Raw genomic sequence first — 106039 nt, forward strand, 5'->3', positions numbered from 1 at the left:
ACGTAAAATAGTTTAAATAATATTTGTCATTAAGCAAATCTTGGAAATTAGTTACTAATTTCGCTATATTTGAATCCATATTTGTACAATGTACACTATTTTATGCTAAATATCCTTCCACCACAATAAATAGTCCCTTATAGATCTTACTTAACTTTGAAATTTTGAGGTGTTTTTTTTTTTTTTTGGAATATTGAACAATGTACTTTGTTTCATTAAAATGTGTTATAATAGATAGTATTGAAGTAAGAGGTTCTGCCTGAACTTTTCTAAAACGCTGACGATTGACATACCTTAAATAGATAAATAGTCAATGCGATCGCTTAACAAAAATGGCAAAATATGTATTTCTTCTCTGTTTTCATTAGTTGAACAAACTCAGGTAAAGCGAGATAAAAAAATAAATAAACACAGGGCTACATTCCTTTAAAGAATTTCCTGTTTTATATATATAATGTGTTCTTCTACATGTGTAATATCTTCAATAATCATTTAGTATAATATATCCACTTAGTTTTTAAGATATAATATATATCTATTTTTTAGTGCATTAAAGAGAGAAACGTTACTATTGGTCTCTCTCTCTCTCTCTCATACACAATCAAATGAAATTTATTATATTTCTACTCACACTTTTTATAATACTCCTGATTCCAAGTGGCAGAGGATATCCGACATAATTGTGACACAAGCTAGCGATCTGGAATGGCGAACATAGAAGCAGGAATCCACATGGAATCCAGACTAATACCGTATTCTGGAAACAGTCTGGAAATCTTGGAGCCGACCCGGAAAATATATCATCATTCTGCAAAAACATGTTATTAAATCTTTCTATTCGTTTTCAGGGTTTTATCTTTTCTTTTTCAATTTGTTATTTTATATATATTTAATCATAGTCTATGTTTGAATATATCTTGTACAGATATTTAATCACATTGGTAGTTTTTCATTTTGTGCATTTCTGATAAATGTTGTTCAAATTGTGAATCTGTTGCTCTCTCTCTCTCTCTCTCTCTCTCTCTCTCTCTCTTACAATAAATTAATAATTTTCACCATTGATCCGCCACATTCTTTATTCCTTTATTTCTTACCCATAATGACGTTTTCTGACAGGAGTGGTCCACTGTTGTATTACTGTTGGCCATATCATTCAGCATCATCATTCAAAAGCCAGATGGTCACCCGGGCATAAAGTTCAGAGGTCACACAAGGGTGACAAACAAACAGAGTTCAGATCTTCTAACGTTATATCCAACCTACCCTAACAAGGTGGAAACATGGGTATTTATACATACTATTTATACAGTTATACAAAACAACTCGATTTTTAGGCTGCAGACTGTTACAAAAAAGGAATGTAATAGCATTTTTTGGGTCAATAAAAAATAATATGCTAGCATTACATATTACGGAATTGATAATTGCTTCTGGGGAACAAGTATGTAGAGGTATATATATCAATACAGTGAAACCGTTATTTCTGAAATGCACTGGGAGAAAAATTGTGTCAGAATAGACAAGGGGTCGGATTGCACAGTGTAAACATAAAATTCACAGTGTGTCGGATAACACAGGTGTCGGATTAGACAGTTGTCACTGTATTTTAAAAATCATGTTAACTAGACGCTTAAATTACCAAGAATTTTCAACATTTCTTTTTTTGAAATAATGTGTTTAGTGAGACAATTTCACAATACATTGTGCTGTGATAAGTTTTTAAATGAAAGAAAATTGTACATTACGAAATATTATGTTTCAAGACTTAATGCTTTCAAGTGTAATGAATTGTTCTCTTCCAGAAATGTTGGGCTATTAAGTAAGTTTAACTCGTTTATAAAAATTGTATACGGGAACGTCAAACCTCCAGGTTAATAACATTGATATTAATGTAGAAATATATGATGTGGTTCTAAATACATTCTGTATATATGTTATTTGTTCTGTTCACGCATGTTTTGTAAAATGTTGCTTTGATCTCTATGTTGTGAAATAACAACCAAAGAGATACGAATAAACTGGTAAACTTATTAATTAAAAAAAATATTGCACAGCTTATATCAAACGATATTTTTATGCTAATTGAAATGTTATTTTACTTATAATATATGCATGCATTTCTCTTACCTTGCTTGAAGATTTGTACGTATATAACAATGGTTTTATCTTAACACAGTAGTAGCATTCAGCCACGTGTCTCTAACATCCTAAGCTCCTCTTAATCATATATCCGATCATAGATGCACACGCTTTAATACTCGAGAGGAAGTAAGAGTAAATGGCACTTATTCTTTTTGTAGAAAATCAAAGGCGGATCCAGGTTTTCAAGTTTTTAGGGAGCGGGAGGGGATGGTGGTATGAGGGATGTGTGTCCGGAGTACATCAATGCAATCAAACTATTACCCATGTCCAGATGATAACTAAATTATGAACTATAACTGCCATGTTCTTCATTTTGGATTGGATCATATATACGAGGGTTGTAAGAAAAGTTCGCGGACACATTGAATTACGGAGAATCTATTGTGTACTGTGAAGTATGACCTATGTCTGATTTAATTCCTATATTTTGTTTATTTGTTTGCAAAAAATCAGGTCCATTAAGCCTTTTCATAGTTCTAAATATCTTTTAATATTTAGACTTTTCTTTTTTCTTTCTAATTAAAAATAAAATATCTATATCAAGACATGTTACTTTTCTTCTACAATGTCTTTTGTGCGGTTTCAAATATTAGTGAGAACTGAAAATAAATGTCAGCGCAGTTAAGCGATCAGGTGTGAAAAAAATGCGAAAATCCATAGGCGCAACGTCCATGCAATAAATGGAGTATTGAGGCATCGTAGGAGTTGATCACTGCAAATGTTAATCCTTCCATTCTTATAAAACTACTACCTTTTGAATATTTTTGTCCTTTGTACGTGTAGGCGATTTCAAAAAGCATATGATAGCATTTTTAGTCTCTTTTTAGACATTTTCCTGTCTGCTCACATAATTTTTAGTAGCTCGGTGCTCCATGACGTTCAATGAAGTTCCCAATTTTGTTTTTTTTTTTATTTTATTATCTATAAATTGTTATAAAACAGTCATATACGCTCCAATTGAGTACTGTAGCGACAGGTAAAATATCATAATTTTTTTTTTGCGCTACAACTGTGCAATTTTTTATATCAATAAAACGTCCATGTAATGTTAATGTGCGAAAACGAAGCATGCTCCCTGAAGCATGTTTTATCAAAATAAAATAGCTGTATATTTTATAAGGATCATCGGAAAACACCAAATCTGTGTATATTTATTGGAAAATAGGAAAAGTTTCTATTTTGGGAGTTTGACCGGTTTCATGGAAATAGCGCGGTCACAGTACAACTTGTCCGCAAACTTTTCTATCAACACTCATACGTGGCGTCATCTTCATGTGCAAATAGTTGTTCCGTGATCAACACTAAGAGATTTATTCTTATGAGGACGGCTGAGTTCATTCGCTCATGTTCCATAGTTTTAAATAAGAAATTATCCTTGTCCATTTCAAAGGGATTGCATTCCGGCAGTTATTGATTTTATAATATATCATGTGTTGCCAAACATTATATCTAATTTGTGGTGCATTAATTTAGTACTGCTGAAAGTTAATAAAAATGGTCATTTTTTGACTGACATGGGGAAATCTCTACAGCAAATTGAAATTGTATTATAAGTATAATATATTATAGATATAGTATAAATCATAATTATACATAATATAAAACGTTTTATATTTTTAATAAAAAAATTCTTTAATAAAGTTTTAAAAAATTATTCTGTAATGACTTGATATAAAATTGCTGGTAGTTTTGTCTGCAGGTTCAGTTTGGTTATTTAAATATCATGGTAAATTGTTGTGTGTTCATATAACTAGAACATAATACTTGTTTTAATGTGTCAAGATACGTTTAATTTCTAAGCACACAAGTGTTTAGATTCGAAACACTATCTCATACGTGTGTAGAAAGTTTACATAATTAGGAATTAAACATTTAAAAGAAGGTAAAAGCGAAGTATATAGAAAAAGTTTTTGGATTCTAAACACATTTCTTACAGTGTATCTCTTATCATTTATTATAAATTTTTGTATGAATATATCTTAATTATTTATTGAAACACTAATTCAAAGAAGGTGATTAAAAACGTTTGTGAGAACCCCATTCTGATTTAATTTCTTAAGAAATAAGAAGCAATCAGTTGGAACAATATTGTAAAAAATGTAAGATAGTTTTGTCATACGGTGTCTTAGATGAATAAGATTTGTTCCAGTAAAATGCATTATTTCTTAACGCAATTGTTAACTGCACAGCAATTCTGCAAATCTCAGAGAAAAAAAGAATTATTTTGCCAAACGATGAAAAAATTTCAATTTTCTTTTGTTGGTTTCTGGTTCAAGCACAAATGGGTCATCAAAAGCTGATGATCTACATATTTTGACTCTGGTTTAATCTGAAAATTGACCCTATCTACAAATGCATCTGCATCTGAATGTTGCATATCATAAAAGAAAGGAAAATCGGCGAGTTGATGCAAGTTAACCACAATATAATATTGTAAGAGGCTTTTCCTGTTACGCAAAGCACTATGTCTACTGTTAACATATTTTACTACCAAGAAAAACCCAATATTTGCAGATTATATGGCAGCTCACTTGTGACATCAGCACGAGATCACTTCAGAAGATTACGTACATTCAATGATCGTTTCACAATGACGTCATCTACAGCATTAGTTATACCTGACCATGAACTGCACAGAACATCTAACAAGACCGTTTTTAGAGACTACGAAATTGTGGAGTTATTGTAAGAGGATATTCGTGCCATTGTTCTGACATCACATAACTCAAGTAGCAAGATTGAACACAATATGATTTTGAAATCAAATTTATACAATTTTGATATCCGTTTATTGAGCAACAGCAACAAAATAAATACTGTAAAATCACATATTTTCGAGGGGTAATTTTTTCGCAATATGAGGAAAATATATTGGTTCATGGGATTTTATTTCGTTGTTGAAGAATTGTTCTGTAGTGATGTATATGAAATATTCGAGATGGGAATCTCTTCATACCTTGAAAACAACAAAAATGAAAGGCCATCAAAATAAGTGATTTTGCAGTACTGTAATAATTCTAGATAAGATGTGTTAATTAACGAGGTTAGCATCTTTAGCCATCGAGTAGAAGACCCCGGATTTATCCTCCAGTAGTTTTTGAGGGGCTCCAAACTCAGCTATCAATCCTTTGTCCATCACCATTATTCTGTTAAAATATAAGATTAAAAATCATTATGGGACGGCCATAAAAACTTCTGTTGTTAATTAAAACCATCAATAATAGTAATATTATGCTTCCTGATTTCTAGAATGCTGAAATCAAACAAACAGTTTGAATATTTCTATAATTAGATACAAAATATACATTTGAAATGTCGTCCGCCGAATCCAGATGAGAAAATATTCGTTGGAAATAATTACTACTTACTTATTAGGTAGAAAATATTTCCCACGAATCCAAGACAGCAGTACAGTAGAATATTAAGAATTTGATGATTGAATTGATTTAAGATGTCAATTTATTTAATGATGTTAAAACGTTCAGCTACATTTAATTCATAAGATTATCGAGCCATTCAGCTCAAGATGAAACAGTAATTCATAACAGTGCTAAGTCTATGAGCTATAAACAAGAAGTTACCTATCGTTATCCATCACAGTGTTGAGTCTATGAGCTATAGACAGTAACTCACCTATCGTAATCCATCACGGTGTTGAGTCTATAAACAAGAAGCTATATCCATCACACAGCTATACAGTAACTCACCTATCATAATCCATCACACTATGAACTCTGATTTAATCGTCCTCTGGATCAGTTCGTCTGTCTCTACATCCACGGCTGCCGTGGCTTCGTCCAGAATCAGGATCTTTGTTTTGTGTAGTAGAGTTCTAGCCAGACACACCAGCTGTCGCTGACCAACGCTACACAATATATATAAAATATACATTAATATATAAGATATCATCCAAATGCAGTTTTTTCGAACATGGTATTAATAGATAAATTTGAGATAGAAAAACACTTTTTATTAGTGGCAAAATTGCATCATGAATTATCCATATTAAAAGACCAACAAATATTTACGTTATATATATATAATTATATATATATATTTCAAAATTATCAAAAAAATCTGTCCTCCTCTTGAAAAAAAAACGCTGATAATTAGACAGCATTCAATGTCGACAAGTTTCGTGAAAGTGAATAACCAAAATTCTCTTAAAAATAGACTTTGTTTGGTATTCAATTTATTGATTTATTCACATTTTAATGTAAGATACTGTGATTCTTTAAAAAAAATTCTAACGTGAATTTCTCATATCAAGTTTTCACATTATGTTTTAATCCAAACATTTCGCCCGAAGTTTTCACTTGCACTCTTACTTTAGTTCTCAATTGCGCTCTCACTTGAGTTCTCTCTCACCTTTGAGAATTGAGCTTTAATCTCTCACTTGAGGAATTCTCACTTGAACTCTCACTTCTTACTTAAAATCTAATATTAGCTATCTTTTTTTCACATGAGCTTTTACCTGAAGTTTTGACCTTTTGACTTTTCTCTTGAGCTTTTACTTGAGTTCTCACTTAAACTCTCTTGAGATCTAATTGAGTTTTACTTGAGTTCTCACTTGAGTCTTACTTTAGCTCTTACTTGAGTCCTCTTTTTATCACCCGAGCTGTTACCTGAAGTTTTGGCCTCCTTCCCCACATTCGTAATCTAGCTGCCCTACACAGCTAGTGACGAAGTCTTTCATATGAGCTCTCTCTATCGCCACCCAAAGATCCTGATCTGAAAATCTCTGGAGCGGATCCAAGTTAGAACGGATGGACCCAGAAAATATTACAGGATCCTGAAAAAATGCAGGATGAAAAATGTCAATAATTACTTAGAACTTTAGTAGTAAAAGGCAGAATAAAAAACAATGCCAATAATTATTTAGTAATTTGGACCAAAGTAGAAAGCGAAATGTACATTGTAAATCCTTATTCGATCGGTACTGTTGTTTAAGTTGATAGGGGAATGCAAAAAAGTTAATTTTATATCTTAATATTTTATATCAAAATATAAAAACAAATAAAAGAAGATACTGAGTATTTAGACAAAAGGAAGATGTGGAACTTAAAAAAAGTATTATTGGAATTACTCAATGCATTAGACTGAAGTTATTGTACTACATAAAAAAGTCAATAATAACTCACAAAGTACTGTGTACTAAAGTAGAAGGTGTAATAGAGAAATATGTCAGTAATAATGCAGTACTTTCTACTATAATGATTCATAAATTTAAGTTAATTACTCACGATAAAATATCATTAAAGGTATCCCGAATTCATTTTGAAGATATCACTTACCTGAGGTAGTATTGTTATTTTAGATCTTAAGTCATGGAGGCCCATCAAAGATATCGACATATCATCAATGCTGATGTCTCCGCCTGCTGGTTCAATGATGCGAAACAGCGCCAGCGTCACGGATGATTTCCCTGCTCCTGTTCTACCTACAATACCTATCTATGAAAGGAAAAAACTTTGATATTAAAATGTAAATAAAATCTATATCCTTGAAAAAAAACAACTAAAATTTCACACACGAGAAACAAAACAACAAATTTTAAACAACGAACGTAGCTGTTGATGCAGTTAGCATTTTTGCAATATTTTATCGAAATATTCAAAAATTTGCTCGAAATATCATAGAAAATGTGATCATTTTCTCCCTTAAAAAAATCCTTTACTACAACGGTATTTTTATAGTCAAATAAAGATGTTGCCAAACCTTTTCGCCTCCTTTAATGACACAGTCGAGTCCTCTTAGCACTAGGTCTAAACCTGCCCTGTACCGGGTGGTGTAGGATTTAAATTCCACCTCCCCCGTGTCAGGCCAGGTAGGAGATGGGCGGTTCTTGGGTTCGATCCATTCAGCCTTCAAATATTACATTTTATGCAAATGGCAATGAAAATTGTGTTAAAAGTGGATTTAATTAATATTTCATATATGAAATGATTAATATTGAGCTTTATAAGAGTTAGGTATCCCACTGCATGTATTTACAAAAAGCTTAACAATTGCTCGGATCAAATTGATATTTCTCTTGATAACTTACATCTATTGAAAAAGCTATGAATGGTATTTTTACTATTTATCTTATTACTCATCGTTTAATGTGGTTGTGACTATTACTTTGATACGATTTAATTCACCTCTGGTTGGAGTCTCGTGAACTCCTCTACCCTTTCTGCTGATACGATATTCATTTCCATCTCGCTCACAGACTGGACGACCATATTCAGGGATATTACAACCTGTAATCAAAAGCATTATATGCTGATCAGCTTCAGTGATGTAAAAACTGTGATAGTTATCAATATTAATATTTTAAACTTTACTCCTTCAAATTCTTAACAATGTGTATGTAGTCAAAATCTGAGATACTGGGTATTAGAGTCTGTATTCACGTTTAGGTTGTTGCAAATATGCACTAAGACTCATTGATATGAGAATATTACCTCAAACTATGAGATATTTCAGTTGGCTCGGACTAGTGAATGTAACGTTCTGTTTTAACATTCAGGTAAACGAGTGTATCTGTATTTGTCACCAAAAAGTCTGATATATACATTTATAATAACCCATGCTCAAAGTGAACAATACCAGAACTCAATTCCAGAGGTATGTGAAAAAATCTTATTTTCATAGCTATATATGTATATCAAAATTTCAATCTGTATGCAGATTGAGTTATTTTAAGACCTGTATTCAGATAAAAAGATGTTCAAGGAAGAACGAACGCCATTCAGTTCATTAAATGGTCACTTAAAGTCATGAAGGTCGCTGAAAGGTCATAAAGGTCACTGAAAGCCGGTTGAACCGAAGGTCATGGAAGATTTTACCATGAGATTACAAACTTTATTAAGATAATAATTTACCTAAGCCAAATATTTGCTTGAAGTATTTGAACGATAGTGAAAATTTTGAAACATTTTCTAAGGATAAAATCTTGTACATGCAAAGGTACGTTTTTTGAATATTTATAATTCAAAAATCATTTTACGTAAATTCATATTAGAAGTCGCTTTTAATATATGAAATTAGTGTGTTACACCTGAAATAGGTATGTCACATCTAAAATGAGTATGATGAACTTGTAATGAGTACAATATATACCTGAATGAATATGTTTAGTTTACCAGTAATAAGTATGCCATATACCTCTAATTAGTATGTTATACCTTTAAAGAGTGTTATTTACTTGAACTAAGTATGCAATATATACCTGTTATGAGTTTCTTATAAACCTGTTATGAATTCCTTATATACCTGTATTGAGTTTGTAATATACATACAATGAGTATGTTATACCTATTATGAGTATGTTATGCCTGTAATGTGTATGTTATATACCTGTAATGAGTATGTTATACCTGTAATTAGTATGTTATACCTGCAATGAGTATGTTATACCTATATAGAAGGTTATACCTGTAATGAGTATGTTATACCTGTAATGTGTATGTTATATACCTGTAATGAGTATGTTATATACCTGTTATGTGTATGTTATCCCTGTAATGAGTATGTTATACCTGTAATGTGTATGTTAGATACCTGTAATGAGTATGTTAGGGAGAGTCCTATCCCCGCCCCTGATAGAGTATCAGAAAGAACGGAAAACACAGCAGCTGCTAGCACCAGAAGATTTGCCAAGAATTCTAGTCGTATAGCAATCCACCTGTTGGAAATAAAACGATGTGTCTTTTTACTCCATGGTTAGTAATAAGCTAACTGAAATAGCTGTGTTTGTATTGTCTAAAGGTGAAAGTTCAAATATAAAAGAAAAGTAAAAATTTTGGATTAATTTTCAAATTCACATTCCTTGAGTATACTGTATCATTTATATACTAGTAGTTCTTTTTCAAAACTCTTTCAAAATTTCTATAAACTAATTGTTTCGTCAATTTTTATAAAAAGAATTCCTCAGTATCTGCAAAATGTGAAAACATTAGTTTAAGTACCTTGAAGCTTTTTCTATTAAGAAAGGATGTACTATAAAATCATACCATGAGGCTGTATTTGCGGCGTGATAGAATGTTGAGTTTGTGTCTACTCGGGTCTGGGACTCGGTAATAAATCGGTCCACGGCTCGGTAAGCTCGGATACAGCTGGCACCGGTGATGGACTCACTAAAGTGATTATAAACGGGGGAGCGGGTCACGCCCTCAATTCTTTTTAATTGCCTGGCGGTAGGGAGGTAAAACCTCTGAAATGAAGCAACAGAAAATTAAAAAAAAACTTACTTGGCAAATAATTCAAGTATTCAAAATACTGACTCAAAGGGGATACTATCCCTTTGAGATCTTTTTTTCTTTAAAAATCTTTTGAAATCCACCTGATTGAAAAATACAAATTTTAACAGAGTCATTGGCTCTTCATCGTTCCTTCATTTGAAAAGAAATATAGTTTTTTCATCAAATTGAATTCGAACACAGGATAGAACAAAAATCATAATTATAAAGTAATAGACAATTTAAGAAATCAGTTTCAAAACTAGCTTTTTAATGTTGAATTCACGTTAAATCTTACCAAAATTAAAATATAAAAAATGCCCACGGGTATAATGACAATAAGAAAATTAGGTGTGTTCACTGATATCACAACCAAAATGGCTAACAAGGTAGACAGCATCACAGCCCACAACCGGAAGGTCCGAGGAAGGCGGTCATCTAATATATCTATATCACTAGAAAAACGGTTCATGATCCGACCAACAGGTGTCGTGTCAAAAAACGACATTGGTGAACGTAAAATACAAAATAACATGGAGGAATGCAGGGATCCGGAAGCAGTTATTAATCTTGTCAGTCCGAGGTAAACAAACAAAAACAGGAAAATTCCTGGAACATCAATAAAATACTGTATCTGAATAAAGTAAGGAAACTTAAAATATTGTAATTGTATCTTTATCTATATGCATTAAAAAGTTCACAAGAAAAGAAACAAAAAAAATATAATCTTATTTATCTGACCTTGGAGAACACCGAGGACTGTATAAATTGCGAGGTAGTAGTACTTTCGGTTGGAATATTCGTGCGTCGTAATCAGTGAATGATTTTTGATAATTTCATCCTCTGTCCAAAATGTCAACCAAAAATTACCATAGGCATTAAGTCCTTGAAAAAGCATTACAAACAGCATTGACAGGGCGGTACCGATAACTCCCATAGCTTTTATATAGGTGAAAATCACGGAGAGTTTTACCTGTAAGAAACAGTTCTTGGTACGAGTTATCGAACATTTTTAAAATACAGAAAAAACTAAGATCATAAATAACATTTTTTAAAAACATATTCTTTCTGTTTACTTTGATATAAAAGATTTGAATATTTAATATATCTGAATATAATGCAAAGATCAGTGAAAAATTTCAATCCTTTTTTGAAAATTTTAGCAATTTAGGAAATTCGCAAGCTTATTGATTATTTCAATGCATACTGTCCCCTCCGCCGATTTTTCGTCTTGGATTAGTTTTCCCTCTTCTGGTTCGGACTCTCCACCACTGTCGTACGGCAGGATACGCCCCTGTGATAACGACCTCTGTAGTTTTTCAAGCGGGTTCATTTTGTCCTGTCTGGACAATCGTCTTTTGGAATTCGACCTCGAAAAGCCTCGCTGTGACTCGGCATTGTTCATGGACTTCATCAAGTTTAGACTTCTTTCTGCTATGGCATTTAACTGTGAGAGTCTACGTTTGATGTCTGTCGGATTGGAAAATCGAGAATTTCTTCGCAACGATGCTTTTCTGAAAAAAAAAAATTCGGGCATGACATCAACAATTTCTCTTCACAAATATATTTGATTTTGCACTTGCTTAGATGTAGATCTTTAATATTTTAGGCCTTCCTTAATTTACATTCAAATATTTAAAAAGTATCAATTAAAGGAAGAAAATTGCTTTTATGAAAGAGAAAAAGTAAATGAAGAATCATTAACAAATACAATGCAATCAATGCATGATACCGGGCACTTTGCCGCCTTGAGAGGTCAGAATTATCCGATGACAAACCAAGGTCCGACACGCAGAATAGCTGTTCTCTCATCTCATCCTTTATCTGGGCAACTATAAAAACAAACCAATCAGATGTCTGATAAAAAGTGGACACGTTATTTTGGTAACTAAAAGAACAAGGGTTAGATAAAAAGTGGCCTACTTATGTAAGAAACGAATAGAGAAAATTGGATTAAAATGGGTTCATTATGTTGGCATCTAAAAGAGAAATCCTAATAAAAAGGGGGAGACAAATAAACATGACGACTAAAGAAATCCATGTATGATAATAACAGGACCCTTAGTGTTGGAAACGCCAAGAGAAAATTGAATGCAACATAGACTCCTTTTATCTCGACACTTGTCACAAGAAATGCTTTAAAAAGACCTCTTATATTTGTAATTAAAGGAGAAATCTGATAAAAAGTGAATCCCTTATCTTAGAAACCTGAAAGAGAAAATCTGAAAGAGAAAACCAAAGTAGAAATTGTGATAAATGTAAAGGATAAACAATTGACCAACATGATGACTAGCATATATCAATTAACAGATTACAGTTTTTGAACACTATAAAATCAGTATCAAAAGTGAATTTACAGAGTTAATTTTGCAACCAAAGTAGTTTATATTTGTGAAAAAATTATATTATAAATGTAAAGGATAAACAAGCTGAATGTAAACAAACACCAGTCTGGTTCCCTCTCCTGCTTTACATGATGACTAGCTGAGTATCAAAAACTAAATCAATATGAAGTAGATTACTAATATTTATTTTATATAGATAAAACGTTTTATTTTTGTTGCTTTATAACATTAAAAATGAAAAGAACTATATTTTTGGAAACTTTAAAATGGCGAAGGGAAATTTTAAGCCGGCAATTGCTCTTTGATCAATAAGCCCGGTTAAAAATGAAAAGGGAAAAAAATCAAGGGAAATTTTATGACGTATAACAAGTCAATATCGTTTGATTACACATACTTTCAATATAAATTACTTTTAAAAAATAATAATTCTAGATACCTCGATCCTCAGGATCAAAAAACCAGGCATTGACATATTGAAAAAGATCACAAAAATGTCTCTGAATTCTCAGAGTAACGTGTTTTTACACACGATAGTTCTTCAATCTTCAACTTTAAAATTCATCATTTTATATTAGGAAAATTAGTAAATATCAAATAATTTTTCAAGAAATACGAATTAAAACACCTTCTCTGCATTTGATCAACAACCATGTTTAAAAATCATATGTATCCAGTCTTTTGAAGAAATTGCACAAATTTTATACAAATACGGTACTTTTATTTAATTCAATCATTTTACAAAACTTAGTGTATAACGATTTTCCTATCATTGCAAAACACCATACTAGTAAATTACTTCTAATTTCATATCATGTTGATAAACATTGATATCTATGGTTAGATGAAATTAACATAAATTTTATTAAATAGGTAATCTTAAGATACTTTTATGGGGTAAAAATTTCGACTTTTTATAAAACCTTTCTCAGAAGTTCAAAGAACATTATAGCACATTGAGAGAATTAAATTGAAAATTGTTGCATGAAAAGAATAAATTTTCATGCTTCATTTTGAGATTTTTTAAATTTGATTATGAATTAAAGAGTTATCCTTCCTATCAGAGGATCGGAGAACCAAAAAAAATGAAAAACCAGAAAGATAAAAAAATGAGGAATAAAGAATAACTGCCTGTTCAGTGAATAAAAGTAAAACGAAACATTTCTGTTCATCGTCATAATAATCACAAGAAGTTGAAAATAAAGGAAGAGGAAAAAAGCGTAATGATAATATTATTAATTCATTCGAATGTATTGAAAATTTAAGTTCAGTGCGATTCATATAAATATACGTTAATTCAAATGAATATTTGATTTTCTTTCATATCAGATAAAAGAAAAATGCATGTAGATGGCGAGGATTAAATACCATTATAATATCAAAATAAGAAAATTTATTGTAAAATGCAATACAGAGACAAAAACATGTTTCAAAGTTTAGAGTATAATATATTTTAAAGAAATTAAATCATGTCCAGAAGTAATACCTATATCATCTTCACCTGAAAAAGACAGACCAGTGTAATTATAATATAAAATTCAAGTTTGCTTGTAAATGAAAATCCTTAGAAAACTTTTAATTTTGTATGGAATTATTTATGTGGATTGATGAACGTAAGAGTTTTTCTTTCCAATTTTCTTCAAAAATGAACTTGGCAACTATATTTATTTCTAAAGCAATTAAATTTGCGAGCAAATGTTTCCACGGAATTGAATTCCAACTAAGAAATATTTTTAAACTATCATCAAATCCATTATTATTTTATTTTACTTAAACAAATAGTATCATAAAAGGAGTAATCATCTGTTGGTTTTTAATCCAATCCTAATGATACAAAATTGTTATTGTTTCCAATAACTGCTTCCTACTACCAGTTGAAAGTACATAAATTAATAAATCTTTTGTACTGGTATAACAGAAAATTAGGGATTTCTGCTATGTGCAAATAATAGCATAACTTTTGCTTTGAAATCTCATAATGTGGCCTGTGAATCATTATTTTTTTTATTATTTCAAAACATATACCGACATTTAATTTTCAACAGACTAATACGTTTTCTTTTAGCGCAATCCACGAACAGTTCAAACTATAAATCTTTATATATGGATCTCTTCTTGTAAAGGAGATCAATACGCCTAAATATGGCCACAACCACCTCCAAATATTTATTGATATTTATTTTCCAATAGACTTAAAAAGTTTTTATCACTGATCTAATTTTTTTATTAATCAAACAGTATTAAATTCTCGAAACATATAGTTATAATTGATTTTTTAAAAAAATGTTTTAAACTGCTGTATTTAAACCATGAAACGTCAGTAGTATGTTCCTCGGATTTAAAATCTCCACTAATTAGATAGAGTCACGTGGTACTGAAATGTCATAGGTATCAATGGGTAATTAGGACTCGTACAGCGTTTCGTAACAAAAATCTACCAAATAGATTTTTACTTCAAATAAAAAGAATACACGACTAAATGAAAAGAATTTTTTACATTGATGACATATAACTTTGACTATGGACTGCCAATCTGTATTAACATCTACCGAAAAGAAATAAGCAAAAAAATAAACCCTGAAAATGGGAGAGGACATCGAAGACAAAGCCGTTGACAACTCCTAGCTTCGACTGAATAGATCGAATTACTAAAGTTTGACTTCAGAAATATTAATAAAAATGGAATTATAAGTTTTCTTTTGTTTTTTTTTTCAAAATAATACATAAACAGATTTTGTGTATCACTATCTGTTCCAGCAGTAAATATCATTTACCAGAAAGGACACTTCAATCTTCAATGGCGCCATGCGGCATTAAGGTCGAACTTTACAACACTTAGTATATTATGTGTGTGCAACTTTTAAAATGCATGTTGATATATTTTCGTTTTGAAAAGTACCATTCCTATTAACTTTCTAAAACCTTTCCTGTGCATATTTTACATCCAAACACAACAAATTAAATCTGACTATCTGCCAATTATCAACTATCATTTATTAAATTTCTAGTAAGTTAAACAGATAAAGCCATTGAGCCGTTTTGTAAACACAATAAGTACTTTGCTTGACCAGGATTGACACCTATGACGTCAAAGCAATGGCGCGCAATATCGAAGATCAAAATATGCATATTAAGAAATTCAAACTTTGAATCGCTGAAACACCCAAAATATTCATTTTCTAGCAAAAAAAAAAAAAATTGATGGTCGATTTAATAGCAAATAAACTTAGTTACGAGGGTTGATCCAAAAGTTCGTGGAATTTCTTCATATTTTATTTATTTTTAAGTGAAATTGGTTAAAAATTATAAATGAGAATATAGACACTTGTAGAATATTTTATATAAAAATATATCTTTAAATATTTATGAAAGTAACTCTATGGCGGTTGCCATAGAAACGGTTGTTTGGAAATGCGGGGGAGACATTAACGCGTTTATTATCATTTAATTCTTAATACATGAAATAAGAATAAAACCGCCTTATGTGGTATATAAAACAAAAAATTATATCATTATTAGGATTGCTTGATCTTTTATAAACCTTTGTGATTAGAGTTTTACTGATTTTACTGGATATTTAGTTTATTAGTTGGTGATTTATTGTTCATCTTAAAGTTTTTAGACAACGTCAAATTTCGGGCAAGTCATAATTTTTGTGAAAACCCCGGAATTACTCTATCTTAAACGCTTATTTTATTGACAAAAGCTGGGGAAAATGCATTTAGTTACTGCTTTTCCAGTGGCATAAGAAATTTAAGGAAAATAGAACTTCCATGGACGTTGATTAAAGGTATGGCCACCTGTTGGAGGCTCTGTTTTAAGCGTTTACATCCCTAGACAAATTAAAAGCCTTATTGGACCTTGTTAGGTGACGTATTGTTTTTGACATTGCTACTGAAATTGGAACATCATATGGAAAGATGGGGAGTATTTTGAAATATGAGTGAAAAATGAAGATAAGTTTGTGCGAGAGGATACCCAGGCTTTTCTTGCGAAAAAAATGGAGAAAAGGGCGGCATTTTGTAGAACTACATATTCGAATTGGACTTTAGGGTGAGATTCTTCTAAAACATGACGTGACGTATCAAATTTAACGTAACGTCGAAGTCTCCCCCGGGTTTCACAACAATCCATTTTCAGAAAGCTGATGTGACCTTATTGGTGATTGGAAAGTGATGAAATTTTCCAATATTGTTGCATTATGACTCTTTATTATAAATATGCCTGTTGTTTGCTTTCATCAAATTACGATAAAATTTTAGAAAGAAATTCCATGAACTTTTGGATCAACCCTCGTATATCAAAAAATAATTTGAGACATGATAAAAAAAACCTTTAAACATTTTGTTTTTCCTGCAAACAGTTTAAACTATAATTATTTGTAGAATGTATCTTTTAGAAAGACCTTACTTTCTGAATCTGTGTCGTCTTCCCCATGAAGAAGATAAGTTTCAAGAAACTCTGAGAAAGCCCCTCTCTTTTGCATCAACTCTTCATACGTTCCTATTTCTGAGATGGTCCCTTCATCCATCACTACAATTAGGTCAACCTTCGGTAGCCAGTGTACTCCGTGCGTGACCAAAATACGGGTCTGTTTTACAAAGATAGATAAGGAAAATAATTCATCCTATAATTCTTTTTTTAATTCAGCACATTTTAAATTAAAAATATTACATGCACCAATAGAACAAAGAAAGACAGAGAACAAATTGCTAAATAAAAAAAAGATGTTTCATAACAACAAGAAAATTCTTATTTTCATTTAAATTTTTATTCTGAACTGGTGACTAACTTTCGTAATTTTACTTGTAGTTAATTCTTGCTCGGAAATAAATACGACAAGAGCTGACATGTACTCATTACTTTTATTATTTGTATCAAGAATAGTTGTGACAAAATAAATTTACATACAATGTCTCGTGTGGTGACGAAGCGGAACCATTCTTTCTTTAGATAAAGAGGCTCACCCCTGATATGATACAGCGAATATGTAACAGCAAATGCAATAAAATATATGAAAAGATCTATTTATATAAGGCACCTTGTGACGTAATAATCCCTCTTGACCAATGACCTCTTTGAAAAGAGATTTTCCCACATGGCTGTCCACTGCAGATAAAGGGTCGTCCAAAAGATACACATCAGAGTTGCTGTAGACTGCTCGAGCTAAACTTATTCTTTGCTTTTGGCCGCCACTGACGTTGATACCCTTAACATAAAAGAAATATAATGCATATTAGGAAAATAAGTTAGAGTTTAACTTTTAGGAAGGAAACATTGCTAGTTTAAAAATATACATAATCATAAAATTTGCATTAGTTTTACCCTTTCTCCGATCTCCGTGTTATCACCAGCACTGAGAATAGCCAGATCCGGTAACAGTGCGCATGCTTGAATGATGCGTTTGTATTTCTTCTCTGAAAATTTACTGCCAAACAAAATGTTTTCTTTCACAGTTAGGTTTTGGATCCATGCTTCTTGTGGTACGTAGGCAACCGTCCCCTTTAAAAAGTGGTTGAAAGTTTATGCGTTTTCACTTAATTAAAATCCTACTTATCAAAAACAAAATTTAAGCATGATTTTTTTGTCTTTATAATACTTTATTTCTTACAAAAAATGATATTGTTAATTCCGGAACCTATTTACTGTAGTATATAGAACCCTAGTTAAATTTACCATTTATTCTTTAGAAGTAAAAAAAAAAATTTTTGTGGCATATTTAACTTCAAATACATATTTTCTTAGTTTTTAGATATACACTAAAACTCGTTTAGTACGAACACGGAAAATTTTAGGCTATAAATAACTAAGATGTAACGAAGTTGTGGATATAGCAAACTGATTTTGAATCCAGTTGAGGTTAAATATAATGAAATTTTCATCTTTTTATACAGAACTTTCAAAGATCTAAGAAATTAACAAATTGATATGACTTTATTTCTTTTATCATTTGTTTAAAAAATTCAATTTATAACAAAACCTCAGTTATCGAAGGCATTTTATGTAATATTTGTTTGCCTAACATATTTGGTAGTAATACTTGAAGAAAGACATGCATATTGAAAATTCACTATATATGGTACCGTTATACGAATTCGTTATACGGATATAACGAATTAGAGATATAGCAAATTAAACTCACAGGTCCCTGGGACTTTGCTATAACCAAGTTTTACTGTAATTCGAAAAATCATTTTGCATAAACTTTTATATGTTTCCCTTTTTTTATCATAACAATTTATAAAATTAAGACTAACCTGTACATTTACATGACCCTTGACCTTCTCCATCTCTCCCAACATGGCGGCTATAAGTGACGATTTCCCCGCCCCCACCTGCCCTACCACGGCAACAAGTTTACCCTCTCCTACCTCAAGGTTAATTCTGTTTGAACATAAAACACCATTATATACAGACATACAAGTAATGCACCACCCCTTCTTCTTTTTAAGATAATTTTTCATTCTTCGGACAATTATACTTAAATTACCTGGAAGAATACATATCTTATTTAATATACATCTTACCTGTTTAAAGTAGTTCTAGGATTTCTTCGGTCCCAGGTAAAATATCCGTTATCTATAGAAATAGCATATCCTGCAAAAGATAGTCGTGATACAAAATTTTACCGATACATAGAAAAATACTATAAGAATTGTTTTGAATCTTTATGTCTCGTGGTCACTTCACCAATTTTATCCTTCTTACTTAAACTTTAGATGATATTTATTTTTCTTTTAATTATTTTCAGTATTCCTACTAACTTTTATACTTAACCAAAAATTGGACTAATAATTCATGAGTTATTGAAGAATACAAAAGTGAAAATCGAAATCTCTCATTATCTTCAATATCTTATTGCATAATATACATCTTTCAAACCTGGCTATATTGGGTTGGGTAACCAGCTAAAAAATTAGTCAAAAGACGCGCGCATGCGCCAGTTAAAGGACAGTAAGTTGACCGGCGCAAAAAACCAAATTGCGGAATTGTTTTCTTTCGTTTTTCGTGTCCCAGGTAAAATAGGCAGGAGAGAGTAACCCGCTCGTAACATGACTATGTTTATCGTATAGAAATAGCATATCCTGCAAAAGATAGTCGTGATACAAAATTTTACCGATACATAGAAAAATACTATAAGAATTGTTTTGAATTTTTATGTTCTACGTGGTCAATTTCGGATGAGTAATTTTGAACCATATTATTACTAAATTTCCATCTGACCAAGTAATTTTCGGTCATCCGTCATACAAAAAGTTAAAAGTTAAATAATACCTGTGGTTAAGGAAGTCGACACGTTCTTTTGATTGAGGTCTTCCTTACAGAGGAATTCTTCTATTCTTTTCAAAGACACCAGCATCTGTATCGTATATGTGACAATCAAAAAAAGACATGACCCTAGAAATATGATATTTGCTTTGGATATAATAATTCTTATCATTGTATATAACTGTTTTTATTAGAGACCTGTAAAAATATGCGTAAGGACATCATAATAATTAGCTTTGTAGAAAGCTTAATAGAATTTAAGATTTTTGTCTTCTGGAATAGGAGCAAAATTAGATTTTCTTTGTGTTGCAAAAGTGTTGCAAATTATAAATTGATCAATCCGCCGTGTACTCCGTGTGCCGATCGGGAAGGATCGAGACAATCCGTCGACAGTTCAGTTTCAGATAACCTAACGTTAGTTGAAACATCAAAAAAAAAATTCTGAACTCACTCTTAAATTTTGAGAATTTGAGAATCAGTTTGCAACTTTTTCATGACGGCCCCTGAGAATTTTGGATTTATTGTTTTAGACTTAAAAAACCTAAATTTAACATTCGGAGCATTTCACAGAAACGGGAGCATTTCACAGAAAGGTAGTTCTCAAAGACCAATCTGTTGTCCGTATTTAAAATTAAAAAAATCCTGAATAAATACTGAATTCCATTTAATCATACAGTTCTGCAAATGATGAATCGTTGTTTAAACAGTTTTAATCAAATATTATCACAAATGGGAGCTTCACCATTGTTCACTATATGCTCTGTAGATAATCATCACACTGCTTAAACTGACCTGTATTATTCCTGTGATGACAAATGGAACCAGTGTTACAGAGAAGCGAAGAGTGTTGATAATGGAGAGAGAAACAAACACTTTACTGGCATCCAGGTAATTTCCTGATGTCAAGGTAAAAATCAGCAACACAAAATAGCTCATCTGAAAATTATAATAGTTACAATTATTGGTAACCATAATGAATATCCATGCTTATTAGAGTAAACATAAACCTTTTTTCATATAAGTCATGAAGAAATATAATCGTTAATATTCAGCAAAAGATTGACTTCACAACGTATTTCTAACAATTTCTGAAGAAATTACTAATTTATTTTTCAAATAAAAAAAGATATTTTAAGAACAAAAAGATAATTTCATATTAGGTGCAAACATTTTGACCAAAATGTTCGTATTACATATACATGTATCATAATTTAGATGTCAGGGAAGGATAAGCTCCACATCAGTAGTTTCAGTGTATTTCATATTTGAGAGCATTTTAAAGTTACATTTAAGATATTACATGTATTTCTTGATTGAGAAAATTGTAGAAATAGGCTTATGCGCAGGCTTATGCTTATGCGCAGTGGCCTACCGAACAAGTCACTCTAATATAATCTTATTTAAACTTTGCTTTAGTTTCCATACATACTCGTCATAGTGCTTAAACTGTAACCAAAAATAATATGTATGTTTACCTACCATAAATGGACTGTGCACAGAGAAAAGCGTTGAGAAAGCTGTGACAACACACACTTTTTTCAGAAAAATCATCTCACGTAACCGAATATTCAATAGTTTCTTAGTGAAAGATGGCTCCCACGTATACATTTTTAAAACCTACGAAAAAGTTTCACTTTATTAATTCAGCAAGATTCAGTCATACATGTAAACATTTCAAAAGAAGAATTGGTGCCGTGTTCAGGATACAGAAATAACAGCTTAAAAGTTTATTTTTCCTTTCACTAAGATGATAACAATATGCCATTTAAAATTCAACAGAAGTTTTTTTTTCTTTACCTGAACATAATAATAACTCAAATATTTGTACCTCTCGTTTGAAAACTACACAGAGAGACTCAGTTTCTTTCTTTCTCTTTTTGGCCATTTTTTAAATGTCTTTTAATCCTATTGTAAGAACCTGTCAGATGGCTATAATTTGACTTACAGTACTATGTAATAATTATTGGGTGGGTGGACTTTACTTATGATATTTCATGTGTGTCAAAACGTTGTGACAACATTGGCCGAGATGTTAGAATTTGTATTTATTTTTAAATGCCATGATTTAGTTAGCTTTCATCTTAAATCTGCATGTATTTCTTGAGTTAACTGTATCTATCTTAGCATTTCTACATGTGTAGATACGCTGAAATAAATTGAATCATCTGCTGTCATGCCACTTGTTTACATTCTGTCTGCCATCTTTATATTGGCGCATGCTATGTACATTATTATTCGTGCTATATCACGGGTATAATTACTTGCAATTTATTATGTTAATTATTATTATGGGTTCTTCTATTCATTTTACCCATTATTATTCCTGATTACCTGTGTCTACAACTTGGACTATATTTTTATCCATCCGCGATATCCTCTGAATACTCAGCAAGTTTATTTATGTGAAATTTACAAATTTCAGAGATACATTGCTTACTTACTTATAATAGACACATCTTTTTTAATCCATATTTATTGGTTATTTTGTCTTTTCACATATTAATTCCGTTTTGTAGTTATTATCCTCGATATCACTGTACGCCAACCTTGTTTGGCACTGCTTGGCGGATCTCTGTTTGTACGGAACCGTACAGTGCCGTGATTGTTGGAACGTCGCCGTACAGCATTTCTATTGGTTGAATCTAGTCATGTGACCCATTTCCGAAGGTTATATATAGGGGCCGATCGCATTATGTTAACAGATAATTTGCCGAGTTGTCAGGCGCGTATATTTCAAAGAGATAAATCCAAGATCTGCTCATATTTTCACCGTAGCCGTATATAGCATTACCATTGTGATTTCAGGTGAGAAAATGATCGACAATTATCTCCCAACACACTAACTCATATTTAATTGTAATTAACTGTGGGGGTCATCTTAGTATAGCCATTGTACCCCCTTTTTATATTAGTAGCCTGTACGGTAGACGCCACCAAAATTATTATTGTAGCTGTTGAAATGAGAACTGATTTATGTTTTCTAAATATTGTTGGGACCAAGACGAATCTAATGTTTCCCCATAACCAGAGGAACAAGGATTTTGGTACAGGAGTACTACTAGTATTTATTTTGTAGCGTCCTTGACTTAAGCTTGGCTATTCCAAGGTAGCTTACACCATCTTTATTTATTCAGAATGTAAAACGTGTTCATGATGATTTTGAAAATACCAGGTTTGCTGATTTTACAACTTTGAAAGCAAACTGAATGAAGCAAACTTACTTTTATACCACTTAACACCTCATTTAACAGTTTTATCCGACTAGACTTAAGCGCTAGAATGATTCCTTGGTACTTCTGTTGAAGTTTTCCAAAGAGTATGTTAAGCGCCGATATTATAATGATCACTGCCACGCTTCCCAGAGTTGCCACGCCCATTTGATTCCAAATAAGGTATAAACCAAGGGTCAGCATGAAAAAGAAGGAGAGGACCTCGTACTGAAACATGAAGGCGTCCTGTATTCGCTGACAGTCCACTGACATCAAATTGACAATGTCACCAATCGTGTAGTGACTTTTAGCAGCGTTACTCATTGTTAAAGACTGAAAAATATTAAAAATAAATTCAAATATTAAAAGTACTTCAAAGTAAATTCTTAATAGAAAAAAAAAATCTAAAAAAGAAAAAAAAATATGGCACTGTTGAAATTTGTGTACTGAATTGAAGAAAATAACCAGTTTTAAGGTAAAAGGGGTATAGGTGATCAATGCGATGCTTTTTGTATGAAATCGACTCAAATGTTCATAATATATATTTTCTCATATTCCATTGGCAGAGCCATAACTCCAACATTCAACAGAAAAATTATATTTATTTTCATCATGACTTATACCTTTTGGTATATTAATCCTACAAGTGCTACTTTCACTTTCAATCCCAGGGTCATCATGCAGAATGCCGCCTGAGTGAAGAACAGCGACTCCACTACCCCAATGATAAAGAACAAGATAGCTAGTCCCCAGCCATTCCACAGGGGCCAGTCCTCTGTGTGTTTGTTTTCAAGGAATTCTATCATCAGTCTGCAAAAGAACGCTGATTTAAGGTGGGTCTTTTAACTCTTCTTGGGAAAAATGATTTCACTATCGAATGTTATGCTACACAGTTATTACTATGAAAATTTGTCCCAAACGGTATGTATGAATTATGTGCATTTTGATTGAGGAAAATTTATTTTGGAAAAAGAAATGAACGTAGTCTCAACCCTAAGATGTATTAAAACAATAATAATTGAACAATGATCTACTCACTTAAGTAGCAACGGTTGAATCATGGACAAAACGTCACATACAATTTTATAGAAGGAGGCAAGTAGCCACTGTTTCCAATAGGTTTTTGCCACAACTTTAAGTAACGATGGTCTTGCTTGGTGGAAATTCCCGGAGCCTTCTTCGTCGTCATCTATATCTGATTTTTGATTGGATATAAGAGGTGTTGATTCAGATGTGAAAGTACCATTTTGGTAGATATAAGGATGGGAAAACTTCTGTTGCATTCTGAATATGCAGAAAGTAACTATTAGAAACACTCACCAATGCAAGATTTGCAATATACATGTATCTAATAGTACATTGTACTTACATTTTAAAATGACCTCGCCCAATACATAACAGTACACACACATAAAAGAAATAACTTTATACCTTTATAAAGCTAGTTTATCATACTTCATGGTTTTGATCTATGTGTAACTGAATTCATAATTTAACACATAATTGAATTTTCTGTTAATATGACGGGACCAAACTAAACATTAATATTTTGTTATTGCTGTTCCAGCTACCCGCGACAAACCTGACGTTTCTTGTGGCCTGTTTGTGAACTTCCTCCTTCCAGTTTTGTTCTAGTTCTGGGACACACGTCTCTGATCGCAAGTAGTCCACTTGGTTCCAGAGGTCCTTTACTTCCAGAGTTTGTCTGTACGCTTTCATTACAAGTCTGAACCAAAGAAATCAGATTTTTATATAAATACGGGTTAACAGAAGCCAAATTCAATTATTAATGAAATCATTCCGTTATATCCAAAGCGGGTCATCGTGAGTCTAAGCCATAGGAATTACCTACTTGATCAAAAGAATTAAACTAATGATGTCTCCACTTTATAAGAAATACAGAGGATTGAAATTCAAATGCCATGAAATCTTTTGATATCATTTGTACTATTTAATCTTTATTTCTTGTTGCAGATAATGGTTGCCCTAAAATCTTTACAACTAAACTAAATTACAACTAAACTAACTTTACGACGTCAATGAAAACATACCCATTAAACCACCAGAAAACCCATCTGTTGAGGACAGACGCTGTCTCCTCCGGGGAATTTTCTTTCTGTATGTAAGAGGGTACAACATAAATTAATATACCAAATTATGCCCGAGGAACTCTTGTTTGTACTATTCTAGTTGATCTTTATTTCTTGTTGCAGATAATGGTTGCCCTAAAAGCTTTACAACTAACTAAATACAATAAAAACTACTGTATGTAAGAGGGTACAACATAAATTAATATACCAAATGACTACATTCACTGAATATTTTTCATTTATTTTTTGAGAAAATCATTGCCGTTTATCATTATTTGAACAACACTAGGCATATCACCTCTTCTGAATTTCTTCAACAGTGGCTGTTCCATCAATTAAGCATACTAGTACGTACATGCTAATAATTAACCAATAAATCTCTTAGAATTCTACGTAAAATGATTTTTATACACATATAATTATAAACAATAAAATGTCTTTCTTTGGTTATTAATACGGGAGTTAACGTCGCAGTTATTGCAGAAAAAAATTACAGAATCCAGTTGATTAGATAATATTTTTTGTATATTATAATATAGCAATTTATACTGTGATGTCATTTTCTTTGATTATAATACGGTATTTTTCTTTGATTACGTGACAGTGGCGTTTTTGACTTTGACGAAAATGACGTTTTAAATAGTGATTGTTGTTGACTTAGATGTTATATTTTGATATATTGATGTTCTTGGTTTTTTTTTTATTATAACTGATCTGATTATAATTGCTATATTATTTTCAATAATAAATATTCCTGACATACCGGTATTTGTTTACAGATAAGTAGAATCTAAGAAATTCTCAAAAGCATTAAATTGTCCACGGAAAGAGCGAGTGCTCGAGTATCAGGGGAAAATATAATTAGAGTATTTATCTGTTAGGGAAAAGTGTATTTAGTGTGTTAAACTGCCGGGGAAAGTGTAATTTGAGTATTTAGACTCTCTATCGGTAAGAGTAAAGAATACAATGAATGTTGACTTGTCAGGAGAAACAAAATTTAGAATGTTTATCTGTCAGGTAAGAATACATATTGTTATTATCATTATAAGTAAAGTTAGAATTTACCTGTCCAAGAAAAGTATAATGCGGATGATCAGGCTTGTCAGCGAATGAATACAGAACAAGTTGTATGCAGATGATTGTAAAGTAGACATAGTATATAATACTGGTGACACAACTCGGCTGTAATAAAAAGATAGGATTAATACACATAAAGCGTTATAGTACTCTGTATGATATTGTCCTGCAATTCAAAAGGATTTATACACATCAAGCTAATTATCAACTGTATATTATATAAAATATATATTCTATCGAGTGAGGTTACATTATTGTAAGACATTGCTCTATATAATTACATTTTTATATAATATTGTCCTATCTTACCCTAACTGTCTGATTATTTTTTTCACACTGAATGATATTGTTCTGTGTGTTATATTAATCTCTGTGATAATATAAAATATAACATTAATCTGAATGATATTGCCCTGTTTGTAACATAACACTGTATAATATTGCCCTCAATCATAACATTATCATATATGAAAATGCCCTGTATTATAACATTTCTTTGTATGATATTGACTGTTTTATAATATGATATTGTCCTGTATTATAACATTAATCTGTGAGATATTGCCCTGTATCACAAAATTTCCTTGTTTTATATCGAAGTGTATTGTACCGTTTCTTTGTATGATATTACCTTGTACTATAACGTTACTTTGTATGATATTGTCCTGAATTAAAACATTACTCTGTATAATAAATTGCCCAATCTTATAATAATACTCTGTTTGATATAAACATGCTCAGTATAATATTGCCCTGAATTTTAACGTTACTCTGTTTGATATAAAATTACTGTAAATCACTTTCTAGTCGCGAGAACTTTATTTTCGCATAATTACACGAGGTAGTGTGCTGGCAAAAGTTTAATTCTCAGCGTATAATAGTATTCCTCAGGATTATATAGAGCAATGACCACAATTCGTGACAATTTTGTCTCGCTTATTAAAAATCAATGCCTTTCTCGCAAATATAAGGTGTCACAAAAATTTAATGACCTGCTGTACTCTGTATAAATTTTTCTTGCATTATAACATTACTCTAAACGATATTGTATTAGAAGATAAATTATTTTTACATTGCTCTTATGATATTACCCTGTATTAAATCTTTACTCTGTTTAATATAAAATGCTCTTTTTAAAATTGTCCTGAATTATAACATTACTCTGAATGATATTGCCCTGTTTCATTACATTATTCTTAATGATATTGCCCTGTATTAAAACATTACCCTATATGATATTGCTGACTGCAATGGCACAGTGCTACAGCCTAGAAGTAGAATCCAGAACGTAATCAAAATCCCGGAAGAGATCACGTGATTTTTACGTAGTGCCTGAGTGATTACGGCTAAGTATACCTACAACAAAGGAATTAAAAGTTTAAGAGAATAAAATTTAATCTTAGATTTTTTTACATAATATATGTCGATTGATAAAATCTTATTACAGTAAACCATACGCAATAATGCACTTACGAACACAACTATTAGAGCCCCGGCGCCTATGTAATATTCTTCTGGTACCGTAGAGTCCGAATCGCAGCGGTATCCACGTGTAGAAGATAAAACCATGGTTGCGCATGTCAGGGCAGCCAGAACTATACATAGAAGCTGCAAGAATTTGTAGAATACTCATATTACTAAATGTTGTTAAGAACGAATAAAAGTAAATGTTTAATGCATGAATAAATCGACGTTCGCCCTATCGAACAATCCTTGAATAGTACATGTATATAAATATTGCATGCATTTTAGTGTAATATTGAAGATGTTCACCCTAGATAACGAACTTTTTTTTTTTATAAATTAAACAATGCATGCAGTTGAGCCTATAGGTATCTCAACGTTTCGATATCTCAAATACAATGGCTTATTAAAGTTAAAGTGATTTGAAGTTATATATTTCTTTAGTATTGTTCCGTCATTGTCTTGCATCTTGTGACATCTCGACATTTTTTTTCTCGTTTCCATCGAGTTTGACTGTATAACGTTTTTTTTTTAAAAATCTTAAGGTAGGAAGAATGGTATCTTATGATTCGATCTATCCTCTTCAAAGGTGAACGAAGGGTCACCAAAAATAGTAATGATTAAAATCGTCCAACTGTAAATATTGACAGGATGAAATACAATTTATCATCACTTTCACTTAAATGCAAAGTATTCAATAAACAATCTATTTTTTCTGTTTGATGTCAGTTATTGTTTTCATTTGTGGAACTAATGCACTGTGCAAATTTTGTGAAAAACAAATAAAAAATACAAAAATTTCAGTTTCAGATTTTGATATGATTTTTTTACAAAAATTCTGCTATGGATGATATATTATAAATAGCCATTGAATAATGTTTCCACTTGGAAGTTTAAAATCTAGTTCATGGTCTATCGAGAAAAAACGTAACTATTGCTCTCTCTCTCTCTCTCTCTCTCTCTCTCTCTCTCTCTCACACACACATCCTCTCCTCTCACACACACAAACATATATTCTTCTTTTTCTCTCTCATATTCAAATGAAATTTATTGTTGTACCCACACTTTTTATAATACTTCTGATCCCAAGAGGCAGAGAATATCCGATATAGTTGTGACACAAGCTAGCGATCTGAAATGGTGAGCATAGAAGCAGGAATCCACATGGAATCCAGACTAATACCGTATTCTGGAAACAGTCCGGAAATCTTGGAGCCGAACCGGAAAATATATCATCATTCTGAAAAAAATGCATATCATTAAATTGCCCGATTAGTTTTCATCTTTCTATTAATTCGTTTTTTTTTTCATATTTTATCTTCATTGTGATGTTTTAAATTTATTTTGTACACTGTATAAATATTTAATCACATCGCTAAATGTTCATTTTATGCATTTAGTCTGGTCTGATTTACAGAAAAAAATACTTCTAGCGGCAAATTATTATAATTTGGTTCAGCATACTCAATAGTTAACCTATTTTAGGTATGTTGAATCCAAAAAATATGCTGGCCTTCATGAGAAAGTCGTTAAGAAGGTCGAAATGGCGATTCAAAATGGCGGACATCCAATTTCCCTCATTTTTTAATGTTGTTTAAATAGGTAAAAGAATGTGTGAATATCTCACTGGATGTAATGCAACGATAAAAATGATAAAAGAATACTAACATTATTATTTTAATTCAGAAAATGTAGTCTTCTCTACACTTAATTCGATTTTTTTCTCTGATTTATTTGTCTATTATTTTCCTATTCTACTTTGTTCAGAATTTTACATTTACAAATATCCATACACTGCAGATAAGTATTTTTTCCTTCGCATCTCACTATTTTACAACTGATCATGAATGATGGTGCAGCTGTGCATTATAAGTCAAAATGTCGATTCATAATGGTGGATATTCTTTTTTGTAATTATTTCTTAACGTCGTTCAAAAAGGAAAAATGATGTGTTAATCTTACTGATGTTATCACTTTAATATGGAATTTTAGATAAAATTTTCGGATTCAGCACACCCGAAATAAGTTTTTAAAAACTATGCTGGACCAAATAATGATTATTTGCCGCTAGAACTTATTTCCAGTTTTCTTTTTAAAAATAAGGACCAGAATAATATAAACTAGATGTTTTTTCAACTGATAAATCAATCTCTCTCTCACTTACACTAGTTTATACCCATTGATCCGCCACAGAGTTCTTTCTCTCTCTCATATTACAGAGTTAACTTTTCACCCTTGATCCGCCACATTCTTTATTCCTTTACTTCTTACCCATAATGAAGTTTTCTGACAGGAGTAGTTCTCTGTTGTATTAACGTCGGCCATATCGTTTAGCATCATTAATCAAAAGACAGGAGGTCACCAGAGCATGAAGTTCAGAGGTCACACAAGGGTCACAAACAAAAAAAGTTCAGATCTTCTTACGATATATGTCCTACCTACAATAGCAAGGTGGGCAGGGAATCTATAACATGGACATTTATATATACTAATTATAAATTTTTCAGGCTGCAAACTGTTACAGTAAAACTAATATAATAGCATTTACGAGTCACAGTAAAAAAATATAATAGCATTTCATTTCACAAAATTGATCATTGGTTTGGGGAACAATTATGTACATGCATATATCAATATTTTCAACCGGGTTAATAAGTAAGATACTGCACAGCTTGCATCCACTGATGTAATAATGACAATTGAATAATTATTATACATATATACCCTGTAATGCACGCTTTTCTCTTACCTTGTTTTAAGATTTGCATATAACCAGGGTTTCATAATTCATCTCCACACAATAGTAACATTCAGCAACATGTTATTCAAATATCCGTAACTCCTCAAATTCATGTTGTAATATACTAAATAATCGTCTCTTTGTTATTTAATTATGTATCAATAACACCTTATACTCTAATATGCAACAATCAATCCACGGTACATGACATATAAATGAATCCGTTCACAAACATTCTTTTATTAATATTAAGTTAAGCGCTTTCCGGGGAAGTCAGGAAATAATTCCAACATCCTATACATCGAATATAGTACATGTTTATTGAGCCGCGTACTGTAAGTTATATATCGTCACTGACCAGCAAAGGTGAATCTGAGCTATCGAATCTCCGTTCTCCCATGCTATTACACCGAAGACATACCCCGGTAGTGAAGGGTGGACCTTTGTCTTGTACCGATTTAAAGTGACTCCGTATTTATAATTAACCTCATCAACACAGCATAGGTTAATTGATTGCACGAGCATGCCTCCTCTACTTAATATTTGCATGTACACATATAGACTTTACATACACACTGTCTTCACGCGCAGAGAACACCGTTATCAAAATTCCCAGGCACGCCATTCAATAAAATTGTCGTCTCTTGAATTTTTATGTCTTTTAAAATAAATTAAAGATATAACCGGGGAAGGGAGTTGAGGTTAAAATAAACTCTTTAGGATATTTAAAAATTAATATATATTAGAATCATTTTGATACACCAGTAATATTTTTACAGTTTGTATTAATTAGATCCGTGCCCGTGTTAGAAAGTTCTGTTTATTCAAGGACACGCTTTCAACAAAAATATCGAATGTGTTTACAAACTTGATATGGTAAATGTACACAAAGGTCCTGTCCTGAATTAAGTTGACCTGCTCGCTTGTCACAGTAGAGATCTAAAGCTGTCGCATTCTCTCAGGTAAAAAGCATAGAAAAATGTGCGTATTTCTCCATTTGTTGGAATAAAAGAGCGTTTAACTAATAAAATTTTTGTGGTCGTATTATTTATTTAGAAAGATCGGTGCACAGTCTTTTATAAAATAATAATAATTGCCACCAAATCGGTTTTTTTTTGACGTAAAAGAAAAATATTTGATTCATTTTCATTTCGAGTTTCTCAACAATTTTCAAGTTAACAAAGTACATGTATTACATAAAAATGAAAAATAAATATCATAAAAAGTCTTCATTTTTCAGTATGTGAAATTTGATTTATCTACTTATTATTTTATTGAAAATTGTTAAGAATATGCATAAGTCATGTGAATTCCATACCAAAAAATTAAATTTAAAATTTCGTCCGGTAAAACCTCAGTCACATTTCCAAAAACGACCAACGGCCGACGGGTTTTGAAGCAAAAATGGCAGTCGTCAGTTCATCGGCCGTTGTCTTGGCCGATTTTGACTTAATTATTATTTTGTCGGCCTACCAATTTTGTGTCCATCGGTCCAAGTTCTAATTTTTCATGCGTCGGTGGCCGATTTCGTCAACTGCAGTTATCCGTCGACCAACCTTCGATCATCGTCCGACCATCGGCGGTCAGTTTATTAAGTCGGTCGTCCGTCGTTGGACAATAAGGGTGTTGAAAATTTCGGCCGACGGTTAAAATCAAACTGTAGCTCAGAGCTCGATGATCAGGCGACGATTGACCGACTTGTGAATATTTAACCTATTAAGGATACATAACACAAACAAAATTTTGATGCATGGATGGATATAAATTTTTTGAACGGAAATAACATAAATATTTAATCCGTAAGATATAAAGTAATCTTAAGTATTCTTTGCTGTTTAGATATGCACCATTTCCGTTTTTAGGAAATTCCATACAAATTTTGCACACATTTTTAACATTGAGTCACAATTTTATAAGATTCGGCCACTTTGCCTTGGAAACATTACTCACCCTATCTGAATATAAATCTATGAAAAAAAATTGCTGATTTCTAAAGAAAAAGAATTTTTTTGTGTTATTCATCCAAGTCATCGGTGTCCCTAGGAAATAACGTAACTGATCTGTGTCGCCCGATACTGTGTCGGCCGATCCTGTTCTTTCAGCCGAAAAGACCAGAAAACTTTAGTCGCCCGACCATCGCCTTAAATGTGACCTAGGCATAAATTAGACTTGACACGGTAACATATACGAGGTCCGGTATCGTTACGTGTGTATATAAGTGGTGTGTTACGTAATGTCCGGTGTCGCATGATATTGAACAAGTAGTAAACAAATCCACATATCCGTTCATAGATACACTAGTTTATGTTTAGTCGAGAGGAAGTAAGAGTAGATGGCAATTCTTTTTGTAGATGGTCAGAGGCGGATCCAGATATCCATTGTCAGTAGTACTTCTAGTTCCCTGTAAGATAACTGTGCATTGTTCTTCACTAATTATGGATTGGATTCTATACATGTACATGCACATCTATCATCTGTCATATTTATAATTAAGTAGCAATCAATGTATTAATATTTGCTTCAATTAACAGTGAAGTGTACACACCATTCATCGAGTCTGGTGTCGTGTTTAATTGTTTGTCAAGTTTTTTTTTTTTTTAAATTTAATACTTCATAGTGAATTGCTTTTTTATTGAACAATGTTTTTGCGTTGAATGCGACCAAAACTTATCCTTATAATGGAAAGAATATAACAAAAAATCATGGTTATATCATTTGACTGTTTAAGTTATTGTTGCTAGAACTAGCTGATTAATATGCACCTGTGAAAAAGATTTCAAAAATGTAACAAAATACTCCACTGAATATGGTACCCCCCCCCAAAAAAAAATTACCTCTCCCCAGACACCAGGAGAATGAAAATAGTGTAAACCTATTGGGTTTAAGAAAAAGAATAGTGTAAACCTATTGGGTTTGAGAATGAGAATAGCGTAAACCTATTGGGTTTGAGAACGAGAATAGCGTAAACCTATAGGGTTTGAGAATGAGAATAGTGTAAACCTACTGTTTTGAGAATGAGAATAGTGTAAATCTATGGGGTTTGAGAATAAGAATAGTGTAAACTTATTGGTCTTGAGACTGAGAATAGTGTAAACCTATCGGGTTTGAGAATGAGAATAGCGTAAACCTATAGGGTTTGAGAATGAGAATCGTGTAAACCTACTGTTTTGAGAATGAGAATAGTGTAAATCTATGGGGTTTGAGAATGAGAATAGTGGAAACCTACTGTTTTGAGAATGAGAATAGTGTAAATCTATGGGGTTTGAGAATAAGAATAGTGTAAACTCATTGGTCTTGAGAATGAGAATAGTGTAAACCTATCGGGTTTGAGAATGAGAATAGCGTAAACCTATAGGGTTTGAGAATGAGAATAGTGTAAACCTACTGTTTTGAGAATGAGAATAGTGTAAATCTATGGGGTTTGAGAATAAGAATAGTGTAAACTTATTGGTCTTGAGAATTAGAATAGTGTAAACCTATTGGTCTTGAGAATGAGAATAGAGTAAACCTATTTGGTTTGAGAATGAGAATAGTGTAAACCTATTTGGTTTGAGAATGAGAATAGTGTAAACCTATTGGTCTTGAGAATGAGAATAGAGTAAACCTAATGGTTTGAGAATGAGAATAGTGTAAACCTATTTGAATTGAGAATTAGAATAGTGTAAACCTATTGGTCTTGAGAATGAGAATAGTGTAAACCTATGGGTTTTGAGAATGAGAATAGTGTAAACCTATTGGGTTTGAGAATGAGAATAGTGTAAACCTATTGGGTTTGAGAATGAGAATCGTGAAAATCTATTGGGTTTAGAATGAGAATAGTGTAAACCTATTGGGTTTGAGACAATTATTTTAATCAAGAAAATAAAATTAAATGAATTAAAATAAGCTCTTGAAAGGGCTCACTGACCTATAGTCCAATCCGGATATGAAAATGTAAGACTTTGTCGTAAGAATAAACGAAGCTGTTAATCGATTTATGGAGAGTATAAGCTACCAGGAACCTTGTCTATCTTGGGATCTCATACAGGAACAGTCACGGAACGTTACTAAGACTCACAGTACTTTAACATTATATTACCGTGTGAAATTGACTGTTTTACTTAGGATTCATTTTCGACTCTAAGTGATAAATTTAATTTTTTGTTTTAATGTGATATTTAATATTCTGAAATTATTTTCTTTTAAAAGTGGCATTTAACAAACCTTTCATATGCTAAGTTACTAATTGTTCATTTAGTAAACTGAGTGACACTTGTCGGACACCAAAGGGGCAGAGTGTTTATACCCAAGGACCTTTTTATCCCTTATACAGCCATAATCGATGTTCCGAATGTCAATGTCATCAACGTATTTCAACTGTCATTTTCAACTCATTGTTTAATTTTCCTGTTGTCAAATTTTACTTATGAATTCGGTGGCCGGGTGTACTACCGGTCACATGTCCGACTCGTTCCCCATCATGTTCTGTTTCTACTTTTAACAGTTTGGAAACTATGGCCATATCAAACTGATTATTTGTTGTTCCATGTTAATCATTTCCATCGTTGGGACTTGTTAATAATTTCGGAAACCATATTCCTCGTTATTTTGGACTTTTATATGTGTTATCAGTAAGAGTCCTTGGAATGCGGCTCTACCACTTCCGGTCCAAAGCGCCACTCATTTCCCCGCCAACATTCCCTCTTGTCTATTCAACGACACATCTTTTAGACACAAAACTACAAGGTCATAATTTTTTATTCGTTTATTCTATGAAAACAGTTTTACGCTAAAATCAGCATCAAAGTATCTTTAATCATATTAAACCTACTTTTCATGATGGATATCAAAATATTTGTCTCATTATGCACTATCTTAATCCGTCCTCAGATTTTTTTTTATATACTTTTACTTCCCTTCAAGGAAACAAAAATGGTTCTCGAAACCCTAACACTGTTTTGAAAGAACTTCCAAGCCATTGATAGTTTACCAGTGACTCGGGGTATAAAGTCATGACTCCTACTGTTTTTATCACTGACCACTTTACCTTAATTATTTTGTGGCAGAGCGACGATTTTTATTCTAATTAAAACAAAGTAACACTAGTAAAAAGCTATTGATAAAGTAAGATTGTGCATAAGAAGACACTTTTTAAATATCCTTCATTGAAGTAAAATACTTAAAAGTAGTGATTTTACGCTACAAAAATACTTTGAGACATATTTTAGCATAAAACTCTTTTTATAGAATAAAACGATTGAATAAAATTTTAAGGGAAATAATAAAATGGTTTGTATCGTCAATTTGGAAAATTAAATAAACAGATTTTTATCAATAATGATTATATAATTGTTAATTATTTTATAAATCTATTTACTTTTTATTATTAATTGATAAATTATCATTATTTCGAAAATCAATCTATAAGTTTTTTTTCTCAGAGGAATCCGACAAAATTGAAAAAGTTTGGGAGAGGACAATCTAGTATTTGGACCTTGTGTCCAATCCTTTTGACGTTTTGTCAATAAAATATGTTCAAAACAAGAAAGATTGAACACAAATCATTTTTAAAATTTGAATATCCGTTTATGGAGAAACAGGAACAAAATAGCACTGTAAAATCACATATTTTCCAAAGGTCAAATTTTCGTGGAGGAAAATAAATTGGTCCATAGGATTTGATTTCGTGGTTGAAAAATTTTTCTGTAGTAATGTACATGTATATGAAAAATTGCATGTCGAGGTGGAAATCTCTTCATACCTTGAAAACAACAATAATGAAAGGCCATCAAAATAAGTGATTTCACAGTACTGTAATGATTCTAGATAAAATATGTTAGTTAACGAGGTTTGCAGCTTTAGCCATCGAGTAGAAGACCCCGGATTTATCTTCCAGTAGTTTTTTAGGGGCACCAAACTCAACTATCAATCCTTTGTCCATTACCATTATTCTGTTAAAATATAACAAAAACAAATATCATCAAAAGACTGCCACTTAAGTTTGTCCTCTAAACTTCAATTAAAAGGTGTAATATTATGATTCTAGATCTATAGAATGCTAAAAACAAACAGATTGCTTGACGTTTTCTATAATTAGATACAAAATAAACATTTAAAATATCGTCAGCCGCATACATGTTGATCATATAGACTGGACAATATTTTTTGAAAATATCATTTACTTACTTATTACTTAGAAAATATTTTCCACAAATCCGAGAAAAAAAATAGAATTTAATGATTAAATAGATTAAAGATATCCATAATGATTTTAATACAATCAGTTTCATATAATCCATGAGAGAATCGAGTCATTCAGTCATAGATGAAATAGTATACTCATATATCGCAATCCATTATTAGTGTTGGGCTATAAACACTTAGCAACTCACCTACATGTATCGTAATCCATTACAGAATTGAGTCTATGAGCTATAGACAGTGATTCAACTATCGTAATCTATTACAGTCAAGAGTCTATGAGGTATAGACAGTATCTTACCAATTGTAATCCATTAGAGTGTTGAGTCTATGAGCTATAGACAGTATCTTACCAATTGTAATCCATTAGAGTGTTGAGTCTATGAGCTTTAGACAGTTACTCACCGATCGTAATCCATTACAGAGTTGAGTCTATGACCTATAGGCAGTATCTTACTTATCATAATCCTTTACAGTGTTGAGTCTATGAGCTATAGACAGTATCTTACCAATTGTAATCCATTAGAGTGTTGAGTCTATGAGCTATAGACAGTAACTCACCTATCGTAATCCATTGGAGTGTTGAGTCTATGAGCTATAGACAGTATCTTACCAATTGTAATCCATTAGAGTGTTGAGTCTATGAGCTATAGACAGTAACTCACCTATCGTAATCCATTAGAGTGTTGATTCTATGAGCTATAGACAGTATCTTACCAATTGTAATCCATTACAGTGTTGAGTCTATGCGCTATAGACAGTACCTCACCTATCGTAATCTATTACAGTCAGGAGTCTATGAGCTATAGACAGTATCTTACCAATTGTAATCCATTAGAGTGTTCAGTCTATGAGCTATAGACAGTACCTCACCTATCGTAATCTATTACAGTCTAGAGTCTATGAGCTATAGACAGTATCTTACCAATTGTAATCCATTAGAGTGTTGAGTCTATGAGCTATAGACAGTTACTCACCTATCGTAATCCTTTACAGTCAGGAGTCTATGAGCTATAGACAGTATCTTACCAATTGTAATCCATTAGAGTGTTGAGTCTATGAGCTAAAGACAGTACCTCACCTATCGTAATCTATTACAGTCTAGAGTCTATGAGCTATAGACAGTATCTTACCAATTGTAATCCATTAGAGTGTTGAGTCTATGAGCTATAGACAGTTACTTACCTTTCGTAATCCATTACAGAGTTGAGTCTATGAGCTATAGACAGTATCTTACCTATCGCAATCCTTTACAGTGTTGAGTCTATGAGCTATAGACTGTATCTTACCAATTGTAATCCATTAGAGTGTTGAGTCTATGAGCTATAGACAGTTACTCACCTATCGTAATCCATTACAGAGTTGAGTCTATGAGCTATAGACAGTATCTTACCTATCGTAATCCTTTACAGTGTTGAGTCTATGAGCTATAGACTGTATCTTACCAATTGTAATCCATTAGAGTGTTGAGTCTATGAGCTATAGACAGTTACTCACCTATCGTAATCCATTACAGAGTTGAGTCTATGAGCTATAGACAGTATCTTACCTATCGTAATCCTTTACAGTGTTGAGTCTATGAGCTATAGACAGTTACTCACCTATCGTAATCCATTACAGAGTTGAGTCTATGAGCTATAGACAGTATCTTACCTATCGTAATCCTTTACAGTGTTGAGTCTATGAGCTATAGACAGTACCTCACCTATCGTAAAACATTAAAGTGTTGAGTCTATGGGCTATAGACAGTACCTAACCTATCGTAATCCATAACAGTGTTGAGTCTTTGAGTACAGTTACCCACCTATCTTAAACCATTACAGTCTAGAGTCTATGAGCTATAGACAGTATCTTACCTATTGTAATCAATTACGGTTTTGAGTTCATGAGTTATAGACAGTAACACACCTATCGTAATCCATCAAAGCGTTGAGTCTATGAGCTATAAAAAGTTACCCACCTATCGTAAACCATTTCAGTCTAGAGTCTGAGCTATAGGCAGTATTTTGGCTATTGTAGTTCATTACAGTTTTGAGTCTATGAGCTATGGACAGTAATTCACCTATCGTAATCCATCACAGAGTTGATTCTATGACCTATAGACAGTTACCTACCTTTCGTAATCCATTACAGAGTCGAGTCTATGAGCTATAGACAGTATCTTACCAATTGTAATCCATTACAGTGTTGAGTCAATGAACTATAGACAGAACCTTACCTATCGTAATCCATCACAGTGTTGATTCTATGAGCTATAGACAGTTACTCACCTATCGTAATCTATTACAGTCTAGAGTCTATGAACTATAGACAGTACCTTACCTATCGTAATCCATCACAGTGTTGAGTCTATGAGCTATAGACAGTTACTCACCTATCGTAATATACATAACAGTGTTGAGTCTATGAGCTATAGACAGTACCTTACCTATCATAATCCATCACAGTGTTGAGTCTATGAGCTATAGTCAGTAACTCACCTATCGTAATCCATCACAGTGTTGAGTCTATGAGCTATAGACAGTACAGTACAGTCACTGAACTCTGCTTTAATCGTCCTCTGGATCAGTTCATCTGTCTCTACATCCACGGCTGCCGTGGCTTCGTCCAGAATCAGGATCTTTGTCTTGTGTAGTAGAGTTCTAGCCAGACAAACCAGCTGTCGCTGACCAACGCTACGTAAGAGATATAAAACATACATCGATACATAGATATAATTCAAAATGGAGCCTTTTCTAACATGGAATAAATAAATAATTTAAAGATACACTTATTATTACACATTTCATAAGTCACAAAATTGCATCTTGCATCATCCATATTAAAAGACAAACATATATATGGGTACATCCCTCTAATTATTCTTAGAATCGGTAGGAGAGGAAATAAGTGCAGATAATTACAAGTTCCTTAATTTGCAAACTTGCATTAAAAATAGCTTGGCAAATGTAATTTATTACGAAGATCAACCGAATTATTTTGTGAATCATAACGCCAGTGAGAAGTCTGAAATTCCCCTTGTTTCACTTTCATTTTCAGAGGTTCCCACAGACAGACAAATTTTGCGGAAAACGAATCTGACATGCCACCTCGAGATTTTAACAAAGGAAAGACAACTTGATGTGCTTTGATTTTAGAGGTCACTAACTGCTGAACGAAAATTAGGGACATCGCTATGAGAAGAAACGTTAACATTGTCACCTATGGAAAAATTAGTGGACTGTACCCATAAATTTAAATTTTAAAATCATACACAAAAAATAGTCCCCATTTTGAAAAAAAATATTGTTCACAATAAGAAAACATTCAATGTCGACAAGTTTCGTAAAGGTGAAAAACTGAAACACTAAAAAAAAAATCGACTTTATCTGTTATCAAGTGTTTTGATTTAATCACTTTCTAAAATAAGATACCGTGATTCTTAAAAAAAAACCCAAAATTTTCACCTGAAGTTCTTACATGACGTTTTCATATAATGTTTGAATCCATACTTTTTCCTGAAGTTCTCATATGAAGTTTTCACACAAAGTTTTTATCCAAACTTTTTCCCCAAAGTTTTCTCGTGAGCTTTCACCTGTATTTTTCACCTGAGCTCTTACCTGAAATTTTGACCCCCTTCCCCACATTCGTAATCTAGCTGCCCTACACAGCTAGTGACAAAGTCTTTCATATGAGCTCTCTCTATCGCCACCCAAAGATCCTGATTTGAAAATCTCTCGAGCGGATCCAAGTTAGAACGGATGGATCCAGAAAATATGACAGGATCCTGAAAAAATACAACTGGTTGAAAGCTGTCAAGATATTTTAGTACTTCAGGTCAACGTAGAAGCAGACTATAAAATTTCAATAATAATCTATTTTTCAAAAGAAGTATAGAAAGCAAAATACACATTTTCAGTAATTATTCGGTACTATAGACCAAGGTAATAGGGAAATGCAACAATTAGCCAATTAAATATCTTAATATATTACATCAAAATGAAAATAGCAATTGAAAGTAAATAAAGAATTACTGAGTATTTATACTAAAAGAAGATCAAGAATAAAAAATATTGATGCAATCACTCAAATCATTAGATTAAAGTAAAAATACTTCATAAATCATTCATAAATCAAAACTATGGAGTAAAGTAGAAAGTGTAATAAAGAGTCGATAGTTATGCAGTAATTTAAACTGTAATGATGCATGACCATAAGTCAGTTGCTTTTTGCTTAAAACCCATATCAAAGTTATCCTGGATTCATTTTGAAGAAATAACTTACCTGAGGTAGTATTGTTATTTTGGATCTGAGATCATGGAGACCAATAGAAGATATCGACATATCGTCAATGCAAATGTCACCACCTGCTGGTTCAATGATGCGGAACAGCGCCTGCGTCATGGATGATTTCCCCGCTCCTGTTCTACCTACAATACCTATCTAGGTAAGAAAAAATTAAAATTTTAAATGTAACTAAAATATACATCCCTGAAAATATCTTAGAAATTAAAAATAATGAAGAAAATGATTTTTTAGCCGGGCTTATTGCTCAAAGAGCAATTGCCGGCTTATGTGATCCTGTTCAAGGCAGGATGTTAACCCAATAGTCGCCATTTTAAAGTTACGTGCAAAAAAATAGTTCTTACTCTCAATCGCTTTTGAGATAATACAAACGCTAAATAAAGCAACAAAAATAAAACGAAGTTTTATCTATATAAAATAAACATTTGTAGTAATGACTTTGAAAACTTCATAAGTCAAAGAACATAGTTCATTAGCGTAAGGATTTTTGATAATCAGTGTTACCGTAGTTCTCTACACATACGAGGTAAGGCAGAAGAGGGAACCAGACTGGCCTGTTTGTTTACATTCAGCTGCGGTACCAGATTAATTCTGATTCTGACAAAATCGGACCGTGGTATTAGGATTGAAAAACTCACTGTCATTGTCTTATCATTTATATTGATAGTTTTAAAATAATTTCTTCATCAGAATATAAACGTGATTCATGTAAGAAATCCATTCTACTCTGTTAATGAGCCCGGCTCTCTGTACTTCTGAGTACTTTGATTAAATGTCGCCTTTGCTTATTTTTCATCACTTTAACACTTGAGTCACGTGACGAGAAATTTTAAACAACCAACGTAGCTGTCGATGCATTTTGCAGTTTTGCAATATTTTACTTAAATATTAAAAATTTGCTTAAAAATGGCATATACAATGATTTAATTTTTCTCTTTCAAAAAATTATCAACAAGGTACTTTTGTAGCTGAATGATGATGTTGCTAAACCTTTTCGCCCCCTTTAATGACACAGTCGAGTCCTCTCAGCACGAGATCTAAACCCGCCCGGTATCGGGTGGAGTATGATTTAAATTCCACCTTCCCCGTTTCAGGCCAAGTAGAAGATGGACGGTTCTCTGGTTCGATCCATTCAGCCTGTAAATATTACATTTTATGCAACTGTCAATGAAAATTATTATGTTTAAAGTGGGTTTAATTATTTTTGCAAAGATGGAATGGTTAATATGGACATTTATATGAGTTGGGCATCTAATTGCATGTATTCACAAAAATATAGGAATTGGTTGTGACTATTACTTTGGTATGATTTAATTCACCTCTGGTTGAAGTCTCGTGAACTCCTCTACCCTTTCTGCTGACACGATATTCATCTCCATCTCGCTCACGCACTGGACGACCAGCATCAGGGATATTACAACCTGTAATGAAATGTATTGCACGCTGCTCATATTCACATATATATAACAAAATGTGATAGCTATGGATAGTAATATTTATATTTTTCAGCTTTAAGCCTTAACAATACGTATGTACTATAAACAAACTTTTATTCGCGACGACTTTATATCTCGATTTAACAGGGGTAAACTATTTTGCGACGATTACTTTTCGCAAACAAGCCTTATTTCGATCTGTTGTTAATAGAAACAGAGACTTCGCCGCAAAAAATTTCCTTTCGCGAAACTCCCGAAAATTTATCGAACGCGAATAAAAGTTGGGTAACATTAATCAAAATCTGGGATTCTCGGTATTACCGTTTGTATACACTTTCGGGTTATTTCAGTTGAACCGAATGCCATGGCATATTTTACCCCATGGTTATAAATTCTATTCAGATTTTGTGGTGATGTTACGTAAATTCATGTAAAAAGTAGCATTTAATGTCTGTTATAAATATATTATACTTGGTATGAGTATGTTATATATGTAATTAGTACGTTTTACCAGTACTGAGTATCTTATAAACATGTACCTATAACGAGTATGTTATATATCTGTAAAAAGTATGTTAAATACCTGTAATAAGTTCGTTATATACCTCTAATGATTAAGTTATACCTGTAATGATTACGTTACACATGTGATGAGTATGTTATATACCTGTAATGATTATGTTAAACCTATAATAAATATGTTATACCAGTATCGTGTATGTTATATACCTTTAATGAGTATGTTATACCTGTAATGAGTATGTTATACCTGTAATGAGTATGTTATATACCTGTTATGAGTTTGTTATACCTGTAATGAGTACGTTATGTACCTGTAATGAGTAGGTTATATACCTGTAATGAGTTTGTTATACCTGTAATGAGTATGTTATATGCCTGTTATGAGTTTGTTATACCTGTAATGAGTACGTTATACCTGTAATGAGTATGTTATATACCTGTAATGAGTTTGTTATACCTGTAATGAGTATGTTATTTAAGAAATAAACAACGTTATTTAGTGAATGTGGCGTTATGAATAGCAATTGCTCTGCTGGCATATTCCATGATGCGTGCTAGCGCATCATGAAAAATATGCCAGCAGAGCTATTGCTATTCATAATGCCATGTTCACTAAATAATCGTTGTTTATTACTTATATTTGCATTCTTTGATGTTGTCAAGAATATCAGAGGAAATCCTGGCTTACATATGGATGTGGCTTGTTGTTTTCAGTAAAGAAAAAACACACGGCTATAAAATTAGTATGCCTGATCATTGCACCTTTTCTCTAATAAATCACAAACAATTTATAAAGTGTTTGCCTCTTTAACACAGGTATCTGGATACAAGCTGCGCCGTCGTCACATCCCATCTCCTAATTTTTGTTTTGATTCAGTTATGACGTCATCGATCAACGTTATTGAAACCCTCTGACAAAAATCAATAATTTTAACCTTATGATGAAAACGGAATACTTTAATAATGATTATAACTCCAGAATGCTTTTCTATAATTTTTTAAGTTTTTTCTATTTATTTTTAAGAGCTGAAATCCTTCTTGAAATAGACATATACTGCTTTTTCTGAATGTTTCATAACCCAAGTGTGAACAGTTATCGTTCTTTGTACAAATATGCAAAAATATGATAAGAAAAAATAAAAATATGGAGTTGTCTTCAATTTCTAAAAGTTTTATATTACAATAAAATACATTGACCAAAATTAAATTTTTAATGATATCAATCAGCAATTTTAAATTGTTCTGAATTTATTTTTTTCCAAAAAATATTATTAAAAACTTATATTTATTCCTTTTACGAAACATTTCATATATATACTTCTAAACACCTTTTACAAGTGTAGCAGAGCTTGTTCTATGCACGAGTGTGATAGAGCAATTGCACTCATAGCACGAGCAGTTGCGTCTATAGTGCTATGAACCAAGTTGAAGCCTGCAGGATTATAGTGGGAGAGAGCAGTGGATATGCAAATATATACCTGTAATGAGTTTGATATACCTGTAATGAGTATGTTATATACCTGTAATGAGTTTGTTATACCTGTAATGATTATGTTATACCTGTAATGTGTACGTTATTTAAGCATTGAATTCATATTTTTGTCTGTCTTCGGTCCTATAACACACCTGGCCGTGCCGACAAATTGAATACCGCGCGTTAGCGCGGTATGATAAATTTGTCGGCACGGCCAGGTGTGTTATAGGACCGAAGACAGACAAAAATATGAATTCAATGCTTATATTTACATTCTCTAATTTTCCTTCTTCATAATTGCTTATTTCGTTAATCTTGAATGTGAATTTAACGCCTTTCAAAACTGACGCGGTTAATAGACGTAAGAGCCGTTTGTGACGTCAGATGACGTTGCAATTTTAAATAACGCAAACAAACATTGCGAGGAAAAAAAGTGACAAATTAATTTTAAACGCACATTTGTAGTATTTTTACGTTAATTTAACAGGATTATAGTTTTTAATTAAATTGAGTCAAAACATTGTACATTTTGGTGTTCCCAGATTATAGAAAAAATGCATATACAATGTAGTTCCTACTGTATCTTCTAACGCGAGGTGACAAGGTTTCGCGTGTGTTATAGAAATTTGAATGTCGTGGATTTCTAATGAATTTCATAAGGAAAAATACACGGAATGTAAATATATACCTGTAATGAGTATGTTAGGGAGAGTCCTATCCCTGCCCCTGATAAAGTATCAGAAAGAACGGAAAACACAGCGGCTGCTAGCACCAGAAGATTTGCCAAGAATTCAAGTCGAATAGAAATCCACCTGTTGGAAATAAAACGATATGTCTTTTACTTACCAGTAAGTAATAATCTACTTAAATTAGTTAGGTTTCTTAACAAATATTGTATGATGGTGAATGTTGATACATTAAAGAAATATAGAAAATACATTTATTTTTACAATATACTACATCAATAATAATTCTCTTTTCCAAAACTCCTGTCAATTTTGATGACCTGTTTGATTTGTTGAACTTCCCAGTATCTGCCAAATCTCAAACTGTTGATTCATATAACAAGAAATAAGGTATTTTTGATTTTATTAGGATGTAAAACGGGTTGGTCACATGAACAAACCCCATGAAGCCTGAAGGCTTACATTTACATTTGTGACTGATTTATAAAAAAAATAGTAAGGCACTGAAGTTTTGAATCCATAAGAGATTTACATTTTTTTTCAAAACTCAACGGTATAATACATTGAACACGTCGTTCACTTATGACGTCACTATGAAATTACGTAGATCGCTTATGACTAAACAATCAATTTATGGTCAATTGACGAACATGTAAAAACTCCTTGTTCAAATAGTGTTATATAAGGGCAAACATTTGCAAATGTAGATATAAATTTATTCACCTTAAAGCGTTTTCTGCGAAGAAAGGATGTTCCAAAGATACGTACCATGAGGCTGTATTTGCGGCGTGATAGAATGTTGTGTTTGTGTCTACTCGGACCTGGGACTCGGTAATAAATCGGTTCACGGCTCGGTAAGCTCGGATACAGCTGGCACCGGTGATAGACTCACTAAAGTGGTTATATACAGGGGAGCGGGTCACGCCCTCCATTCTCTTCAGTTGCCTGACGGTAGGGAGGTAGAACCTCTGAAATCAAGCAACAGAACAGATTAAAAAATCACTAGACATATAATTTAGTTATTCAGAACACTGACTGCAAAGTGAAACTGTCCCTTTTTGATGTTGATTTCATATATTTTTTTTTTAATTCACCTCATTGACAAACACGAATTTTTAAAACAGTCATTGACTCTTCATTGTTAATTTACTTGAAAAGAAAAAAAAATAACTATGTTGTTTCAAAATTAAATTGGAACACAGAAAGCAAATTGATATTAATAAGAAAGAGTAAATTTTATCAAATAAATTTCAAAATTTTTAAAGCTATGTCCCTGGAAGGACATAACTGAAATTCGCTTAACGAGGCCCAAATCCAGCTGGAAATTACGAAAACGGAATGATAAAAAATTTTAATTCGTGGAAGTGTATTTGAAATGTATTATGCTAAGAAATTAAAAATGAAATTTTGTTACCTTGCCTTTATTGTAGTTAAATGGGGACACTTTCAAGATATGGACCTTTTTTTGGTGACTTATACACAACGTCATACAAAAACTCCCCAATAAACAAAGTAATTGACAAATAAAACAATAAATGATGAAATGTTTTGTTTTTCATACGATTTTCATTCCTCTTTTAAAAGAAAGAAAGAAAAAATTGGGAGTAGCCTTTATTGTAATGAAAAGGGAACATATAAAAACACAAAAATAGGACTTATTTTATCCAACTAGACATTTTTATACGTCTCAATTGGTTTACATAATGTCAAAAAAGATTGTACATAAAAGACTGTATTAGTTTCTAAAAATTAAAATAATTCTTACATTATGAAATAATCTTTTTCTCTATGCTTTATTTTTCTCTTAACACACGACGTTGTTTTACGAAGGGAAAAGGGGGGGGGGGAGCGATAAAAAGGAGACAACATTAAGAATTTTATTAATATCATGTATTACATAGAAAAATAAAATATTTTGGTGGTTGCATATGAATGAATTAGAGATTTATTATTTTTTTAACTTAAGCTAATCCATGCAATTTAATTCTGCAGAAAAAGGGGTGTGTATAAACTCTTCATGTTCATGAGAAAGACTAAAATCGTTTACTTTTAGTTGCATTGTTTGTTTGTTTTCTCAAACTCATTATTTGAAATAAAATCAGATGAAATTAATGAATCTGTACCAAGAAATTGATACCTCAAAGTTAATAATGTTCTTCAGTTGATTATTAATTAAAAAAGTTTGAAACATGTAAATAATAGAAATACGAAAATGAGCCAGCTTAATAGCTACCAAGTATGCAAGATCAGCGAAACATTTTAGCGCAATTTGACGTCATTTTAATTATGACGTTATTGTATTAGTCGACGCTGCGTTAAAACGTATGCACAGATCAAGTAGATTGGGCCTCGTTAATCCTTTATAACTTAGAATTTTGGTCCCTTTTTTACACCTTCATTGGAATCGTAAATGATATAATAACCTAATGAACATAATTATATAAGCTTGATATTTTGCTTTTGAAATTGATTTTCAAGATTTACTGTTTTAACCGAAAATTTGGTTGAATACATACTGATTTCGCAAAGAAAAAAAAAATTGAAATGTTAAAGTCCCTTAAGTCTTACCAAAATTAAGATAAAGAAAATTCCCACCGGTATTATAACAATTAGGAAATCAGGCGTGTTGACTGATATCACAACCAAAATGGCTAACAAGGTAAATAGCATCACAGCCCCCAATATGAAGGTTCCCACCATCTTCCGTGACGAGTTACCATTCATCTCTCTCTCCCTTCTGTTTCTCTCTCTTTCTCTCTCTCTCTCTCTCTCTTCGAGGAAGGCGGTCATCTAATATATCTATATCACTAGAAAAACGATTCATGATCCGACCCACAGGTGTTGTGTCAAATAACGACATTGGGGAACGTAAAATACAAAATAACATGGAGGAATGCAGGGATCCGGAAGCAGTTATCAATCTCGTGAGTCCAAGGAAGGCAAACAAGAACAGGAAAATTCCTGGAATAGAAACATCAATAAAACATTTTATCTTAATAAAGTTAGGTAATTTAAAATATTGTTAATATTTTGCATTTTTATCTTTTGCATTTTAATCTGACCTTGAAGAACTCCTAGGACGGTATAAATTGCCAGGTAGTAGTACTTCCGGTTCGAATATTCCTGTGCCGTGACCAGAGAATGATTTTTGATAATTTCATCCTCAGTCCAAAATGTCAACCAAAAATTACCATAGGCATTGAGTCCTTGAAAAAGCATTACAAACAACATTGATAGGACGGTACCGATCACTCCCATTGATTTAATGTAGGTAAACTAAAGGAAGATTTTAATTTTTTTTTATTGCTTATCTTTTTTGAAGGTTTTAAAATTTTATCCCTTCTCTTGAAAATATTTTTTTTTACAAATCAATTTTCTGTAAATTTCAAAGAATATCACCTGGACATAGTTAAAAATTATCAAATAAATGAAATAATAATCTATGTTAAAATAAAAGAAAATCACGGAAAGTTTAACCTGAAAGAAACAGTTCTTTATACAAGTTATCGAGCGTTTTTAAAATACAGAACACCTAAGAATAAATATTACTTCTTTTTAAAATTCATTTGTTTTAATTTCCTATTAAATATTGGAACATTTGAAATATTTGATATAAAACAAACATCTGTGGGAAAAAAGTCAATTCTTTTTGGAACATATTTTAGAAATTTAGTCTATTAATTTTTTGAGTCCATACCGTCCCCTCCGCCGATTTTTCGCCTTGGATCAGTTTTCCATCTGCTGGTTCGGACTCTCCGCCACTATTGTATGGTAGGATCCGCCCCTGTGATGGTGATCTCTGGAGTATTTCAAGCGGGTTGATTTCGTCCTGTCTGGACGAATCTTTTTTCGTGTTTGACCTCGAAAAGTGTCGCTTTGATTCGGCATTGTTCATGGACTTCATCAAGTGATTACCTGTTTCTACTATTGGATGTGATTGTGAGAGTCGAAGTTTTATGTCTGTTGGAATGGAACATCGAGAATTTCTTCGCAAAGATACTTTCCTGAAAAAATATCCATCAATTTCTTTTCATGAGTATTTATGACTTTTTTCCTGTAATTTCTAATTCCTTATGATGGAATTAAACCTGCATGACCATGGAAATCGAAAGGAGGGAGGTGGGCAGTTTAACTTAAGATTCATGTCCGTCAACACAATAATTCTTATAGATATATCTATTAATTTTATAAAAATCCACACTAACTCGTAAATGTTTGTTTTCTTAACCTACAGAAGTTTGTCACCACATATTTATTTGTTCAGATATATATCAGAAATATTTAAGGCCTTCTTTAATCTAATCGCTCACCTGAACAATGTGGCTAGGAAAATCAGTTTATTATTGAAAAGCTTAAACCCAAAAGTGGTCCCAACTAATCCTTAAAGAGTAGAGGGTGGGATTTGGACAAACTTGAAACTACGCTAACTAAGGATGCTTGCATATTTATTTGACTACCTGTGGCTTTATTGCCCTTTACATTTGAACTTACATTGTTGCCCCGCCCTACCCTACGGGGTCATCACTTGAACAAACTTGAATCTACACTACCTGAGAATGCTTTCATATGAATATGATTAATCATGGCTTTCCCATTCTTGAAAAGAAGATTTTTTCTACATGTTTCTATGTAAAACTTTGATTGCATGTTTTGGCCCTGCCCTATACCCAGGGGTCTTGATTTGAACAAACTTGAATCTACACTACCTGAGGATGCTTCCATATAAATATGACTTATCATGGCTTTGCTATACTTGAGAAGATTTAAATTTTTTTTAAATATATTTCTGTGTAAAACTTTGATCAGCCATTGTGGCCCTACTGGGTCATGATTTGGACAAAACTGAATCTCCACTAGCTGAGGATGGCTCAATATAAATATGATCATTCATGCCTTTGATATTCTTGAGAAGAAGATTTTTAAAGAATTCTCCGATATATATCTATTTTAAACTTTGATTGGCCATTGTGGCCCCGCCCTACCCCTTGGGGTCATGATTTGAACAAATTTGAATCTTCACTACACGAGGATGCTTCCATATAAGTTTCATTTTTCCTGGCAAAGTGGTTTTTGAAAAGAAGATTTAAAAAAAAAATTCCTATATATTTCTATGTAAAGATTTGATCGGCCATTGTGGCCCCGCCCTACCCCTGGGGATCATGATTTGAACAAACTTGAATCTACACTACCTGATATTGCTTCCCTATAAGTTTCATCTTTCCTGGCACAGTGGTTCTTGAGAAGAATATTTTTAAAGAATCATCCTTTATATTTCTATGTTGAACTTTGATAGGCCATTATGGCCCCGCCCTACCCCTGGGGGACATGATTTGAATAAATATGAATCTACACTACCTGAGGATGCTTCCCTATGAGGTTTATCTTTCCTGGCTTAGTGGTTCTTGAGAAGAAGATATTTAAAACGTACCACCAAATTTTAATTATTTCTAAATTATCTCCCCTTGAATAATGGCGTGGCCCTTCATTTGAACAAACTTGAACTACCGTCTCCTAAGGATACTTTGTGCCAAGTTTGGTTGAAATTGGCCCAGTAGTTCTTGAGAAGAAGTCGAAAATGTGAAAAGTTAACGACGACGACGTAAACGCAGGCGACAACGACGACGACAACGACAGACAACGGACAAAGTGTGATCAGAATAGCTCACTTGAGCCTTCGGCGCAGGTGAGCTAAAAATCATTCGTTTTAGTAAAGAGGAAAGGAAATTCATTAACGAATACAAGGCACTCAACACAAATACCTTGTACTTTGTTGTCTTGAGAGATCCGAATCATCGGCAGACAATCCATTGTCCGGCACAGACTCAAGCTGTTCCCACATCTCATCCTTTGTCTTTGCAACTATAAAAAAATAATCAAAGTTCCAGTAAAAGTGAACAAATTATCTTGGCAACTACGATGGCTATGAAAATAGCAAACATCGATCCAGTAGTGATTGAAAAGCGTAAAGACATAAGTGGTCACGACCTACTCCTAGAAAAGGAGGGGGTTATGATTTGAAATAACTTGGATCTACACTTACAAAGAATTTTTTGCCATACTTTGGCTTTTTTCCCTATAAGTCTTAACTTTCATTTTGGCCCCACTCTACCTCCAGGGGTCATGTTTTGCACGAACTTGAATCTACATTACCTGAGGATGCTTCCATTTAATATGACCAGTCATGGCTTGATTGATCTTTTTTTTAAAAAAAGTAGATTTTTCCTTTATATTTCTTTGTAAAACTTTAATCGTCCATTGTGTCCCCATTCTGCCCCCGGGGTCAGGTTTTGAACAAACCTAAATCTACACTACCTAGGGATGTTTCCATTTAAATATTACAAGTCATGACTGTGTTGTTTTTAGAGGAAAGTTTTTTTTAATGATTTTTCTTATATATTCCTTACATGTAAAACTTTGATCGTCCATTGTAGCCCCACCCTACCTCAGAGAACATGATTTGAACAAACGTGAAACTACACTACCTCCATTTCAATATGATTAATCATGACCTTCGTTTTCTTGAGATTTTAAAAGATTTTTTTCTTTTATATTCTTAATATGTAGTTTTGATCGTCCGCTGTTGACCCACCCTACCCCCGGCGGTCATCATTTGAACAAACTTGAATTTACACTGCCTGAGGATGCTTCCACGTAAGTTTCATCTTTCCCGACCCAGTGGTTCTTGAGAAGTCTTTTAAACATGCCGCCAAATTTTCACTATATTTTAATTATTTCCCCCTTGAAATAGAGCAAGACCCTTCATTTGAACATTGAAACCTCAGAAAATCTCACTTGAGCATGGTTCTCGAGAAGAAGTCGAATATGTTAAAAGTTTACAGAAAGTCAAAGAGACAGACAGACGGACGGACGTACTGCAGACAAATTGTGATCAGAAAAGCGCACTTGAGCTTTCACTTCATTTGAGCTAAAAGTGGACATTTCATGTTGGCAACTCAATGAGAAAATTAATAGCAAAATGGACTCCTATTATCTAAACAACTTGTGACAAGAAATACGAATAGAAAAGACCTCTTCCCCTTATATATTTGCTACTTAAAGTGAAATCTGATTATAAGTGAACCCCTTATCTTAGAAGCCGAAAAAAGAAAAAAAAAACTGATAAAAAGTTCACCACATATCTTGACAACTAAAACAGATTTACTGATGGAAAAGGAACCCTTTCTCTTGAAGAAATTCTAATAAAATGAATTAATGTTAAAGGTACGCAACAGGGCAACATGATGACTATCAGTAAAATATAAAAAGACTATATATTTAAAACATTATAAATTTAAAAACGAATAGTAAATAAATAATAGAAATTTAATAACTTATAACCAGTAGATATTGTCTTATTAAACATACTTTCATTATAAAAAATATTAATTTTTAATTAAACCCCAGGAAGGTATATAAATGTTGAAATCAAATTTACTGACTTACAAATGAGTAAAATTTGGCATTATTATGAAATCACAAAGTTCAAAATATAGGAGGAAAACCTTAACGATAATATTATCAGGTCAATTAAATGAAGTAGAAAAGTGTAGTTCAATGCAATTTATGTAGATATGCGTTCATTCAATTGAGAAAAAATAAAGATAATAGTACAATAACATACATGAAGATGACGAGAATAAAATATCATTATGCATACCAAATAAGAAAATTCATTCTTTTTTTGCAAAGTGCAATAATGAGACAAAAACCTGTCTCAAAATTCTGAGTATTATATAATGTAAAGAGAATCAAGCATGTCTAGCAGTAATACCTATTTCATTTTCACCTGAAAAAAGACAATCCAGTATAAAAAATAATATTAAATTTAGGTTTGCTTGTAAAAAAAAAACGTTCAAAATATTTTCAGCAGATAAGTCACAGTAAAGGTCACAAAGTCGTTGATCTTGATGTCATTTGAAAGAGCTTAATGAGTGGAGTAAACATACCAAATATAAAGTTTCTATCTCTCATGGTTCAAAAGTTATAGCGAAAGTTTGAAAAAGCTATTTTTAGCATATAATACACAGTCAACGTCACAAGGTTTTGTCCTTAAAGTCATTTGAAAGAGCCTTATTGGTGGACTATGCATACCAAGTACATGTATAAAGTCACAATCTCTCATTGTTCAAAAGTTATGGCGAAAATTTAAGTTGACAACAGACAGACAGACAAGCAGATAAACAGAAAAGACAAAAACAATATACGCCTTGGATCTATCTATCCGGGCGCATAAAAAACTTTTTCTTTGTATGGCTTTAGTTTTGTGGAATATTTCTAAGTTGTTCAATTATGAAATTTGCAACTATGTCTAAGGGCTTAAGCATGTAAATTTGTGAGCAAAGGTATCCACGAAATCAGATTAAAACTAAGAAATATTTTCAAATTATCGTCAAATCAATTACGTTTTCTACTTAAATTAAATCAAATTCAATTAGATGATTACATAGCATTATGAAGGGGGTTATCCTGTTTTGGTTATTTTTTTTCCAATTGTTGTCTTCTACTACCAGTTGAAAGTACATCAGTTAACAATTGTTTTGTGCTGGTATACTACAGTAATAGTATATAAATGGTGCCTGTTTTGGAGGGTAACAGTTGAAATTGAAACCCCAAGGAAAACCATTGTCAACCGACGCGTCCGGTTCTTTCAAACGCACAACTGACGTTTTGAGAATTCTATGGTGAATCGTACGCGCATAATTTCCACGCATGTAACATTACAGTTGTGTTACCCGTTGTCACGTGTGTTGCTAAGGCTGAGGGTAATAGAATGGATTGTTAACTGCGTCTAAACCAATCAGATTTTAGTATTTAACATGAAAGTATAATAAAAAATAACGTATTTGGAGTTCTACTTTTTGCAAAGGCTTAAATAACCTCTGGTTTAAAATATCAAGGTGGCCTGTGAATCATTACTTTATATTATTTCAAAACATTAACTCGACATGTACTTTCCAACAGATTAACATCTCTTCTTTTTCCGCGACCCACGAACAATTCGAACTATAAAAATCTTTGCAGAGTGCATATTTAGAAATCCCTTACTTTCTGAGTCTGTGTCGTCTTCCTCATGAAGAAGGTAATTTTCAAGAAACTCTGAGAAAGACCCTCTCTTCTGCATCAACTCTTCATACGTTCCTACTTCTGAGATAGTCCCTTCATCCATCACTACAATTAGGTCGACCTTTGGTAGCCAGTGTACCCCGTGCGTGACCAGAATACGAGTCTGTCATACAAAAATAAATAATAAAATACATGAGACTTAATCCTGACATGATAATGCAACGGAGAAACGAATAAAATATATAAAAAGATATATCAATATCAGGCACCTTATGACGTAATAATCCCTCTGGACCAATGACCTCTTTGAAAAGAGATTTTCCAACATGGCTGTCCACAGCAGATAATGGGTCGTCCATAAGATACACATCAGAGTTACTGTAGACTGCTCGAGCCAAACTTATTCTTTGCTTTTGGCCACCGCTGACGTTGATACCCTTAAGATAAGTATATAGAAAAAGAAAGAGGCATATAATGTGTACGGGAAAAATGTGATGAATATTATCTCTTAGGAATGAAATATCTCTAGTTGGAAAATACATATAATTATAATATTTGCTGAAGACGTACCCTTTCTCCGATCTCTGTGTTATCTCCAGCACTGAGAACAGTCAGGTCCGGTAACAGTGCGCATGCTTGAATGATCCGTTTGTATTTCTTCTCTGAAAATTTACTGCCAAACAAAATGTTTTCTTTCACAGTTAGGTTTTGGATCCATGCTTCTTGTGGTACGTAGGCGACCGACCCCTTTAAAAGTAGTTGATAGTTCATACTGTAGTATATAGATCCCTAGTTTAATTTATCATTTATTCTTTAGAAATGAAAAAGAAATACACATTGTGGCATATTTAACATCAAATACGTATTGCTTTTTTTAGTTTTTAGATATGATTCAAAGAAACTTTTCATATATCGCATGTTTCCTCTTTTTATCATAACAATCTATAAAATTAAAACAAACCTGTACATTGACATGACCCTTGACCTTGCAATAGATTTTAAAAATATAATTCGATTGTTTTTTTTCCATACACATGTATATTTCCCCTTTTTTATCATAATTTATAAAATGAAGACAAACCTGAACATTAACGTGACCTTTGACATTCTCCATCTCTCCCAACATGGCGGCTATAAGTGACGATTTCCCCGCCCCCACCTGTCCTACCACGGCCACAAGTTTACCTTCTCTCACCTTAAGGTTAATTCTGTTTTAACAATAGAATTATGTATAAGCATATAAATAATTCTTCACCTCTCCTTCTTTTTAAAATCATTCTTCATTCTGTGGATCATTATACATTAACTACATTGAAGGATACATATCTCAAATAATATGCATCTTACAGACTGTACCTGTTTAAGGTAGGTTTCCGATTTCTTCGGTCCCAGGTAAAATATCCGTTATCTATAGAAATTGCATACCCTGCAATAGACATAATTCTATTATAATTTTTATGTCAACCATTTACAGTAAAACTCGGTTATAACGAAGTCACTGGGACTTATGAAATTACTTCGCTATATCCGTAATTCGTTATATCCGTATAAGAAATCTGTTAAATTTATAAAACTGGGGATCCAAAATAACTTCGCTATAACCGTGAATTCGTTATATCCGTGTTCGTACTAACTGAGTTTTACTGTACTACTCAAAATCAGTATTAAAAAGCTCAGAACTTCACTTCTGCTTTCATAAAATGTAATCGATATACAGAAAGATACCGAGGAATAATAAAACATTTCTTTAAATCTTTATGTTTCGTGGTCTTTTCACCAATTTTACCCTTCTAGCTACGAATTTTAATAATACCTGTGGTTAAGGAGGTCGACACGTTCTTTTGATTGAGGTCCTCCTTACAAAGGAATTTTTCTATTCTTTTTAGAGATACCAGCATCTGTATAGTATATGCAGCATTTAAAAAAATTACACGGCCTTAAAAATATTCATTGGCATTGGATATAATATGATTATTATTAAATGATCAGGAATTTTGATGCTCTCTGATTGGTCATGACGTCGTTTTGTGTGAGGTACCTCAGAGTGAGTTCACTTCATATGACATTCTGGGAAGTTGTGTTCTTAGGTTTTCCTCTTGACTTACCATCAGTTTGCTTATATTTTCTTCGACCAATCAAATTGGTCGTCTTAAAGCCTGTGTCGTTGTGAATGTTAACATGGCAGACGCCAGTTTTCAAATAGACTACACTACTTTCTCAAGTATAAAAGTTAAGTATTCTTGTTAAATAATATTGTTTTTAACTACTAGTATCATTTTTTAAACTGTTAAAAATAATTATTATCTCTGCTTACACTACGCATTATATTGTGAGTGTTTATATTTGATATTTACAAGAACTAAAGTGTCAAAAATGTTGTAAATTTCCTGATTTTTTAATAAAACGGTTATTGACATTTGACTTTGGTTTTCACTTGACTATACGCGCCTAGACAAGTATTGGTTGACCTTGGACTTCGGTCTCGGTAATAATTGTATACAATGGTTTATAAATACTTTGATAGGAGAAATACTAAAATGCCTGTGTAAAGACAGAGTTTTAATTGGCTTCATAGAAAGCTTTGCACAATTAAAGCTTTTTTTTTTTCATCTGGCTAGGAGCAGCATTAGATTTTTGTATGAGTGGCTAGTTATTACTTTATTTATTTTCTTGAATGGAATTAATTCATAAATAAAATGCCCTGCTGTTAATAAGAGCTAATAAATGCTTCTTTATTTAGCTATCATAATAAGCTAATAGTAGCATAATAAGCTATTCTCCCTGTTTTTCACATCATGCAGTTTAGGTATAATTTTAATGATTTCTCTCCATCATCTCTCCCGTAATCTTTTATTGGCAATAAGTTGTATATTTTTTTTCTTATTAACACTACATTGCATTCAAATACTGTAAACGTATTACATTTGACTGTGTATTCTTTCTAGCGCTTTTGGCGGAAAGGAACTTCCGCTAATTCAAGTACAACGCTAAATGTCTTGCACATATGAGGGGTGATCAAAAAGTTCACAAACTGAACTTCGGTACACACATAGCGATACACAAGGTCTATAAATAGCATATCCTGAATAAAGTTTCTCTCCCTGTTTGTGACGTCACAATGTGAAAATGACGTCACTATTTAGGTCACTTGTGACGAAAAATGGTTGTCTCAGTCGAACTCGTTCAATAAACGACTGTACAATTTATTGTAATATCTTAGAAATCCCTCTGCAGTATCATAGAATAATTTGTACACAGTTTATAGAGATAAATGAGTTCCTATAAATTCAATTAATGATTGGATTAATCGTTTTAGTGAAGGAAGGCTGATGGTTAAAAATGATACTTGTCATCTTGCGCAGTGAAAGCAAGTTTGAAAAGATATGTACTTTTAATTAAGCGATTTGCTATCAAAGACCTCCAATTGGCACTTTGAAAAATAGTTGAATATTTGAACAATGATATGAGTATTAAATATCTAAAATATCGTTTTCTTTAGATTTTAAACATATTAGACATGATAAAAAGGATGCACCCATTCTCTATCCACCTTGAATAAAGGTCTCTCCTGAGACAGAAGATTTGTGTTTTAATGGTCGCCATGCTTATATTTGGAAAGGATGTTATTATCCATCCATTCTGTTGCCGAGATATGGCAATGTCTGACAAATGAACTGTTTTTGTCATAAAAATTAACTCACATGGAAAGAAATATAAAACTCGGAAAAATCTTTCAACTTTCAACAGAACGCTACGGAGGTGGTCACGTGACTGCCAATATCACGTGATTCGCGCATGCGCAGAACGATGGTTGATGTGCATTAAAATCATAGAGGATCAATTTAAAATATAATCAACATTAAAACCAAATATTGTTTCTTGTATGGAAGTTATTCATTTAGTTTGCGAACTTTTTGATCACCCCTCGTATATACATAAATAAGAACATTGAGAAATGCACTAAATCAAATCTATGCTAACTCGTTCAAAAATCAATTTCCGCCAAACATCGTACACGCCAAATATAATACATTTACAGTAAAACGAAATTTTCTGTTTCAATGTTATTTTTTGACAGCAAGTATCGTGCAAAAATTGCAATAGAAATGATGTAAAATATATAAAGACAAAGAAATGTGTGAGTGTTCAAAAGTCCATTAAAACGATGCAAAAATAGGAGCAGAGAAAACAATGACCACCAAAACATAAGAGGTGGGATCTGGTGCCATGGAGGAGTGAGCATCCCCTGCCGACCGGTCAAATCCACTGTGTACTCATGTGACGAACGGGAAAGAACGAAAAAAAATCTATCAACAATTCAGTGTGTAAATAACTGGATAACAATTAACATGAAACGTCTAGTATCTTAAATAAGTGTCATTGCATCACTACTATCATTGCTGGAAAAAAAAAAAAAAGTCGGAGCATTTTACTGAAGGTTAGTTCTTACATATTGTAAGACCAATTTGTAATCCGTATTTCAAAAAGGAAAATCCTGAATAAATACTGAATTCCATTAAATCATACAGTTCTGCGAATGATGAAACATTGTTTAAACAGTTTTAATCAAATATTTAAACAAATGGGAGTACCACAATTGTAAACTTAATGCTCAACAATTAGTTATACTGTTTACACAGTACCTGTATGATTCCTGTGATGACGAATGGAACAATTGTTATAGAGAAGCGAAGAGTGTTGATAATGGTGAGGGAAACAAACACTTTACTGGCATCCAGGTAATTTCCTGATGTCAAGGTAAAAATCAGCAACACAAAATAGCTCATCTGAAAATTATAATGGTTACAACCTTACAAGTATTGGTATATGCATAATGCTTATTAAAGTTAACATTATAAAATCTTTTTATCTAGGTCATGAAGAAATACAATTGTTAATATTTCGAAAAAGATTGACTGCATAACGTATTTCTAACAATGTTTAAATATTTTACAAATTTGTTTTTCAAATAAAAGTTATTTTAAGGACAGAAAGATAATTTCAAATTAAGTGCAAATATTTTGACCAAAATATACGTATGCCATATGCATGTATCATACTTTAAACATCAGGGAAAGATACGTTCAAATTCAAAGTTGCTATTAGAGAGCCTTTTGAAGTTTCATTTAAGATATTACATATATTTCTTAATTTGCAGTTTGTAGAAATAGGCTAATGCAAAGAGGCCTTTGGAACACGTCCTTCTAATATAATCTCTTCTTTATTTAGTTTCCATACATACATGTAACTATCATAATGCTTAAAGTGTACCTCAAAATTATTTTTTTTTATGTTTACCTACCATAAATGGACTGTGCACAGAGAAAAGCGTTGAGAAAGCTGTGACAACACACACTTTTTTCAGAAAAAACATCTCACGTAACCGAATATTCAATAGTTTCTTGGTGAAAGGTGGCTCCCACGTGTACATCTTTAAAACCTACATAAAAGTTTCACTTCATTAATTCAAAATTAAGTCAACATTTCTTAAAGAAGAATTGGTGCCATCAAATTAAAAAATAACAATATCGGGTTAATTTTTCCTTTTACTAAGATGATACAAATATGCAATTTAAAACTCAACAGAAGTTTTTTTTTTTTTACCTGAACATAAATATAAATCATAAATTTGTACCTCACTTTTAAAAGCTACACAGAGAAACCCATTTTTCCCCTATCTCCTTATGAATATTTTATGTCTTTTAATCCTATGTTAATTTAATCAGAATATAAAACAGGTTTTTGACAATTTTAAAATACCTAATTCATCGATTCTATATTTTTAAAGCAGTTAATAAATTACACTTACTTTTATACCACTTAACACCTCATTTAACAGTTTTATCCGACTAGACTTAAGTGCTAGAATGATTCCTTGGTACTTCTGTTGAAGTTTTCCAAAGAGTATGTTAAGCGCCGATATGATAATGATCACTGCCACGCTTCCCAGAGTTGCAACGCCCATTTGATTCCAAATAAGGTATAAACCTAAAGCCAGCATAAAGGGAAAGGACAGGATCTCATACTGAAACATGAAGGCGTCTTGTATTCGCTGACAGTCCACTGACATCAAATTGACAATGTCACCAATCGTGTAGTGACTTTTAGCAGCGTTATTCATTCTCAATGACTGAAAGATATCAAAAGCACATTCAAAATAAATCCTTAATAGAATGAAAATATAAAAAAAATGATTAAAATGGCACTGTTGAAATCATTGTACTAAATTGAATAAAATAACCAGTTTTTAAGGTAGAAAGGGGAGAGGTGATTGTTACACCGAAACTTTCTGTTTTTAAATAAAAACGCCCAAAGTTTCCAACAAAGTTTATTTTGTATTCCCGTGTAACACTTTACAAAGTTAAACACAGGACTCGACTGAGTAACTAATTGAACACACAAATTCTACGCTAAATATTAAGAACTGCCCAACCTACAGACTGTCAATCACTGCTAAATTAACCCGTTAATTGTGAACACTATGAATTCTGCATTTTGTCATGGCCAGCACTTCGGACATTCAATCCCCCTGAGATTCGGGTGATAAAAGTCAGCAATGCTGATACAAGAGCTAAATTTCCCAGCCAAATCTTAATGAGCGGTCATGCCCTTATCACATAGACAGATCACTGCAGTCTGTAGCTTAGAGCAATTACTACAAATCATCAAGATTAAGATAATATAAATCAAGCATTAATTATACAAACAATTTCAAACAAAATTTCACTTTAACAGTGATTAATGCCATGCTTTTGTATAAAATCAACTCAAATATCCATAATATATTAGGGTTGGGGTCAATTACTTTGAAATGTAATTAAATACTTGCAAATACATTGATAATTTTGTCAATTACTTAAAATTACAATTACATTGATTTTTTTCAAATGTAACTGATTACTCTCAATTACTTTGACAAATGTAATTAAATACATTTCAATGACTTCAGTTTTATTTCAAAAAATTTGAAAAAACATATGCAAGTATATACAGGCATCAAGTACTAAAATTAGTGTTTTTACAATTTGGAGTTCATTTTTAGAATCATTAGATTTTCAAACACAGTATCACTTAAGCAACATCTATCAGGTCTGAATATTTTTATATCAATCCCTTGGCCTTGAATTCATTTTTGGTTCTAAACAACATGTTTTTGTGAACTTTTTGCAAAGTTTTTGTTCCTGGGTATACTTAAATACATTCAATTACTTGTAATTGAAAGCAGGCTCAATTACAGATTACTTCCACTTACTTAGAAAAATGTATTTTATTACACTCAATTACAATTATTTTCATCAATTACCCCATCCTTGTAATATATTTTATCTCATATTCCATTGTCAGAGCCATAATTCCAACATTCGTCGGAACAAATATATTTTATTTTCACTTTAATTTTTACCTTTTGATATATCAGTCCTACTAGTGCTACTTTCACTTTCAGACCCAGGGTCATCATACAAAATGCACCCTGAGTGAAGAACAGCGACTCCACTACCCCACTAATAAAGAACAAGATAGCTAGTCCCCAGCCATTCCACAGCGGCCAGTCCTCTGTGTGTTTGTTCTCAAGGAAATCTATCATCAGTCTGCAAAACAACGCTGATTTATGGTGGGTCTCTTAACTCTTACATAGAAAAATTGTTTCGAATTTAATGTTTAACAGCTATTACTGTGGAGATCTGTCCCGAACTGTGTGCTTAATTTATGTACATCTTAATTGAGAAAAAGAGGTAGTTTCACTAACTCCATAAAATGGCCATGTCATTATACCAATTAACTGACCAAGTCCTCACGTCCCAGTTCGAATATCATCATAAAGTAGAGACTTAGTGCTTAAATTTCCTATACAAAATTCTTCTAAGAGTCCAAGTTTTGATACTTATACTATGTGAAACTACAATGTTCGTGAATTTTGAAGAAAATAAGTGAATTTAAACTTTTTCAACTATTGATTAAAATATGAGCCCACCCCGCGTTCCAAAAATTGTTTCAGTGAGTAAAATCTTCCGAAATAATTCTTTCAGTATATAGTTAAACATTTTAGATCAGAGATGGGGGGTTATGAAGAAAATTCAAAAACGGCTTAAAATTTGGCCATTTTAAAGGAATTTTCAAGATTTGAGGAAATTAACGCAATTCATGACGTCATAATACATGGACAAGAGAAAAATTACATCATTTCTAATTGATATGAAGACACCTAGAGTCCAAGTAAAATCTAACATATTTTCAACTAAAAACGAGCAGTCTGATTTTTCAGAAATTCACAGGGCCAAAATATGCCAAAGATGAACCTTGTTCTTTATTTTGGAAAAAAGAAGTGAATGTAGAGGAAACTCAAAAATGTATTACAAACAATGATGATTGAACACTCAACAACTCACTTAAGTAGCAACGGTTGAATCATGGACAAAACGTCACGTGCGATTTTAAAGAAGGAGGCAAGTAGCCACTGTTTCCAATAGGTTTTTGCCACAACTTTAAGTAAAGTTGGTCGCGCTTGGTGGGAATTCTCGGAGCCTTCTTCGTCGTGATCTCTATCTGATTTTTGATTGGATATAAGAGGTGTTGACTCAGATCTGAAAGTATCATTTTGGTAGATATAAGGATGGGAAAAATTATTATGTTGCATTCTGAATAGAAAAAAATTAGGTACGTAACAATTAGAAACACTCACAAATGCAAGAGTATCTTTTAAATTTAGATTTTAAAATGACCTCGCCCAATACGTAGCAATACACACACACATAAAATAAATAACTTTATAAATAGACTTTTATCGAGCTAGTTTTTAATACTTCATGGTTTTGATGTTTTGAGTAAATGAATTTATGTTTTAGACATAATTAAGTTTTCTGCAAATATGACGGAACCAAACTTAACATTATCACTCTGTTTATGCAGTGCCAAAGTCAAAGCTACCCGGAACAAACCTGACGTTTCTTGTGGCCTGTTTATGAACTTCCTCCTTCCAGTTTTGTTCTAGTTCTGGGACACACGTCTCTGATCGCAAGTAGTCCACCTGGTTCCAGAGGTCCTTAACTTCCAAAGTTTGTCTATACGCTTTCCACAAGTCTTAACCAAAAAATATACTCTTTTATATAAATACAGGGTAATGGAAGCCTCAATTAATAAATGAAATCATTTCTTTATTATTATAAGAGGTCATCGTGAGTCGAACCATAGAAATTAACCTACATGATCACGAGATTCAACCAAGAACGACTTCACCTTTTAAGAAATACAGATGATTGGAAGTCAAAAGCCATGAAATCTTTATATATCATTTGTAATTGATCTTTTTTTCGTGTTGTAGATAATGGTTGATCTAAAATCTTCAAGACTGATTAACGACGTAAATGAAAACATACCCATTAAACCACCAGAAAACCCATCTATTGAGGACAGATGCAGTCTCCTCCGGGGAATTTTCTCTCTGGGTGGAAAATGGTACAACATGAATAAAAATACCAAATATTTACATCCACTGAATAATTTCACTTTACTTCGTAAGAAAATCATTGCCGTTTTTCCTTTCATGAACAACACTAGGCATATCAACTATTCTGAATAACTTGTTCCATCAATAAAAGATAATATGACGTACAGATCAATAATGAATTAATAAATATTTTTTTTAATTCTACAGTGAATAATTATTTATGCAGATATAAATATAAACAATATAATGTGACTGTGGCGTTTTTGACTTTGATGTTGATATTGCTCTTTTGATAATAATAAGATTTTATTTTTGGATGCATTGGTGTTTTTGTATTTGCTTTGTTTTTATTGTTACTGATCTGATCTGAACTGTTAAAATATTTCCAGTTATAAATGTTTCTGATATATTTGGTAACAGATAATTACGTTCTAAGAAAATCTTAAAAGTATTAATCTGCCATGAAGAGCGAGTGCTCGAAATGTCTACCTGTGCAATCTGGAGAAATCCTGTGTTTAAGTGACCTTTAAGTAAATTTTTAGAGAATTTAGTGTATTAGCCTATCAGGAGAAAGAGTATTTTGTTTGTTAACCTGTCAGGGGAAAGAATACTTAGTGTGTTAATAACTTGTCAGGGGGAAGAGTATTTTGAGCCTTCATTGGTACGAATAAATGGTACACTGAACGTTTACTTGTCATTTGAACCAAAATTTAGAATGTTTTTTTCTCAGGTCAGAGTACATATTGTTTTTATCATTACTAGTAAAGAAAACTTCAAGTTTAGAGTTTGATATAGGCTTGTCAGCGAATGAGTACAGAACAAGTTGTATGCAGATGATTGTAAAGTAGACATAGTATATAATACTGGTGACACAACTCGGCTGTAATAAAAAGATAGGATTAATACACATAAGGCTTTTTATTACTCTGCGCGATATTGTCCTGTAATTCCATTGGATTTATACACATAAAGCTAATTATCAACTGTTTATTATATAAATGTTATTTACATCGAGTATTCGAGTATGATTACATTAGTGTGTGACACAAGTCTACTTTATAACATTTTTTCATGTAATATTGCCTTTTATTACATACTTAGTAATAAATACAGGTTTTTTGCTTTGATATGGAGGCTGATAACCTATTTTTAGAGAACACCCTTAGTAAATTAAACCACAAAAACAGTACTTGTGATTATACACAATTTTGGTGGGTTCATATTCTCTTTATTTTAACTTTTTGAAAATAAGGTAAATCTTAATTTACAAAACATGTAATAGATTTTTTTTTCTAATTACGTATTGGGGACACTTGAAATAGAAGTACAGAAAAAAAAACCGAAACTGTATGAGACAATAGACTGTTTACATTTTAAGAAGTCGGTGCATGATTATTTACTTATTTTTTCTAAACTTAACGTGTTCTGTATTTTATTACTAAGTATATAATAAATATGACTGCCGTCATGAGAAAAGGGCCCTTATCTTTTAACGTCACAATGCTCAGAAAACGACGTCAAAGTTGCGGTATTGTAAACACGGAAGTAAAAGAAATGTCAACTGAACTGCGTTTCGTGATCTAGAAATAAAATTGGATTTCAAAGTGTAACAAAAATTTTGATAATTTGATGCAGACATTTTTAATAGGAATATAGTATTCATGATATTAATACTATTTAATACGTGAATTTTATTCATAATTCTGTATAAGTATTTAACTTGATGTTGATTTTCGAGACATTGGACATGCACATTGCTAGGAACAGCGATTAAAACGATGTCTATTCATGACAAAATTAAAGATGCTGCATATTTGTTTTTGAGAAATTTCCAAATGCTTTAATTTGAATTCGTGTTAAGAAGTTTTAATTGAAAGGTATATTCCATACACATGTTATTGTACTTTTTTTTCAGAGAGATAGATAGAAAGAAAGAGCGAGAGGTCTATGCACTTATAGTATTACTGTTCTTATAAGCACTTCTTTTTTTCTGAAAATATATACCATAATTTAAAATGTATATAGCCATTTTAATTTTAATCCATAGTGAATCATACTGGTGTACCCCGATAGCCAACCCACTGTAAACTGTCGATTTTAAAATGTGTGTAAAAAAAGGGGGGGGTGGAGTAAGTAAACAAGCCAAAAAAATCTCCGATTAAAAAGACAACCGGTTAAAGCTAATTTAATGCTAAAAAACATAATCCCTCTTTGACTGGATACTAACATGGGATCCAATTAAACTCTCTACATCAACAATAAATAATTACATACTAAATCAACAGTAAGAGAATATATGCTAAGGGAAAAAAGAAAAAAAATACGGAGGATAGGGATGCCATGAAAATTGCTAAAATAAATTTTGTTTCAATGACTAATTTAAAATGATCGAATAAATACATGTTTCAAATTTCTTAAATTGTTCCGATGAAATGAATGAATGAAATCGTATAGACTTTTCCCAAAAACATTTTAACCAATTTCTAAGAAATCGACAGTGATATTATGAATCAGAATATTTATAAACCAGAAAAAACCCGACCCACTATAGTTTTGAACGAAAAGATAGCTGAAGAGGTGTAGCTTTCCGAAAAAAACGACAGACTGGAGACCTACAGTGTCACCCAAGATAAAAACTGTATATTTATTGCGCACAAAAAGTCGCGCTTTGTTCTGGATTAATTCTTCCAAATGCTTACCTCAAACGCGAAAAAGATAGATTTAAAAGAAAATACCTTACTCCTCTATAAAGTACTCTAGTTGAAATCTATAATATCCAAAAGTTATGAAAATGTTTAAAATCATAAACCACTTCAAACTTTAGACAACAAAGAAGTTTAAATTTTAGAATGACGAAAAAATAAATTTAAGCACTGGTGATGTTCATTTCCAAACTTTAATGAGCGTGAAATATGTTTCACTGACTACTGAATTCATGATATGAAGAAAGTAAGTCTTGTTTTACGTTGACATCTTTAATCCTGATACGTACATGTACATGTATCTAAATACCACGCATATCTCGACATTAAATTTCCGTTGAAATCGAAATACTGAAGTTTACATCATAAACCTAAATTGACTCATAATAAAGGAATTAATAAACAAATTCACATATTTCTGCATTGAAAGAAAAATACTGTCTACATTACAGTCGCACGCAAGTAGGATCGGGGATGGGGGGGGGGCTACATTGAAAGTCCAGTCACCCCCCACCACCACCACCACCATGCACCACTTTCTCCACCACTTTTTGTAGCAGCAAAGTCAAATCAGTGCACAATAGGACAAAATGCAGTGTATTATGTTTGATTGAGAAAACATGATACGGCAGGAAGTCTGAACCTAACCAACCCCCAACCACACCCCCCCAGCAAAATTGGATTCGAGTTTGGACAATTCCCACGTTTTGGTTCACAAGTTCTTTGTAATGGTAAATTGAATTTTTATTCTGGCTGTCCCCCACCCTCTTTTCAAACAATGCTACGTCACTGAGTTGTAGGGGGACAAGTGAAATCGAGTCATATATATATATATATATATATATATATATATATATATATATATATATATATATATATATATATATATATATATCGAGAAAGTAGTATGTTTTGAACTAATAACTAAGAAAAAATGGATTAGAGCGGTAGATTATTACTCATACAAAAACATAAAAGTATGTTGGACGTAATATTTCATTATTGGTTAAGACAATCGCATCGAAATGTGAAAAGCTTTTATTACGTGTCAGATTAGCCAGTGTCACGGAGGAAGGTTAATAGATGACCTTTCCTGGCCGTAAAAACGTTTTTTTGCTTGTCAAGAAATATTTGGTAGTTGAAAATGCCCACGACTTAAAATATATAGCTGTACCTGCCCCCTCCCCCCCCCCCTGAAATGGCTTCCTACGCGCCTTCCTTTATTGAGTAAAAATTTATTCATTCAGTTTCAGTTTCAAATGGATTTCTTCAAAATTGTAATCGCACAGAAAATTCAAGCACCGTTTAGTGTGCATATATAAAAAAGAGTTAAGAACAGTGTAATTAACCATCTTTTATTAAATTATACAATATACATGAATCTTTTTTTTAGATTATAGTAGTGATCCTTGTCAAAAATATACAAATTTTATGTTCATGTGAAACAGGGTAAAGATGCCTCAAAATCTAAAAAAAAAAAAAGGGGGGGGGGTGAATGTGCAGAAATATTTGTGGCTGTATTAATTGTGATTTTCAAAAAAAAAAAAAGAATTTAATAAACAGTTTCAATTTTAGGTGTAAGTTCAAAGAAAGTTTCAATTTAAGGTACGGTATATACACCATTCATAAGACAACCCTTTGACATTATTTGCCTCTTTATTATGTTTTTACTCCATAACTAAGACAGGCGAAGAAAATGATTTGTATAAACAATTGAAGCTTAGTGCTTTTAACATTTTTTAATAAAATATTCAAAAAAGTAAAAAAAAAAATCCGCTTGCATGGAAGTAACTATAGCGAACAAGAACTCAATTCATTCATTCATATTTTTTTTTATAAACGGAATTAACATTTTTTAAAACAAGTTAACATATCTTGGCATATCTGCATTTATTTCTCTTTTTTGGTGATACAGAAAATATATGGTGTTTTGATCCTATCGTAACAGTTATAGGGAAAAATTTACGTGTGTGTGTGATGGTGAGTGAATGATGAATTTTGATGACTGATAAGAAAATTATTATCTTTTTAATATCGGGATCAAAGTGCTTTTTTGCGAGGGGACGCCCCGTTTTGCGCGCGGTCTCCTTCTGGGATTATCTCTCTCTCTCTCTCTCTCTCTCTATTTCTTTTAATGTTAAAGTGTTACAAGTGCTTTATATATATTATAAATTAAGTTAGATTATTTTATATCAAAAGAATAATTTGAATGGATTTTAACAAGTATTATTCTTCCTACCGAATATATTATAAACCGTTCCTAGATTTTGTCTAGACCCACACACCCCCGTTTCGATATTACTAGATCTGCTCTAAAATAGTATGAAAATAGTAATAACATACGAAATCCCATAGAAATAGCCACATACATGTACTAGTCGCCTAGAAGAAAAACTTTAATATAAATATTATCTCAAGTTTTTAATTCCCAAAACGATTGAGGTTATTTAAACAGTGTTATTTTAGGAATTTTTGGAAATTGAAAGAGACGGGGTCAACGTCATTACGTTATCAGTGAGTAACGTCAAAGTTGTTTTGGTGCGCTTTACTAAAATGCTTATAAAATACTGAAAAAGTGAGATAATTAAAATTTTTTTGTATATTTGCATTCAGAAAGAGTCTGGCTATTAAAATTAACCAAAAAGTAAATTTATGAAAATTTGACCTTAAGGGCCCTTTTCTCGTGACGGCAGTCATATAATAAAACATACCCTTTTTCACATCACATCCTGTATCAGCCCTCGACCAATATCAGCCCTCGGGCCTTCGGCCCTCTGGCTGATATTGGTGTCTCGGGCTGATACAGGATGTGATATGGAAAAGGGTATGTATTATTCTCTATGTATCCTTTTCTAACTTACCCTAGCTGTTTGATTATATTACTACGAATGACATTGCTCTATGTTATATCAATATCTGTGATAATATAAAGTATAATAGCATCTGTATGACACTGCCCAGTTTTGTAACATTACACTGTACAATATTACCCTGAATCATAATATTATCATTTATCCCGCCTCAGAAAAATTTGTCGATTACTGATATGATAAAAGCTAATCACATGACGCCCTGAAATTTTCCGTATTACGTCTTCGTCGAGGCGTAATATGAAATTCGGGCAGGCGATTCCGTTCGGAGCGTTGTTATTGTAAATAAAAATGGCGGCTAAGAAACGGTTTATGTAGGTAGTTTAGTTAAATTTCTTGTTACCGTAACGATATTTTATGTTGATTGTTATTGGATTAAAACTTAATATTTTCATAATATGCACAAATGTTTTTTTTTATATTGATAAAGGTCTTCAGCGGGATAAATTCGTAACACAGTCAGTTAGTGACCTAATACGGATTCATACAGGGTGTGAAATGGAAATCCGTATTGGGACTCGGCTTTGCCTCGCCCAGTACGGATTTCCATTTCACACCCTGTATGAATCCGTATTAGGTCACTAACTGACTGTGTAACTAATAATATATTATTATATGATTGAATAATTTCCATCTCTCTGATTGGCTGAGATCCAACAATGTTAGAAAAATACTACGTTGTATTGACCCGCACTTGATGTTTTAGTTAAATACAAGGATTTATTTCCTCTACATTGATCTAAAAATAGATCGGGAAATTCCAAATTGATACAAATTGTTTTGGAAAGCTATTTCATCGAGTATTTCTTTTTTCATGTGAACAAAACATAAGCGATATATATTTTCGAGTGAGAGTGGTGAGAGGGGATGCAGGGACCCCCTTCCAACACTTTTACTGCACAACAATGTTTACTTTTTGGCAGTCAGTTTTCCCTGATAATATTCCTTCCTTTCAAAATCTATCGTATAAAATAACTGACATTATATAAGTTTTTCATGGCAACTAAAATTGATAATAAAACAATTCCATTTAATACGACTGGTAAGGTTTATTTACATTTTAATTCTGCTTCTCTCTTGTATTAGGCTAGGACTTAATTAAATGCAAACAAGTAAAGAGCTCTATCATTTTATCAGTGAAACATATAATAAAACAATTATTGCTGTTTTTTTGGTCAATACAATGATTTCTCGAGGTACAATAAATCATTGTATTGACCTGAAAAACAGCAAAAATATACATTTATTGCATGATAGTGAGGGAATTATGAAGACTTATTCAGCCAAGAAAAATCATATTCTCCGAGGGCTGAATAAGTCTTCATGCTTCCCGAACATTCATGCAATGAATTGTTTATTACACCAAAACAAGCAAAACTTTCATTTTTTACGCAAAGTTACTATAAAGCCCTTTGGTCAATACATTATCATCAATTTTATGACGTAAACAAGGTTATTGTGACGTCTACTATACTCTCGGGAGTTTTCTTTACACGAACGATAATTTTTGCGAGAAAATGCTCTAAATATCCGAAGAGGTGGAATATGTTGAAAAGCGTGCCAACGGCCGGAAAATATGAAGTTTTACGGCCCGATCACATGATAACTTAGAACCAATCAGATAACGCGTTTTTTCGAATATTTACAATGAGGTATAATAATTGCATAATATTGCCCTGTATTATAACGTTTCTTTGTATGATTTTGACTGTGTTAACATTTCCCCGTTCGTTATTGCCCTGTATTATTACTTTTCTCTGTAAAATATGGACGTCTTTTATAATATATTTTTGCATGATATTGCCCAGTTTTTTAACATAACTTATGTATTATAAATTAACTTTGTTTATAATATTCCCGTTTATTTTAACATTACTCTGTTTGATATACATAATGTATAATGATGCGTTGTATTTTAACTTTACTCTGTTTGATATAAAAATAGTGCAAATAATTTTTCACTTGCAAGAACTTGTTTTCATGTAATGACGCGAAATAAAGTGCTTGCAAAAATTATAGTACAATTATTAAAAGTATAACTGTATAATATAGAGCATTATCCAAATTCGTGAAGAAGGATATGGAGATAACGAACAGTATTCAATCTCAAAGTCCATAAAACACTACAAAATATGAGCAGAGCAAACACGGACCTCCGAAACATCAGAGGTGGGATCAGTTGCAATGGAGGATTGAGCTTCCCCTGCTGACCGGTCACACCCACCGTGTTCTCCTTCTGATGATCGGGAAATAACGGAGAACCCGTCTTCAATTCAGTGTATAAATAATGGAATAACAATTAGTATGAAAAATATCAGTCATCATTTGTCTCAATGATAAATTGCATTTGCTGACGAGGTCATTGTATCGACCACAGAATTTACGAAATGATGACTTTAAGCGAGACTGTTGATATTCTTGTTTCATCAACTTGCTTGTCAATAATTTACCTCTTTTTAGAAATTATTTGTACGTAGAGCATGCTCTTGCGTATCGAATAAACCGAGATATATACACTCCGTATGTAGGTGATGACGGTATATCGCTGCATAAGTAAAGGAAGTTGACGATAGAAAAGTTAAAGTCATCACGTTTATCATATAGCTTGGTTCTTAGATTACAATTAACGTGTTTTTCAATTAAAATATCCAAGTATGACAAAATTGACTCGGTTATTAAGAATGAATGCCTGTCTCGCGAAGATAGGGTGTCAAAAACATTAAGGAATCTACAGTACCCTGTATCAAGTTGTCCTGTATTCTAACATTACTCTAAACGATATTGTCCATATTTTTGTCTAAATTATATTGCCCTGTTTTATAACATTACTCTGGACAATTTTGCCCGGTATGAAATGATAACTTACGTATTAAATCATTAATCTGAACGATATTGCCTGTATTATATAATTACTAGGTATTAAAACATTACTGTAAATGATATTACCCTGTATTATTATCCTTCAGAATTATACAGTCAATTCGATTGGTTTAAAGCAGGTCACGTGCAGGAAGACAACTCGTGATGTCTCCCTCACGCGCAGGGTGACAACTGTTATCTCCCTTTCGATGATGAAAATTAGCTCAGGCGGGATAACTCTGATTAAGTCGTTAGAAATTATGAGTGGGATCGGTAAACAGATAATTGAAAAAAAGTGTCGTCTGTTGGCATGGCGTCGGAGGAGTGTAAGCGGTTTGCTCGAAATAGTGAAACCGATATTCAAAGTATTTTAAATGACAAAGATTCAAACAACACGAAACGAGCGACAAAAGTAGCATTATCTGTTTTTATTCAGTATTTGGTAGGGCTGAAACGATACACCCCCTCCACGATACGATACGTATTGCAATACTTGTGTCACAATTCAATTATTTCAATACGATACAATTTACGAAAGAAACTATTCATAAGATTAAAGAAAACGCGTTCAGATTTTAAAAAAAAGAGTAACGGGTAGTGATACAAGAGATATACTACTAGGGATATGACAGCTTAATAATTCAAGTACTAGCCCTCGGGCTAGTGGCAGCAATAAAGTCACTAGCCCCAAGTAAAATGTTACTAGCCCATATATAGGGACATCAAAATTAAAATAAAACGTTGAAAAAAATCATTGAAAAAGTCAGGGTACTAAGGTCATTCTTTTAAAAATAATTTTTTATTACCACTATTAAAATTAAATCATATAAAATTAATCATTATGAAAGAAAATAAAAATTATCTGAATTTAACTTGAGATTTTTACTTTTCTGACTATTTTGCACTAGCTCATTTAGAATGGAAATATATTCGTTTTCTCTTCATAATAAATCATTAAACACACTAGAAATTTATTTCTTGTGAATCACAAAACACTGATTTTTCAGTTGATTGAGTGATCGTAGATGATTTAATGAGATATATGTATCTGCGTGTACTTATAATAAACGGAGGAATGGAGGAAATTCGGATTAGGAAAAAACGATCGTTTTTGGAAGTAAATAAGTCAGGTAGTACTACAAAATAGAGATAATTATGAAGATTTATTGACAGTAGGGGCATATTGCCTGGAATATATCCACTGGTTGGGAATTTGATAGCAAAAAATGAGTAAAAATACCGGTTGTGTTTTTCATGTATTACATTCGTAGTTATAATTTCACTAGCCAGAATTTACTAATTAGTTAATTCACATCTCTGACTTCTTGTGGTTCCATTGATTAAATATGCTTTATTTGTATAAATAATAGCAATGACAGTCTGCTCTGAAATTTTACTGTCTCAATCTTCTCCCTCGTGTGTGTCAAACTATTGAAAAAGGTCGAACCCGATCCAATTGAAAGAGTTAACCAAACCCGATTATAAAAAACGTATCGAACCGAAAATCGAGATGGTGAATCGAACATTGAACCGAGCACTTATATCGAACAATATCGATATTTCGGTGAATCGTTTCAGCCCTAGTATTTGGTGGAAAACGATACGTCTGCAAACCTCGACTCGTTTTCACGGAAGAAATTGGTGGATAATGAGGTATTCTATTCATTTTATGTAGATGCAAGAATGAAAAATGGTACAAAATATAAACTGTTTGGTCTAGCGATGTATTTTAACAGTGAGTTTGGAAAAGACATTAACAAGAGCCAGAATTAAAGAAAGAAAAAATTGTTTTTCTAGTGGTTTCTGTCAGTTTAAAACGTGAGGGACTAGAAAAAACGGAGCACACACCGGCTATAGAGGGAGATGACTTACAAACCATTTATACCAGCTTCGCCCTTGACCCGGATACACCTGTCGGTGTGTTACAAAAGGTCTAGTTCGATATTATGTATCATCTGTGTAGAAGGGGTAGAGAAAACCTTCGTTTGACGACGAAAGAAACTTTTAAAGTATCAGTAGATAGTACGTGAAGAGAATTTGTTTTCCAAGAAATTAATGTGTTGGATAAAAATCATCGCTTGGATTCGGATCTAATTTCTTATGTTATAGAGGTCAGGATGTACGAAATTAAAGGTAAATGTTACATCTTTAAGCTTTATGTATTAAAACATGTGAAAATGCAATCTTTTTTTTTGGATTAATTAAAAATCAGAAAAAAAATTGAATGGTATCTTTACAGGGCACCCTCGTTGTCCAGTGAGTTGCTATAAAAAGTATCTTTCAAAACTGAACCCAGACAACAACAGTTTGTGGCAAAGACCAGTCGATTCATTTCAAAGCAGTGATGGTATTTGGTACACAAAACAACCTATTGGAAAGAATACGCTATCAAAGATGTTACCAAATATTTGTAAGCAGGCAGGTATAAGAAACGTCTACAAGAACCATTCGCTAAGGGCAACAAAATTACCGTTTTGAATGTGAATGTTGATAGCAAAAAATGAGTAAAAATACCGGTTGTGTTTTTCATGTATTACATTCGTAGTTATAATTTCACTAGCCCGAATTTACTAATTAGTTAATTCACATCTCTGACTTCTTGTGGTTCCATTGATTAAATACGCTTTATTTGTATAAATAATAGCAATGACAGTCTGCTCTGAAATTTTACTGTCTTAATCTTCTCCCTCGTGTGTGTCAAACTATTGAGAAAGGTCGAACCCGATCCAATTGAAAGAGTTAACCAAACCCGATTATAAAAAACGTATCGAACCGAAAATCGAGATGGTGAATCGAACATTGAACCGAGCACTTATATCGAACAATATCGATATTTCGGTGAATCGTTTCAGCCCTAGTATTTGGTGGAAAACGCCAAGTCTGCAAACCTCGACTCGTTTTCACGGAAGAAATTGGCGGATAATGAGATATTCTATTCATTTTATGTAGATGCAAGAATGAAAAATGGTGAAAAATATAAACTGTTTGGTCTAGCGATGTATTTCAACAGTGAGTTTGGAAAAGACATTAACAAGAGCCAGAATTAAAGAAAGAAAAAATTGTTTTTCTAGTGGTTTCTGTCAGTTTAAAACGTGAGGGACTAGAAAAAACGGAGCACACACCGGCTATAGAGGGAGATGACTTACAAACCATTTATACCAGCTTCGCCCTTGACCCGGATATACCTGTCGGTGTGTTACAAAAGGTCTAGTTCGATATTATGTATCATCTGTGTAGAAGGGGTAGAGAAAACCTTCGTTTGACGACGAAAGAAACTTTTAAAGTATCAGTAGATAGTACGTGAAGAGAATTTGTTTTCCAAGAAATTAATGTGTTGGATAAAAATCATCGCTTGGATTCGGATCTAATTTCTTATGTTATAGAGGTCAGGATGTACGAAATTAAAGGTAAATGTTACATCTTTAAGCTTTATGTATTAAAACATGTGAAAATGCAATCTTTTTTTTTTGGATTAATTAAAAATCAGAAAAAAATTGAATGGTATCTTTACAGGGCACCCTCGTTGTCCAGTGAGTTGCTATAAAAAGTATCTTTCAAAACTGAACCCAGACAACAACAGTTTGTGGCAAAGACCAGTCGATTCATTTCAAAGCAGTGATGGTATTTGGTACACAAAACAACCTATTGGAAAGAATACGCTATCAAAGATGTTACCAAATATTTGTAAGCAGGCAGGTATAAGAAACGTCTACAAGAACCATTCGTTAAGGGCAACAAACATTACCGTTTTGAATGTGAATGTTGATAGCAAAAAATGAGTAAAAATACCGGTTGTGTTTTTCATGTATTACATTCGTAGTTATAATTTCACTAGCCCGAATTTACTAATTAGTTAATTCACATCTCTGACTTCTTGTGGTTCCATTGATTAAATACGCTTTATTTGTATAAATAAAAATCAGAAAAAAATTGAATGGTATCTTTACAGGGCACCCTCGTTGTCCAGTGAGTTGCTATAAAAAGTATCTTTCAAAACTGAACCCAGACAACAACAGTTTGTGGCAAAGACCAGTCGATTCATTTCAAAGCAGTGATGGTATTTGGTACACAAAACAACCTATTGGAAAGAATACGCTATCAAAGATGTTACCAAATATTTGTAAGCAGGCAGGTATAAGAAACGTCTACAAGAACCATTCGTTAAGGGCAACAAACATTACCGTTTTGAATGTGAACAATTTCTCAAGTCGTGACATAATGTCTGTCTCTGGCCATAAATCAGAATATTCTCTAATAAGCTACACAGGAAAAGTTGGCACTAAGCGCAAACATGAGATGTGTCAAGCTCTCTCGGCCGCCTTGGTCGAGACGTCAGAAACCAGAATTGTTGAATACACCACAAATTGTGATGGAATACTTGACCTCTCACCAGACGAAGTGGAAAGTCTATTCGACAGCTCGTTTAAAAAAAAAAGGAAAATTTGTCTTTATCTGCATATGTTCCAAGCTGTTCCAAGTTCCTATTTCATTGGAAAGATTTACACCATATATCACTGGCTGTGTTGTCAATTTCAACATTAATAGCAAATGATTATTGAAATAATTGAGCAGATGTTAAGTGTTTGAATTGTTTGTTACAGTTTATTACATTCAATAAATTGTTAAAATAATATTCTTAATTTCTTTTAAGATTTTTCAGGATAATAAAACTATTATGGACTGTTTAGAAGGGAGACATCACCAATTATCAGGTCTGAGTAGGGTTGTCACCCTCGGGTGCTTTCGTCCGAGGGTGACAACCCTACACAGACCTGATAATTGGTGATGTCTCCCTTCTAAAGAGTAAATAAATGTATATTATAACATTACTCTGTATGAAATTGCCCCGTTATATCATTACCGTATATGATATTGCTGACTGCAATGGAACAGTGCTACAGCCTAGAAGTAGAATCCAAAACGTAATCAAAATCCCAGATGAGATAACATGAGTTTTACGTAGTGCCTGTGTAATTACAGCTAAATATACCTACAACAAAGGAATTCAAAGTTTAAGAGAACTATATGAAATATAATAATTTTTATGCATAACAAATAATGATAAATAAAATATCTCTGCAGTAAAACATACGCCCTAATGTACTTACAAATACGAATATTAGAGCCCCAGCGCCTATGTAGTATTCCTCTGGTACTGTGATGTCGCAATCGCAGTGGTATCCACGTGTTGAAGATAAAACCACATTTGCGCATGTCAGTGAAGCAAGAACTATACATAGGAGCTGTAAGAATTTGTAAAATACTCATATGATTAAATGTTTTAAGAACGAATGAAAGTGAAGGTTTAATGTATGCATGTATCGACGTTCACATTATCGAGCAATCCTTGAATAATACATTTATATAAATATTGCATGCAGTTTAGTGTGAATTAGTGTTGGCAACGAGTACCCGGTTAACCGGTTAACCGTCGAACTTTGTGAGTATCGGTTAGTGAAACTGCTATTCGGTTACTCGGATAAAAATGCATCTTTCATAGTAAATACGTGTAAAGTGATTTTTTTGTTATTTGTAAATGTATATTGACACATTAAACACATTTTGACACTAAATTTAATTACCGTTAATTAGCGTTAGGCTTGCTCTAGTGGTTAACAGATAGGATTTATTTGTTTTGATTAGTTTCCACAATGTATATAATTGATGGCTTTGATTGCCAGGGAGGATACACGTTTTGAAGACCTGAGTTATAATTACCTCATTAAGTCCCGTGTTAGTCAGAAGAACATACTTTGACAAGATGCCGTCGCAAACATCTAAAGCATGGAAATATTTTAAAGATCGGCTGACTCGAAATATGTCGCTACATATATACCGGTATTTTGATTAAAAACAAACTGCCTGTTTCAAATGACATTTAACATTGTTTAAAATCAAATTTCTTCGAAGATATTGTGTTTATTTTTTGGAGTTTCTATATGTAAATAAAGTTTATATATGTTACATTTGTTTATTTGAGGTTTATTTCTACCACTAAGTAAAAGAATGAGATTAATAATAAATACGGAAATTATAACAAAAAATCATCCGAGTAATCGGGTACTCGATCGGAAAATTAAGCGAGTAACCGGTTACTAAAAATCGTCCAATTTGCCAACAATAGTGTAAACATTGAAAATGTTCACCCTAAGAAATGAACGTTTCTTTAATTAAACAATACACTTGAACCTATATGTACCTGAACCTTTCGATATGTCAAATACCATGGCTTATTTAAGTGATTTAGAAGTACATAATTATTCCTTCAGAATTGTTCCCTCACTGGCTAGCATCTTGTGGAATCTCGACATTATTTCTCGGTCCAATCGAGTTCAGATAGTTTTAAGTAATTCTTAAGAAAGAAAGCGTATTCACTGCACATGCAACAATCTATCCAGGAAAAACATCAACGAATGGTCACTGGAAATTTTAATAATTAAAAACTGTAAATATTGACAGGATGGAGAAATACAATTTATCTACACTTTCACATAAAGGCAAACTATTCAAGTGAAAAATACATTTTTTTCTGTTTTAGATCAATTATTGCTTTAATTTGTAGAACTAATGCACTGTGAACATTTTGCTAAATACAAAAAAAAAATACTAACTCAGAACTTAATATCGGATTTTGGTGTGATTTTCTTGGTAAAGATTCTTCTATGGATGATGTATTATAAATAACCAATTAATAACATATCTACTTGAAAGTTATACATGTATACCTAGTTCACGGTCCATTGAGAAAAATGTAACTATTCTCTCTCTCTCTCTCTCTCTCTCTCTCTTTCTCTCTCTCTCACTCACTCTCTCTCTCTTTCTCTCTCTCTTTCCCTCTCGCATTCTCTTTCTCTTTCTAATAATCAAAGGAAACTAATTATTTTTACTCACACTTTTTACAACACTTCTGATCCCAAGAGGCAGAGGATATCCGATGTAATTGTGACACAAGCTAGCAATCTGGAAAGGCGAGCATAGAAGCAGGAATCCACATGGAACCCATACCAGGACTGTGTTCTGGAAACAGTCCGGAAATCTTGGAGCCGACCCGGAAAATATATCATCAGTCTGAAAATACCCACAACTGATTATTTAATTGCCCTAGTCCTTTACACCTTTTTTATTTATTCGTTTACTTTTTAAAAAAAGATTTTATGGTCATTGTTTGAAATATATTTTGTATAAAGATAGCTAAATGCACATTTTATGCAGTTGTACTAAATGTTTTTCAACTTATAAATTTGTTTCTCTCTCTCTCCGTTTTTCAGTAAGTTAATTCTGTTCACTTTTGATCCGCCACCAAGTTCTCTCTCTCATATTACGGAAGGAACTTTTTACCCTTGATCCGCCACATTCTTTATTCCTTTATTTTCTTACCCAAAATGACGTTTTCTGACAGGAGTAGTCCGCTGTTGTATTCACGTCGGTCATATCCTTTAGCATCATGAATCAAAAAGCAGGGGGTCACCAGATTATGAAGTTGAGAGGTCACACAAGGGTTACAAACAAACAAAATGCATATCTCCTTACGATGAATCCTACCAACAATAGCAATGCGAGCGGGGAATCTATTACAAACATATAAATAAGAACTCCATTTGTCAGGCTGCAAACTGTTACTGTAAAACTAATATTATAGCATTTACCAGTCACATTAAAAAATAATTTAATAGCATTTCATTTCACGAAATTGGTCATTGCTTCTGGAAAACAATTTTGTCTGATGTATTTATCAATTTTTTTCATCTGGGTTAATAATTAAGATATTGCACAGCTTGCATCCACCGATGCATTACGATAATTGAATTACTACTTTACATATATACCCGTTAATACACGCATTTCTCTTACCTTGTCTTAAGAATTATATATCACCAGGGTTTCACAATTCATCTCAACACAATAGTAGAATCCATATTTTTCAAATATTTGTTACTCCTTAAATTCAAAAACATGCAGTTCTTCACGTTATCATATAATAAAAATCGAAGTTGGGGAACATATTGTTTTTACTCTGTTACTTGTTAAGGTCTTCCGGCTTCAGCGGAAGACCTTATTATTCTTAGGTTTCTTTTCAACAATTTTTTTAAAATTATTATTGTTTGTTTTCTTACCGATTTTTTGCACGAGAGTTCTCGGAAACGGCTCGCTCGATTTTCGTGAAACTTTTAGGACTGATAGAACATTAAAACGAACTTGATATATTATTTTTTGTTTTGATGACGTCACTTCTGGTCTCGCAATTTCCGCGATTTAGTGTTTTTCAGAGGGTCACATTGGTCATCATTTTTCTCTAAACTGCCTTTAGACAGAAACATAATATTTTCAGCGAGGATAAAGCAACTTGTGCTGATGTGACATACACCTCTCTTTTTCTCCGAAAATGCAGCACGTTGACGCTCACTATGGCTCGAAAAAAGTCTTATCCGGAATTTAGAATTTTTTAACACTTTTTGTACGATATCTTTTTACATGTTAATATTTTGTAAAGACATATAGAACAAAAGTTGTGTAGAATATCACGACCTTTAAAAGGATATCAACAATTAGGGGCTGTCCCCTGAAATAAGGGAGCTAGAGGGGCCAAAATTTTTTTTCCTAATATGTCAAAAAGTATTGACAATTTGTTAAGCATCATAAAAGGAAAGTTGTTCAGAATAACAAATAGCAGATGCGGAGATCATTTAGGTATCACACCGGTAATTGTTTTCACTATATAATTCTATATAGAATAAAAAATCGTTAAAAATCGGGTATTTGTTTACATGAAAAAATATTTAGCAGGAGGTGTTAAACATTACCTGTCACATTAGCTGACACCAAAAAACAGGGTACCCACACGGCATTTTCGGACTTTTTCCATCTGCAAACACGGCTACCCTCAAATCCACGTGTTTTCACTGTGTTTATAAACACCTCGAGTGCACTACAGGAAGTAGCCTTCTATGCCATGAAAAAAATAGTTCCTGTCAAAAACCTTTATTTATTCACAAAGTACATAAAATTTACTAGGCACAGGTACCAAAGTTGTAAAAATGGCATGAAAGAAAATAGAAAAACGTCTCAAAAGGAAAGAAAATCAATTTTATATATATGGACCTACATTTGACTAAGTTCATTTTGATTGGTCAATTACCGGTGTGATACCTTGAAGGACCTTTGAAGGTGTTCGATTTTTTCCATTTTTGCACCTGAGATTCATTAAATAATTGTCCCCAACATCCTTAAGTCTGGTGATCTAAATCGCCTTATTTCTGAAGATATGAAGCATTTATCTCCCTTACTCCAGAGCAGTCAAGAATAACACACAGAGCACTTTAAAAGCAGTTTTTTGTGCATCTTTTGAACCAGAATTTCATCATTAAAAGAATAAGCTTGGCAACCAATTTTTTATCTGTGGAGAGTATATACGTTGTTCTTCACCACAAACAGAAAAGAGTTTACAAGTCTAAGACCATTATGTAATTATTATATAACAAAGTTGCATTTTCCCCTTCAAAGAATGAACAAAAATACAGAAATTGTTAAATACTGGGTTGATAATGAAAACTGTATCTGGTCAATTTATGTTCCAAATAAAGCCTAGGTATTTGTCTACAAGCTGCTGTGCAGAAGTTTATCTAAATGCTGTGTTGTAACTCAGGGCAGTCAAAATCATATCAGCATCTAGGGAGGTTCTTCACAGCTCCCACACTCCATTAAACTGGCTTTGATGATAAGAAACCGGAGACAACAATTCAGATGTAATTTATTGTTGTGATTTATGTAACTGGCTTTCTCTTAAGATACAAATTAGCCATGAAATTTCAATTTAACATGCATAATTATTCTCTTTTCATGGATTTACTCAGGAATTCCAAAGGTGTTTAATGAATTTCCATGATTTATGCAAGATTATATCTTTTTGTTTCTACAAATTTACATAAAAAATAAACATTTAAATTTTAAAATAAAAATATTAAACATTTTTATGAGTTTGAGCACTTTTCTATGTGACAAAATGTATCACAGAGACCAGATTCAGGACATCCTCCATGATTCTTTGAGGTGGGTGGGTGTACAAAAACTGCTGATAAAATTTATAGGAAGTGGTCTGAGAAGAAAGGTGCACCTTATTAGCTGAATTATAGTTAATCTGATATTTTAATTATGTAAATATGCCAAATTTCTTCATCAGTTAAATTTGGAATTTATTAATATTTCAGTACAATGATATACTTAATAGTTCATGCTCATATAAGCCTCAATGAGTGAGACTTAATTCAAAATGACAGTCAACACCTACATATAAATGAAAAAATAACAAAAAACAGTCTCCGACAAACTGAAAAAACATGAATGTCAGCTGCGAAAGCATGAATAAAGTCCTGAGAACCACAAGAGGCATGCCATAATGCTTAGTGACATTCTGAACTACATGTATGATGCATGGTTAGAACTCAGCATAAGTGTTATCATGCAGACCCGGGCAGTATTTCAGGATTTTTTGGTCATAACCATCCTTACTGTGAAAAATTCTTAATGAATTTTACTTATGTAGCTTATGTATTAAGTTTATTAGACAGATCTGACTCATTTCATTATTTCTATTCTTCCAGTGCAGTAATATATGTATCACTGGAAGTGTGAATAAATTAAAATAAATCATGTGTCTGTAGAAATTATCATTCTGTGAGAACATATTTTACTTGTTTACATTTTATCGCAGTTGTCCCTTGTGCTGAAAATTCATTCACAAACCTAGAATTAGTCTATTTTTGAAAAATCAGCTTTAACACCCTTTACCGCAAAGTCTGTAGACACAATAATTGACTGCGGTCAGCTGGTGCAAATAATGTTTAGTCATATAAAATGAAAAAACAATATTCTCTGACTTTTTTCCACATTTTAGATGCATAATGCTACCTTTTTAGTCATATTTTAAAGTTTTGAGTGTAAAAAATAACCTATTGTTAATTTTTACACAGAAATCTGTGAAAAAAAATGTAATTCTAATTCTAATTTTGAAATTGTGTGTTTTCAAACAAAAAGTTAATAAAATCACATATTTTGTTGAAATATGCCTTTTAAAAATGAAAAATGTCTTTAATAAGGATTAAAATGATTTTTCATAATCACCTTCAAGGTATCACACCGGTAATTGTTTTCACTATATAATTCTATATAGATTAAAAAATCGTTAAAAATCGGGTTTTTGTTTACATGAAAAAATATTAAGCAGGAGGTGTTAAACATTACCTGTCACATTAGCTGACACCAAAAAAACAGGGTACCCACACGGCATTTTCGGACTTTTTCCATCTGCAAACACGGCTACCCTCAAATCCACGTGTTTTCACTGTGTTTATAAACACCTCGAGTGCACTACAGGAAGTAGCCTTCTATGCCATGAAAAAAATAGTTCCTGTCAAAAACCTTTATTTATTCACAAAGTACATAAAATTTACTAGGCACAGGTACCAAAGTTGTAAAAATGGCATGAAAGAAAATAGAAAAACGTCTCAAAAGGAAAGAAAATCAATTTTATATATATGGACCTACATTTGACTAAGTTCATTTTGATTGGTCAATTACCGGTGTGATACCTTGACAGTTGTTAAGAATTACGCCACTTCCGGTTAGACCGGAAGTATTTGTAAATAGCTCGTTTTTGCATAAATGAAGTCATAATCGCCTCACTGACGCCTGACTAAATAAGTAAATTTTTTATTCGCATTTGTTTTTTTTTTTTTTGCATAAGCTGTCTTGTGAACTCAGATTGATTCACATTAGTTTGATTTGCATTAGTTTACTTCGTGATAATCTACTGCGAATTAAAATCTCCTTGTGAACAGGGTATTAGACTCTGAAGTCACATGACGTCGTAGTGTAAGTTAGGCCTACATTACCAGTCTAAAGCTTGAATAGTGCTGACTTTAATGTCAGAAGAATGTTTTTATTCACTATTTATCTGATTTTATCCATTAAATCAAGGTGTTTTTAATTTTAAGATACGGCAAACTAATAAAATTGTTTTTCCTCTCCCAAGTACAAGATTTGATCAAGAGAAATATACTAAATATCCAATATATTCTTCTCCTTATGACTTTGCACCGTTTGCTCCTGTTAATTATAATTATATTGCGGAAAATCCTGGTCCCGAGTTAAACGTAAATGGTATATCAATATTTCATATGAACTGTAGAAGTATATACGACACAAATTAGACAAGATAGCGAATGACTTTGAATTGAACGATATTTTATGCTTTACTAAGACCAATTTGAATGAACTTGCAAATACAGAGAATTTAACAATCGAAGGATATAATTCTCCATTTAGATTACATGTAGATAGAACTAGTCATGGTGGTGGAATTCTTATTTATATAAAAGAAGGCTTAGTAGCTCTGAGACGCCGTGATTTTGAAAATGCGTTTGATGAAACAATATGGGTAGAAATTAAGTTAAAATCAAAAAGTGTTCTTCTATGCATCATCTATAGACCTGAAACATCCAAGGTTGAATTCTGGAATTGGCTTGAGATCTCAATTGGAAGGGCTCTAGATGAATCTAATAATCTAGTATTAAATGGTGATTGGAATATAGATTTCAGTAAAAAGCTTCCAACCAACGTATATGATTTAATTATGACATAATAATCTCACAAACTATATTACCGAGCCAACAAGAGTGACAAATATGACATGGACTTGTACCAACCCCATACTTATTAGAGATTCCCTTGATTGCCTTGAATCAGGAACTATCGATATAGACAAAACTATAAGTGATCACAAAGCAACCTATATTTTACTCAAACTAGACACCGCGATGCAAAATACGTATGTTCGCAAGATGTTCCTGTACAAAAGAGCGAATTCGATCTATTTAGAGAGGAAATGAATGGAACAAGTTAGGATGAAATCTTAAATAGCGAAGATCTTGAAATTTAACGGAAGACTTTCAAAATTTCTGAATGAACACATCCCACAATAGATGTAATAGTAAGACCGGACGATAAACCTCGGTTTAATTCTGAAATCAGGAAAGAAATAAACTAGCGCGAAAAATTTAGAAAAGCTTACAGAAATTAAAAAAATGAGAAAGATAAAACAAAATACCGTAAACAAAGAAATAAGGTCAACAATTTTAAAAAAGAAACTAGAAGAGTACTTGTTAAACCTCAATGAATAATTAAATCATCTAAATTGTACAAACTTGCAGGTTATTGAAGGGCTCTAAGGCGTCACACTCCATTCTTCTACTAAAAGAAAATAATAATTATGTATTTACAGATGAAGGAAGACGTGAATTACTGAATGCTTATTTCTTTAAAGTTTCTTCTAATGATAACACAGACAAAAATCTTCCCGAATTCGAATCAACAACAGAAGCCAAACTTGAAAATATAGTAATAAACGAAAACGAAATTGTCGATATTACTGAAACTTTAGATAAAAAAAAGCTTCTGGTCCAGACAACTTCAGTCATATTTTAATAAAAGAAATAAGTAACGAAATAGCAATCCCACTAGAAATCCTCTTTAATAAATCTCTGAGAACTGAGAAATTTCCATGTGCTTTGAAACCTGCTAATGTCATTCCTGTCTTTAAAAAGGGTGAGAAATCAAACCCACCCAACTAAAGACCAATTGTATAGGAAAAATTTTTGAATTTTGTAAGAGTAATGTTTAAATACAATTATAACCATTTAGTATCACATAAACTTTTATATAATCTACAAGCTGGATGAATGCGTAACCATTCAACGGTTACCTAATTAATATAAATTTATCACAATATCTGTATTTCTCTAGACAATAAAGAAGTCACGTGCTTTGCCTTTTGTGATATTAGCAAGGCATTTGACACAGTTTGGTTAAAAACCACAGGATGAAAAGCCAGGTTTCCCAAATTTGGAAACCTGATGGAAACATACGGGAATCGTGACATCAGTAGTTTCCATATAGTTTCCATTTTGTGGAAACCACACAGTGGTTTCCACATAGATTCCCGACATGGAAACAATCAACCTGTGGTTTCCCATAAGTTTCCCAAGATAGGAAACCGTGGAAACATGCCTCAGTAGTTTCCACGTAGATTCCCGACATGGAAACCTGTGCTTTCCCGTAAGTTTCCCTCGCGATTCCACTGGATTCCAAGCCTCGTGATACCTAATGGAATCGGAGCGTAGGGTGTTTCCGTTGCACGGAATCAAGGGGGAATAACCCAGTATCCCACACGGAAACCACAAGGAAACATAATGTAATCTTGAGGTTTCCATATGGTTTCCATAAGGTTTCCAACAATGGGAAACTGGTTTTTTCACCCAGTGAACATTAAAATACAAATTAGTAAAGTATGAATTTGTGGGATAGGTTCGTGCATGGGTAAATGATTATCTCACTAATCGATCACAACAGGTCAATATAAAATCATCAAGTTCTTCCGTGGGAAGTACCAAAGCAGTTCCCCAAGGTTCTGTACTTGGTCCTCTACTTTTTTAGCTCACCTGAGCCAAAGGCTCAAGTGAGCTTTTCTGATCACAATTTGTCCGTTGTCTGTCGTTGTCGTCGTTGTCGTTGTCGGCGTTGTCGTCGTTGTCGTCGTTGTCGTAAACTTTTCACATTTTCATCTTCTTCTCAAGAACCACTGGGCCAATTTCAACCAAACTTGCTACAAAGTATTCTGGGGTTAAGGGGATTCAAGTTTGTTTAAATGAAGGTCCACGCCCTTTTCCAAGGGGAGATAATCATGAATTAGAGAAAAAATAATGGCATTTTTAAAAAATCTTCTTCTCAAGAACCACTGGGCCAGGAAAGATGAAACTCGTGTGGAATCATCCTCAGGTAGTGTAGATTCAAGTTTGTTCAAATCATGACCCCCGGGGGTAGGGTGGGGCCAAAATGGCCGATCAAAGTTTTACATAGGAATATATAGGACAAATCTTTTAAAATCTTCTTCTCAAGAACTACCGGGCCAGGAAAGATGAAACTCGTGTGGAATCATCCTCAAGTAGTGTAGATTCAAATTTGTTCAAATCATGACCCCCGAGGGTAGGGTTGGGTCAAAATGGCCGATCAAAGTTTTACATAGGAATATATAGGAAAAATCTTTTAAAATATTCTTCTCAAGAACCACTGGGCCAGGAAAGATGAAACTCATGTGGAATCATCCTCAGGTAGTATAGATTCAAGTTTGTTCAAATCATGACCCCCGGGGGTAGGGTGGGGCCAAAATGGCCGATCAAAGTTTTACATAGGAATTAATAGGAAAAATCTTTAAAAACTTCTTCTCAAGAACAACTGGGCCAACAAAAATGAAACTCATGTGGAACCATCATCAGGTAGTATAGATTCAAGTTTGTTCAAATCATGACCCCCGGGGGTAGGGTGGGGCCAAAATGGCCGATCAAAGTTTTACATAGGAATATATAGGAAAAATCTTTTAAAATCTTCTTCTCAAGAACCACTGGGCCAGGAAAGATAAAACTAATGTGGAATCATTCTCAGGTAGTATAGATTCAAGTTTGTTCAAATCATGACCCCCCGGGGGTAGGGTGGGGCCAAAATTGCCGATCAAACTTTTACATAGGAATATATAGGAAAAATCTTTAAAAATCTTCTTCTCAAGAACTACTGGGCCAGGAAAGATGAAACTCATGTGGAATCATCATCAGGTAGTATAGATTCAAATTTGTTCAAATCATGACCCCCGGGGGTAGGGTGGGGCCATAATGGTCGATCAAAGTTTTACATAGGAATATATAGGAAAAATCTTCTTCTCAAGAACCACTGGGCCAGGAAAGATGAAACTTATGTGGAATCATCCTCAGGTAGTATAGATTCAAGTTTGTTCAAATCATGACCCCCTGGGGGGTTAAAATTAGAGCCACTCCTCCCCCCAGTAAACTTTCAGTTCTGATCTAATATGTGCTTTTTCCTAGCCAATTGCTCAGGTGAGCGATGTGGCCCTTGGGCCTCTTGTTTTAGTTAATATAAATGACCTGCCACAAGAATATTTACTAAATCTATTACCTCATGATGTCTCTCAAACTACCCATTATAATCGACGTAATAGTAATAATATTGTTATTCCCCAATGTAGGGATTTAATTTATAGGTCACCGTATTATTTAAAATGCGAAACATGAATAAACAGAATTGTATGCCAACGTGAAAAAATAGCACATTTTTGTAAACATTATTATAAAAAAAATATATAAAATCTGGTTAAAATGCATAATTCTGATGCTGAATGTTCCTAAATTTGTCCTACTTATAGGATACTTTTGAATTCTGAATATCAGGGAAACTATTATACATAAGAAGTACAATAAAGCAAATGCCTAAATGAAAAGACCTTAGAAGGAGTTATTGCCCTTGTCAACATTTTTTTAAAGATTGAACAATTGATCAAATAAAGAAAATACGCATTTTCAAAAATTCTTTTACTTAACAATATTTAACATTACACCTATTGTAAAGCATTCTTCCAAACGATATTGTTCTATTAGGTATGAATTTAAACTAATTACAGTTTTTGCATAAACCTATGACATCACAGGAGGGTGAAATTACCTTAAGTCAGATCAGACAATACCCAGCGTTCTTGTGGATATATCAATGAAAGCACTGAGCATTTATATATATATTGAAAATTATACTGAAATAAGAACAGAATTATTTCATACTATAAAAAATAACAAAGGAGAAATAGACCTTGACAAAATCCTTTTTGGGGACCCAAACTTGGGTCAACAAAATAAAATTAATATTGTTGAAGCCTTACATAAGTATATTAATCTACTAAATGGCTGTGTGATGCGTACAGTGTGTGTGTCTGTCTGTGTCCACCCCTGGCTAACAGCTTGCTGTGAAAGAAAGCAAAACTTTATTTGTTAGTTTTATCTGCCAGGTATAGCCTTTCCACAGTTAGACCTGTGTGGCCCAGGTATGGGGTCCTCTTCGAGGTAGCAGATGGAAATTGTGTACCTCACAGCCCCAAGCAGAACCACAGGGTCTTGGAGGAGACTAAGCCCCTAAATACACGGCATGCATGGCCCACCGATGAGAGGATATGCCCTGGTGCCTGCAGTCCTAGTTCCCAGCAATGGGTAAATTGCAATGAACTACTGCCTTGTAGATACCTTTGAGAGAAAGAAAGGCTAGGGAGTAAACCCTACAGAAATCCACAAGGCTGTTGGCATAACCACACTTCTGGCAACTCTGTCCATGCCACGGAAAATGGCCGTCCAGGTGGGAACGTTAGACCGTTAGACCAGAAAGGCAGCTACCTAGGAGAAGATAAACTCTTACTAAAAATCACTGGCAGATCTGGACTCGTTAGTCATGTAAAGCCATAGATCTAGTGGAAGGAAACCATCCTGGTCCTCCAGGTTCGGGGTTGGGCGTAGGGCTAACAACCCTGCCCTGTATAAATTACGGAAACAGCAAAAAGAAAAACCTTTACTACATTGTGTGTAGTAACTTCCGAGTTAAATGAGACTCGTATGAATACTGGCAATCAAACCCATAAGGACGTTACCAGTAAAATGGGGGAGGACCTGAACACTACCAAAATTAAGCTAAGACTAGGGCATTGGAATGTGAGGACAATGTACGAGACAGGCAAGCTGGCACAGGTATCATCTGAGATGAGACAGTTTAACCTCTCCTAGGGGTGAGTGAGAGCAGATGGCCTGGATCTGGAAAGATGAGAACCACCACAGGAGAAACTGTCCTCTACTCTGGAAGAGATGACAGCCTTCACCATGAAGGAGTGGCCATCATACTCAGGAAATGTGTAGAGCGGTGTCTGTTGGAATGGAAGCGGCCTATAAATTATAGATTAATTAGCGCAAGATTAAGGGCCAACGAATGACAGTAACGATGAAGACAAGAATAACTTCTATAGTCTTCTACAGGCAGAGAAAACCCCACGGCATGACCTACTTGTCATCATGGGGGACCTCAATGCTGAGGTTGAAAAGGGCTACACAGACTATGAAAGAGTCTTCGGAAAACAGGGGGTGGGGACTAGGAACGACAATGGAGAAGGACTGGTGGAGTTCTGCGCTATGAACAACCTAGTGATAGGAGGAACCCTCTTTACACACCATGATATCCACAAGCTGACCTTGAACTTACCAAATGGAAGAGACAAGAACCAGATTGACCATCTGATGATCAATGGCATGCGGAGACTCTCTCTATTAGATATTAGGGTCAAGCGGAGTGCAGACGTAGGCAGCGACCATCTCCTGGTGACAGCACTCATTAAGATCAAACTGAAAAAAAGCTGAAGTAAGGCCTAATACTCAAACACGTTTTGACATTTAGAGACTGAGGAACAACACCGTGACATGGAGCACTACTAACATCAGAAAAGGAAAAAGAAGAGAGATGGCCTGAACACTTCCGCGAAGTACTAATCGACCATAACCCGATGAAGCAGTTGTCATACCAGAAGCCACAGAGGATCTGGACATCGACATTGACCCACCAACTAAGGTGGAGATAATGAATGCAGTAAAGACTCTTAAGAACGGGAAGTCGCTAGGACGTGACAATCTAAATGCAGAGCTATTTAAAGCAGATCCTGGAATAGCAGCCACCATCCTCCAACCACTGTTAACAGCTGTGTTGGATGAAGAGAAAGTACCTGATGATTGGTGTAAAGGGAAGATTATCAAGATCCCATAGAAAGGAGCCCTGAGCGATTGTAACAACTGGAGGGGAATTACTCTATTGCCTGTGCCAAGTAAGATCCTGGCCAAAATAATCATCAAAAGAATGTCAGACGCCGTTGATGCTGTATTGAGGACAGAACAATTAGGATTTAGGAAACATAGAGGATGTACTGACCAGATCTTTGCACTCTGCAACATCATATAGCAGTGCACAGAGTGGCAGAGACAACTGTATGTAATCTTCTACGCCATTATGGTTTCTCATCTAAAATGGTCCACCTGATAAAGAGCTTTTATAACAACTTCAAACGCTCAGTAGGACACAATGACACCTTCTTCGATGATAAAACTGGAGTCAGGCAAGGAAGCGTAATGCCTGCAGTGTTGTTCTACCTGGTCATCGATTGGGTCATGCGGAAGACAACAGAAGACTCTCCAAGGGGGATGCGCTGGTGCCTGTTTTGAGGATTTGGACTTTGTGGATGACCTTGCTCTAATGTCAAACACACCGGCATATCCAAGAGAAGACCAACAGGTTGCAAACCTACGGACAGCAAGTGGGACTATGCATCAGTACAGAGAAGACGGAGACAATGACACTTAATGTGGAATTGCCTGCCCCTGTTAAGGTCTATGGCGAGGAACTACGCAAGACGGATAACTTTATTTACTTGGGTAGTATCATTACACCAGAGTGAGGCACAAAGGAGGACATACACAGCAGACTGGGCTAGGCCAGGAAAGTATTTAGGGAAATGAATAACATCTGGAGGTCTGTACAGTACAGCACCAGCACCAAGCTGAAGCTTTACCAGAGCTGTGTTGTATCAACTTTCCTTTATGGGTCGGGGTGCTTGAGAATAACAGAGATAGATCTTGACAAACTACGATCCTTCCATACCACCTGCCTCTGCCGAATACTCAGGATTTTCTGGCCCGAGAAGACCAATGAAGACCTGCTGAGCAGATGCAAACAACAGGACATGGGTACCATCATAACCAAACGCCGATTGAGATGAGTTGGACATGTTCTCCGAAAAGACCCCCAATCAACAACTAGAACAGCACTGCATTGGACACCAGAGGGCAAAAGAAAGAGGGGAGGCCTAGAACATCATGGCGAAGGACAGTTGAAAGCGAGATGAAGGCAATGCACCAGACCTGGATAATCATTGATATGGCTGGCCCAGGACAGACAAGTGTGGAGGAAGTTTGTTGCTGCCCTACACACCACAGTGTGTAAAGGAAGATTATGATGATGATGATGATGATGATAAGTATATTAAAAATTCGAAAAGATATTTTGAACAACCAGCGTAATCATTCTGTATCCATTACATCCCCTTCCTTCTTTCATCTCTCTTGCACTCCTATTCCTTTCCTTTCTTATCTCTCTGCACGCCTTTCTTCTTTTTTTGCATTGTAGATTTGTTTGTTGTTAATCACGTGCATATAAATTTGTTTTTTATTGTTTGTGTTGGAGAGGACATTCTAAGTTGGCATAACTCAAATCCCACTGATTATGTTTCAATGAAATATGTTGAAATCATATGTGTTTACAAACTTGATAGGTAATTGTACACAAAGACCCTGTCCTAAATTAAGTTGACCTGCTCGCTTGTCAAAGTAAAAATCTAAGAGGTGTCTTATTCTTCCAGGTGTAAACATAAAAATATACATATTTCTCCGTTTGTAGGAATAAAATAGTGTTTTGCTTATAAGACTTTTGTGGTCGAATTATTTTTTTTAGAAAGAAGACATTATGCATAACAAAATCACTTTAATTAACGATAGTTTATATAGTTAACTATAGTAAATTATGATGATTACTTTGACACAATGAAAACTAGGATTTACATTTTGTAAACTTTGACAATTGGATTTAGAATAGTTAACAATGATTAACCACGGTGATTTTTGTTAGGGGATCGATACACAGTCTTTTATGAAAATAAAAATGACAGTCAAGTCTTTTTGGAGTAGAAATAAATTGAGAATATTCGGATCATTTTATTTCATGCTTCTCAACAATTTCAAAGTTTAATTAAAGTATTACAAATAGAAAAAAAGATGAACATCTTAAAAAAGTATAAATTTTTCAGAATGTGAACAAATTGATTTACTTACTAGTATTTATTTTATTGAAAACTGTTAAGCATAAGTACAAGTTACGTGCGTTCCATGAAAAAATGAAATTAGAAATCTTATCTGTAAATAAGACTTGACATATAGTAACATATAGTACGTCCTGCCCTGTATGCATACGTGTGTATATAAATTACTTGTAACTTTTAAATTAGGGTAGTGTGTTACTTTATGTCCGGTGTCAAATAATATTGAACAAATAGTAATAAAATCCACATATCCGTTCATAGATACACACGTATTAATGTCTCATCAAGAGGAAGTAAGGGTTAATGGCACTTTACTCTTCTTACAGATGATTAGAGGCGGATCCAGATTTCAAGGGAGCGTTCCCGTTTTGTACACATTTGATAATAAGGTATTGAACAATGGATAAGAAATGTGTTTTTATAACAATTATTGATGCCTGGTTAGAATTTTTATACATGGGTTATTTTTTTTTTACCTATATATCATAAACAGGAAAAAAAATTATGAATTCAATATACACGAATATTTATTGCAAAAATTTAATTAATTGAATATTTTATATAATGTTAAATTACATTACATTAAAAATATGACCGCCACTTCTTGAACAGCAAATAATTGTCAAAGCTGATAAATCAGAAATTGACCCCGATTACCAATTATTATTCATGATTAATTATTTAATATCATTTCTATTTTGCTAGAAAAGTAAAGATTGTAAAAAATGAAAAATTGTAATGCAAATTTTTTTTTTGTTTAAAATTTTTAACATTAGTTTTTCAATTCTTTCCTATAGGTTCACCTTTTCCCTATCTACATGTACAAACTTTGGTATAGACTATGACAATTAAATATCTATCTCACCTAGTCAAATTCCCACTTGCACACATTTTTCTATGCCTGAAATTCAAATGTGTGCAAAACGGGAACAAACCATATCAAGTGTGGGGGAGGGTGTTCAATAATTCTATTATCCTGTAAAATAAATGCCATGTTCTTCCGTAATTTATACTTCATAGTTAATTCCTTATAATTGAACAATGTCATGCACACTTGTCAGAATAGGGTTATAGTGTTGAACACGACCACAATTTATTCCTATAATGGAAATTATGTAACAAAATATATATTAATTCATTTGTTTGATGATGGTTGTTAGAATTAGCTTTTTAATGTGCTGATGAGGAACACGAGGAAAAGAATTCAAAAAAGTAACACTCTACCAACGAAAATGGAATGGTACCCCACAGAATGTACCTCTCCCAGATTCCCTACCCAATCCCAGACACAGGCGGAATGAGAATAGTGTAAACCTGTTGGGTTTGAGACAATTATTTAAAAAAAATAAAGTTAAATGAGTTAGGTTGCGCTCATGATAGCGTTCACTGACCTATAGTCCAATCGGGATGTGAAAGCGTAAAACTTTTTCGTTAAATTAAACAAACCTTTTAATTGGATTAAGGACAATGTAAGCAATCAGGATGTTTATCTATCTTGAGACATCGATACAGGAACAGTAACGGAACATTGCTAAGACTTACTTTAACATTATATCACCCTGTGAAATTCACTGTTTTACTTATAATAGTAATTCATTTTGAACTTTAAATGTTATATACAAGTTTTTGTTTTAATGTGATATTCAATATTATGAAATTAATTTCTTTTAGAGGTTGCATTTCACAAATCTTTCTCATGCTAAGTTACTGATTGTTCTTTAAATACTGGCGATACTTGTCAAACACCACAAGGACAGAGTGTTTATGCTCAAGTACCTTTTTATCCCTCGTACAAACATTATGCAATTATTTAATTATCGATGTTCTTTATGTACATGCCAACAAAGTATTTCATTGACTGTAACCTGTATTACTTTTACTCATTGTCACCACCTGTCATTGTTAACCTATTGTGTAATTCCCCTTTAATACTGTTGTCAAATTTCACTTAATCAGTTCGGAGGCCGAGTGTACAACGGTTTTCCATCATGTTCTACTTTAAACAGTTTGGAGGCTATATTGCCATATCCAACTGATTAGTAGTATTTGTTGTTCCATATCAATCATTTTTATCGCTGTGAATTGTTAATAAATTCGGAAACCATATTCCTCGTTACTTTTGACTTTTATATGTGTTCGGGAAGAGTCCTTGGAATACGGCTTTACTACTTCCGGTCCACAGCGCCGCTCACTTCCCTGTCAACATTCCCTCTTGTCCGATCAACGACAAAAAATACACGGTCAAAATTACACTGTATTAGTTAATTCTATGAAAGCAGTTTTGAATATGCTTCAAAGTATTTTTTAGTCATATTAAAACTACTTTTATTGATTTTACTTTCATGATGGATATCAAAACATTCGTCTCATTATGTGCAATCTTAATCCGTCCTTAGCTTTTTTGATGCTTTTACTCCGTTTCGAGAAAAGAAAATGGTTCTCGAAAACCTAACACTGTTATGAAAGAACTTCCAAGCCATTGGTAGTTTACCAGTGACTCGGGGTACACAGTCATGACACTGTCTTTGTCACTGACCACTATATCTTAATTGTTTATTTTGTGGCAGATCGATCGGTGTTTTAAACAATGTAATAGATATTTCTTTTTCAAAACAATGTAATAGTAGCTAAGAGCTATCGATGAATTAAGATTATGCATAATAAGACAGTTATTTAAATATTCTTCATAGAAGTAAAATAATTAAAAGTAGTTATTATATGCTTCAAAAATACATCGAGACATATTTTAGCATAAAACTCTTCTTATAAAAAAAAGAAAGATTAAATATTTCTGGGAAATAATGATCTTGTTTGTATCGTCAATTTCGAAAATTAAATATGTAGATTTTTTATAATGATTATTTAATTATTATTTATATATTTCTTTATTTATTAATCAATAATTGATGAATTATTATTAATTATTTCAAAATCAAGTAGTTTTTTAGAGGAATCCTAGAAAATGAAAGTAGAAAGATTGAACGCAAATTATTTTAAAATCAAATACAATTTGAATATCCGTTTATTGAGAAACTGGTACAAAATAATACTGTAAAATCACAAATTTTCTAAAGGTAAAATTTTCGCAGTTTGAGGAAAATATATTGGTTCATGGGATTTGATAAGTGATTTTGCAGTACTGTAACGATTCTAGATAAAATATGTTAATTAACGAGGTTAGCAGCTTTAGCCATGGAGTAGAAGATCCCGGATCTATCCTCCAGTAGTTTTTGTGGGCCTCCAAACTCGACTATCAATCCTTTGTCCATTACCATTATTCTGTTAAAATATAATATTAAAATTCATCATAAGATTGCCACTTAAGTGTCCTCTAAACTTTAATTTATCATAATCCATTACAGTGTTAAGTCTATGAGCTGGAGACAGTACCTTACGTATCATAATTCATTACAGTGTTGAGTCTATGAGCTAAAGACAATAACTCATCTATCGTACTCCATCACAGTGTTGAGTCTATGAGCTATAAACCGTATTTTACCTATCGTAATCCATTACAGTGTTGAGTCTATGAGCTATGCACAGTCACTCACCTTTCATAATCCATCACAATGTTCAGTCTATGGGCTATAGACAGTAACTCTCCTATCATAATATCCATAACAGTGTTGAGTCTATGAGCTATAGACAGTACCTTACCTATCGTAAACCATCACAGTGTTGAGTCTATGAGCTATAGACAGTACCTTACCCATCGTAATTCATCACAGTGTTGAGTCTATGAGCTATAGACAGTAACTTAACTATCGTAATCCATCACAGTGTTGAGTCTATGAGCTATAGACAGTACAGTACAGTCACTGAACTCTGATTTAATCGTCCTCTGGATCAGTTTGTCTGTCTCTACATCCACGGCTGCCGTGGCTTCGTCCAGAATCAGGATCTTTGTCTTGTGTAGTAGAGTTCTAGCCAGACAAATCAGCTGTCGCTGACCAACGCTACATAAGAGACAAAATATACACATGGATACATAGATATAATTCAAAATGGAGCCTTTTCTAACATGGAATAAATAAATAATTTAAAGATACACTTATTATTACACATTTTATAAGTGACAAAATTGCATATTGCATCATCCATATTAAAAGACAAACATATATATGGGTACCTCTTTCTAATTATTCTGAGAATCGGTAGGAGAGGTGCAGAAAAAATTCAAGATCCTTTATTTGCAGACTCGCATTAAAAAAATGTGAAGATGTACTTAACTGAGCCTCACACTTGTTGAGAAGGAGAAATTTTCCTAACAAAATAACTTGGCGTATGTAATTTATTATGAAGATCAACCGAATTAATTTGTGACTGAAACATTTTTAAAAAATGGACTTTATCTGTTATCATATGTTTTGAAATATTCACTTTCTAAAATCAGATACTGTGATTCTTCAAAAACAAATATTTTACCTGAAGTTCTCATGAGACGTTTTCACATAACGTTTTCATCCATACTTTTTTCCTTAAGTTCTCATCTGAATTTTTCACACCAAGTTTTAATCAAAATTTTCGCCCGAAGTTTTCTCTTGATCTTTAACTTGAGTTCTGACTTGGGCTTTCACTTGAGACCTCTATTTTTCACATGAGCTCTTACCTTAAGTTTTGACCTCCTTCCCCACACTCGTAATCTAGCTGCCCTACACAGTTAGTGAAAATCTTTCATATGAGCTCTCTCTATCGCAACCCAAAGATCCTGATCTGAAAATCTCTGGAGCGGATCCAAGTTAGAACGGATTGATCCAGAAAATATGACAGGATCCTGAAAAAAATACAACGATTTTATATTTGCCAAGATTTTTTTGTACTTAAGGTCAACGTAGAAATGTCAATAATTATTTAGTACATCTACCAAAGTGTAGAAAACATAATAAACTTTTTCAGTAATTATTCCGCACTTAAGTCCAAAGTAATAAGAAAATGCAAAAAAAAAATCTTGATATCTTACATCAAATTAAAATACCAATTGAAAGTAAATAAAAAAATTACTGAGCATTTAGACAAAAAAAAAAGACGAGGAACATAAAAAATATTGATGCAATTACTCAATACATTAGAACAAAGTATTTCAGAAATATAAATCAACTATAAATCACTACTATGAAGTGAAGTAGAAGGAATGATAAAGATATAAGTCGGTAGTTACAGAGTGTATGCAATTATTTATACTGTAATGCTACATAACAATAAGATTTTTGCTAAAACCCCACATGAAAGATACCCCGAATTCATTTTGAAGAAATGACTTACCTGCGGTAGTATTGTTATTTTAGATCTTAAGTCATGTAGACCCATAGAAGATATCGACATATCATCAATTCTAATGTCTCCTCCAGCTGGTTCAATGATGCGAAACAGTGCCAGCGTCACGGATGATTTCCCAGCTCCTGTTCTGCCTACAATACCTATCTAGGTAAGAAAAATATAATTTTTTAAATATAACTAAAATATGTATCCATGAAAAAAAACCCAGGAATTAAAATGAAGAAAAATGGTTTCTTTAATTTCGATTTTGCTTATTTTACATCACTCTAACAGGATGGGCACAGTTCATTTTTCGGGGAAGTGTTACTTTAAAAGGGAACTATTACTCTTTTCAGTAATAAAAACATTACTGAATTCGTGAATTTTCACTCATTTAGCATCTATTCTCGTGTTTGTTTTGAATAAAAGAAAAAGTGCAAGAATATTTTCACATCCTCTAAATATTTATTGTCAATACGCCAGTTTCGAGATTGTAACTCTCCTACGATAGAGGCGCAAAAAGTATCCATTTCGGCAGGGAGGTGGGACAGGTTGTTTCTGTACACAAACGTGCATAAGTAAATGAACGATATTTATGGCTTTTAAAATTTATTAAATGTTATAAAAAGATAATGATATTAAGCAGTGATGCATTTGATGATTTTATCAAGTTCAACTATGCATATTTACAAATCTACTTTAAATTATAGGTACTTGAAAACGAAAGAAACGTCATAGTCTTAATAAAAAGTAACCGATTTTCTTGATCGTACAACCTTCTTCTTTTTTTTTTTTTAAAAGTTTGTGGGTTTTTTGAAATTATAATAAGGAAAAGAATCAATGTGTCATTTAGATCGCCTACGTACAATGATCAGATGCATGTGTACCGGTTTTATTAGAGGTCCTAATTTCTTCCCTCGTCTGAAAAGTCTCACATCCACCGACATTTTCTTTTTTGTTACGATTTTTTAACTTTAAAAAATGACTTCTTTAAATTAATTCGGTTATTCTCGAAATGTAGAGTGCATCCTGACAATTAATATATATAATCATGTAGTTATGATAAACCAGTATATCGATGATACAATGTATCCAATATATAAACATCAAATATAGTTGTCCCACCTGTTTGTTTACGCGGCAACGAAACTCCCCTCCTTAACGAAAGAGCGCACCAAGGGAGATAATCTCGAAACTTGCGTATTAAGTATATGTGTGCTAAAAACTGCAATATTTATTGCTGCAAAAAACTGAAAAAGAGTGATGAAATATTTCTATGATATAAATTTTTTACGGTAGCTTACCTGTGTTAAAATTGTGATAATAGATACGTTCAGCACTTGCTAACTCGTTCATGAGTTTATTCGTTCTAAATTAATTCTATACTATTTCTTTAAATGAGATCGTAATAATAATAATATGTTTTACGGCGTGACCGTTGAGGCGAGCGCAGTTGTACCATCAAAACACTTGAAAAATTGATCAGCCACTTCAAACATCAAGTCGCACGAGAATTTCGACTAGCTTTGACGTCACAGACGTCACGGAGCTCGTCGGAGCTTACGGAAACGGCCGAGCGTCTGTTTTAAACTATAGATCTAGCACAATTTCGGTCGAAAAACATTGCAGAGTTATTTTTTGTTTCTTTGAAAGATTTCTACAAACTGAAAGCTTTTTATGCTTTACGTTATTGTTTATTTATTTATCTATTTCACGGAAGCAACCGACATGACTTAATTAGCATATCGTCAAAATTCGTAAGTTTCCGGTGACGTCATTTGTATCATTTCCGAAGGGCAAGGTGAAAGCCGGTGTTGTGGCATGGGGGTATTTTTTTGAATAAGGTAAGGCAAAATCATTTCGTTAAGATTTCGGTAAGAAACAATGTTCCTTTATTTTTTTTTACTATTTTTGATTTATTCGCGCAAAGGACATTGGGTAGTGCAGGAATTCTGGGAATGTTGCACAGAGAAATTTGGCTGACGTATGTACAGATTTCAATCCGAATTTCCTCTGTTCTTACACGTTAGTCTATTGAGCTCGCTTCGCGAGCGTCGCTTCGCGACGCTCGCTGCGCTCGCTATTAAATATCATAGCTTCTTTTACAGATAAAAATAGTTATTTGAAATATTAAATTTCAAACGAAATTCTTTTTAAATGGTCCTGGAATGAATGCCCCTTTTAGATTCCATACTTTTGGTACCATTTATCAACATGGAAAATTATTAAGGACATACGCAACGTACCTTACCTACTGATAATTTTCCAAGATATTCTAAGTTTAAACTTATATCATTACATGTTCTTAGACAAAAAATCAGCATGCCTTACCAGGGGTTTTGAAAAGATATCGAATTTTGAACGTTTTTGCATAATTCAAATAAAAATTTACAAAAATTATAAAACATAAATTCCAGATTTTTTTTCATCAAAAATTGTTTTAGAAGAGGTGTACAAATTCATATATAGACATTAAAAATATTGCACACAGTTCCTTCATTTAGTGGAACTCTTCAACTCCAGGGAAGACTCCAAAAAAGTTCAAACTACGTTGCGTATGACCTTAAATCTCAACTTACTCTTGTCTGCAGCAATGGAGGTCCGAATTTTTCAGTCAGCGAGGTTTGTTTGATAAAGATTAAACACATCACATTGTATTTTTATGCACTTTTTATTTAATAAATGGATTAGAGGCATTATTTAAAAAATGTGACAATAATTCCCCAATTGAGTAATATTTTTATTACTGAAAAGTGTAATAATACTTCCCCGAAAAAAGGAACTGTGCCCAACCTGTTTAACACTTGATGGATATGATGAGAAATTTTAAACAGCCAACGTAGCTGTCGATAAATTTTGAATTTTTTTTTTTGCAATTTTTTACCTTAATATTCCTAATTTGCTTAAAAGTGACAATTTATTATTTTTTCTTTAAAAAACTTTATCAACAAAGTCTTCTCGTAGCCGAATGAGAATGTTGCCAAACCTTTTCGCCCCTTTATGAGTTTTTCACCCTATCTTTGGACTTTCAATAGGGCGTGACTTTCTCGGCGCTACGTAAAAGCGAATACTAGTAGATTCTCATTGGTTACGAAATTAATAACATCAGGAACTTTAAATTGTTGTTGATAACGATGAGACGACTTATGCCCCACCTCTGTGTCGTGAGAGAACTTTTGATTGGCTATTTACTACATTCGACCGCATATCTATCACATGTATATTTCAACAGTGATGGGAAGCTGTGTAAATTTCAGAAGCTAATTAGGTAACGTTGAGAATGCCACCCCTTACTGAAAGTCCAAACTAAGCCTGTAATGGTAATAATGACACAGTCGAGTCCTCTCAGCACGAGGTCTAAACCTTCCCGGTACCGGGTGGTGTAGGATTTGAATTCAACTTCCCCCGTTTCAGGCCAAGTAAAGGATGGACGGTTCTTGGGTTCAATCCATTCAGCCTGTAAATATTACATTTTATGCAAATGCCGATGAAACTTATCATGTTTAAAGTGGATTTATTAATTTTTCAAAGATGAAATGATTAACATGGACCTATATATGAGTTGGGCAATTGGTTGTGACTATAACTTTGATATGATTTAGTTCACCTCTGGTGGAAGTCTCGTGAATTCCTCTACCCTTTCTGCTGACACAATATTCATCTCCATCTCGCTGACAGATTGGACGACCAGATTTAAGGAATAACTGTCTTATTTTTCGCCGAAGGCGTTTATGCATAAAATTATCACACAAGCCAATCCATTGATCATCTTCATGAATTCGAAAAATAAGACAGTTATTCCTTATATTTACATGCTTTGATTCCGCCAATCCATAGGCTCTAAGCCTGCTTCTCTCTAGGTGTTTTCCCGCCCTGCACGTGGTTTTTTGGAACCGCGCCAAAACATTCATTTAAGGAATAACTGTCTTATTTTTCGAATTCATGAAGTGATCAATGGATTGGCTTGTGTGATAATTTGCATAAACGCCGAAGGCGTTTATGCATAAAATTATCACACAAGCCAATCCATTGATCATCTTCATGAATTCGAAAAATCTGACAGTTATTCCTTATATTTACATGCTTTGATTCCGCCAATCCACGGGCTCCAAGCCTGCATCTCTCTAGGTGTTGTCCCGCCCTGCACGTGGTTTTTTTTTGGAACCGCGCCAAAACATTCATGAGGAAATCAATTACATTTACAGTTGGTAATTTTATCTCGGACAAAGACATTGGAAATGTAAATATGAGGAAATCAATTACATTTACATTTGGTAATTTTATCTCGGACAAAGACATTGGAAATGTAAATATTCAGGGATATTACAACCTATAAACATAAATATTACTCACTGCTCGGATTCTGTAATGAGTATGTTATACCCGTAATGTGTATGTTATATACCTATAATGAGTATACTAGGAATAGTCCCATGTACGGAAGCCCAATAGTGCAAACCAAAAATAAATAAAGAAAAAACGAAAATATTAAATAAAGAGAAACGAAATTATTAAAGAAAGAAAAACGAAATTAATATATAAAGAAAAACGAAATTATTAAATAAAGGAAAACGAAATTATTAAATAAAGAAAAACGAAATTAATATATAAAGAAAAACGTAATTATTAAATAAAGGAAAACGAAATTATTAAATAAAGAAAAACGAAATTAATATATAAAGAGAAACGAAATTAATATATACAGAAAAACGAAATTATTAAATAAAGAGAGACGAAATTACTAAATAAAGAAAACGGAAATTAATATATAAAGAAAAACGAAATTATTATATAAAGAAACACGAAATTAATATATAAAGAAAAACGAAATTATTAAATAGATCATTTTGTTTTTCTTTATTTAATGATTTCGTTTTTCTTTATTTAATAATTTCGTTTTCTACTTTTAATAATTTCGTTTTTCTTTATATATTAATTTCGTTTTTCAAGTAGAAAACTGAAACTAAAATAAGGAATTTAGAGATATGCAAGGTAAGGGCCTGAACCCATAAATCATTAGCGCACGCGTCTGTTAGCCTTGATTTTGTTTCGACAATTTACAAGTGTGATGTTTGCCTTTGCACTCACCGACTCCCAAATCGAATGCATAACCATTACAATAATTGAATGGGGAGAATTTAACCTTTGGTATCTAATAGTAATATGCTTAGATTTGTGTTTTTATCTTACAATAACACGATGAATTTGAACTTAAGCCAGTCTCATAATTTGGCCAGTGATTAATTCGGTGAGATGTTGACGTTAAGAATTGTTTAACATTACATGTAGCTTTCTCAAATCCTCTGCTCGAAAGGTCTAATGATCAGCAAATAATGAATCTGGACACATTAATAATCACTTTGGACATGAAACATTAAAGAGATTATCCTAATAAATTTCACAAATATTTAAGATAAACATGAAGGTTAAGATTACGTTATTTACAACATGTACTGTTGAATTTTTAACATTTATGTAATCCCCATGGCTTTACAGTACATGCATTAGAAAAAAAAAACGTATAATAATACGTAATATCGGACTTTGTGAGTTTGTTTGACATTGTAAAAAAATGTTTAAAGATAACAAGTGCAAAACTTAAAACAAGTCAAAGTGGTTACAATAAGTAGATTTTAATGATTGCTTACTATATCAGAAATAAAGCAAAACACTTCTGATTTCTTGGTCTTAATGAATGTCAAACTCTCAATCTGTATTATTCGTGTCAGTGGTAGTACATGACTACTATAGTACTTGAATCACATATTCTAAATGGCATACTCTCAATCTGTATTTATAAATCAGTTATATTTGTGACCAAACAATGCCCACACTTGCACAAAACAAATCCCACAAAATAATCAAATCAATTTTCTCTTTATAGTTTCAACAACCTATGATTTATAGTACACAGATAGGACGCTAGGTTAAGTTCGAGGGAATTCAGTAATACGATACTCAAGGTCTTGATCATGACCTTCTCGCGATTCATGAGCTTTATTGGAATGTCATTAATTCTGTGCAAACAGAAACAGCCACCCTCGCTAAGTCAAGGCTTACAGACTCCAACAATGATGTGGGGATATGACACAACATATAAACAAAATTGAATAGTTATGAATTGTTCACGGAAATGGGAATTTTCGGCCGTATGTACATATTTTTTCTACGTTTGTTAATTTGACATTTATATGATCTTTAATTTTTCATTTCCACTACACATTTGTAATTTCGATATAAGGCGTAAAGAGCTACGAGGTGATGCTTTATAGCATATGCGCTTTATGGAATGATTCGTGGGTTCAGGTTGCACAACAATATTACATCCTGCTATATATTTTTACCAAAAAATGCGCAAGTTGGAGTAGGTGTAATTAATTCAAAACAAACTTCTCAGAAGTTTACTTTTCAGATCTTGTAATACCATTCTTTATAAAGATTTTAGTACCAAAAAATACATAGCCATCCTGCAAGACACACAAGTTTGTTTCGGTCGAAGTCGAGCAGGTGTTTGAAAATTCAGTCCAGGGCCTAATCACTCCCCACACTTGACAGTATGTAGAAAAATCAGCACGCCCTAAATTTTAATAAATCTTGTCAATACAGGAAGTTTACATGTTGTTTTTCATCTCATAAAAGAATTCAGCTCCAGTCTCGTATAAAAATGCCAGAATCGGAAGGGAAGATTCCAGGATTATTTTGCGTCAGCCATGATTTACTGTTACGACACCTGCAGGCCCTTACCATGCACATATTTAAATTCCGTATTTTAGTTTCAGTTTTCTAATTGAAAAACGAAATTAATATATAAAGAGAAACGGAATTTATATATAAAGAAAAACGACATTATTAAAAGTAGAAAACGAAATTATTAAATAAAGAAAAACGAAATTATTAAATAGAGAGAAACGAAATTAATATATAAAGAAAAACGAAATTAATATATAAAGATAAACGAAATTATTAAATAAAGAAAAACGAAATTATTAAATAAAGAAATACGAACTGGTTTATTTAATAATTTCGTTTTTCTTTATTTAATAATTTCGTTTTTCTTTATATATTTATTTCGTTTATCTTTTTTTAATAATTTCGTTTCCGTTTATATAATAATTTCGTTTTTCTTTATATATTAATTTCGTTTCTCTTTATATATTAATTTCGTTTTTCTTTATTTATTTTTGGTTTGCACTATTGGGCTTCCCCATGAGTATGTTATACATGTACCTGAAATGAGTTTGTTATACCTGTAATGTGTATGTTATACCTGTAATGAATATGTTATACCTGTCATGAGTATGTAATGTATGTAATACCTGTAATGAGAATGTTGAGGAGAGTCCTATGAGTCCTATGAGTATGTTAAACCTGTAATGAGTATTTAACGACGTTCGATCCTGATATTTAAAGTCTTAAAGTTTTTTTGCCAAGTATATTTTTAGTTTCTACATACACAGCTTAATTAAAATTCAAATCATATCAATATTTCAATATAATCAATATTCTACGGGGGTCACTTTTCGTCGTTACACCGGCTTTACCGTAATACATGTTCGTGATGTTCCAATTTTGTCTCCAGGGGCTAAGTTTTAAATTTTTTTATCATGCTTTTGATACTTCATCATTTAACACATGACAATCCATTTAGTTTGGCGAGTGTAGGCAAGGTAAAAAAATTATTCGTTTCAAACAAAGGAAATAAGTATTACAACATATTGATACATGTATATATCTTTGTACTGTTCATCTGTGGTAGTACTAGTCAAAGTGTAAGGAAGTACGAAACCCAATCGGATATATATAGCGCTTTATTTCATCTCTTCTTGTCGACACGCAATGATAGTGCGCAGTCTTTGCATATTAATTAAGATATGTTGTAATATTTCCATTTCCAATTGTTTTCTCTATGATAAACACTA

General features: G+C 32.9%; 2 protein-coding genes, 1 long non-coding RNA gene and 1 pseudogene across 3 annotated transcripts; all 4 read right to left on the reverse strand.

The window, feature by feature from the left end:
- Positions 1–637: 637 nt before the first annotated feature.
- On the reverse strand, positions 638–2250 carry LOC134270411 (uncharacterized). The gene is made up of 3 exons (XR_009992817.1): positions 2128–2250; positions 1095–1264; positions 638–808 (listed from the first exon to the last, which is right to left on the reverse strand). It is a non-coding gene; the product is annotated as an uncharacterized LOC134270411 (long non-coding RNA).
- Positions 2251–4931: 2681 nt separating this feature from the next.
- On the reverse strand, positions 4932–63240 carry LOC134270413 (multidrug resistance-associated protein 1-like). Its single transcript, XM_062752639.1, has 26 exons — positions 63140–63240; positions 62591–62839; positions 61606–61792; positions 60013–60333; positions 59506–59643; positions 58847–58990; positions 56017–56101; positions 55560–55629; positions 55285–55411; positions 54774–54950; positions 54473–54640; positions 54186–54366; positions 50900–50999; positions 48838–49144; positions 48203–48263; positions 47916–48101; positions 47709–47833; positions 45909–46108; positions 45143–45266; positions 42342–42443; positions 42013–42159; positions 41002–41160; positions 40338–40504; positions 39219–39413; positions 36299–36488; positions 4932–5098 (listed from the first exon to the last, which is right to left on the reverse strand). Exons 2-25 carry the CDS (start codon positions 62836–62838, stop codon positions 36374–36376), a joined length of 3834 nt encoding a protein of 1277 aa, XP_062608623.1. The 5' UTR covers position 62839; positions 63140–63240; the 3' UTR covers positions 4932–5098; positions 36299–36373.
- On the reverse strand, positions 5095–30243 carry LOC134270412 (multidrug resistance-associated protein 1-like). Its single transcript, XM_062752638.1, has 32 exons — positions 30090–30243; positions 28882–29058; positions 27828–27962; positions 27582–27710; positions 26343–26459; positions 25239–25303; positions 24770–24913; positions 24226–24471; positions 23811–23997; positions 23200–23520; positions 21458–21595; positions 20771–20914; positions 19985–20069; positions 19237–19306; positions 18967–19093; positions 18035–18211; positions 17751–17918; positions 17120–17300; positions 12100–12199; positions 11575–11881; positions 11109–11340; positions 10666–10976; positions 10143–10342; positions 9691–9814; positions 8286–8387; positions 7861–8007; positions 7437–7595; positions 6768–6934; positions 5867–6007; positions 5832–5833; positions 5724–5775; positions 5095–5288 (listed from the first exon to the last, which is right to left on the reverse strand). The coding sequence occupies exons 1-32, from the start codon at positions 30156–30158 to the stop codon at positions 5174–5176; spliced, it is 4839 nt and encodes a 1612-aa protein (XP_062608622.1). The 5' UTR covers positions 30159–30243; the 3' UTR covers positions 5095–5173.
- A 32651-nt stretch (positions 63241–95891) lies between the features above and the next one.
- On the reverse strand, positions 95892–101787 carry LOC134270410 (multidrug resistance-associated protein 1-like; annotated as a pseudogene).
- Positions 101788–106039: the final 4252 nt, after the last annotated feature.

The sequence above is a fragment of the Saccostrea cucullata genome, unplaced genomic scaffold, assembly GCF_032062105.1.
Source record: "Saccostrea cucullata isolate Sc308-1 unplaced genomic scaffold, CSIRO_AGI_Scuc_v1 ctg12316, whole genome shotgun sequence".
Lineage (NCBI taxonomy): Eukaryota > Metazoa > Mollusca > Bivalvia > Ostreida > Ostreidae > Saccostrea > Saccostrea cuccullata.

Bases quoted from the DNA above. Each gene is read 5' to 3' on its own strand.
- LOC134270412 (XM_062752638.1), bottom strand. From the start codon at position 30,158: ATGATGCTAAACGATATGGCCGACGTTAATACAACAGAGAACTACTCC. The intron at 19,307-19,984 runs GTATTATTTAAC...TATCTTTTGCAG, and splicing joins GTCGACTTCCTTAACCACAG to GATATGCTATTTCTATAGAT. The intron at 5,289-5,723 runs GTAACTTCTTGT...ATATTTTAACAG, and splicing joins ACTGTGATGGATAACGATAG to AATAATGGTGATGGACAAAG.
- LOC134270413 (XM_062752639.1), bottom strand. From the start codon at position 62,838: ATGCAACATAATAATTTTTCCCATCCTTATATCTACCAAAATGATACT. The intron at 61,793-62,590 runs GTGAGTTGTTGA...GTTGTTTTGCAG, and splicing joins ATTCAACCGTTGCTACTTAA to ACTGATGATAGATTTCCTTG. The intron at 51,000-54,185 runs GTAAGGGATTTC...ATTTTTTTATAG, and splicing joins AGACGACACAGACTCAGAAA to TTGCAAAGACAAAGGATGAG.